The sequence below is a fragment of the Gordionus sp. m RMFG-2023 genome, chromosome 5 (assembly GCF_954871325.1).
Source record: "Gordionus sp. m RMFG-2023 chromosome 5, tfGorSpeb1-WG-v2, whole genome shotgun sequence".
Taxonomy (NCBI): Eukaryota; Metazoa; Nematomorpha; class Gordioida; order Chordodea; family Parachordodidae; genus Gordionus; species Gordionus sp. m RMFG-2023.
The window spans coordinates 30,642,368-30,780,062 of record NC_088779.1 but is presented as its reverse complement, the minus strand read 5'-3'; the positions used below and the strand labels follow the sequence as shown (position 1 = coordinate 30,780,062).

Sequence of the window (137,695 nt, the reverse complement as noted above, 5' to 3'; positions counted from 1 at the left end):
CTCGTTCATTATCAGTATTCTTCATATTCAATAATTTTTTTAAAATATCTATTACTAAAATTATATTCAGTATTCGTGATTTATTTGTGGCATGAAAAGCCGCTCCTAATAATTTCGTAATGGAATATACCATCTTTATCATGTTCATATTGTATCTATTAAATGTTATTATTTTGTAATATTTTTACACGATAAAATATACATTTATTTCAAATTAACGGTCATCTAAAGACGGATGTTGGACTAAAAGATTTTTCTTTTTAAATGAGCATGTTTACGTTTTGAAATAAGCAGCAACAATTTTTTTTCCTTGATTAATCATTTATTAATATATATCTAAAATGTAAAAAAGTCGGATCTTAATTGCATATATTCATATATTGTCAAAGCAGGTCATTTTAGACACTCAACAATTATCCATTATAAGCCAAGTCTTACAAGAGTCACGGGCTGGAGCCTTTCTTATTTATATCATCAGCTAAAGGCCTGAGAGTTTAACAATACTAATTAAATTTTTAAGTAAAAAAAATAAAATACTATGTGTAAAATCTAGGTATATACAATGATATTATGAGTACCCATGCTATGCTGCTTTGACTTAGCAAATTCAAAATCAGTCAAGTCAATAGTTAAGAAAGTATATGATATAAAAAGTAAATGAATTTATTCCCTTTATTTCAACTTAATTAATTTCGTAATATTTAATAATCCACTATCTATTCGCAGTTTGACAATATCGTTATACATATTTTGAATTGGGGAAGTATATGTGAAAGAATATGTATTTTTCGGGGATGAATGTAACACGTTGCCTTTGAATGGTGGCCGTGTTGTAATTTCGCATGTCAATCAAGAAATGTTTAAATGTAAATTTGTAGAGTATATATTTGATTTTATGATGGCAGAAATCATATTAGTAACAACTGTTGCAGCTGTATTATATGTGTTATATCTGTCAAACATCAAAATGATATTAATCATTTTGAATTATTGTTATTCGAAGGGTTAGAGATTGATTGAGCAGTCATTTGTTGGTTTACAAAATAAAACTTTGTTTGTTGATTCAGACATGAATGTATATGAGAATTGTGTACGGATACAGATACTCACTTTTAATAATAACAGATACAATATACTAAATATAAATGTATTTAAAATACAAATATTTGCAAAACTGCCGTACTCTATTTCTATTCCACTGCTGTTTACATAAAGTAGTGTTTGATTTAAAGTTTGAAGAGAATCTTCAGACAAAATTGTGATCAAATTAAAGAAGACAGATTTTTGCTCAAATTTATTACCCAAAAATGCTAAATATTTTTTTTTTTAACTTTTATAATTTTTATGCACGAAAAATCTCTCAAGAGATGGTTTAATGTAATGATGAATGTAAAATTTATAAACATTTTTGTATTAAAACTCTTCCCATTAACTAGAAATTATTAGCCCCCTACTCTTTTTTTTGATTAGATATTATAATTAATTTTTTTATTAAATAATTGGCTTCAAAAAAATATTTAAGAAATTACATATTTAAATTAGATGTTTTGTTTTGATATACTTGTATTTTTCATAATTTCTAAATTCAGTCTTATAAAAATAAAAAATTTATCTTAGAAATATTTTCCAAATCATAATTTATTCAGTATTATTGTAGACTTCAGTTTTAATTTCTCAAGGTTAAAATACAAAACAACTTGAAAAAATTAAGTCCAAAAATTATGTGAAACAATGTTATTAATTATGGTTTAAAAATAAAATTCTCTGGCAGATGAATCTAAGTTTATTTTTTTTCAATAAAAAAAATTGATAAATATTGTTTTGTTGATGGAGTCATAATTCATTTTAATTTTAAAAAAATATTATAAATATCAAAAAATTCGTATACATTACTAAAATATATTGAAAATATATATTAAAAAAAGGGATTAATTTTAAAAAAAAATTAAGGAAAATATGGCTTAAATGCAAAGGGATTTCCGGGTATGATGCAACCCTGCTGAAGGAATACCATGTCTTTAAGGAACAATAATACCAAGGTAGCTCGCGCGATTATTAGGTTTGGAACTGGGTTAAAATTCAGGTTGTTAATATTGTTAATACACCAATCCCAAATTATGTATCCAGATACTCAAGCTTAAAAATTTTTTCCATAGATGGCACAAAGGTCCAGATATCAATCAGCGGAATCTCGAGGCTTAGGCTATATTATTCTGGCTATAATAATGAGTTAGCAGATCGCTTCAAAACACTAGTATAAATGTAGTGATTCCATATCAATTGAGCAAAACTTTTATCTCGAATGTCGTTTATCGTGAATGGACAAATAAATCATTTTCTCGGGTATTTAACCTATGCCTACATCACTAACCACATCACTGATAGTAGACCTACAAAGACCTGAAGGGCAATTTCTATCCCATGTATTTACGGCTGTTAACAAATTTGTATCTATGTTATTTGGTAAAGTATAAGGTTATAAATTGGCTTTAGAAAAAATGAATGCTGCGATGGAAAGTTGTGAACCCCAATATCGATATTTTTAGGATATGTGTGTTTGGATAGAAGGTGAATCGCTAAAAATTAATAGCTGAGTCGCCAAAAATTAATATTTGAAAGAGATTATATTTTAAATAGTGATCGACAAGCAGATCTTCCTAGTTTTAATTAATTGGATGAACGGAGAGCGTAGAATATTTTCAGAGTATTTTTATAATAAAATTGAATGGAAAGAAATCTCGATATGCAGCTATGATACTAAAATTTTCTTCATCCATTTTTGAGGGAGTTGACAGTGGGCGTCTTTAAGGGGTTAGGATAGGTTTTGGTGGGTTATATATTTAATTTTTTAGAATAGGGCAAAATGTATTACTATAAAAATTAATACTACTATTTATTATAGACCTATTATAATACAACAATATTGATAATCATCGACCAAATATATATAATATATCGCATTCAATCATAGACATTATTTTCCCAATTAAAACTTTCTGTTACACTTTTGAATATAATATTTTAAAAAAGGTTGGACATTCTCAGCAAACTCATATTCATGCTAAACAATATGCTATAATAATGGCCTTCATTGTAAATGAGAGTGTTTTTAATTGAATTCATGTTCCAAAATATAACTCTTTCACACTCAAACTATATATAGTTGGTAGTAGAGTATTAATAATTTAAGTTAATTCTTTTTAACATTTATGAAGAGAGTACCATTAAAATCAAAAAGGTATAATTATTAAAGAGGAATTACCGACGCACAAGGTGTAGGAAATTTTCTAGGGGGCTAAGAATAGGTTATTGAGATGGGTGCGCATCCAGTGAAAATCCTGTCAAGTAGACGCTGTTCCCCACATTATTCACTTTTTAAATTATAATCGTGCCTCCTTCATAAATTTTAAATTATTGATACTCTACCAACTATCAAAATTTTAGAAACATGAATTTAATTAATAAGCCCCTTATTAATAATGAATGGATTATTATAGTATACTGTTTGGCCTGAATACGAGTTTACTGATAGAATGCCTACCCTCCTTTTATATTATCTGTTAAAAGGGATAGCAGAATATTATCCAGAAAATAGATTCATTTAGAAAAATAATGTCTTACGATTTGTAATATATTGGTCTATGTTTAGCAATATCATTGTATTAAAATATGTCTATGATAAAAATATTTGTACTATTTTCTTTAAAATTTTAATAAATAACCCCCCCCCCCCTCCAAGATCGCCCAAATACCTATTCCCCTAACCCTCTCAAGAAAAATAGAAAATTGGAAGCGAACTGTTGCTAACCCCCCCCTCTCATGTAGTCACTGAGCGAAAGTGATGTCTATAATACATACGAAATACTAACAAACCGTGACTTGAACACCTGAATAGACCTTCTTACCCTTAACTCAATCGAACTTTTAAGTGTACAGGGCAAATATCCAGATTAATTTTTTTTTTAAAAACAGCTGACTCAATATTTTATCCGAAAATGATTTTGCGCAAGTCTCGGGATTTTGATAGATGGCACAAAGCTTTGATCCTCTATTAGCCAAATATCTCACGACTCGCGCCATATTTTTCTGGCTAAAATATTGAGTTAGACTTTTAAAAATTGGTTTAAATCGAATCATTTAACAAATACTAACCTAGTTAATATATTTTTTTGAAGATAAAGTTTAAAAAGGTATTTAGATCCAATTATATATTAATTTAAATTTTAAAATAAATATTGAAAAATTAGAAAACATAAATACCAGGATATGTAATATCCTGTTTAAAATCTATTAAAATTATTTTTTAAAAAAATATTAATGAAATAATGTAAAAAATCAGGAAAATGTGGAGGTTAATAAAGGAAAACATTGTTGATAATTTCTATTTCAATCCTTTTTTAAAATAATAGAATATATGAGAATTATTTCAAATCTTGCTTAAAATTCGGATGTCCCAAATTCAACATACACTGATTCGTTTATGAGTAAAAAAAAATACACCTTAAACACGTGAATCTAACATGGTAATTGATTGGCCACAATCATAGGCCCAATGGGGGAGTCAAAAGGAAATCCCTCTTTTTTTAATGTCTCTGATAGGTCTATTTCTGATACAAATCGAATGATGAATTATTCAATTTATTTAAAACAAATTGAAAAATTTACTCACAATATACGTAAAATACTCATATATAATTAATAGAATTTACTCTTAGATTGTTCATTTTAGGTTTATGAATTATGCATAATTTCCGATCAACTTCTTTTTAAAATATGTTGTATTCCATATAAAAACAACTGAAGATTTAACGTAAGCCCTCTTCTATTTTTTTTTCTAATTTATATGAAGGTTAGTCTATACACTAACTTAAAAAAATAATAAAAAAATGTAATTCCCAACTCAGCTTAACGCGAAAATTGCGTAATGCACTATATTTAAATTTAAATATATCTCAAATATTAATTAAGATCGTTAAAATAACTCTTAATATGAAATGGAAAGGAAAGGAAAGGAAAGGAAAGGAAAGGAAAGGAAAGGAAAGGAAAGGAAAGGAAAGGAAAGGAAAGGAAAGGAAAGGAAAGGAAAGGAAAGGAAAGGAAAGGAAAGGAAAGGAAAGGAAAGGAAAGGAAAGGAAAGGAAAGGAAAGGAAAGGAAAGGAAAGGAAAGGAAAGGAAAGGAAAGGAAAGGAAAGGAAAGGAAAGGAAAGGAAAGGAAAGGAAAGGAAAGGAAAGGAAAGGAAAGGAAAGGAAAGGAAAGGAAAGGAAAGGAAAGGAAAGGAAAGGAAAGGAAAGGAAAGGAAAGGAAAGGAAAGGAAAGGAAAGGAAAGGAAAGGAAAGGAAAGGAAAGGAAAGGAAAGGAAAGGAAAGGAAAGGAAAGGAAAGGAAAGGAAAGGAAAGGAAAGGAAAGGAAAGGAAAGGAAAGGAAAGGAAAGGAAAGGAAAGGAAAAGGAAAGGAAAGGAAAGGAAAGGAAAGGAAAGGAAAGGAAAGGAAAGGAAAGGAAAGGAAAGGAAAGGAAAGAGAAAGGAAAGGAAAGGAAAGGAAAGGAAAGGAAAGGAAAGGAAAGGAAAGGAAAGGAAAGGAAAGAAAGAAAGGAAAGGAAAGAAAGAAAGAAAGAAAGAAAGAAAGAAAGAAAGAAAGAAAGAAAGAAAGAAAGAAAGAAAGAAAGAAAGAAAGAAAGAAAGAAAGAAAGAAAGAAAGAAAGAAAGAAAGAAAGAAAGAAAGAAAGAAAGAAAGAAAGAAAGAAAGAAAGAAAGAAAGAAAGAAAGAAAGAAAGAAAGAAAGAAAGAAAGAAAGAAAGAAAGAAAGAAAGAAAGAAAGAAAGAAAGAAAGAAAGAAAGAAAGAAAGAAAGAAAGAAAGAAAGAAAGAAAGAAAGAAAGAAAGAAAGAAAGAAAGAAAGAAAGAAAGAAAGAAATAATCATAATAACACTATTTTATTTGTACTTCTGACGTCAAATTCAGACTCAGTTATTTTAACGTATGAACTTTGTTTATAAAGTTTTAAAAAAATAAAATTAATAAATTTTAGATTTTATTTAAAATAATTATGGCATAAATTTTTTTGCTTGTTTTCTTACCTTACTACACATAAATTACTTATAGTATAATAATGAATAAAAGTTTCTACCGAACAAAATTTTTCTTTTATTCACTTTGATTCTTCTAATGAACAACCTAAATCATGTATCGTGAGAATGCTTTCATTGTTAACACATATATAAAATTCTGCTGATTAATTATAAATATATAAATTTTTTATAAATTTTTTTTGTAAGATAATTCCTTAAACGAGGTGTTGTTGGAACAGCTTCGTTTAATATAAGAAATCATGGTAAGTTTATATATATTTAAAAACATATATATATATAATTGTTTTGATCTAAAATTTTAAATGCTATATTTAAAAAAAAAATTTTTTTTTAATGTTTTTAAAGGTTTGGCCATATTTTGCTCTTCATATTGCGGCTCAGATCATTAAAACGTTTGTTGTGTACGCGACTAAAAACAACAGTTATAACTATTATGATTATAATATAAGATTCATATATTATTACTATTTTTCTTGAAATTTTAAAAAAAATTGACAAATATTGCATATAGAAATCCTGAAATCCCTATTTCCCAACCTCATAGGATTTTCTATCCCTATGCTTATCATTCTTTTCTTTATTGAGATACAGATTAAAATTATTGAATAATTTAGAAAGTTCAAAAACTAAAAGTGAGTTTTGTATATTTTTTTAACCATACTATTGAACCTGTGAGCATGTGTTGTTAAATGGCTCACTATTTCATCCAGAATAATATAGCTTAAGTCTGAAGATTTTGCTTGTAGAAGGAACCCAAGGTTAGGAAATATATTAGCGAAAATATCAAGGTTTAGGGCTATATTTTTGAGGCTAAAATATTGAGTTAGCCGTTTTTAAAAATCGGCTCAAAATAAACCGTTTAACAACACTACTTGTGACCATATAAATATGACACTATCTTCCTCTTCTTTTTTTTAAAATTGATTCAGGCAGTTTTTATCTTCTTACTTAACCCTATATTTTTTATTTTTCTTTTACAGTATTTCCGATCCTACTCCCTATGAATGACACTATTGATCGACATTTAATTCATTCGGACATTATTTAAACCAGTCAAAACACGTTATTCGAAATTTTGAATTTTTTTCCATCTTTATCTCTTCATTCACATAATTTTATTACAAAAACAAATCCAAAATTGGATTTATTTGTAAGTTCGTAAAATGAATTTGGGCCGGGGGGGTCAATATATTTGTTTGTAGATTGATTTATTTGGAACTTTAGATTTGGGAGTTATAGCATAGCAAACAGTCAATTCTCTGTTGGACAATGTATAGAAGCATGGATGATGTTGAATTTAATTTTAAATTTATTAAAAGTGATATAGTCACTAACGACATATTATTAGATAGAGAATATTTAAATTTTTATATTAAAGCTGATAGGCCAAAACCACCGTTTTTATTAAATCATATGATTGACATTTTTTTTTAATCGATAACTTGTTCAGCTATTATCTTATCCTACTATAAATTTAAAAAAATTAGAAGTAAATTATTAATCTAAGTTTTGATCTCTTACTATTTAATGGTGTTGTTGATAGACCTGTGCGCCTCCGGCTCACGCCGAAACAGTCGAGTAAGTAAAACTTATAATTAGTTCCAACCAATTAATAAATCATCCTTCTATATAATATGTTCAAGCAGATATATGCCAAAGTAAGTCCTTAAACTGTTTAAAGCAACTATATCATAGAACCATCTTTCTTACTTTGATCCTGATACATTCGATGTTCCTTCCTTCCATCGAATTGACATTTATTCAAATCAAGGTTTCTAAATATATTATTTAGAATTTCTTAAAAAATCTTATAAGGAAAAATGCGTTGTAATGATATTTTCACACAAATTTTGAAGGTTAAAAGTCTTGAAGGTTCTATAAATTGATAATGCCGTGGGATTGGATGGTACGAAAAAAAATTCTGTCTTTTAACAATGAGATTAGGAAGGAAAGGGTCGAAAAAGTATTTAATTATAATTATTGATAAATGAGGAACTGAATTGTATCTAAATGGAGAATATTTCTTATAATATATTTTTATTACTAGTACTGAAAATTATGATGGCATTGGATAAGATAAAATTTAATGTGTATAAGGGGGATAATTAGGTCTTTGCCAACAGTGGTATTTAAACTAAAGAATTTGGGTAGTATGGGTAACGATCGATCCTTCAATATTTATGGAACAATATGAACTGTATCACCACCGTCTCCCTAATAAATTAGTTTTAATTGCTAAAACAAACTTCTATTATAAAATAGAATCTTAGAGACACACATAAAATGAAAAATAAATAATGTAACATCAATTTAAAAAAAATCATATACGACTATTAATATATTTCGACTGATAAAATTGACTCAGGAGAAATATTTGTTTTAACTCTCTAACTTACATAATGAATTTTTAGTTTTTGATTTAAACGTTTGAATTAACTTGATGGGCTTTCCTTATCTCTCAAGTATTTGAAAGGATATTTTAGATATAGTTCGATTTTACCCTTCAAATTTTTTCAACGTCACAGGCGGAAAAAAATTATTAATGAGCACGCCAAATGTAAAACAACATGAGAATATGAAAATTAGAACTTTTGGAAGTAAGAAAAATACGATTGTGTTGATATCGGTCAACTCGAAGATTTTTTTCTCATAGAAGGAACAAAGGTACATTATATCTATCGAGATCTCAAGGCTCAGGTAATATTTTTCTGGCTAAAATATTGAGTTATCTAAAAAAAAATAATTAATTCATATTAATTTTTCTTCGGTCCTTAAATTATATCTTTAAAATGGTAATTTTTTTACAAAATTAAGTATACATTTTTTTAAAAAAATTATTTATAAAACAAATTCTTTATATATATATATGCATAATAATATATTTATTCATTAATTATACAATAATAACTTTGAAAAAATATAAATAAAACATTACAAGAAAAATATACATAATTTTTAATTTTTTTATGAAGAAAGGTTTGAGATAGTTGAAGATTGAGGCATTTTGGTGAAGGAAAATTTTAATTTAAAGTAGATCATTGTCACTGTAAAAAAAAATAAAAATAAATAGTTTTAACTAATGGAACATTTATTTTTTGGCATTAAAATTTTGACAAGGTACTCCCTTAATCACTATTTTCATTCAATATAATAAATTTTATGTTAATTTTTTGTGAAAAAACATATATTTATAAAATATCTATATTAGTGATTCTGGGTCAGGCTTAAATTTTTCAAACCAGGGCCATACCCGAAATTTGTTTAAAAATTATACCGGTCCAGCCAAGGAGCCGAAATTAGGACCTATCGGACCGGGCTCCGGCCGGACCTACTTTTGCAGATCTCTAAATATATATATATAATCATCTGCACAATTTTCATTCACACAAATATTAAAAATAATAAATTGTTGAACTTTTTATAATTAATATCTTATCTTATATTTAAAAATTGATAACATAATTCGATGAAACAATAATAATTAAATGTTAGCTTACACGCATATACAACAAACGTATTGGTCTGAGATGCAATATGTAGAACAGAATGTATCGTAACCTTGCATTAGAAATTTAGGGAAATTTTGTTTAAATATAATTATACCATGTTCCATAATATAACGTATTTGGTTCATTACATTATCATTTGATTGGTCATCTTTTTAAATAGATTAGAAGAATATATGTTTTTAGTATGCATAATCTGTTATTATGTATTTATACAATAAAAGCACGCTGGAAATCCACTAATTGAGTTGTTCATTATTACTATCATGGTGTATAATAATCCCACTAGATTTAAACCTTTATTCTTATGATACATATTTTATAAACAAGATATTCACTATTTAAACAAATAAATATGAAAATTCATAAAGATATATATAAAAAATAATCTGTTTTTTATAAATAAAAATTTAAATAATTTTTATTTTATATATAAATTCCCATGTCAAAAATGTTATTTTTATTATAAAAAAATGTTTATAGCTTAAAGAATATATACCATGAAATATTTCAAATATTTTTTTTAAATAAATAAAAAAAATATATAATACAAAATTCTGAAAATTATTAATTACCTAAAAAAATGAAATATTTGAGAACATCTCGGAAATATCCGATAAAAATAATAATATTAGTGAACTGGAAGCAGAGAGAAAACTAAGCTCACCATTAGTGTTCTTATAAACGGATCGTTTTGATCCAATTTTTAAAAACGGTGAACTCAATATTTTAGCCAGAATTGCCCTACGAGAATTCGTTAATTGATGTCTCTAGACCTCTGTACCTTCTATGAGCAAAATCTTCAGGCTTGCGTAATATTATTCAGGATAAAATATTGAGTTTTAGCCGTTTTTAATCGGTTAAAATCGAGAAAGAAAGAAAGAAAGAAAGAAAGAAAGAAAGAAAGAAAGAAAGAAAGAAAGAAAGAAAGAAAGAAAGAAAGAAAGAAAGAAAGAAAGAAAGAAAGAAAGAAAGAAAGAAAGAAAGAAAGAAAGAAAGAAAGAAAGAAAGAAAGAAAGAAAGAAAGAAAGAAAGAAAGAAAGAAAGAAAGAAAGAAAGAAAGAAAGAAAGAAAGAAAGAAAGAAAGAAAGAAAGAAAGAAAGAAAGAAAGAAAGAAAGAAAGAAAGAAAGAAAGAAAGAAAGAAAGAAAGAAAGAAAGAAAGAAAGAAAGAAAGAAAGAAAGAAAGAAAGAAAGAAAGAAAGAAAGAAAGAAAGAAAGAAAGAAAGAAAGAAAGAAAGAAAGAAAGAAAGAAAGAAAGAAAGAAAGAAAGAAAGAAAGAAAGAAAGAAAAATGGTACTAGATCGGATTATAAGTTTGAGATTAAATCTATATCAATAGGATTCAAATTCTATATTAAAAAAAGATAAACCCAAAAATTAAAATATTTTTTAGCTTTATTATGAGCCCAAAAAATATGTATATTATTACTAACAAATTTTCCAAGTGTTGCTTTTAATAAATTTGAAATTATACATATTGAAATTTTTTTTTTGAAATATAATTATTTTAATTTAAAAACGATTAAGTGATAACGAGTTTATTTATATAATTTTAGAAAGATTATAGGCTACTTAGTTAAATTTTATACAATTTACAAATATTTAATTTAAATTTTAAATTATTTATTTTTAAAATTTATTATCATTTGATTTAACGTTTAATTTAATAGATCTCACTTGAGGGAGAGAGGATATACTTTAAAAAATAAAAATGATATCTTAATTTGGTGGTAAAAGATAAGAAAAAAGATTTCCCCAAAGTTATCAATATTAGCTAAAAAAAAATAAATATTGGCTATTCCAGCAACTAAAGCTTTTTCTGAACGAGGATTTAGCACGGCTGGAAGTTTTTAGAGCAACGAAGAACGAGCGAATTCCTTATAATTCTTGCATTATAATTATAAATAGTAATATCAATTAATATTAATTTTATATTCAAATTTCTTCATTTTGATCAAATAAATTCCTTTTTTGTAATTCAATTCAAATTGTTGATGCTCGATATAGTTTTCCCTAAATTGTAAAAAAATAATTTTTTGTAGGGATGTCGCGGCGAAGTTAAAAATTGTTATACTTTTATATTAAAATCTGAAAATCTTTTATTTTTATATTTTATTAATTACTTGCTTAAGAATAAATTTTACTCTTCTTTTTACGTTATTAGATAATAAATAAAGTTATTTAATTTGTTGGCATGACTTATATCAATGATAACCTCCTGCATGCACATAAAATATTAGAGGTTCTTTATGAAGTTTTTTTTATAATGCTAGGATCTGATCTTGTTGATTAGTTTTCTTAGCTTTTGATTTACTATGAGATCCTTCGTTAATCGATTGAACATTTTGCGATATATATTTAATTTGGGATGAAAAAATGAATACATAAAACAATTGTTGATTACTACAGTTAATATTAATATAATCATATGAGGATTACTGAGAAAAAACCCCATATTTTTTTGGCGCGAATATTAAAATTTTAGGGAAGTTGTCGATATAGGGGTAATCATTACTCACATTCAATGTTAAAATAATCGAAAATAAAAATCCTAATAGATAGAAAACATTTACTCATATTATAGTGTAAAATACGAACTTTGCAATCATTAAAATGTTTAAAAAAAAAGGTATTTATAGCTTAAAAATAAAAAAATATTATTAAAAAGTATTGCAGAATTTGTCTCATTAATTATGCAATTTATATTCATAAATATAATTAGTATTTAATCAAATCGAATCAAAACAAGTAATAATAATTTAACAATATAAAAGTTAGTATAATATATACAAAAAAATAAAATATTTTTAAAAAAAGTTAGGTTAGGTTGCTTTGGTTATCGTTGATTTTCTGTATCCAAAGGTTACATTCAAAGTAAATGATATTTGTCAATTAATAAGATAATATAAACTTTCTTTGTCAAGCCATTTTCATTTTACATTTTATACAAGTTAATATTTACACATTTCCTATTTGGTACTTTTCTTAGAGGTTAATATATTTATATTATGTTTTTTAATAAATTTCTAGATTTTAGCAGGATAAATTTTAAGTAATTTTTTGAATCATGCTTAAAAACATATATCAGCAAGCAAAGAATAATAAAAAACATAATATGTAAAAAATTATATTATAATAATTATTTCTTTCTAGATGCCAAGTAACAGAACCTTATTTAAGGTAAAGTGTAATTACCTTAACTGTAAAACTTCTAAAATAAGAAGTGACAAGATACATGAACATTATAAAGATAAACATCCTCATGTCAAGCCAACTGATATGAAATTTACAAAGGTAGCCATCAAAAGAGATAATAATAATTGGGTATCCTTAAATTGTGATATTCCATATAATATCACAAATGGAGTTGAGACCCAGTTGCAAAAAAAGACAATAACATCTTACTTCCAAAAAGTAATATTTTTTTTTATTATTGTAACTAAAGACAATAAATATTATTGAAAATATACCTAAAATTTGTGAATTAATAGAAACTGATTTTTATTTAAAATTTTACCAGAATAATATTAATATTAAAATAGTCAGAGTATAGAGAAAATAAATTATACATTTTATTATTTTTTTTTAACTGTTTATTACACTATTTTAATATCTATATATACTTTATAAAGTTCAATTTAACAATATGTTTAATAGGTTAATAATAAAAATTTAAAACCAAAGTATTAAAAAAACTTATTAAGTTAATATAATGTAGTAAAATAATAAAATAAGATAATGTTAATTTCTAGGAATTTTTAAATTTAAAATCTTGCCATTGTAACCTGATAATATGTTGGACTTCATAATATTTTTAATGCCTGTTTTCTCAATCATGTATTCTTGTGGAATTAAAACATTTATTAAAAACTTAATTATAATGTAGTCAAGAAAAAAACTACCATTTGGCTAAAATTTTATTAAAAATATAGTTTTTCATAAGAAAAGAAATTAAACTCCTCTTTATTTATAGAAAATCTCAGTTATTGAAGATTCACAAATTGTATTATCTCCTCATCCAATCCCCAGTTCCAGTGAAGCGCTTACTTTGCATGATGAGGTAATTTAAATACGAATTATATGATAAATTTTGAAGGAAATAAATTATGATTATGAGATTATTCAAATATTTCCAACATTTATTAAAAACTTAATTATAATGTTGTTAAGAAAAAATTACCATTTGGCTAAAATTTTAATAAAAATATAGTTTTTCATAAGGAAAGAAATTAAACTCTCTTTATTTATAGAAAATCTCAGTTATTGAAGATTCACAAATTGTATATTCTCCTCATCCAATCCCCAGTTCTAGTGAGGCGCTTACTTTGCATGAGGTATTTTATTAAAATAAAATTTATATAATAACTTTTGAAGGGAATAAATTATGATGATATTCAAAGTCCAAGTCTTATTCGGCTATACAAAAAGAAGGAACCAAATGACCCATTTCATTTCAAATTATTTAGGATGACAAATATTTTGATTAATTTCATAATTGCTGTAGGCCCTTGTCAGCCATGTACAAATAAATTTTAATATCCTGTTACTCTCAAGAGGTTTTAAATAATATTTAATTTTCATTAATTTTTACCCATCCATTATTTCTATACCTTTTATTTTTTTTACTTTTTAAACATAGGCATGAATATAACCTATTATAGAAAGGTTAATATAGATGATTCCCTCAACCCCAGAAATTTTCTATCTTATAGCACTTTAGACAAAGTCTTTTGTCTATATTGTATTATGTTTGGTGGCCCTAAGTCCAATACTTTTTGGACTCATTTAGGGGTAAATAATTGGGAAAACATAAAGCGTGACTTAGAGAGACACGAAGCATTTTCTCTTCATAAAGATTGTGAATATGCAAACATGACTTGGCGTGCAAATAAACGCATTCAAGATCATTTGCTATCAAATAAGCTTGATATAATTATGGAAAATCGTAATATAGTTCATAATATTATCGATGCCATTATGTACCTTATAAAATGTAATATAGCCTTTTGGGGTTCTAATTCGAATGAAGGTAATTTTATGTGTCTCATAAAATTAATGGCAAAAACGGTTCCAACTTTACGTGCATACATGGATAACAATGAAAAATTGTGGAGAAAAAAAATCAGATAAAATTTCGAGACCTTATATAAGTTTATTGTCATATGGCCACGTGAAAAAAATAACTGAAATTATTAAGATAAAAATAACAAAGAGCATTGTTCAAAAAATTATAGAGAATCGTGCCTATAGCATCATATTAGATGGAACATATGATGTGTCTAAAAAAGAATGCATAGCTTTGCTTGTACGGTATATTGAAGATGATCTGCAACCACATTCTGTAGAAAGGATCATACATGTTTTTACTACATCAGAAACCAGTAGGAAAAATATAAAGAAACATGTTTTTTCTAAGTTTAATGATCTTGGTCTTCCTCTTGATTATTTGGTTGGACAAAGTATGGATGATGCAGGGAATATGAGAGGAGTATACAAAGGAATGCAGGCTTTAATATTGAAAGAGGCTCAAAAGCCATCTATATTTGGTGCCATGCACATCGGCTAAATTTAGTAGTTGCTCATATTTGTGGATGCAAAATTGAAATGAAAAAGGCAATGGGAATATTAGATGAGTTATATAATTTTATGAATGGAGTTAGACGTCAAGGTGTGTTTGTTAAATATCAAATGAGAAAGTCCAAGAAATCTCTTAAAAGAATTAAAAACACAAGGTAAATAAAATATTTTTAATGAAACTTATATATTTTCAGAAATTGGTCATCATCCTACAAATCTGTAAAAATCTTTTTAGATGTTTATGAACATATTTTAGCATCATTAGTTGAATTAAAAGATTCTAATGACCCAAGCACCTCTTCCATTGCCGATGGGTTATTATCAAGAATTAAAGATGAAAATTTTATATTAAGTCTTTTTATTTTGAAAGAAATATTGAAATGTACACATGAGGCTTGTATTGAAATGCAGGCAGTTGGTGATGATTTGGCTTTGGTAACCAAATTAATACAACATACAAAAAATAAATTACAATGACTAAAAGGTTAATATTAGTTACTATTTCTATAAATAATTTTAAAATATAGCTAATGGAGACAATATATTTTTAAAATTACATTCTTTATCTAATAGTTTTTTGAAAAAGAATAATGTAATAACTGATTTGTATAATATGAAATCAATATTCAAATTGGATCAAACAGAATTCAATAATTATGTTGAACAATAAAAAAAGTTGAATGAATTAAAAAATTGTAAATATTTATTGTTATAGATATAGAACGGAAATATTTTTCCTTGTGGTAAATACAATAATTAACTACCTAAATTTTCGATTTAATTATGATTATTTAAATTTTTTATCACAAATATCCATTTTTACTCCCGCTGGAATTATAGATAATGAAAAAATAGAAGGATGGCAAATATCCGAAATTTGGCATACTTATCAATTGGATGTCCAAAACATTGTTGAAGAATATAATGATTTTCGCTCTTTATATTTGGAGTCTCAATCAATCATTTTTTGCGAAGATCTATTGAAAGTTAAAAAGAATGAAGCGTTATATATTGATGAAAGTAATTTATTGATATTTGTAATTGTATATAATTAAAGGTATTGCAAACGATCAAACTACCAAAAAAAATATCAACAGCGAAATCATGACCAAAATAAAAAAATAGATAAAATATTCTTTTATATTATTATACCGACTTTTAAATCAATAAAATTCTTATTCTAATTTAAATTTATTATATAAATATTTATTTACCCTTCCTACAACTTCCTGTTCAGCCGAAAGAGCCATGAGTAAATTAAAAATTAACAAAACTCGAATGCGGAATAAAATTTCGGACCCATTTTAGAAAATTTAATGTTAACCAGCGAAATTGATGTTTTTGAAAAATTTACAATTGATGATATTATAACATTATTTCTATTAACATCTATAAGGTTATCCAGATTATTAATAAAATAAGTAATGTATCTTTGCGAATATATACACTTTTAAAATATGTAAATTTAATTTAAAATTTTATAATTTCAATGCAAAATATACTAAAATTCATTTTATTCTAATATTTTATATAATAGCTCTATTTACAATACATGTTTTTAATTAATTAAAAGGTAATATAGATATGTGGAATCAAACTAAATATACCTCTTTAAATTTATTCGTCTTATATTTTTTACAATATTTTAGATCTTTTTTATAGAAATATTAATATGTTATCTCATTTAATTCACTTATATATATATTTATGAAAATAAAGTGAATATCAACCAAATTATGAAAAGATTCCATTTAAATATAAGTTGATTATCACCTACAAATTTAAAAAAAAATTTTTCCCTAAACAGGCTTGAAAGATTGTAAATAGAATTGTGTTGTAAGGTTATAAATGGTGGCTTATTATAAGATTTTTTAAATAAAATCACTATAACATCGTAGGTCTGTAAATTTCGCGGCCGAAGACCGCGGGATTTTTTTTAGGTTATGGGTAGATTTTGGAGGGGTTTGCCTCCATCAAATTTTCTGCCATGTACACGCTGCCTGGGTTTATCAGTGATTATACGAATATGGTAAATTGAGTTCTTTGAAGAAGGTTATATAATTAATTAAAAATATAACTTATTTTCGCTATATTTAAAAAGTATAATAAGAAACAATGTACAATAGCAAGTACATAAGATGGTTCAGAACCCCCTCAAAATTTTTATTTTTTTTAATACCAAATGTAATTTTGGTAATGTTAGTTTTTAAAAAAAAGAAAAAATATTTTGGGTGATGTTAGCTAAAAAAAAGTAAAATTTTTTGAGCCTCTTGAGATTGTAAAGGTTAGTGACGACTAGTTACATTGTAGAAAAAAAATTTAAGGTCTAACTTTTAAATAGTTAGGCTCAAAAATTCAAATTTTTTACAAGCATGCATTTTTCTGTTAATAATGACTATTTTAATATTGATTCCATAATTGCTACACAAGAAAAAACTAAGTGCAAGCTTAATTATTCCATTAAACCTATTAGTAATAATTTATATTACCATTTTATTTTGATCTAATCTTAGCTGGAACAGGAGATACCCAAGATATTGCTGTAGGATCATATATAGACATACCTATATGGTTATCCTTAATATTAAATGATAATAAAAGCAAAATAATAGAAATGGGATTACCTAAAGCATATACGTTACAAATAATATTTACTCATTTATTATTATTTATTATATAGGAATTCTACAAGACTTTTATTAGAAGCTGATTCCTTAACAATAAATTTAAATTCCCTTGGACCCTATTTTTACTTAATAGCAAAAAAAATACTGTTTATTGATATCTTTAAATCTGCTGATCATCTTAACTCTATGTGTGAATCAATTTTAAAAGTAATGTTTTAATTTATTTCTATCAACAAATTCTTTTGTTTAGGCATTTATAGTCCGATTTAACAAAATTATCTTGTTTTCACAGAGCTTTGGAGCATCAGACACATATGATAAAGATTTAAGCATAAATAGTGGTAATGACAATAAAAATGGGGATTATAATAGCAATGTAACTGTTGTGAACAGTTCTTTAAATGACCCATTTCTGCAGAAATTAGATAATTTTGAAGAATATCTTTATCAGATGGGATATAACAATTCTTTAGCTCATTCTCAATGGTTAAAGGGAGATTCTAATTATAAACTTATTACGCCAATGTCGCATAATAAAAAAATTAAATTTTCTTATTAAAAAAATATGTATTTATTAACTATAAAACTATCATACATTAATATTTTTAAAAAAATGTCTAAGTTTTATTAAATTTATATGTTAAAAGATAATTTATTAAATTCTCTTATTAAAAAAATATGTATATATTAACTATAAAACTATCACATACATAAATATTTTTAAAAAAATGTTTAAGTTTTATTAAATTTATATGTTAAAAGATAATTTAATTTTTGTAAGCAGTCTTTGTTTTTTTCCTGATATTTCAATTACCAGATAGCTCAAAATAAGGTGATGCTACTTGATAATCTTTATTCTTCAATATTACCGACAGTTCTTTAATGCTGCAGTGACTAAATGAATTATAATAATATAGTATATTTTAATTGTGCCAATTCACAAATTTTTTACCAATCCAGTCAATATTGTTACAGAATCAATTCACTGATCCAATATTTAGGTTTATTTTTATCTCCCATCTATCTTTGAACTAATGTGAAAAAAAATTGATACCTTAAATTTAAAAGACCTACTAACTTTCCTGGATTATTAAGTATATTTTTGTGTTTTTATTCTTCAAAAATTAACCATCTCATTTATAATATGAGCAGTTATTATGGTGGATGAGTGAATCTAATATAAGCTAATTGTGTTGTATATCATTGGCTTGAGAATATCTGAGATATATTATTTTTTTACAAAACTAACATGGAATATAGATAGTTGACCCTATGAACTTTATTCCTATTAATTGATGCATATTTTATTTTAATTAAATTAGTCCATTAAAATCATAGTTGAAAAAATATTTGCTTAGTCTCTAGGAATATATTAAAATAAAAGATTGAAAAAAATATAAAGATATAATAAAGTTATTAAAAATGTTTCTAATGGTGATCTGGTGAACACTTGTGATATAAACTAGAGGTCTGTATTGGGAAGCTTTTTTAGCCCACCTATGCCCGCCCATCTAAGTAGCAAATGAAAAATAAAACATTTAAACTAAGGGTGAGCAGGCGGACGAGTTGAAAAATTTACAACTTTGTTATTCCCTGAAATTTCAACATTTGATACCAAAGTAGCGATAACTGAATATGTTATCTTAGGAAGAAAATAATTAGGTTAAAAAAATATATATATCGAAAACATGTGGATTTGATTTGTTTGCAGGAATATAACATGAAAATCTGATTTTACCCGTTCATAAGCAAAGATTGAAATAAAGATTATTAAATCATAAATACAATGTTTGAGATAGGTAGCAGTGTCCACGTCAAAATTAAACAACAATGGGAAGATGTGGCTGTTACAGAGGGGAGGGCATTACCTAATAACATAACAAAATATTTGAATCTTAAAGTAATGAGTTTTTCATATAATATTGCAAGATTTTAAGCTACTCAGTTTAGTTTAAGTTTACAATTTATAAAAATCATTTTATCCACTTTTTATTTAAATATCTCTTGTGTAGAGGTCGCACTTCAATCAGATATCCCACTTTGATGGAGACGTCAAGATGAAAATTTATCACAGCTATTAAGATTAGCTAGAAAAATATTGTTTCTCTGAACGAGGAATTAGCATAGCTAGAAGGTTTTTTTTTTAAATATCGATAATTGTTAATTTTTTATTATTACATAAATATTTTGTCAGATCAAATAAATTCCTTATCCGTAATTTTAAATTAAATATTTTATTTATGCTTAATATGGCGATTTAAATTATAAAACATTAGCCCTGAAACTAAATCTTTCTTCTTTTTTTTTATTGGATGCTTAAAAAAATTGGTAGAATGAGCTTATTTAAATTTTATATTTCAGCTGTGTGTGTTAAAATTTTCTTTTATAAATAATAGCGGGTAGGTAAAAAAAAATTTAGACCAAAAATAGGGTAAAGTCTTTTAAAAACGATTGGACGAGCGAGGCTTGTTGGCTATGAACAAGCTCATTTCAGACCTTCTACACACTAATTTAGTTCAGTATATTTAAAAGAAATTTTAAAACTTCGTTTACTTCTTAGGTGATAAGATGTGCTGAAATAGCCTACCTCTAAATGATGTACCATCTTTCAAATAGAAAAAAAAATTTTGTTATTTTAGATAGCGTATGCTTAGAAGAATTTGTAATTTATCCAGATTAATTTAAATTGCATGGAACTTTTAGACTCTAATTTACATGTTAACAATTTCTATTTTTATCCATCTCAGATTTTAATGAAAATTATTTTGAAAAAAAAAAATTGTATGTCCCAAATATGCCACCAGTTTATTTAGACTCTAATAAAAAAAAAAAAGTGTGTTCCAAACTTACCCCCAGTTCCCCTTAAATTTAATAACACGAAAGATTTATTAAATTTAATAATTGCATCTCGTTAATCTAATAATAGTTGGTTTAAATCTTTTAATCTAATTATATTTAAAATATTATTTAATTTAGTAAATTTCAACTTGTACGATTCGATAAATAAATACCATACAATCCAAAGGGACGATTTGTTGAATAATAAAAGAAATGGACAATGTCAAAAATACGATAACGGGATGGGTCTGAACATCGATACATTTCAACTTCATAGATACTATGAGGAGATGGACAATTGGCGTATGATGGGCAGGCGTGCTGCAGCTGTTTCAATATGGAAATTAATTTAAATTAAAAATAACAATATATTTATAAGGAATGTCAACCATTTTGGATTTTGTTATTATATTATTTTTATATAAATGATTACTCTGTGAATTTGAAAAGGGAGGTTGTAAGCCAGTAAATTTTAGTATCATGAAGCTGAACTCAAAGTAAAATAAAGAAAATTTTAAAAGGCGAGTTGGATTCATAAAATATATCAATTGGTAATGTGGGAGGTTGCGTAAAAAAAAAATAATTTAAGAATGTTTAGAAACCAAGTTTGATGAATTAATTTTAAAAATTATTTCTTAAAATATGAGCTGTAAATAATACTTTTTATTTATTAATTCAACTTGTAATTATAATCTACAAATCAAAAACTAAAAAATAAGTATTCAAATTATTACGATATTATATAAATTTCAGACTATGCAAATGAAGTTTAAAAAAAAAGATATATAAACTTTCCAAATTTTTTTTTTCAGTTTTTTGTCACTTTTAAATTTATAAATTTAATTTTATAATTTTATTATGTTTTTAATGTATAATTTATTAATGTATAGTTATGAATAAAGGAAACCTTAAATTATGTTATTGTGTTAAATTTCATATAATTTGTTTATTAGCTGATTTTTAAAAACAGCTAACTCAATATTTCAGCCACAAAAATATGGCTTAAGTCTCAAGATTTCGATAAAACATATCTAAACCTTTGTTCCTTCTATGAGCAAAATCTTCAGGCTTAGGTAATATTTTTCTGGATGAAGTATTGGGTTAGCCATTTTTAGAAATCAGCTGATACTGAGCCGTTTAACAACGCTAGATTATTTATATCACGATGATACTCAAAACGTCACAATTTAACAACTAAGGATAAAAATACTAGTATTTAGAAACAGTTGATGAATATATGAACGTGTCTTTATTAAAATGGGACAAAAAAAAGAGATACACTCTTATAACATTATATAACCAGTCTTTATAGTTTATACTATAACATATAAGATTTCTTTAATTGATATAGATTATTAACATCTACATATTAATTGCGTTATTGATGATAATGTGATAAACAAGCTATCGGTAAATTTATTTGTTTTTTTTAATAATTTTTTTTAATCAATATTATTTGATTTTTTATCAATATTATAATTTTGTCATTATTAATTTTTTATATTTTTATGTTGGGTTATAAAAACCCTGAAAAAGAAGAGATTATTATTATTATTATTATTATATTTTTTTTAAAAAAATTACATTCTTCCTGTTAATTACAATAAAGAAAATTAGAAATTGAAAAAGGAAATAAAATTTAAAAATTAAGAAATTGGTGCCGTGTTGATTGAACACCAGAACGGAGATTTACTTATATTGATAAAGCGAAAAAAGCTCTAATACAAATAAGTTGAAACGGTATATCGTTGGGAAATTTCCAAGTATTGTCAAAGCGGAAAAAGCGCTAGTACAAATAAAATTGAAGCGAATAAAACGCTGGAGATTTGTAAAGATTTTTAAAACCAGTTTTTAAGAACCGAAATCATAATTATTTTAATATTCATTTGTTTAAATTAAAATTAGGTTTTATTTTAAAATTTTGGATTCATAAGAATTATTTTTTAAAAATTTGGAATTATAAGAATTCATCCGCAAGGTGGCGTGTACTATTGTTTTAATATATTTATAAATATATCGTAAGTGAATAAATTTTATGGACAATTTGAAATATTTTATGGCAGGTAATGTTTATTTTAACTGATAAATTGATTAAAATAAATGAACTAAGTTTACTGTTAATATAAACCTTCAAATAATTAAGAAGAACATATGTTTTATTAACAGATCAATTGAAAGAAAGAAAGAAAGAAAGAAAGAAAGAAAGAAAGAAAGAAAGAGATGAAGAAAAAATATAATTTAATGGCAAATCTACTAAAATTACTAAAGAAAAAAATATATTTACGGAAAATTTATATTCTGACCCCTATATTTCTAAAATTTTAGCTAAAATAGGGCCCAGTGGAAATTTCTAGCAGGTTTTTTGGCCTACCCTCAGCTATTTTTTAGCTGGCCCTGTCAGTTTTTTTAGGATAAAGGTTTTTCGGGTGGCAAGATATCTTGTGAAAAAATTATTTTATACAATAGGGCAAAAATTTCTCAAAGTTTAAAATTAAATAAAACTTATGTCCTATTTCCGTCATACAAAAAAAATATTATTGAAGCAGGCAGGACTTGACATTTGTATAAAATTATTTTAGGGGCCGGGGCAAGAAATTTACGAGCTTAGCATTCTTCTTCAAAAGTTTCTATATGCTGGTTCTTCGGTTCAGAACCTCTGTTATGATCTCCTCTTGGCATGTTTTTATTCTAATTTCAAAAATGTAGGAGATTGATGGTTAACATTAATATTTAGAGTCTTAAATGATCCTAATTGATCTGCAAACCAGACACCAAAGGAATTAAAGGTTAATAAGTTATAAGCAATATAAGGAAAGTGTGGAATTTTGAAGCAAGACAACTACCGAAACTTATACTACTGTATAGCCCGCTAATTGATCCTAATTTATCTTCGGAATGAAATGTTCGTTCCGCCAACTTCACGGACCTGAAAAAATCGCTTATATTTATTCTTTTCTTAACCAGGATTCCATATGTTGTCGGCTGGTTTTAGCGTATTTTAAGATGCAAATACTATTCAAAAATATTATGAGTGAAGACTTTACTTTAGCACATCGGGTGTAAAATTTTGAATATAGGGACACATATTTCGAAAACATGTATTATAAGCATTTCATGTTTATATAATTATGCTATTCTTCCTTCCGGATTTTTAGATTAAACTTAGAAACGACCTTTTGATAGCCGTCATTTTTTAAACTTTTATTCTTTTTTAAGTCTCAGAAGAATAGATATTTGATTTCTTGGAATCTTCCTGCTAGAGCTCTGCACCGAATCTAGTTTTTTTACATTTTGGGTCCGACAGAAGAATTATACAAACTATGAGGAAATAATACGAACTTTTAAGGATTAAACACAAAAAAAAATCAAAAACGTTCGGTGGAAAATAAAATATCTGAGTGAAGGAAGAAAAATAATTTAAGCTTTAGTCGATATCCGAAAATTCTTTTTTAGCATATTATTATTTATTTAAAAAAAATTATTTTGTTTAATATTTATCAAATTTACAAGTAGTCACCTGATTTTATAATCACATGTAAAACACGTGATCTCTTTGTCTCAAAAAAAGTATAAAGGGAACTAGATTTTATAATTATGATTTTTTTTAAGTTGACGAATAAAATTTGAAGTTGCAAATTTATTAATTTTAGTTTTATAGTTGTGTTGGTTAATTATGTGAGTTATAAAATGGCGTGTTGTAATACTGGTAGAGTTTTTTTTTATAGCATAAAATTTTCATACTTTTAATATCCGAAACCGGGAACCGAATAAAAATTTTTTTAAAAACGATACAATTTTATACCTTATATAACATTGTATCGTTTTGTTGGTAATTCAAATTTATTCCTTAATCGGAATATGTCATGCAAAATTAACTAGTTTTTACATGTATACATGTTTGAATCTATATTAAATATAAAATAATGCTAAATTGATATGTTGTTTTTATACCAAGACAAATATTAGGATAAAATAACTTAACAGTGTAAAAAATTACAATACCAAAATATAGCAAAGGATGCACTTCAAAATAGTATTAATTAGCTGTATAGATTTACTTATTGAGAATTTTATAAAGATTTACATTGACTAGACTTGAATAATGTAATCATCTTTTTTTTGAAAAAAATTCATTATTTATGATGAAATTGCATAAAGAAATTTATTTCTCGTAAATCTTCAGATATTAAAGTTTGCAGTGAAATCTAATCTTTCTTTAGTTATTATTTTGTCAAAAAAAAGAATTAATTTCAAATGAATTAAAACTTCATTAGAAACTAGATAGACTGATTTTTTTAAAATTGATGTGTGTCCTAATTACATTTAATTCTAGAAAGGATAGGATGCACTTTAAGTAGCTTGTCTGTGTGATTATAAAAAAGAAAGGATAATGCACTTTAAGTAGCTTGTCTGTATGATTACAAAAATTTATAAATTACTGTATCTAATAATTGAATCATTTTAATAACTAATCTCGAAGTCCTATATTATTTAAATAGTTAACAAATGGCACACCCTTTTTTAAATCTTTATTTGTGGACTAAAACATTAAAAAAAAGAAAAAGTGAACGTATAAGAAATATAGATATTATGATATCACCGTTTTTGGTCATTTTTAAGAAAATATATATAATAATAATGTATAAATTTCATAAACATTAATTATGATAAGGTATATAATAATTTGTGCAAGTAGCAAGAAGAAGAAAAAGAAAGAATGTCGTGAGTGATAATAATAATAATATAAAATATAAAGGCGAACTATATATATATTAAAAAGCGTAATACTTGCTTATTATCAATAAGCCAACCAAGTCAATAAAGCGATAATGTCGATACAATTAAAATAATTTCTCAGGTCGTATACACCGGGTCACAGTTACATAATACGATGTAACTCGCGTATTTTTTAACAATTTTTTTAAAAAAAAAAGATATATATGAAGTCGTAAGTGTGTCAAATAATTTTATTTTTTTTTTTAAAAAAACGTTAAATTATTGAATAGGGGGGTGTTATAATTTAGTTATATCTTTTGGTATGTAAATTTCGCCGAGCGGAGGGATTCTGTCGAAAGGGCGATTATCTCGAGTTGACGCGGGGCTCGCGCGATTGTGATTATTATAAATAAGTTGGTTGTCGTAATATTTTGCGCACGAGTAAGAAACGTAAGGAATACTTTGGGGAGTAGTCTTATCGGAAGAGGATAAAAGGGGGTAGTGGGAGACGGGCGATTTCGAAGGGTTAGTTGGGTAACAGCTGCACGTATTAGAACTGAGCTCAGAAGAAGGTAACAAGGGCTGACCTGAAGTTCTATTCTTGATTACCTTGTCATTTTTGAGATTTATGGATAAGGTTTTGGGAGGGGTTGGGTGGCGATACCCAGCAATTTGAGACTTGAGGTTGCCAACGATCGGGGAGGGCTGATTTTCGTAAACCATCCTCCCCAAACCTAAATTTTCGGGAAGTTTTTCGTAGAAGTGAAAATTTTTGTCGCAATCTCCGCTAAAAGTGGCGGTGGTGCCGAACCACCGATCAAAGTTATGGTTGCACGATCCGAGAGCCAGCTGCTTAAATTTGGGAATCTTTTTGCGCAGAAGTATATCCCTATTTTTGGTTAGCGGAGAAATAATTTTGTCGCAAATAAACCGTTCCCATATCATGGAAACGAGGAAATTAGCGATAACTATGTACATAACGACGAATCTAGGCCCAAAGAGATCAAAAAGAGGAACGTTTCTAGGAATAGCTTTGTTCAGAGTAGTCCCATTATTACCAGGAGCTAGAAGAGAGGAGACGTTATAGTCAAGGTTTCCGGTGTAATTCGAGGTCTTAAAATTATTTGCGTTGTACCACCGCTCGCTAATAGGTAAAGGTTGGAGGTAAAAGAACCGGGCCACGGCTGGGAAAGGAAAAAGCACGAGGAAAAAAGTGGTGAATATCCCCGATATCAAAGAAGCCCCGACAAAGAGGGGGTTCGTGTAGAGGGGTTGGCGATGGGGCGGACCGGTTGAAGCGGTGTGAGCCAACGTTATGTATTGCCAGGCCGAGACGTAGAAGATTACTGTAACGGTGTGAGTTATGAACTCCTCGTGCGGGTCTGACTCGGGGTCATAAGGGACAAACCAAGGTCGCGACCGAACCCAAAAGTAGGCTAGGACCATGAACGATATCTGAATCAGGATTTGAGTGGCCAGCGAGAAGATAGGGGCGAAGGCGACTAGGGAAGATTCCGGCGGAGTCCGAGATAAGGCTATGTCGTCGATGTCGAAAAAGGCTGTAAACATAAAAAAATACGTTAATTAAACTGTAAAATTAAATAATATGGGCGGGTAATAAAGGGTTAAACTGCGTTTACATTTTCTCCTCCGCTTTTTCTTCCCTTTATTGTTATCACAACCGGATACTTGGGCATTATCGTATTTATCCATCTTGCGTAATTTCTTTCCCTTTTTCTTCCTGTAAGCGTGAGTCCGTCCAAAAGCGAGCGCGTGAAGCGTGATGATAACCAGGTCCACGTAAGCGAATTGTTGATCGCTGAAAGAAGCGCCTATCCAATATAACAGTAATACCGAGGTGAATTGGACCAAGCTGTAAGAAGCCATGTACTCGAAAACGGCGAAAGATGTAGCGAGAGCGCAGCGGCCTATATATATACATGTTTTAAAAATCGGGGTAAAAAAAATAGGAATTTCAAGTTAAAACTTACAATTTAATTAAACGCGCTAATCAAATAAAAATGGGCCACAAAAACACGAGCGTATAACGCAGAGACCTTTCGTCTCATAATAGCGTCAGACAGGGGGCCCAACAAAACTTTGTTTATCAGGTAGGATTCTAAACAAAGTATCTAACCTAGTGTTGTTAAATGGCTCGGTGTTAATCTTTGTATCTGTTGATTTTGGAGGACATATATGGACGTTTTTCAATATATTTTCGAGAAGATATTATAATTACGATTATTTTGTTAAAATTGAATCATGTGACATATATGTTGGGATTTCGATATTGATAAGAAATAAATATTATTGTTTGATATACATATAGAACATTATAATTTTAAACAAAAAAAAATATAACACAAGCCTGGTGATTTTGCTCGTTGAGTGACAGAAAGGTTTGGGCACCTATAAACAAAATTTTGAGACTTATGCAATAGTTTTCTGACTAAAATATTGAGTTGGTCATTTTTAAAAATAAAACAACCCTCGAATAATCAAGTTTGGCGCTAATTATTTTTTAAAAAAAATTCAACCAATGAGAAAAAAAGTTTCCAATTTTTTGACATCCGATTGGATTTTAAAAGAAAATTCAAAAATTTGAAAAATAGGAAACAATTCGAGAATCAATTGATTATCGGAACATTTTATTAATTTTTAAAATTGATCGAAAAAATGAATTCCTAAAAACAAAAAAAAAATTGGTTTCGCGAAACTCCCCCTTTTTCTTGCCGGATGGGTGCGAAGTAAATAAACGTTATTTGACGCAAAACTGTTTTACTAATTTTAGTGACGCATTCTTAGGACACGTACGTTCGATAACATTGATTCCTTAAAATTTGGCGCGAAAAATTGTTTTAAGAGCGGAGTATTTACGAAAAGAAAGAACAACCGTTTTAAGCTAGAAATGATTTTAAATCTAAAAACAATTTCAATTTTATGTACTTTAAAAGATATAAGGCCGTATAGCCTAGGTCAGCTTTAATTTAGATACTTTGCTTCCTAGTATAGGCTAAAAAGCTTTTTGAAGGAGGACGCCTTATTTTTGTTCGTTTTAAGTATTTAGTGGCATTCTTATTTTTCCTATTTTATTCTCATTTTTTTTCTTCTTTTTTCTTTTTGTTTTCTTCGTTTTTTTTTGCACGGCCTAAGCCTTTTTTTAAAAAAAATCACCAGCGGTTTTATTGGGTGATATGCGATATTAAATAAAAACAATTCTAAATCATTTATTTTACCTTCCCCTATGAGCGGTAAAACCCCGCGAATATCGCCACGCGTGTAAGTAAAAGGCGAGACCAAACAAGCGTCGTCGTTGTTGTTGTTGCCCGACTTTGAATCGCATTTCAAATCTTAAGAAAGAAAGAAAGAAAGAAAGAAAGAAAGAAAGAAAGAAAGAAAGAAAGAAAGAAAGAAAGAAAGAAGAAAGAAAGAAAGAAAGAAAGAAAGAAAGAAAGAAAGAAAGAAAGAAAGAAAGAAAGAAAGAAAGAAAGAAAGAAAGAAAGAAAGAAAGAAAGAAAGAAAAAAATGTTTTTATATTAATAATAATAATAATTTTATAAGATTTTATTTTTGTACCAAAAGAAAACTTAGCCTTTCAATTGATTTTGCCTCTTTATTTTTTTCTTCCCACTTTTCAATTTAACGTCATTCATTATCCACGCTATCTTACAAAATCTGGAAGAGATTTAAACCACTATTCTCAAAATAAATATAGTTATTCCTTTCTAAGTTCGGTCAAATTTATAAAGTACCAGAATTGGAATTTGATCCGGAATCGCCGGAATTGGAGAGTGCCAAGCCGGCGTGAGCCGTTTTGAGAGCTCCGCAATCGTTGGCTCCGTCCCCGCATGCCCCCACGCGGTAATTTAGGGATTGGAAACGTTCCACCAGGGCCGTTTTAGCGTCCGGACTCATGCGAGCGAATACCGTGGAATCGCAATCGTAAAAATCGCCTTATTTATAGTTAAAGCATATAAAATCATTTTATTTTTATTTATTTTTTCGAGGAATTAAAATGTAGGAATCGCTGAAAATCATTAAAGATTAATGATGTTTATCATATAAATAATATTTTTAGATATTAACCGTTTTTATATCGGTATTTATTTATGGAAAAAAAATAGAAAACATGGGGGGGGGGGAGCCTTAAAGATTTTGACACTCACTTACTCTTTAGTATAGACTAGTGAGATATGATTTGTTTTAAAGTAATGGCATTTTTTTTCGTATTTTATTCTCGTTTTTTTCGTTTTTTCGGTTGTTTTTTTTACTATGTCGACCTAGGGGCTCGGCCTTAAACGATAGCCCTTCGAATTAAATATTTTTGACATTTATTAAAACACGAATTGTATACCCATTAGAAATTTGAAAAAATATAAATTTGTATTAAATGTGTAATATAATTTCCAAATAAAAAACAAATTTAGTTCACGAAATCTAAGTTAGCTAAACTGAATAAATATTAATATTGCCACCTATAACTTTAAGAAACACATATTAATCAATTTAAAAACTATAGTAAAATTAATAATTGAAATACACTTTATTCAGGTTAGGTTATAGTATAAAATTAGGGCTAACCTTAACCCCGGCTTTATATGATAAAACAAAAAGCTAAGGCTGGGGATGAATGATATATCTACTTCCAAATCTATTTTTTTTTCTATATATTCAAGATTAGTATGATTATTCCTGAAGCACTTGAACAACTCGGAAATTTTAAGATTCGATTGAAAATCCAAACTGAACTAACGGAAAAAGAACCAAATGAATCGTTAACTATTCCTTCATGTCGAGTTATATGTAACCCAACAGGGAGATGAAGAGGAAATTTTATATTCTTCGACTGACGCTATATTACCATTGAAACTTTGGACTTGCCTTGGTGCGAATCGAGGTAGACAAATATTAAAATTTATAGAGCTCTACCTCCTTTTTTGATTCAACAAATGACATAGTTTACGAATTCCTTTAAGTTCCAATATAATGTTTTCGCCTATTCTCATAATCCCTAAATTTTACTGGTTGAAAAAGTTTCGAATGATTTGGCGGGAAATTTTACAGTGCCGCGTAAATGTAACGCCAAGGAAAAATATGAAATCGATATTTAATCACAAAATAAATTAAAAACGTAAGATGTAGGAATCAGTAATATATTCAAGGAACATATTTTAACCGCATCTGATTTTTTTTGGCTTGGAGAAGGGGAAGAGGTGTCTCCCTCCCTCCAGCCCCTTTCCACCCACACCCCCGCTGCCTAAGCACCTGGTATATTATATGATAAACATTAAGAACCAAATGGATGGGTGATTTATTACTTTGAATTTTACATTGGGATGGAGCTAAAATGCGATCCAATAGTGCAGGGTCTTGATCGAGCAAAGTTTGAAAAATTTCACCGGTCATGACTAGGTGGCATTTTATACCTTTTTCCATAGAGGCTTCTTTTTTTTTAAAAAAAAAAAATTATTATTTTTAATAGTCATGTGACATCGTGAAATTGTAAAAAATGGCACCCGCTAAAAATATACCCCGGATTTTGTTACCCCAGAACATAGATTTACTGTATAACATATAGAGATCTGCAAAGTTAGGCCCAGCCCGTACCCGGACCGAACGGGTTTCGGGCCGGGCTCGGGCCTAATTCTATTTAAATAATCGGGTTCGGGCCCGGCCTAATATTTTTAAAAAAAATTCGGGCCGGGCTTGAAAAATTACGCCCGATGCAGATCACTAATAACTTATATATAATATTTCAAAAAAGAATGAATGGGGTGGATAGTTAAAAAAAAAAAGAATATAAACCCGAGGCTTTATTGAACAGGTCCCTATGGTTGGTATGGTTGCGACCATTTTTGATTGCCATCTTGTAATCGCTACTGAGCTTTCCTTCCGCTCTACCGTTAAGCCCGTTACAATGATACGCGTGATCCGTATTGTCGCCCTTCTCGTACGAATCAACACCGGGTAGCGCGAGACCGTCGCTCAAATCTGTGAAGCGTAATTCCAGGGGTTTAGACCTCATGAAACCGTGATCGTCGTCATCAATATTCGCGCCATTTTCGAACCCCAGCATTTTGGCGCAATCGAGTCTTGGGTCATCGTCTATCTGCACAACCTTAACTCGCGCGTCCGGTTCTATCATGTTAGATTCCCTGGCGACGGAGACGGCCGTCAAAAGGTTATCGCCCGTGACCATGACAGTGCGTATGTTAGCCTTCTTGAGGACGCGTAGCGTGGGCTTAGTGCCCGCTTTTAACTTATTCTCGAAGATGAGGAGACCTAAAAATGTCAACTCCTTTTCAACCTGTTTTAATTTATATTTTATTTTATTTTTATCGTGAAATTGTAAGTATCGATTAAAATGATATTTTGAAAGTAACTAGATGGTCTATATGTATAAGTAGGGATGAAAAAAACAATTTGCTGTTTTTTTTTAAATAAAATTTGTTTTTTATTACTACTAACAATATTTATGGTCCATTATTATTTTATTGCAAAATTTTTCAGTATACATAAATTATAATCATGCCAATATTTTCGTTAAATTACTCTCTCATTCTATTGATTTAAATGCTTGTCACATATCTTACATTTGAAAGAAGAAAAAAAAACAGTTTTTTATTTTTTATTATGTTTTTTTTACTTCATTTTTAATATATCCCTAGATATATATAAGTAATGATCATTAAGGATGATTTATGTAGGCATTATATTATATAAGGTAATGTATAATAGTATTATAAATGATAAAAAATATATTATGGTCCATCGGAGATTATTTTAGGTAAAGCATTATTAGTTAAGTTATTAATGACAATTAGAGGTTGGCTCGAACCCCCCCCCGTTGAAATTTCCGACCGGATTTTTTGACCAGATCCGGCCGGGTCCGAGGATCTTTGTCCCAGGACCGGCACGCTAGCTATGCCGATTTCTAATAACGATCTAAGGTTTAGGTATTCAAAATACAACTTATTATCTAAAGACAATTATTTGTTTTAAAATGAACCCCATGGTCAGGTAATACAAATTCGTTGTTCCGAATTCTATTCAAAATAGCAGCTTGTAACTTTGCTAAAATTTTAAATTTAGCCTAAAGTCTGACGATATCCTTAAGGTAATCCTATTCATTTAAATCTAAAAATCACTGTCAGAACAGATCTTTTGAATAAAAAAAAAGGGAAAATGCTGAGCAAGGACATCAATCATTCAAAAAAAAATTATATCATATTTCATGTTACTCATTTTTTTATTGGAAATCTCATATTTATAAAGAAATATCGAGATTAATTATAGGCCACATCTGGGGGGGGGGGGTAAAATGGTATATTTGATTGGGCTAGTTTGAACAACTTTCCGTTTTTTTCTTCTTCTCCTTTATGATACTTTAGAAATGAGAAGAATGAAATAGTGGTGAAATTGTCTTCGAAATCAAATATATTCTATATTCATTTGGGAACATTAAAAAAAACGGTTGGGACCAGGGCCGCCTTCCGCAAAATTTAAAATCATAAACCGTCCCAAATTTAGGCACCGGAAGTAGAACCCACTTTTCAAAAATTAAAAAAATATTAAATATAGCGTCCCAAGGTTTTAAAAAAATCACGCATTCACTATTAAGTATTTTTTATTTTTGGAATACAACATGATTGATAAATAAAAGATATTGGCTGTTCCATTTGAAGAGTTTCCTATTTGTCTAAAGGTAGTTTAAAAAACGATTAATTTCCCGATTACCTTAAACGCATCCGTAAACGCGCTGTTTTAGCCTCTCTCCCCCCCCCCTCTTTTTTTAAAACAAATAATTCAAAAGTTTCGGTAAATATTATCTTTCTATAGCTTCCAAAAAAAAATTCCCCTAACTTAATCCACCCTTCTTACATTTCTCGTAAATTTAAGTGAAAATAAGCCTAATATTTATTTTTTTTAAAAAAATATGTCAACCAACCTGGGGCCAAAAAAACTTGTGAGGCCTTAGAGAGTTTACGTTTAGAAGTGATCGTAATTTTATGCTTAAAATTATCGAAATTTAGCAAACTTGTTACGTGTATAGATAAGAAATAGTTTATCTATATCTGTTTGCCACGCAAATATTGATTTTTCGTAGGCGTTTTAGAAAAAAAAAATTTTACTTAAGAAAGTAAATAATAAAATGGCAACATTTAGTAGGATAATGGGAAGTTTAAAACCTTTTAAAAACGCTACGATAATAATATAATTGTTATAAATTTTGTAATAAATATTTCGATATCGTAAAAAATATTATTCTTGAAAAAAAAAATAATTTATAATACGATACGAATTAGGAAAATCGTTAAAAAGCAATGTAATGACCAAATTCTATTAAACCATTAACCATAATCCTCTCATCTCTGATTCCTTTTTAACCCCGCTCTACTTGCCTAAACTGCTGCATCCAAGGAATTGGTTTCGAAGAAAAAATTTGTTCCGAGCAGGGGATTGAACCTGAGTCGAAATATCTGTGAAGGAAAGAGAATCGAGCTTTCCTCGAAATATTTCGACGTTAGCGAAAAAAATAATTCGCGTTTTCGGCACCCTCTAGATCACCCACTAGAAGGGTTCTCATTCTATCGTTGCGTTTTAACGCGTTAAATAAACAAAGATTTTCTATTTGTTTCTTTCTCTCTCTTTCATTCTTTAACTATCTTTACTTCCTTACGAAATGAATTTTAAATAATAAAAAGTGTTATACACATATGACCACTAAACTCTACAACACGATTAATATAAATTTATGCTTCGTTTTTCAACAAACATTTTAAAATATGGGTATATTTTTTATATTATTTATTGTATAATTTTAATGCACAATTTAAATATTTTAATTTTATTTGCCTTTTAGGATTGTAAAAAAAATGGAAAATAAAACAAACCAAAAAAAAAACAAAATAAAAACGGCGAAAAAAACATAGAGATATCACATTATCCTAAACAATGTCCATTTCGTTCTCCTGGTCACCGCGACACTTGGCAATTTTGGGCATGATGCCCTCACCTTTTTATAAAATCTCTAAGAAAAAAAAGCTTTCAGTACTATCGGGCGATCCTAAACTATCTGCGTCAGAATATTGGCTTAGAAAATTTGCAGCTCAAATTTTGTTTTTTTTATCAATCCATGACTCTTTACAATTTTCATATAAATTTTAATATCTCATATTTTAATAGTTTTTTTTTATGTTACTTTAGGCTGTGTTGAAAATAAATAAACCTCACAATTTATAAATTTTCGCGAATTAATAACAAAACATTTTGGACACAGCCCAAGTTTTTATAAAAAATTAAAATAATAAAAAAACATAGAAAACGAGAAAAAAAAACATAAAAACATAACCAATTCAAATTTATTAATTTCTATTAATTTATTACTATTATTAAGTAATAATTATGTATTTTGTCGGCGGTTAAACTATCAGCTAAATTTCGCTTAAGCTTAAAATTTATATGCTTAAAATATAAGCTTATTATTGCCCAATTTATAAGCTTTTGTAAATATTATAATTAACATTCTTTGGAAATAATTTAAGTTCCTTCCAAATATTTTTTCTTAGCAATTACTGTGTCTGGTAATAACTAGTTATACTATATATGCTAGCTTGGCAGTATCTAATCATTTTATATGTATTTTTTATAAAAAAAAAAATTTTTGGTGTTATGATTTTAAAGGAATTATTAAAAATAGTATGTTTATTAATATATTATATATATATTATATATTTTTTTATTTAATATTTAATAAATAAAAAAAAAAGGATATATTAAACTAGATATAGCTTGGAGGCTCTAGATAATACCTAAAATAAAATATTTTCTTATTTATATATTTTTATTTTAATATTGAAAAATCAAAATGGATAACATTTTTTTGACGTTCATTTTTTTATTTTATTTTATTTTTTTATTATATATTTATTAAAAATAAATATTGAATTAATTAAATTAAATTAAATATAATTTTTCGAGATGAACTAAACTACTTCCTTTTTATTAGCTTCTATTAAGTGTATTCGGGGCATATATTCGAAAAAATATTTGAAATACTTTAGACGATAAAAGGTGGAAGGGGGGGGGGGGGTTCAATTCTTAGATTTTACTATAAATATTTTTGACAAGATGAATAGTTCAAAAAAAAATATGTCATAGCTTAATTACCGTAATAGACAAAATAGTTTTTTTATAAAATAATCACAAATTTCAAAAATATTTTTTAATTTTCTTAAAGAAAGGATAGAAGGATTTAAAATCACTCCCAAAATTCCGAAACACGTTATTTTCCGATTTCCGAAAGATATTTACTCAGATTCAGTGAAAGTTTTTCAAAAAAAACTTTCTAAGGCAAATATAGGACCCCAAACGTGAGCGGAAAACTTTCGGTATTCCGTGAACACAAAATAATCACTTTAATATACCTTTCCAAGTGAACCTCGTAGATAAGCACTTCACCCTCCCGTCCCCCCTTCCCCGTCCGTTTAGCTCGTGTTTTAAAAAGAAAGGGGGTAATTATCAGCTGTTTAACTTGGGCATAATGGTGTCCAAGCCAAAAAATTAGTTATACCAGACGTGCGCCTAGTGTTGTTAAACGGCCCGATTTGAACCGATTTATTAAAAACCGAACAAACTCAATATTTTAGCCGTAAAAGTATAGCCTTATAGCCGCGTACAAATTGAACGTTTCAACGCAGCGTTTTAAAACGCTTATCAATAATTTAAAATACAAAAACGCAAACGTACTTAATAAACGAATGCAATTAAAATGCATTATTTGCGTTTTGAACACTATTCGCCTCGAGATTCCGCTGCTAGATGACCAAGCCTTTATGCCCCATCTATGAGAAGAATCTTCAAGGGTTTACCTAATTTCTTTCTGGATAAAAAAATATCAAGTTAGCCGCTTCTTAAAAAACTGCTCAAAAACGAGCCGTTTAACCACACTCTAGACGAGCTCTCGTTGGATATTATAGAGGGCTCGGATATCAAGTTTAAAATCTAAATCTAAAGTATTGGAGGAGTTTAGTAAAATAAAGCAGAAATTACCTGATCCCTATTGATTCTCTGTATTTTGGCCCATTTCAAATCGGGCAATGGCTTCCACGCTAATGCTATAACCCGTAGTCCGTTTTGCGTGAACGACGCTAGTTTAGTATAAAAATTAGGGGGCAGCGTTTCTGGGAGGCAAAGAGTGGAAATTTTCTCTGGGGAGCCTTTGCAATATATTTCATAGGTTTGAGATTTAAGTCTTAGAACCACCACACTCATGCGTTGCAAGGAGGATAGGAAAGGAAATTGGCGGATTATGCCTATTTCGTGGGGCAAGTCGGCACAATTAGCTGTCGATGATGTGTAATCATCTTGAGCCAGTTGGTCAGGAATGGCCTCCTCTCTGCTAGATTCTTTGTCTAAATCAAGGTCTGCATTAAGGCCAAGTGGTGGATGAACTATGGCTGGCACAAGCATGTCGTATTTTTGGGAATCGTCAACTGATGGCTCCTTGATTCTCCAACCAGTAGTTTCAAACATCTTGATGTCCAGGGGGTCTCCTATCAATTCACCGTCTATTGTAGTGAGGGAATGGCAGGTTGACATACAGTACAGCAGTGGACTTTTTGATAGGGAAAAGCCGTTTTTCAGAATTGAACCAAATTTTTTATTATCATTTTTGTGGTCAGAAAAATCACACGATTTATGGTGATCATCTCCTTCAAGGGATGGTAGAATGCCCAGGATATCCAAACCGTCCTCTGTAAGGGTTCCAGTTTTGTCAAAGCAAAACAGGTCTAAGACACCGCACACATTGATGTGGGTTGGGCTAACACAAAATATGTTATATTTCTTAAGGCGATTCTTGGCGAAAACGATGCCTATGGTCATAGCTGCAGGTAAGGCTGGAGGGACTACTATGGTGACCAAGTCTATTGACCTGAGAATAATAAGTCTAACTGAAACATTGCTCATAATCTTGAGTATAGAACTGTACAAGAAGCCTATAAAGGAAAGACCAAATAGAGCAGCTATGAATTTGTAACTATCTTGGTTGAAATTGAACACACATGGTTTGGGGAACAGTATGGATCTAATAATTTCGCCCTTAGTTGTGTTAAATCCTGTGCTCAAAATGAAGGCCTTGGTGCATTCTGTTCCATAATATCGTGATTGAATGATTCTAGTTCCACAAAATAGGATATGTTTTGATTGTTTTTTTCTATCAAAAATAGGTTCAATCTTTGTTTGGGTTGAGTCATGCATGGGAGTTTTAGTGACAGGAACACTTTCACCAGTCAACATACTTTCATTAACTATGCAACTGCCACTCAAAAGCACTGCATCACATGTCATGAAGCATCCTTTGGGAGGAATTTTTATAATATCTCCTGGAACTAATTCATATGAGGGAATTTCATAACATTTCCCATCTTCTCGAAATACATGAACAATTTCCATCATTTTAGATAGTTTATGCAAAGCCATTTGATCCTTACGAATTTCATAAGTACTTTGAAATAATGAAAGCACTGATATTATAAGTATGCAACTAGCATACAATTCATATTCATCATTATACCACAAAATAACACTAAATATTTGAAAGATATAAAATGGTGTGAGAACTTCGTAAAACAATATTTTATAAATGGGTTTGACTTTGACACTTATATCATTGGGTCCAAAGAAGATTCTACGTCTACCCTGTTCTATTATTGATAGTGGTGTGCAATCACTAAAATATGAAGATTTTAAACCCTTCTCAAAATTATTTATATGTTTATAGCAATTTTCATCATCTCTCCATATATATTTATTACCATGATATTTAAAATATTTTATTCTATCTTTATATATAAATTGACCAGCATTTTCAGGAATTTCCAATAATTTTTTACCTTCATTATGAATAATAGTTTCACTATTTAGCTCATCAGCATCGAGAAATTGAATATATGTTACGTATAATAATTTATAACAATCAATGATAATTAATATTTCACATTTTTCTATAGATGTTTTATTACATATTAGCTTGATGTACCAATGTTTCTTCCAATAAAATAATAATCCAGCAATACCAATCGTTAACGTGATCAATACATAAGTAAGAAATTGTTTAATTTTGTCTCTTTTGTATGGAATAATTTCAATTTCATCATCTGTGCCATCATCAATAATATAAATATAGGATTTCGAGGTTGATAACTGAGATTTATACATCTTTCAAACAGAACTGATGAAAACCCCTTCTCTCATGCGTTCAGTTCATTATTTTTAAATATTAACCACTAGGAAAAATTATTTAAAAGATATGCTTAACGTTAACTACCGACTACTTGCCAACATTGTAAGTAAATAATATATTATTTAGTAAAAATAAAAAATGTGATATACAATCCTACAATAATTATTTTTGGACTATTATAATATTGAATTTATCTAAAACATTTTATACAAATTTATGTCTAAGCAACAGCAGAAGATCCTATGGTATCTTCTGAACCTAGTCTTCTGGTCTTTCTGTAGTTTCGAATTACACATACAATTTCAGCACGTTTCAATAGAAAGGCTTCTTGAAAAATTTGAAAATAAACAAACATCATTTTTTTACTACTCTTGGTATTTAAGATGAGGAATTCCTTAAATTTATCATAATATTAGGGAGAAAATTAAGCCAAATATATAGCGATCGTAATAAGGCCCTATCTCAAACAAGCCATTACGATTGCTGTTTTTTTAAATAATTGTATTGTTATTCTATAGCTATGAAAGTAAACCTATCTCTTCATTTTTTATAATAATAAACTCAATAAAAAGTTAAATTTGCAAAATAAAAAAAAAAATTAAGCTTAACTTATTTAATTCTTACTTTTATCATTCGTATAATGTTATACTATAAAATTCTTACTATCGCTTGACCTCTGTTATTTTCGTTATAATATTTTTTAATGATTTTTTATTCAAGTTCATATCTTAAAAAAATATTCTATAAAGCAAAAATTTTAAATAGAAAATATTATAATGTAACTTTTAATATTAAATAGAAATAAAATACATAAATAATAATAATATCAATAATAAAATAAAGAATTATAAAAATATATTATCAAATTATTTTATAATCGGTCACTCTAACCAAAAATCATAAAGCAACCTAAGTTATTTGGTATGACCAAGTTGGCCAAGTCTTTTTTTCTTATAAAAATTTCCTATCGGCAGAATAAAAATAATTTTGGGCTGCAAACTAGTTCGTAGTTCAAAGGATGAGGAAGGGGGTGGGGGGTTATATAACAATTTTTTAAATAAACTCAATTTTTTTTATTTCGTCAAACGTAAATTTTAATTTTATATTCACCCGTTATCCAAATTTATATTTGTATCCCAAAATTTGACGATAGATAAAATTAAGAACTATAACGAATATTGATTCGGTTTGTTCGTTTAAAATCCGATTCTGAACTTTTATCATTCAATTCAATTATAGATGCACATTTCTTTTTAATTTAATTACTAAAATCTATAAATAAAGTAAATAATATTTATTTTATTATTTATTATAGTAAGTATAATTAAGCATAATTAATTGGTAAAACTATTTTTTCATAAATCCTATATTACCTTAAAATTAGGGACATCTACATCCCCCTACACCATCGAAAATTCAAACCAGCTCTAATGTTTTACCACCTGTACTATTTAATTTTTTTTCCAATCAAATTAAAATTAGCATAAAAAGGAAATCTAAATAAAAAACCTCAATTTCCCTCCAATTTTATTCAAATGACAATACTATCGTCACCGATACCCCCCTCCCCCCAAATCTCGATGATCTTGAGTAATACCCCCAACCCTTCTTTCATGTAGAAATCTTTGCGTACAATTCAAATATTCTTAAAGATTTTCTTATTCTAATTATATCTATAATAAGGAAGAATAAATTTTATGGTTGAAAAAACTTTTATATAAATAGCAATGTACAAAATGATCTAAGAAATGGGTACTTCTTATCAATCATATTTTGAATAAAAAAATTTCAAAAAGTAGTAATTCAAATGATTACAGACTTATTTTAAGGTTTTGGTTAAGATTCGGGGGATATAATTTCAACGATTAAGGTTCGATAAATAACAACAGTTGATGCCGCTGTAACGGCTTGATAAGGTTCGATATAAATCCCTGTTTATAATTAATTAGAATGATATTATATATATAACTTTATGCTCGTTTTGGGTAGATTTTTAAAAACTGCCCAATTAAGATTTTAGCCAAAATATTATTGTGTAATCCTCAAGATTTGGCATGTAGAAGCCCAAACCTTTCTGTCATTCATGATCATAATCACCAAGCTCACCCAATATTATTTTGGTTATAATCTTAATCGGGCCGTTTTTAAAAATCCAGCCGAATCGGGTTTTTTAAACATTATTTTTTTAAAACACCCCCTTTTTGAAAAATCTAACGACCCTCATTAATTATCACCTAGAAAGAGGTCTGATTTGGCTCTAAGCAGCCGAGCTATTGTTCAGAATAATTTAAGTATCTTTATACTCTTTTTTAGCATACTGTATCCAATAAGTTTTATTGGTATCTAACAGTATTATTATCAGAATATTTCAGATATAAACTTGTTATGATACTATATTACTTCTTCCAACACCTCTTTTTTAAAATGTTTTAAGCTTGACATAAAACATAAAAGTAAGTAACTGATTACACCGAATAATAGAATCTTTCTCAAATTCAAGCTACCGAAAAATAATTGGTTAAAGTAACCTTTGATATAAATCGATGAAATGATACGAAAAAAATTATTATTTAAACTGCAAAACATATCTATTTTCGAGTCGGCTTTGTTGGATTATGCAAAGTATATTTATGGAACAAAGATAATTTAAATGATGGATTTCATTTTATGTGTTTATTTCTGCGAAAAATTATATTTGTATATGCAAAACAAATTTTACATTTTTTTTATAGTTTATGTAACAAGATTAATTTAAATGATGGATTTTATTTTATGTATTTATTTCTTCCAAAAATTATTATTTTAATATGCAAATTCATATAATGTTTTATGGCTATATAAATAGCTAAGAAAAATTGTTTTTGTACACACATACAATCGGATGACATTTTGAAAATAAATTTAATAAAAAAGGAATAGTTAATAAAGAAAAGGTAATTATACAATTTGATAAATTAGAATTATTGAAAGGAATTACATTATATATTTTAGGTACTCAAGGGTAAGTAATTAAACATCATTATTATTAAAATTAATCTTTTATTTTAATAAAGAAAGATTTAACAAACCTTGGATTCTTAATTAGCTCTCCCAATACTGAGATAACACCCTGAGTTAAGTTCGGACTTATAACAGGCTTTATATGTTTTTAAGTATTTTATAATTTTTACGAATATTAAACAATAAAATGATATTATAAAATATAATAATAACTATTGCATCTAGAATAATTAGTGCAAAATGTTTTCACTGATAGATTGGAAGGGATGATTGATAAATACTATGCAATTGTTAATAAAAAGAAAATAAAATTTAGTTAGTGCATTTAATCTTATTGCACAACTCTATGCTGAGTCGTTCCTTAAAAATCGACCGGAAGTCGAGCCTGGCCAGGAACTGAAAAAAAAATTATAGGAGCGGATATGGGCTTCAAAAATATATTAATAATAAAAATAATGTTTTTTTTTCTCTTTTTGATCTCCAAATAAAATGATAAGGAATTGATGCTTTTTGTTAAAATTATCGGTGAATTTTTGATAATAATAATAATATTTTAAAATGTCTATTTGTTGTAAATAAATTATTTTAAAAAAAATTTGCTTAATTTAACCCGTCATTCATCTCATGAAAAAATAATGACGTAGACACTCCGGTTGGGTCAGCTGACCAATGATTATACAATACTTATCCAGAAACTTAATTAAAAATTAGCTGGTGAGACGCCATTTTAGTTTCCTATATATTATTTTTTTTTATTTATAATAAAAAAAAATTATAAAAGTTTTAACGAAATTTTTTTATATGTCAAACTATTATGGCTTCCACCAGCTGATTTGATTATTACATGTCATTGCTGCTGACTGACAGTCTGGAATTATAAATTGATATATCTATTTTTGTTTATTATTTTTATTTTTACCAATCATAAATCACCACACCTTGAAATTTTTGCCCATTTAATTTATAATTTGTTCTTGCATAGGTTAGATATGTTGAGGATAATTATAATAACTATGCAAGAAATTTATAATGCAATGTCCAAAATCTTTTTTTTTAATACCTTAAAAAGTTTTGAAACTTTTGAAAGTTTTTCGAATGTTTCAAAACTTCTAGAAATTTCTAAAATTTTCTATAATTATATTATGGACATGTTTTTATTTTTATAGTTATAAAAGCTTATTTCTCCTTTTTTTAGATAAAGTTTAAAAAGTTTGCATCGAAATTTTAATGAAGTTACCGTATAAGATATTATATGAAACAAAATTTTATTCAGTCAAATGACGGGTGGATCAGAATTTTCTCCTTTACTTGATGATAGACGAATCAGAAATTTACCTAACTTTATAAGGTGAGTCAGAAATTTTTGTTTATTTTCTTAAGAGGTAATTCCAAAAATTTTCCATTATTTAAATATATATTAATGAAGTTGATATTTTAGTATTACAAATTTTTCTAATAGATTTGTATTTATAATTTATGACCTAAACTCTGGGTAGGTTAGAACTCATTTTGGAAAATTTAATCCAAAATTACAGTAAATAAATCTACCTATCCATTATAATTATCGATTTTTAGCATTTAATTATAACCTATTTTTATATTTAAAAACCGGGACCCGAACCGTTATTTATAACGGTTCAGTTCGGTTACGGTTATTAAGAAAAAATTTATAAAAGTTCGGTTACGGTTATAGTTCATATATTTATATCTGTTTATAATGGTTTAGCGGTTGGTTACGGTACATTCTGGGTTCCTGTTTTAAAAACAAAAACCTAATTATAACACGCCCTAAGTCCTATAGACCCACGAGCGGAAGTGTAGGAATGGTTAACGGAAGTCATTTAAATAAAATAAGTTGGAGCGAAAAATTTATATATATTTTTTAACTCGGAATATTAAAAATTTGCATTTAATATTTTTAATCAATAAAGTAATTTTTTTTTTGGAATTTTATTAAAATGCCTTAAAGGTAAACAAAATTAAGTTTTTTTTTAAAAAAAAAAAATATAAAAATAATCAATATTTCATTCACAAAATAAAAACTAGACTAATATTTTATTTTTTACCCTTTACTTTTTTTTGAATTAAATTTTTTAAAATTAATAAAAATTTAATATTTTTGGAAAATTTGGGAGAATTGTAAAAATTCTAAACCATATTTTAATCTGAACCGAATCGATGTTCGTTTGCGGTTCAAATCACTAGAAAATAACAAAGTTTGAAACCGAAACAAGATCTCGGGAACAGGAAAATAAAAGATAGGAATTAGAAGAACCCATTTTTTATAGATCGGGGAAACCATTTTTTTTTAAAATGTGTCATTTAAATAATTTTTGTTTTGCTTTGCCAGGGTTTAGGACTGGAACTTGAATCCCTAGAACCGCCTCAAGTTTCAAAACCGGAAATCACATTTTTTTTAAAAAAATATTCAGAACCGGACCCTTTTTAGTTAAAAGTTTAAAAACTCCGAATGATAAATTATTTTTTTTTAAAAAATGTTACCAATACGCTAGGATTTCGTTTTTATCTGATTTCCCAGCAAGTGAATCATCTCATTTAAAATATGAATAGCGTATGGGTGAATGTGACTACCCTTTACTTGTTGCAAAATGATATGACTTAGAGAAGTAAATAATTATACATATATGAAGATATTGGATCAGACATTTTTTTTAAACTCCGAAATAACGCCCTTGAACCGATACTCAATAACCCTAACAGATACTTTCTATTTTTTTCGGTGATATTATAAATCTTTCAATCCTCTTAAGGTTAGTTAAAAATCTCCTATTCTATGAAATCGTGCACTAAAAAAATTCCATTTTCTTGCAAAATATATTAAATTTTTAATAGTATATTTTTTTTAAAAAAAGGATAGTTTCTTAGAGTCAAAATGGTGTTGATAAAATTTTAGTATTTTCCGCCTGATTAGGCCAAAAAAAAAAGACTCTAAGTACCCTATCCAAATATAATAAATATCGTTGTCAGTTATTGTAATAGACCAGATACTGAGCAGTAAGTGTTGTTCAAAAAGATCTGATTTTTCCGATTAAGATTTTAGCTAAAATAATATTTTGTGAGCCTTTGGTTTAAATTGATGCAAACCTCAATCTATGAGTGAAAATCTCCAAGCTTACATAATATTATTGTATCTTAATAGGGCCGTTTTTTGAACTCGGATTGAGCAGTTTAACAACCACTACTCAGCAGTAATGGGGGAATCAGTAAAAAAAAGTTAGCATTGGTATACATCCTCCTAGTTTGATGTATAAATAATGTAAGTTTTAAAAGTCATTACATCAATTTTTTTTTTTACAATCTTTTATTTTAATCATTCATTATAAATCCACGAGGAGAAAGTAATTTTACAATAAATAAAAATTCGCTATAAAGGTAAATAATTACGCGAGTATTATATAAGATCAAATTTATTTGAGCATTTAGTAACAAATTTAAAGATTTTAGTGATTAGAAGTTAATTTTTCTAGCAATTTATTATTATTATCTAGTAAAAGAAAAAACCGGAAATAACTTGATATATAATAAATTTTGCTAATTTAATTTAAGAATATTATTCCTGACAAATTTTTAAAGTTATTCATCCAATCGGCGTTAACACGTAATTGACAAGGGGCTGCTGATATAGATCTCGTGGCGACCTACGATTTCGCGTACCAAAAGTTCCTCTATCTTAACGTCCCCCGCGATCTGATCTTCGGTCAAAGCTAAAACCTGTTTTTCGATAACCTCTTCTTCCGTATTTCTTCCCATCTAAATATTTTTATAAAAAAAATATAATATAATATAATTTATAAATACTCTTTTTCATTAACTCAAAATGAAAAAGCAATAGTAAATATAAATAAGGTGCGACTTTAGATATAGTCATATAAAATACCTTGTCAACTCCCTCTTTCGTAGCATCGCTATTATTATGATTATACGTAATCGAATGATTAGAAGGCGCCAAATTCTGACGGTTTATAATCTGAACGGTAGAGGTTTTGGTGGCCAGAAGATTGGCCACCACGATATCCTGGCCATAAGTCAGCAGCGAATTAGTAGCCGTCTTCACTAAGAGATCCTCGTCAGTTTCCAATTTGAAGGATACCACGAAAGCATTAGGGGCCCAGTCAGATTTTACTTTGCCCAATAGCTTGGGAACCGGGTAAAGGGTCAGGGTTAGAGAAGACTTTCCAGTGGAAGAAATTTTGTCCAATGCCTTTTCCATGTTAAAAAAAATACAATACTATTCGTACATTTGTTAACTACTCGTTAAATTTCTTTAAAACAGCTGTAAACGTCACTTTTCGACGTTTACTATACTAACCGAAAAACGCGTTACGCTTTCCAAAAAAAAAAAGTAATATAGCAAATTTTGCAACTAATTTTCCCCAGATATTATGTATAAAAGATAAATATTCTTAAAAGAAAAAAGCTCTGGTGTGAAGGAATTTCTTATAAAATATTTTCGACCTAATAAAACTTTAAAAAAAATTTTCATGAACACCTCACAGTTGGAAATACTGCTTAAAGGTGAACCAAGAAGATTAATTTCACTTTCTTTAATTATTTTAAACCACAGGACTTCAAGGACATTTAAATTTAAAAAGCATATTTCAGATCTAGCTTTAGTTAAAGTAAGACCTATGTTTAGAGAATTTTGCTCTAAATAATCTATAGCTGCTAAAATATTTTTTAGAAGGTCTGCAGATGGTAATACCATATGTTTAAGTCTAAGTTAAAAGGGTTTTAAAAGAATGAATTAGGTTATGTATGCCTTAGTTAAATATGAGAGGGCCCAGAGGGTCTGTTCAGAATGAATTGTATATTCCTTGAATTAGGCTTTAGTACTAAAGAAGAATGCAAAATAGCTGCCCACTCTCTTCGTATATATCAAAGATCACCAGAAGTTGTAGTGTATAAGCTTGATTTTAAAAATGCTTTAAATTCTTTATCCAGAAAAGTATTTTTGAACATTTTTTATGAAAAATCCCAGTTTATGCAAGATTTATTGAACAGTCTTATGGCTGCAGAACCACTCAAATTTGGGGAATATACAATTCCATTAGACGAGGGTATACAACAAGAAGACCCTTTGGGCCCTCTCATCTTTAGTTTAAGTATACATAACCTAATTCATTTTGTAAAAAACCTTTTTTAACTTGAAAATATTGGTATCTGGATGATGGCACCATCTGTAGACCTTCTAAAAATATTTTAGCAGTGATAGATTATATAGAGCAGAATTTCTAAATATAGGTCTTACTCAAAATAATGATCTGTCAATTTTATAGCTAATTTCTATACTTTTTCAGTAAAAACTATAAATTTTTTTAAAAAGTGATATCTTATAATGAGTTTAAATTTATTTAATTTAATAAAATTTTGGGATTAATTTATTAAAGCTATATCTTAATGATATTAAAATAATCTAAATTTATGTGATATCTCTTGGCACCAGAATTACAGTCAAATTTTTGTGTATAAACATCTTGGAATTAGATATAACTTTAAAACAGGTTATAAAGCAGAATTATTATAAGGTTTTAGAATTGGCAATCAAAATTTGTTTAAGATAAGATTGGCAAAAACTTATTTCATTTGCCAACACTGATAGAATATTTTTTGTTATATAACTTATTTTAAAGTTTTATTAACATTCAAGGATAGTTTTGTAAAAATTTACTGCCTATCTTTTGCTATATGCTGTATATAAATATTTATAATCAAGTAATTTTAATATTAATAAAAATGGCATAGTCCTATAATTAAATAATTTATCTTATAAAATATCTTAATTTTAAAAAAAAAATCAGAGAAATTAATTCATCAATTAAAGATAAAATATTCTATTTAATAAAAAAAAATTACTTGTTTCTCATCTGGAATATAAAAGTCAGAAACAGCGGCTGATAAATATATTAAGGCTAACTTGTTGAATTGATTTAATATTCGGCAAGATTTTTCAAGTAAATTTAGATATTGAGTTACAGTTTGAAATTCAATTTCTAGTAGGGAGGCACCATCTGATTGAAATTCATGATAGATTTTGTAAAATTTGTTAATTTTCTGGTTTTCATATTGCTTTACTTAATCATTTTATAAATATATATTAAATCTATTTTAAATACCAATAAATCCTTCTTTAAAACTATCAGGTTCGATCATGTCTAAAATGCACTTATCAAAATGAGAATGGAAAGGTTTTTTAGAGTGTTTCCGATTCAAAAATATTACGGAATAATTTTGTTGAAGAAGATATATGAAATTGTTAAGGAATATGAGAAGAAAAATATATAATGTATTTTATAAATCAAAAAGGATACTCAGCTGAAAATGCTCCTCTATAACCCTGACTAAAATTATCAATGAACCTAACCATTCTCTTCTCAATTGGTACAATAGTTCCACCAGACTAAAATCAAGATTATAAATTTAAATAATTGTAAATACGGTAATTAATGCTATTTTGCGGTTGTGGTGGATTTTATGGACCCTTTTACAAAATTCTTCAATAAGTTTTTCATTATGTTCCATTCAAAAATTTCTGTAAATAATAATTGGCATCTGTTAAAATAAGAGTGTCTGAATGCAATTATTATATCAAACTTTTTCGACTAATAATCATTAGGGAGGAGTGCATTGTGAAGGAGGCTAAGGGGGGGTAGTGCTAATTTTTTTTATATTTTTTACCCCCTTCTAAATTTCGAGAAGTTGAGTTGACCCCGCCCCCCTCGATAAAATTTTTTTTTTATTTTTTCAGTTAAATTTGAAATTCTTTTCCCTTTATTATTATTATAAAAATTGAATTTCATGAAGTAAAACATGTCTTTCTTATAGCCATTTAAAAGTTAGAAAAGCAAAAAGTCAGCCGCTTATGCCTTGTTTAAAGTATAAAGTGAATTTTGCCAGCAGCAAGTAGTGTGCCCATTTCTTAGCAGGTTTTGAGCCATTCAAAAAGGACTAAACTAAATTTTTTAAGGGGAAAAAAGCTTAGCGATTTTTTTCGAGTCAGAATTTCTCTGATTTTTACACCCTGCCAAGTATATAAGATTTATTGGATAAATATTATTTTGGTATATTTGCCTTCTAAGTGAATAAATTTAATAAATTGATGATATTTGTTCTTTCAGTGGGTGGGTAAATAAGATAAATGGTATTAACTCCTTTTAAAATATTATTGTAATAAAAATATTATATAAAAATTTAGGGTTAATAAAATAACGATTGTAAACATGATACTATATTCGATACTTTTTTACTTTAAGTATGTCAAAGATACTTTATTATGTGTGTTATTCGTATTCTTGATAAAAAAATATTTATTACATAAAGTTAGACCTGTGCCCGTCGCTTAATACCACGCCAACGCCGTCGCCGATGAAAAAATTTGACAGCGTGATTTTATTATAAATAATGTATATTTTTTATATTATTTATTAATAAGAAACATTTAAACATATTTTAAATTATTTTAAAATGTATTATATTATTTTTTCTATAACTTTTGATATGTAAACCTAAAAATATATACGGCGAAATTATATTACCTTTTAATTTCAAAATTATAATAATTTTAATATCGCATTTTATACATTGGCGACTTTATTTTTTAAATTTTATAAATAATTTTAAACCGAGATGTTAATTTTCAGATTAATCACCAAATTTCTTCATTTTTATTTTATTTAATACATAATTTGTTTTTGAATTTTATTCAGCCAAGATTGTTAACCTAATTATATAAAATCAATCAAGGTATATATTAATTATATTACTCAAATTTTTATTTTAAATAGTGGTTTTTTTATGTGGAACTTAATTTTCTTATCTTTATTTTTAACAGTTGATACAATTTTCGTAACTTAAATTAAGAAAGTGATCCCCTTTCAAAAATTTAAATCAATCAATCCCTTTACCAGGGGAAGAATTATTATATTTAATTTTATTAATGAGATTTTTCTTCCTCCTGGGAAGATAATTTATATGAAATCCTTTGTCTAACCATTTTGTTCTTATGGCTCCATTGATTTCAGGATTTCTATATGCAGTATTTGTCTGGTTTCCCAACCTCATAGGATTTTCCACCCTAAGATTGTTTAGGGAAATGGCTTTCAGAATTCCATTGACTCAACGAAAAAACTTGCGCAGGAAATGGAAATGATTTTAGAAGAGCACTGCTTTCCTTCAATAACAATTATTCGTAGGCGGAAAGGTTCAAAAGCAATTTTCTTACAATGGAGATAACAAGCCTATACATGAGATCCTCAAAAAAATATGAGATTAATTTTACAATGTATTACTAGATCAAAAGAGGAAATCTTGTGGGAGGGGGGGGGGGGGGGTTCAGTTAAAGTTCTTTAAAAATCATTTTGTATTCTTATCCAATATACCAAAATTAATGAATGAGCCTGAAAACGATTAAAATTTAATCATGTTATATATATTTTTAGTTTCATTGTGAAAATTTATCAAATTAAGCATAAAAGTCTCGGAATGGCGCTGATTGTCGAACACAGTTGCTAATAACTTTTTCACTCAATTCCAACATCACGAAAGATTTCATCAACTAACTTTAATATTTTTACATATGTGTCGCTCCCAAAAATCTACTTAACAAAAGGGCCCGAGATTGCTTTGTAAAGTACCCTTTTGGAGCTATTTAATAATATTAATTGAATTTATGAATTAATTAGCATATCTTTTTATTACCTCATGACATTCCAAGATAGTTCTTAGTATTGCACATCTGTACTAGTCCAGAATAGCCTGAGCTACCAATAACTGTTTAATTTCATATAACTTAAGAAGAAACCATTTTATATATGACGGAAAAATTAAATTGCTTTCAATAAAAAATCTTCGAGAATATAATTTTGTAATTGCTATTGTAAATTCCATTACAAGATAATAGTTGTAATAAATTGACCAATAGAAGATAAGGGTAAGAGAAAACTAATAAAACTTTAACTTACATTCCATTATTTTTTTACAAATCCTTTTTTGTTAACTAATAGTTTAATGCATTCCTTTAACAAGTTAATTTAAATTTTTTCTAAATTATTTGAAATTCTAAGGTTTTCAATAAGTTAATGATTTTGCCGTTTCACAATATCTATTTGAGTAACAATTTCTGATGATTCTTGTAATTTTTATATGAATTCTAGATGATTCAGTGAAACCAAAAATTAAAAATATTTTAGATTATAGATTTTTAACTATTCTTTCTTTTATTTATAATATATTTTGTCAATATTTATTTTTAAAAAGTTCTAAATTTAGTCAATGAATGTTACGATATTGAATATGAATGATGAAATGAAATGAATATCATTATAATATAAATGTTATTTTCAATAAAATGATATAATACAGATGCCTGACGAAATTAGAGCAATGACATATAATAATACCTAGACTGAAGATGCGTTCATAATAATGCATTTGAAAGCGGAGTGCAAATCAGCTGGACTCGCCATTTTAGTAACTCATAATATAGTATCATGTTAATAACTAACTACTTAATTCATAACTTGCTTCCATTAATAATTGTAATATTTCTCAACTTTAAAAAAAAATCAACACTTTATATTTCTCACTTTTATTAACGATCAACACTTTAAATAGATTCCAATGTAGTATTTCTTATTCAACCAAAAAAAAAATCTTACTTTTTCTTTAATACACTTTGTATTTTTAGTAAAATAATTCTTGATGACTATATTTTTTTTTTTACTTTTTATTTCTTTTTATTTTTTAATTCGAAAAAAAAAATTATTCAAAAAAAATATAATGAATGAAAAGATATATTTTTCTTTTTTCAACAACTTTTTTAAAAAAAATAATAATAATAAAACAATATTATATTTTTTTTAATCAACAAAAAAAAATAACATTAAAAAAAATATCGATTATTTTGAAAATATATTACGATAATTATAAATTGCGATAATTACGATAAAAATATATTACGATAATTATAAATTGCGATAATTACGATAATAATGATATGGGTATAACCAAAATGGCGTCCCCAGCTGTTTTTCATTGATGTACATTTATAATTAATGCATCATCATTCAAGGTATTATTATATGTCATTCTGCGCAGGCCCACTTATGAATTTGTGGCATTTCTATACACTCTGCGATAATTTTATTATTGGTATGTCTAAGTTGAGTGACTTTAAATAATTTTCCATTTAAATATGCTTAATTTACATTTGTTTTTTAAATTGTATAGCATCATTGATTTCAATTCCCGATTCTTATAATTAAATATTAGATAACTCGGTTCCATCATATGGCGATTTTAATAAAATATGATAATTAAGGTTAACTAATATAATTTTTATTAATGTTATTGTATTTTATTTTTGAATGGCAAAGTTCATTAAGATAAAGTTTGTTTTTTTTTAAAATAATTTGTATCTTGAATATATTGAATCAAAGATACAAGATCTTTTAGAAAAATTTAAAAATACAAATATCCGCGATATTACTCTTAGACCTGAGATGGGGTAACATCAATAGTTACTAGGAACAGTTATCTCTTCTCTTAGAAGAACTAAGAACCAGACCTTAATTATTAAATTTTTATTTATCTTGCTATAAAATCGTGGCATTTTTTTAATATTTATTTTTCAAACTCATTCAATAACTCTCCAAAATCAAATTCAACGCATTTTTAAATATATCTAGTTATCATCTTATTACGCCATTATCAATTCTATCTTTCATTGATCTTCCATTCTTCGCACTTCTCTTCCCTCTTCCGTGTTTCCAATTCCTTCATCTTAAGTTTCTTGGTAATATCCTCCCTATTGCGAATCAACTTATAAAAAATATTTTAGCTTACAAACAACTTTCATCTTTCCAGGGACATCACTAGCCTACAATTTCAGAGGGCCCAAAAAAAATTTAATGGCCCTTTGTAATAGCTAAAAAATAGTTTAAAAATTTTCAGCAGAATGCTCATTAAATTTTCCAGGGGTCACGTGTTTTGTAACAAATCATATTTTATTTTCAAGAATAAATAAGTATTATTAGAAATGGTTGGGTAAAATTTATATAGTATTTTAAATTTATTTTATAATCGCATCTTAAGATATATCAAACCATAGAAAAAATCCTATATTATTGTTACCTTCCTGTTGGCTGGGATAAAATAGAAATAATATCGTTCTTAGATAAGTATATCAAATGAGTATCGGGATACATAACCTAATTATAGAATTTGGGTTTACAAAAATTCAATATTAACACCGCTATTTTAAACGATTAATTTGATTTCTCGATAATTTCGTTAATTTAAGCCGTGTATTATTTGAATTTAAAATTTTTTTCTTTAAATGCGTTAAAACAAAAACGAGTATTATATAGTTCCATCGAACGTAGATATAGTAATAAAATAATGCAAAATATATATATATATTTTTTTTTAAATATTATAAGTTCGTATAGATTCAATATTTGAATTTGAGATCAGAATATTTATTCTCGTGATTATGATCAATTGAGCTACTTTTGAAACTAGCTTGATCGTCAGAACTTTCATTGAAAAATTCCCTATAAGTAGGATAAATAAAGTTTATGTATATTATAGTACATTACATAGTATTATAATATCAGATGGCATGCTTAGAGTGGGTGGGGAGAGGGGCGCTCAATCACTTCTCACCCCCGAAATAATTATTTATTTATAAATGGTATTCATACTGAAGATATATGAAACAATAAAAATTTCAAATTATAGGTTAAGAAAACATTGTAAAAAATAAATGTATTATTTTTACTATGAATTTATTCTGCAATACTCTTTATTTTTCTTCTAGTATTTTCCAAGAGTTATCTTTGAAGTGTAACTGTTAATTTAAGAAGTAGCTGATTATATTACAGTTACTTTTTAAATAATCTGTATAACCCATCATGTTTAGCAGATCTCTCTATTTAATTAGAGAATGTGGAAACATTATGAGAAATTATAAGGCATATCAGCATATAGTATAAATTATAATGATATACATATATATATATATACTTCTTTTTGGCATAATAAGCGAAAACCGAAATTCCGGCAATTATGAATATGATCGTAGCTGTCATCAATGACACGATAATGTCGAACCCATTGTGCTGACATCTGTCACCTAAATACCAATCCGGACATTTGCAATATTTTTTATTCGATTTGATTTCACAGATCCCGTTGTTGGAACAATAGTCTCTAGGGCAATTCACTAATATTAAAAAATATTTGTCAGTGTCAAATCATTAATCGGCTCCTTAGTTTTTTAGCTTATTTGTTTGCCCATATTAGTTAAAAAAAAAGTTTTATATACAATATTTAATTAAATTAATTTATTCGATAAGTTACTCAGTATTCGGTTTGACCCTACTCGAACTCACTCAACCCGGTTCAATTCGAATCAGTACCTAGCCCTAACATAGTGGTCGGGTTTCTTATGAAATAATAATTTCTAAGTAGAAACGGATATAGATTTAATAATCAGCATGCTTAACTTCCTCCTGATTATAACAATTTTTTATTCTATTAAACCCGCCCCCCCCCCCCCTATAATTCTGGGTCTATTCATTACATTTAACTCATTAGGTTTTTTTTCTCGTCAGGTCTGATTAGAACGATTTCTGAGACTCATGCTCAAGAGGTTTGCCTAATTTCTCCAACCCCTGTTCACTCTGAATCAGTGGTTTTGAGTATTTTAGCAAAAATGGCGTCACTATCCTTTTCAACTTGAGGGGGGGGGGGTTCAAAAATTATTTTATTTTAATTTCCAGGATTTCTTTATTTAAAATAATTTCGAAATAACCTTCTCTTTTTTAGCTTATAATTTCAAAATGACCACATTGCAAAATTTTCAGGGGACACTACAAATTTTTTAAGGGCTCGAACCCTTGTGCGAAACACCCACATATAATAACTCTTATAAATTGTTAAAAAGTTTTAAAAAATCTTAAAATTTGAAAATTTCTGAAAGTTTTGAAACTTTTCAAAAAAAAACGATCATCATTTTGAACATTAACCTCATAAAAAATATTTCAAACTATCCAAAAATTTTGTTCAACATATTTTTATATCATAAAGTATAATCTCAAACTTGTAAGGTATCGTTGCGGGCCTATTAAGGATAGTTATTTGATATTTGTTATTCGATTCAAAATTTACGAATACCGAATTATTCGATTCGAAAATTTGGATAGAGGCAAATAGAAAAAAATCTTATGCCCAATGGATTTTATTTTTTAAAATAATTTATTTTAATATTCGAAAAGAAATCGAATTATTCGTTATTCGATTATCCGTAAAATACAAAATTATTCGGTTAGATATTTTTACGAAATACGGATATTTGATTCTATTCGAATTAAACCGAATACTCGATTATTCGGTTAAATATTTTGCGAAATACGGATATTTGATTTTTACTCGAATTTTCGTAGGGCCTCGTTTTAAGATTATACTTTGCAATTTATAATTATAGGTAATTTACTTGAACATTTTATGAACCCGGTTTCTTTTTCAACCATTTCTTGGTATCCTTCCTTGCAACGACACTCCTTGAATATCATGTGACTTGAAACGCATACAGTATCAGGTTCGGGACACAAATTGACGCCACCCGAAACGCAAGGATCCTTCTCATAAGCGGCCTTTATCCTAGAGTTCGTTAGATTAAGGGGCGCGTACAGGGGAGGTCTCTTGAGCCCCTCGGCAAAGATCCTTCTTATATCATCGGCGGTCCTGTTGGCCCCTTGCTTTAATACTATATCCGCGTGAACAATGACAGACCCGGGTAGAAAATGTACCACGTATACATTTAAAATGAAACCAGCGGCATCCGAATTGGCGAGTATTATGAGCCATATGGTCGACAGAAATTTACCCTGCAGCTCTTTGTATTTCCGGGAATCGGCATTTAAGTAATCATGCTTAAACCGTATCCTGGTCATGTGAACCACGACTCGGATAGCGGTAGAGGGCACTAAAAATTATTATTTTTTTATAAATTGTATAAGTTTTATATTTTTTATAAATAATTTTCTGCCCTTTTTTGATTGAAGCTTTGTAAAAATAAATGACAGGGGGGAAACGTTAATCATATGCTAAATAATTACATCCGCATGAATTCGTAGTTGGATCTAATATATAAGGGGACGGGCATTGGCAGAGAGAGGGATTGTTGTTGATCGAAACGCATTTCCTGGGAGCCAAACAGTTAACGTTCGCTTGACAAAATGCCATGGCACTGGCTAATATATTTCCGACATTTTGGTTGTTATTGTTAGTGTAACCTTGTCCGATAACCCCGTTATATCCATATAAGACTTCGCATATACATATGTTTTTTTTTGAAATAGTTGAATATTATTATTAAAATAGGATTGTAATACTGAACTAATTTTTTGAAATAGAGGAACATATGTTCATCGATGAATATCTATACTTAAAAACAATAAATAACCCTGCTGTATAAAAGGCCAGCGGCAACCTTGGGTGAACTGACACGATAAAGTTATTCCAATTTTAGTTTTAAGAATAATAAGTATCATATAAGTTTTCCCAATGATACCTGACTAGTAAAAAGTTATGTTAAATAACAGATAGAAAATAAATATATTCAATAAATCTCTGTACTTTTTTTTCCATACACTTCTAAATAAAAATTATTAAAATCTTTTCCCTTTGGCATAAAATTATGTAAAAATATTTAAAACAATATATACACAATTTATAAGAATTTTATTATTCACTTGGGATGAAAAATAAAAAAGTTTTTAGAATTTTTGATCAGTTCTTCCCCCCCCCCTCTCTATCAATAATAAAAAAAAAATATTTCCAAAAAGCATATTTTTGAACAAAGAAAATAAAAATATGAAATATGGAAATTTATATAATTTGACAATAATAAAAATTTTTTTACAAATAATATTAATATAAAATAGTACTCTTTTTAGTAAATATTCATATTCATATTCACTTCATAATCGTATATACAACGTGTTAGTTTGAAAAGAAAAGAAAAGAAAGTATAATAGAAGATAAATAATGAAAATCCTTAATTTCTTAATGTTGGGTTGTGTCAGATTTCAGAAATATTTACTCCTTCCAAGAAATAAAATTAGCGTATTCTTTGGAATTCTTCAGAGTTTATTGTTCTAGCAAAGCTTAATAGATGATTTTTTTTATTAGGTCTACTACGAAAAGATGTTCAGAGATCTGCATTCCCTGGCAGGATTCATTTTCTAGCTAAAAACAAATATATAAAACCCGGTTTATATTTTGTTAAATCCTGGAAATGTCCAGCAAAATAACTAACTTACATGATATTTTTTTTTAAAAAAAATGGAAAATTAAGAGCTATTCTAGAAAGATCGATGATTGGGATTGTTGGCATTCAAAGGCAACAAACTATGGATGATAAATGTAGTAGAAGTGTAGAACAAGATATATAAAAGAAATAACCTCATAATCATACACACACATATAATAATAGTAATTGATAAGTCATGATAAACAAATATAATAAATAGACCCTAATCATTCTTTCTCAAATCTTGTGAAAGCATCTAATAGAAAATTATCTAAGTATATTAACCCATAACCCTAACTGAACACGATGAAGAATATTATCAAAAACTTTGAGCGCCACTACATATTTACGAAACATATATAATAGACATGTAGCCATTATTTTCTGGGAAAGGAAAGCTTTATGAGAGCTTATTTGCCCCGTAAATTTTATCGAGTGACGGCTCTTTTCTTTTCTTTTCTTTTCTTTTCTTTTCTTTTTCTTTTCTTTTCTTTTCTTTTCTTTTCTTTTCTTTTCTTTTCTTTTCTTTTCTTTTCTTTTCTTTTCTTTTAATCATTGATTTAGCAGAATCCTGCAAATTTACCATGCAAGAGACCGCACCTCTACCATTGGTAACGTCTATGACATTACATTATATAATAACCTTCTATTTATTGGTATAGGATAGGTGCTAAAACATGTTAAGTATGAATGTCCCTATCGAAGAAGATGATGTTCGTTTTAAATTACACCACACAATTATAAAGTCTACAGATGTAAGATGTAATAGCAATGTGTGCTTAATAATTATAAAAATATAAAAAAGATATTTTTTTAAAAAAATTAAATACCATTTTTACAATCTTGTCCACTTTTTGTTATACAGTTCTAGTTTTACCGATTATGATTATAACCTAATAGTCAGAGTCGAAATGACAGATTATTTAGAAAATTAGTAATTGATACTAAATAAATAACCTTTAATTTTATAATTTGTTAAATTTATATGGCATGCATGAATTTTATTAGGGTTTACCTTATTTTTTAAATAATAATAAATAATTTTGTCAAAAAATATGTTGTTATATTTGGTGTATTTGATTTATATTTTTTTGGTTATTGTTGGCTACTACAAAATTTAGCGCTGAAATTGGCACTTCACTTCCCACCCTTAGATATTAGAGTACAATTTTATAAGAAATAACGTTTTTTTCTTGAATCACGTATTTTGGAAAACATTCCCACCACTCTCCCTTCCACCCTTCCTGATAAATTAATTGATTCTGCTTTGTTTTGATTGATAACTTTTAAATTTTTGCCGTTTTTCCATTAATATTCCATCTAGGAAACGTGTCACCATTGGCACAAGCACCGATCCTGAAACCCAGTTAAAATTAAACTCGCATGGTCATGCCCGGGTATTTTTTTAAAAAAAATTTTTTAGGCCCGGCCCGACCCAGGTATTTTTTTAACCCCGGCCCGGGTTTATCAAATTACGGCAGGGCCGGGGCTGTCGGTCTCCGTTTAGTTCAGATGCGCTCCATTTAATATCTTTCAATCCATCAAAGCTTTTACAACACATTTCCACCCCCCCCCCTCCTATAAACGGAGAGAGAAAATGAACAAGGGCTAACCGAGACAATTTATTTCATTATTTTATAACGCCATTCTTTCTTTCTTTCTTTCTTTCTTTCTTTCTTTCTTTCTTTCTTTCTTTCTTTCTTTCTTTCTTTAAAAAAGCTCATATTTTTCGATATATACTCTAAGCTCAAATATTTTTAGGTAAACCCGCAGATGGAACCATGATTCAAATATTTTAATCAATATAATTTCCCCAAAATTAAAAAGAAAGTTTCAAGAATTCACTAAATTGAATTATTTTTTTAAAGTGAATTAAATACAATTCTTGTACTTGTACCTAAATTTTCCCATTCCCACACGTGACATCTGATGGTAGATTTTGAATATGCTATAATAACATTTTTTAAAAGGGGGGACAGACATTGCACCTTTCACTTTAAATTCCAAATTTCTAAATCGAATTGAAGTGTGCTCAGAGATTAGGACGCGCTCAAGATTTTTCTTATCTGTTAGGAACTCATTCCGATCGGCACAAAATCCCACCGTCAGCCTTCTATAGTGCAATAAATTGTACTAAGTTGTTAAACGGCTAACTCACTATTTCATCCAGAATAATATAACTCAAGACTACGATTTTGCTTGTAGAAGGAACCTAAGCAAGGACATCTATTCGCGAAATCTCAAGACTCAGGCCATATTTTTCGGGCTAATATTGAGTTAGCCGTTCTTAAAGATCGGCTCAAAATAAGCCGTTTAACAACACTATACTACCGCATGCACTAAAAAAGATTAAAGAAAGTTAGCATTAATTGAATAGGTAAAAAATCAATTGTTCGACATTTTTTGGGGGGTTGAAAGAAAATGCCAGTTTAATTAACATATTTTTTCCTTTAATAGTAATTTTTTACATAATATATATATATATATATAGCTAATTATAATTATCACGACAAAAAATAATATTAATATTATAACTGGCAAAATAATTATATCTATCACGTGTTTTCAAAAATCGTGTCTAATTATGATTAATTTATCGTCCCTCCTCCATCTTTTATTTTATATTTTATTTTACAAAGCGAGCAGAGCAGATTATGTCTTTAAAGTTACATTTATAGATATTTTATGTATCGCCTTAATTAAATTAATGTTATATTCAAAATAAGTTATTTATTTTAAAATTATTAATACCATTAATTGTTATCAGAAATCTACAGAGGTATACCATTTGCATGGCTCGGTCCGGACCGGTTATATTTACGCGGGCCAATCCGGGCTTAGGTCCGGGCCCGCAGGTCTTTGATTACGTTGAGCGTGGTGTTGTTAAACGGCTCGTTTTGAGCCGATTTTTTAAAAACGGTTGGCTCAATACTTACCCCGGGAAAAATATTATCTAAGCCTGAAGATTTAGATCATAGAAGGAAACAAAGGTCTAGACATATATTTTCTAAATCTTAAGGACTTAGACAATATTTCTCTGGTTAGAATATTGAGTTGCCAACACTAGTTCTGTTCCTATGGTTTATATTACTTAACTAAGTTAAGGAACGAAATGGAAGAAACATCATAAAAATTTCTTAAATAAATCAATGGCTGCAATAGTTTAATTCGTATAAAAGGCTAACATTTAACTTTGTGTTAAAACATTTTTGCGCGTCGCGACGATATTCGCGATATCTTAATAAATCGTATATTTTGCCATTATAAAAAAAAATTTAGACGCGTAATTGAACCCCCGATTTACCACCCCCATTCCTATTCGTAGCCAATGATCCATTTATAAATCTTATTTTTTTTATAGTTTGAAAAATTATAAAGGAAGTGTCACTAATATTCACGTTATCTAGTTTTTCTCCTATACCAAATTAGACTAGGAGAGTAGGAGATAATAAACAGAAAATATAGGTTACAAAAAAATTTAAAACTTAAAAAAAAAACAATATTATTTTTATTATTATTATAGAATATTTGGGATTTTTTTTAAAGCTTGTAATGGGTTTTCATTTTGTAACACAAATTTGTTAAAAAAAAATTAATTTTTTTGATAGAAATTACATATTTTGTTTTAAAAGAAAAGGAAAGTATGTTGTAATTGTAACAAGTGGATCAGTCAAATATTGACTTAGCATAATTATTAATATTTATAAGAAAATCTTCCTTTAAACTTTAAAATTTAAACTTATATTAAGTTTATATTAAACATTTTTGTCGAATAAGAATAATAATTCATGAAAAAATATTCTTAAGTTTTTCTTCTTGATTAAAGGGAAAAATATAATAATAATGGTTTACTGTTTAAATCTCAATTTTTTTTTTAATGAACTTATATTATAATAAGATTTGTTGAAAACAACCTCATAAGCATTTATTTTCGAAATTCTTATAGATAAAATCTAAAAATTCAAAGGATTTTAATTAATTTTAAAAAGTTTATAAATTCCCCCCCCCCCCTAAGGAATATAAATATATGAAAAGATAGCAATAAAAATAAATTTAATACGTAAAAAGTTTAAGAAGAGTAATTTCATTATATATATATTTATATATGTATATAAAAAAATTTTTGGACCACTGTACGGATTTTTTTTTCCTTTGAATTCCCTATTCCTTGACACCAGTTGGAATTTAAATTATATTTGATCTTGACTAAGGGATTGATTTTAACATTAAGCTCATTAGAAATTCTTTTCTGGCAATTAGGAAGCGAATGATTATGATATTTTTTTGTTCTCAATCAGTATGATTTGGGAATAAAAAGGTCACCCCCTAAGGACCCGGCAAATTTTTGAAATCGCATTAATAACAGGCCAGTAGTGTTGTTAAACGGTTCATATTTGAGTCGTTTAGCCGGAATACTAATATGTAAGCCTTCTAGATTTAGCAAATTAGAGGTTCCCTTTCTGCCAATCTCTGAGCAAAAATCTCCAGACTTACATGATTGGTATTATGGCTAGAATATTAATCGGGCGGAGGCCAAGCTTTGATGCCGGTCTGCAAGATCTCTGGGCATTATTATCAGTGTTGATTGAATTAGAACACTCTAGATATTAACACCAACAAAAGCACAAATTGTAAATGATAATATTATTTTTTGGAGTATTTTCTAAAAGAATAGGATATTTATAAAGATTAACAATTATATTATAGGCATGTGGAATTGATGAATTTTAAAAATCTTATTTTATTCCGGCATATGAAGAGTGACGGACCCCATTCTGTGAATAAGGATATTATTTTTATTTTACCAAGAACCCTTTGTGTCATTTTTTTTTCAAAATTTATAGAAAAAAAAAATCAATCTAAATTAATCAATGTTCGACAGATTTCCCGCCAAAATATCCCTGGAGGATACTTCTGATCGAATTGAATATTTTAAATTTACACTCCTCCGCCCAACTATAAAATGGCGATAAACAAAGCGGTATTATTACATCTCGTATAAAATTTTACTCAAAACAAAAACAAGATGGCAAAGTACTTTTTAAAAATTGGAACAGATGATAGGGTTCTAAGGCGACATTTTGAAAGTTAAATCGGAGCCATTTGCCATTTATTATGACCGGAAGTTATTCGAGATCGTATTTGGGAAGCTCGATTTTTGCGTAAAAATGTCGGAAAAAATGATTTATTTTTTAAAAAATAAAAATCCCAATATTTTTCGACTTTATTAAATTGATATTATTTCATTTTATTTGTCCTTAAATCAGCTGCTTTTTTTAGATTATACTATTTTGGAGGTCTGAATTACGGGCCAGGCAGGGTTCTAAGGCTAGGCCTGCAGGATCTCTGATATTAATAAGAAATTACTAATTTTTTTCCAATAATATTTTATTTTTTTGTAATTTATACCATGTACTAGAATAATTTGGCTCAAGAATTTAAAAGTCATCTATGATGGGTTTATATGGATATAAATATATTAGTATTAATGGTATAATTTAAATAGGTTTTTTAAGTAGATTTATATAGATTAAATATTTGAAAAAATAGTTTAGAAAAAAAAAATTAATTTTTTTTTTTAATTATTTAAAACTATAAATTTTTCATAATTTATTTAATTTTATAATAATAAAAATATATTAAAAATATTATTTTTTAAAAAATTTATGAATAAAGCATTGGATCGTCGGAATTAATGAAAGCTTTCCCAAAAAGAAATTAACTTTTATATTTATAAAAAAAAATTCTAAATATATTTATGATAGTTATTATGTTAGTTTAGTTATAAAAATATAACAAATATAAAATTTATTTATAATAGATACAATTTATTAATAATTTTATTATTTTATAAACATATAAAATATTTGCTTTTGTATTTTATAGATAAATAAATCGAAAAATTTAAAATATAATTTGGAGAAACCTCATAAATTAGTCAGAGAAAACTTGGAACCGGGATAAATATCCGGCAGCAAAACCGACCCGAAATTGATTGTAACAGATCTGCAAAAAAAATTTATATAGCATATATTAGAGATTTGCAAAGCAAATTTTTCGCAACCCGAGCCCGACCTGAGCACTATTTTTTAGCCCAAACCGAACCCGAATATTATTCAAATTGTGATTCCTAATAGAGTGTAAAACTTAAACCGATTCGTTAAACTAGTATTATTTACAGGAAATTTGCCTGGTGCGGCAAAATTTTATTTCATCTGAATCGAGCAGCCAAACTTTTTTTAAAAAAAAAGTTAACAGTTTGAAACTTTTTTGATATCGTAACTTGTTTAATACAAGTAAAATCATTTATTAACATAATTGAGTTCCTAAAAGGGAACAATAGTTAAATTTAAAAAAAAATATTGATTTGTATGATGTTCTGTCTGAGGATATAAGAATTCCCTTGGTTTAAAGATGTTCGCGATTTGATTTTGTGAGCTAAATTATTTTTTAAAAAAACGCTAAAAGTTGAAGTAGCGAACTGTCCGTTGGTAGACGTAGCGTTTGTTAGAGAATATAAAATTGATAAGGCTTTTGTATATTTGTTCATTTTTTTTTCAATTCTCTGCTTGAGTAAGCAGGTTGCTATCAATATTAGTGGGGAAGGATCCGAAGGGATTTTCCCATAGGCCCAGTGTTTTGTAAGATTCATAAATATCAAATTTCGAGTAAACCATCTTGAAATTTTTTTTGCATCGCTATTATGACGGTGCCCGATATACCTAAGCTAGCGCTTTTAGGAAGCGTTCTAAGTTTATAAAATTTCTACCTTCTCCTTAATAATTTGACCAATGTGTTTTTTTCCGCCAATCTGTTATTTTTTCGATTGACGCGATTTTAAAAATTTAAAATTTTGATCTGACCGGAAATGCATTTTCAGCATGTTTAGAATACCTACTATCTTACGAATTTTAGATAATTTTACTACTGATAACTTTTGAGACATTTATAATTTATATAAAAAAAAATTAAGTATAAATTATATTGAGTTTGAAAGTTCGTGGAAAAATTGTCTGAAATTCTAAGGGTTAGGTATTCCAAACATGGCGGCATACATTACCGGTAAAATCAGATTTTTATAGTTTGTCACCGCTATACTCATGAAAACTTAAGACACAACTGACATTAGTGTGATTACTCTAAAATCGTTAAAGTATGATGGTTGTGGCTTTTTGATGGAAGTTACAGAGTATTGAAAGATTCCAGCCTTGATGTCCAGATTCCTTGAAAACTAATTTGCCCTCAGGAGCCTCTTTTAAGTGTTCAGAATTGATTTTGTTGACCAATGAAGTGATAATAGTATATAATGATTTTAAAAGAAAGTTAAATAGCAGATTATTCATACTACTCAAGTGACTATATAGGAATGACCCCCACACTGTCAAACTTTTAAATTATAGGTTCCTAGCAAATTAAATCCTTTTCATAACCCAATCATGGTGTCAAAAATATATTAATTAACAAAGTATAAACTATAGTATCGAACAAGTCACTCGGGGTAAAAAAACTGTTATGGCATAAGCATAATTTATCATTTTTGAAAATTATGTTAAATAATTATTCAAATGACTAACACTATATTCTTAAACATTATATAATATAAGATAAATATTTAAATTATTTTATACAAATATTAATCAAAAGATTAATTTTTCTAGCTAAAAAAAAATTAGAATAAAAATATTTTTAAATTATTAATGTATTATGGACATAAATATTTTTATGTAATAAGTTTTTTAAAAGTATATTATAAAATATGATCATGTTATTTAGCTATATTTAGTCAAAGAAAAAAATATTTAAATTTTTTTCTAAAATAAATCAAACCCCTTTAACAATTAAATTATTTAGTAAATAAATAAAATTCTAAGAGCAATTTTTAATAATATTTTATTAAATCATTTGATACATTAATAATAAATATGTATATAATCCAAATTATTTATAAGATAATATTTTATAATCATTTAGAATATTACAAAATCTTTTCTAAAATAGCATATATACATTTATTTAGATAAATAAAAATACAAGTTAGATTCAAATTATTATATTTTACTATTACTTTTCTTCTTACAATTCATTATCTATATTAGCATCACTTTTCTTCGCACCATTCATTTTCTTTACGAACCTGTTCTTCTTCACTGGGTGTAAAATCATTTTTAATATTGAATGTTTTTCTTATTTCTTCCGGTGTTTTACCTTTTATCATATTTGCTACTGTTTTACAGGTAACATCTAATAGGCCTTTAATGTCCAAATAGTTAGCAGCTAATATTAATTCAAAAAGTGTTCCTTGATCAACTTTCAAAAAATCAGCATCCCAGCTACTAATATCGTCTGTACGCTTTTCTCTTTCCTCGTCATCTGGCGGGGTTGGATCGTCTTTATGATGTGTAGCCCATTGAATAACTTTTTTTAATATAGCAGCATTGACATTTGGAAGAGGGACAACTTCTTCCTCTTCATCCTCCATACCTAGGTCTTCTAGCATAGTTTTAATTGTTCCCGAAACCTTTGCAATTTCAACATCCATTTCAAATATTTCACCATCAGAAGATTGCAGCTTTATATTGGGCATTTTGACGAAATTAATTGAAAGATAAAAGATGTTATGTGTATCCTGTAGAAAAAAGGGAATTTTATATTAAATATAATTAAAGTAATGGATAATATATAAAAAAAAGAACAATCCTGCAAAGGTTTTTTAAAAAATAGTAATACATTAAGCAAATAAAACAAAACTAGTGTATTATTAAAATTTAAATATAAGAAATTCTGTTGTGTTGTGTACTTTTTGAATATACTTTTTGTTTTTTGAACTAATTTTTATTATTTACTATAATCTAATTTTTATTATTTTTTATAATCTAATTTTATTTTATAAACGGCGTAACCTTACTTTTTATATTATTTTACTTTTTTGTATTTCGTTTGTATTCTAATCTGGACTTATAAAAAATGTATATAAACGAAGTGTGAAATGAAAAAGTTAGTTAATAAAATATATTTTTACTGACTCGCACCTCGCGCAATAACGTTAGAACCTTATTATTTGCATGGTGCCCCGGCTCTGGGTGGTGGACTAGAAAAAGATGACTACCTAATCTTCTGAGATGACTATCTAACCTATAGAGACTGCTTTACCTATTGAAATGACTACCTTATTTATTAATATGACTACCTATTGTGACGACTATCTAACCTATAGAGACTGCTTTACCTATTGAAATGACTACTATTTAAATCGTCTTAATTCTCCTATATTGAAATGGTTTTTACTATTATCCTTTTTTTTGCAGTATATATATATATATCTATATTTTGTTTTTTTCTATTTTTTACTTGCAGTAGGTTTTTATTTCCTTTTATTTTTTTCTTCACTAAACATACATCAATTAAAAATTACAAAATAAAACATATAATATATCTTTTTTTCTTTTGCTTCCATTATATATATTCACTTTCTACCCCATCATCGTTATTCATCACAAAACAAAGATAATAATAATAATAATAATAATAATAATAATAATAATAATAATAATAATAATAATAATAAATAATTTTTTTCCTTTTCAATAAAAAAACAATAATAATAATAACTTTTTCCTTTTCGATAAAAAAAACAATAATAATAATACTAATAATAAAACTTTCATAATGTTCCTCGATAATGTTCCTCGTTATTCCTTTCATAATGTTCCTCGATACTGTTCCTCGTCAACTACCTTATTTATTGGTATGACTACCTATTGTGACGACTACCTAATCTATTGAGATGACTACCTATTGTGACGACTATCTAACCTATAGAGACTGCTTTACCTATTGAAATGACTACCTTATCTATTGATATGACTACCTATTGTGACGACTACCTAATCTATTGAGATGACTACCTATTGAGATGAATACCTTATCTATTGATATGACCAAGAATTATACCTTAGACGTTCTTTCATGCAAAAAGCTTCTTTCTTCATGGTGTCCCGGCTCTGGATGTTGGACTGGAATATGATAGCCAGCACCTAACCTAAGGTGGCAACCTAGAAAGAACCAATATGAAAGTTGGACGTTAGGTTATGAATTCTATTTTGTGAGATCAATGATTATTACTTATTATTCTAATCCACGTAAGAAGAAAAGTTATTATATATTAAGATTTTATGCCAGGATAAAGGCATGTTATAAATTTTTAAAATTACTAAAATGTAAAATCATAATGGATATATTTGAACACACAAAAAGCCTTTAAAAAATTATTTACTTAAATTCTTAATGAAATATTGATATTTATTGATTTCTTGAATGATGACCAATTGTTGTAAATTAACTAAACCTAAAGATGAATTCTTAGATATAATTAAAAATAAACCATTAAAAATCCTAAACAAGAAGATAAAACTTATTTTTAAATATGTTAAAATGTAATTAAAACATGAATTAAAAGGTTTAGATCACATGATTGATTTAAATAACCCTTATAAGTAATACTTAATATGATAAAAAGTTTTTGAAAGAGATCATTTTCTAAAAATTATCTTATGAAAAAATAACACTTTTTGAATTTAAACTAGGGTGTGAAATTTAAATTTTTTATTTAAAGAGAGGGAAATGTGAATAATATTTTATTTGCATATTTTAACCTCGGAGATTGAAAATAAATAAAAATAAATTAAATATTAAAACGCAAAAATTAATTAAACACTAAAACGCGAAAAAATAAAAGTTATTAAAACGCGAAAAATTAAAACGCTAAAAATATAACAATCTTATTGATTTATCATTCTTCACTTATTTTCATATTTTGATGAACTATTAATTCTTATTATTCGCGGATAATAACGATTTTTAAAAATTGCGATTTAAACGAACCAACGTGCAAAATCGAATTAATCAAACCAACGATTGGGACAAGCCAACGTTACTATGATTCGTGATACAACTTGATTACCAAAATGATAAACCACTTGGACAACAAACTCTCTATGACTTCTCCGATGAAATTATAAGAAGAGGGAGAATGTTGTGTTGTGTACTTTTTGAATATACTTTTTGAATATACTTTTTGTTTTTTGAACTAATTTTTATTATTTACTATAATCTAATTTTTATTATTTGTTATAATCTAATTTTATTTTATAAACGGCGTAACCTTACTTTTTATATTATTTTACTTTTTTGTATTTCGTTTGTATTCTAATTTGGACTTATAAAAAATGTATATAAACGAAGTGTGAAATGAAAAAGTTAGTTAATAAAATATATTTTTACCGACTCGCACTTCGCGCAATAACGTTAGAACCTTATTCTTTGCAAATTCATAATTAACATTTTAAATTATGAACCATTAAAAAAAAGAGAATTTCTCTCCAATTTATAAAATCTGCTCTAGTGTTATTAAATGGTTCGATTTAAACGACCAATCTAATATCTAAACCAAAAGAAATCAGGCAAGTATCGTGATTTTGTTAATAGATGATTAAGACATTATGCTATCCTACGCACAATCTCCTGTGTAATATTTTTAGTTTCGGGTTAGCTTAACAACATCTAGTCTGCTCTGTCTCTTTATTATGTAAATAAAAATAAATTAAATAAGTATTAAGGTCATTGATATAAATATCATATATAACTCCTTGTTATAAAAATGGTTTAGGAATTCGTCTCCCTTTCATTTATGAAAATTCTTAACCATTTTTATAGAATAAATATAGATAGCGAATCGTTAATTTAAAAAAAAAATTTTTTAATTAAAATTTGATATATTCTGCAACTTTTTGCCTAAAATGATAGTTAAATAAACAAAAATATTTATAAATTGAAATTATTAATCCTGTAAATAATATTTAGATTAAATGAAATTAAATCCGGGTTATTTTTAAAGCTACTTTTCTCATTTATAAATTTTCATTTTTTTTACAAATTTAAATATCATGAGATCTTATAAATATATTATATTATTATTAATAATGTCAATTGACTAAGGTATAAAATAATAAATCCTTGATTTTTTTAAAAGGCAATTGAGAGGAGAAAAAAGGTTGCAAGTGTTAAAAGAAGAAGAAAAAGAAACAAAATAATAAGAAAAGAAAAAGGATAGCTTGATGGTTCCTTTGCTAAGAGTGGTAGGAACTTGATTATATAACGACACTAGTAAAAATCAAGGATCTAATATTTAGAAAACCTATTTTTTTTATATTAGCATTGTGCGAACCTAGAAATAGACATATGATTAAATAAAATAAAAATACCAGTACAAATACATTACAATCACTTATCAATAATACTAGTTCTTTATATCCAACTTTGAAAAAGGTCCCATTACATAATTTAATATCTATCATACTGGACAATAAATAACATTTTTTAAAATTTCGTTTCAAATATTATGATGAATGCCAGCATTGATATGAAAAAATAGTGAATGAGATTAAGTGCCTTTTAAGATATTGGGGTCTATATACGTATTTAATAAAAATTATATATATATTGAAATTTATCCCCGCTGTCACTTAAAACACTGAATTACGACCGCTATGAAACCCAGATATCCCTTTCATTATAAATTACTTTTTATTTTTAAATATTCGAATAATTAATGCCAAGAGTCTGAAACAATATTTTAACTTCTCACGGACCCATAACTGAAACAAGAACCTTAAACTTACACCACCACATTTGATCACATGTCATTTTGAAAAACAAATACTATAAATAAATGGTTTGCCAAATTATACTTTGACTCACTTCTGGAGTAGATAGAAGCTACCTATTGCTGACCACGTTTTATCAAAAATGTTCTTTTTATTTTAATAGTTAATGTTACGTGTATATTACTCCCCCCCCCCCTTCTTTCCAAAAAAGTATAAGTTATTAAATATTGAAATTTGATTGCTCAACCAACCGAATAAGAATAGTAAATTTACAAGATTTATAATTTGGATTGGAAGTATTAAACAAAATTCTTTCTCTTAAATTGCAAAAATTCCCACAATATGCGTCTTGTAAGTATTAGGATATTGTTAGGTTACTGGTCAATCAACATAGAATTAATTTAAAAATTATTAAAAGAATAATGGATTTAGTTTTAATATTTTTTTGGATGATACTTAACTACTTAATATGAAGATGATAAAAAAAAAAAAATTCTATTCTTACTGCCAGCAATGTTTCTGTCTTACCTTGTTCAGTTTGAGCGGTCAAATTATATTTTTGAAATTAGGATACCTTTACGATGTTTAGAAATAAACTATTAAGAACATTTTATGGGATTTAAATCCATTTTTTCTTTGTAGCGGTTATTACTTATTATAATCAGCAGGGACCTGCAGGCCCGGCCTTAAACCCGGGTACACGGGTCGGTCCGGATTTTACATTATTTTAAAAAAATATCTTGACCGGCCATATATTTTAAAATCAAATATTTGAAATCGCCATAATTGGCTATAAAAATTAAAAAATAATATTATATTATTAAATAATCCGGACCGGGTCGAAAAAAATCCGGGCCATGCGATTGGTACATCTGTAGGCCTATGATAAATAGTATCTGATGGGAGCAGCTGATTTATTGTGTTGGGTAATAAACATTTAGGCGTATCATAGCCCTGGTAGCACACCAAACAGCTATCCTTTAAACTTTCGCCTCCATTATTTTTTTTTTGTAATAAATTATTATATTTCACCCCGGATATAAATTATTGTTCATCATTTACATTTCCCGAGAGAACGATGCCAGAAGGAACAAACAAATTAAGCTAAAGATTCGAATTAAACGTTTCGATAATCGAGTGAATTTGTCAGTACATTTATAAAAAAAATTAATTGCCATAACCTTGCATATAAAGATGGATTCCAGGTGTAGGTATAAAAAAACAGTGGGGGTTAGGGTGTGCCCTGGCTCGACTTATTACTGCGGCCTAAAAAGTAAGAGAAAGAAAAACAAAAAATAACAATGCCACCAATCACTTAAAACAACAACTAAAACATGGTGTCAAAAGTTGAAAAGCTATTTAGCCTAAGTTAAACAGAAATAAAATTTAAAATAAGTTGAAACAGAACACGATCCTTATGGAGAAATGGGAAGAGAATGATCAAATTCTAATGACTTATTTGAAGGGCTAATTTAAATATCGCTTGTTAAAACTTAAAAATATGAGAAAAAAAGATAAAAAAATTTCTAAATGTTTTATAATTTTTACAAAAATACATCAATCAAAAAAATATATATATGATAATCTAATCTATTATATGGTAAATAAAATAAATAATTTATTATACATTATATATATTAAATACAACTCTTATAAAATAATAATTTATCATTTAAATATAAGCAGAACTTAAGAATAATAAATAATAAGAATATTGCGATTTCAAATACTTTTTTTTCTTCCATCCATTAAATATTTACAAACAGCAAAGATATAATTTAAGAGTCGTGGGTATATTAAAAGAGTTAATTTTTGAAAGGATATTCGTTTTCAGGTTTTGCCTGATATATATTTTCGCGTAATGTTTCAGCGATTTAGGCGCGTAAACGGACGATAAGAGCAAGGACTTGTGTTGCGGCGACATTAAACGACGACGTTTTATAGACTCCACGTCAAAGTTTTGTCCGTTCTCCAAGATTAGACGGAATATTTGAGGATATTGATTCAATTTGTGCAAACATTTTAGTAGGCCTCTTTTAAAAAAAAATTAAGGTGTTTTTATTGAATAATAATTAGTCATTGATCAGTATCGGGCCTAATTTTTCAAACCCGGCCCAGCCCGACATTTCTTTAAAAAGGTTTAACCGACCCGGCCCGAACCCGATTTTTTTAAAAAATTTTATAGACCTGGCCCGAATTTATTTAAATATAGAAATTAATTCTTTTTTAAATAATTATAATTACTCAAAATAAAAGATATACGCCATGTTTCTATAAAATAAAATTGGCATAATTTTATTTTACTTAAAAAAAATTCAACATAAAATTGATAAATTTAGATATAATTTTTTTAAGCAAAATTCCAAGGCCTAACACCCGGCCCAGAAATTTTTTTAAAGATTATTAGGCCAGGTCTGAAGCCCGTTCGAACAGGGCCAGGCCTACTTTTTGCATGTCTCTAATAATAATAATGAGAAAAACACACTTATTTATAAATTAAGAATATATTTTTTTAATACTTAAAATTTTCTTCTCTCCTTTTTTTTTCAATTGTTTAAGATACATTTCATTAGATTTGTAGGTAACCTGATTCCAGTTATGGGGGTTTTAAAATTTAGTAATTTGTGAAAATTTTTCAATAGTAAAACTAGTTGTAGTTACAGTTTTGAAAAAGTTATAAGTTACAAAAAATTAGCTAGTCAATGCCATAATAGCTACTAGTTATCTGTTAATATTTAGTTTAACAATACTAGCTTAAATTTAATAACTCTAGTAATATGTATAACTAGTTAATAAAACATTATTGTAAAACCTATTATCTAAATACGGAAGCCTGAATACAGCTTGAGCACCGTAATTCAATAGGAGCTGAACAAAATGTAAGGTCTTGTTTTCGTTTATGTTGATGTATTCAACTAGGGGTGTCCAAAAGTATTGGTCATCCTTGTTATAACATCGAAGATTTGGATCGGCCCCTTAAAAGTAGAATATAATTGTGTTTTTTTTTAAATATAAAAATTTTATTTATTATAAGTCGTTTTATATTATTATACAAATATATTATATGGTTAGCCAAAAATGTCCAATTTCTGTGATTTGGTAGTTAACATTGAATTAATTTAATTTTACATAAATCTCTAATAAAGCGAATATCATATTATGATTTTTTTAAAAATATTTATATCAAAATAGAAACAATATTTAAAAAAAGAGAACAAATATCTATAAAAAATTAAAAAATGAGAAAGTGAAATAATTTATGGCCAAAGAATTTTTAAACATTAAATAATTGGAGCGAGTTATTGGTGATAGCAATGTTTTGTTTAAGTTTTATAAAAAAGGAAACATGTGTTTTTTTCCTTGTGGATTTCGAAATTGTTTTGAAAAAGGTTCAAAGTGGCTTGCCCCAAATGAGGCAGAATGATGTAGTGGGGGACCTCATTCATTTTATAGAATAAAATCATAAATTTTTTTCTAACTCTCGTCCTATTCCTACTTTCCTAGTGTTCTACTTTATTAATAATAAAAAATAATAAAAAACAAAATATAAACCGTATTTTAGAAGGATCTCGATAATCCTTTCTTGATTACTGAGCTCGTTGGAACAGGCTACGTGTAGGGAGGTGCCTATGTGATCGGAACATCTGTTAGGATCGGCTCCTAACCTCATGAGAGCTTCGACTAAATCGGGGCTATTTTTTAGTATAGCAAAATCGAGCGGGGTGGCCCAATCGTAATCGCTGGGCAAGTTAAACACCGCTCCGGATTGGCTAAGGTATTCGATTACGGGTATGGAACCACCTATCACAGCGTAATGCAGCGGTGTTCTGGTAAATAACCAATGAAAATATAAGTATAAAATTCGTAAAAAATGTTTGTTGCTATAATATGATAGTCATCTCATGCACACAAGGACTTATAAAGCCATTTTTTAAAAAAATCGAACGGGCTCATGAGACAGGCAAGGGGGATGGGTGCAAAAAATATTTGAGGCCGTCCTGGTTAGAATTATCACTCAACAGCCTTAAAAAAAGTTATTTAGCTTAGGCTAAAATATCTGTAAGTATCAAAAATAAGTGGCACCAGGAATAAAGGCTGAAGATTTTTATTTCTAACTCTGATCTATTATATTTAAAAATAAGCCCAATCACTACTATTCTTATTCGCCGTTTGATGGCGGGTTCCAGGTTTACCCAGATTGGCAGGTAATCACTAATACGCTATCATTTTAATGACAAAATCATTTTCTACATTTCATCCTTTGAGTTGCAAATCACCTAAATATTAGCTTAGTTTGGCTAAATAGTCGATCAAAAAATAGCCACGAGTCTGTATTTTCTATAGTATCGGTATCATTTCTTTTTAAATCGATTAGAAGGTGATTTACTTTGAGATCAGAACCAACACGTCTTTCATGGTGAATCCGATCATTTAATAATTCTATCATTTATTTAAGTCATAGTTTGGTTTAACACAGCAAGAGTAAATATATTGTCAGTTGGGCCTAAAAATTTAAGATAGATAAATCAGCACAAATCTTATTTAGTATAAAATGTTCCTTCGAATCTTGGTGAGAAGGAAAAATCAGATTTCCTGTCAATATTATCGATTGACAAGACTATCCTCAGTAATAGTTATAATGTCGTTGGGGTCACTTATTTATCTTATCTATTTCATCTTTGACAAATTTATAATGCTATATGTATATTTCCAATTATTACGACAAAAATTATTATTTATTTATTATTTTTTTTTTACAAATGCCGATTTAAAAATAAACAACAACAAACCAAAAAGACGACTTGTAACAAAAATAAAATAAACCTACAGCAGCTCCACCTTTCAAGAAGAAATCCTCTTCCTCCCTCTCCGCGTCCGACAGAATAGAATCCGAGAAATCCCCCAATGTTATCGGCCACTCTGAGCCGTTTGCTGAGTCATCCGGGGTTTCAAGCCCCTCTGAACCAATTGTCCAATCTTCATCTAACACGCATGCGCTCCTCCGGCAGTAAACCTCCATCAGCCAACTACCTCAACGCTTCTGTTTCACTTATTTCATCCCGTTTCCAGGCTGACCACCTGTGTTCCTTCCCTGATCAACTTCCGCAATTCCCGCAGTCCCTACGCTACGCTTTACCGTCGCTTGTGGTCTGGGTTCCTCCAATTCTGTCACATTCCAATCCTCCCCCTTTGTTCCGACCCCTCCGAAAGCCATGATTTGGGTATTCCCACCATCATTTGCTCCATCATTCCCATATCTGTCTCCTCCCGTCTTGGACACGACCGTCGGGTGTGCCCCCCCTCCCCACATCCGTAACACTGGCGCACATCCGTGCGAGCCCCTCTAGGATCATTCCAAATTTTTTTTTGAAATTGAATTGAAAAATATAATTCGTATTATTCAAGGTAAAATTTTATATTAAATTAGTTTTGGTTGAATTTTTTTTTTTGTAGTTTGTTGGTAGAAATGTTTTTTTTTTTTTACTTTGGAATAGTTTTGAGGATTTTTTTTTGTCAAAGAAATAAAGAGAAAAATTAATTAAATTAAGAATGTAGTAAAATAAATTCTTTTGGAATTTTTTTTTAAGGAGAAAAATAATTGAGTTAAGAATTATAGTAAAATATATTCTTCTAGGATTTTTAATAATCAAATTAAAAATATAGGAAAATAAGTCCGTTAATAAAAGGTAATCGAGTCATGTAGGAATTAGAGTTATAAAAAAGTGGAAGGCGGAAGAATTCATGGGTAGCGAGAGTGAGAGGGTATTAGATATTGTATATGTAAATTATAAAAGTAAACAAAGCCAACCAACATGCGGGGAAATTGGGTATTCGAAGATTTTGAAGTCCATTTCATAATAACGCGTAGGCGGACGACGTTGCATGGATTCTCACCAAGGAGAGCGTTAGGACCACACCGGCCGGGAGAATTAGGAAATGTGCGGAGAATTAGATTGGATGATCCTAGAGGGGCTCACAGGGATGTGCTCCAGTGTTACGGATGTGGGGAGTGGTGGCACATCCGACGGTCGTGTCCAAGACGGGAGCAGACAGATATGGGAATGGTGGAGCAAATGAGGGTGGGAATACCCGAATCATGGCGTTCGGAGGGCTCGGAACAAATAAGGGGAGGAATGTGACGGAATTGGAGGAACCCAGACCACAAGCGACGGTGGAGCGGCGTAGGGACTGCGGGAATTGCGGAAGTTGATCAGGGAAGGAACGCGGGTGGCCAGCATGTGGGTCTTTTAGAACGGGAACAGGATGAAAAGTGAAACAGAAGCATAGAGGGAGTTGGCTGATGGAGGCTTACTGCCGGAGGAGAGCATAAGAAGACAAGAGTGATGGGGCGTGTTAGATGAAGATTGGGCAATTGGTTCAGAGGGGCTCGATACCCCTGATGACTCGGCAAACGGCTCACCCTAACCCTAACCCAGTGGCCGAGAACATTGGGAGATTCCTTGGATTTTATTCTGTCGGACGCGGAGAGGGAGGAAGAGGATTTCTTCTGAAGGGTGGAGCTGCTGTTAGGCAGTGAGTTAATATGGATTTTTAGTTTATTTTTGTTATATATAAAATAGTGGTCTAACAACTATATTTAAAAAAAAAATAAATAACAAACCTAAAAGACGACTTTACAAATATCTAATTTAAGGATAAATAAATATCTCCCAGTTTTATAGCCAATTCCGCGACGGAGAATACATAATAAAGCGGATTCGAGGCGGATTATACAAAATACGCTTTACTTTTTGAACCGCGAATGCAGAGTAAAGTTATTTTTTTTCCAGAAAAATAAAAAAGCTCGCTACCGCCAAAGTTTAAAAAAAAAGATAAATAATAATTCGCGCGTTATTTTTAGCGCGCTATTTAACACGTTGTATGATAAATAATGCGAAATTTTTAATTTTATTTTAAATAATCTGATTAATTATTTTTTTAAATCTAATTAATTTGTTAAAAATATATTATTTAAAATGATAAATATATCTTGAATTTTGTTTTGGTAGCCATTTTTATTAATAGCCGAACAATGGCTACAATTGTTTTCCCGCCATTTTCTTAAATGTGAATAGGAAATTTTTCAAAAAAAAAACACAATCAGTGACGTGGCATATTTCAATCTTGTGAATAATTATTTATTGATTTATTTTTTTTAAAACATGTGTTAAATACAAAAAAAAATAATTTTTTAATCAATAAGCTTTTTTTTTTCTTCTTCTTCGAAATATAAAATAAAGGCATCAGCAATACCACAGTTCAGAGACCTCCTTTATCGCGTCATTAAGATTTGGTGGGGGGGGGGGGTGTGGGGTAGGGTGGGGGAGAGGGGGTTGGAGTAATATTTTAAGTCAATTAACATATCCATCTTAAATTAAAGTCTCACCAGAAAGGTAGGACACCTAAGCTCCGTTGGATTAGGTGAGCCTAGAGGGCCGTTGCTACTCGTTTTTTTTGACAAAAAAATGTGTTATGGGAGGGGGGTCTCTATAGCATGAAATTGGTAAGCTCAATCTACGTCCACCTGATTTCTAATTTTTTTTATGGTCAGATATAGAGAAGAAATATTGAATCATAAAGACACATTTACCATAAATTGTCCCACAAATTAAAGTATCGTTAAATTCCTTAAATGAATAATAAATATCTATTTAAGATGTAAGATCAACTGAAATCTTCCTATTACTTCTTAATTGATATATGTATTTGGTTTGTAATAATCAAGGTCAGAAGTAGGACTAGGCAACCAAAATAAATCAAAAAAATTTCCCATTTTTGTTCCTGTTTTTCTTTTTTAAGCTCTTTATACTTTATGAAAATTGGCGAAGAATAAATTTTTTGGTCTGAGTCATGGTCAGAAATCGTGCTAAAATATATATTATCATATGTATATTTTTTTTAAATATTTGTTTAATATAAGTATTATTCTGATTCATTACTTGAAATCTAATCGGGCATGCGATCTGGAATTGACGTCAGCCCCGTGCTCCACCAGTAATTTGATCGCGTTTAGGCTGTTACCCTTGGATCTGCAAGCCTGCATTAGTGGGTTTATCCCGGATCTATCATTCACATTAGGATCAGAGCCATATTTAAGAAGCAGTTCTAGATATTCGATATCTTTGATTGGATCTATCAAATTAATCTCCGAACCTGTAATTAAAAATATGATTATAAGAAGTTTAAAATACTCTTCAAAGTTTTTTGATCTCTGAAGATTTTTTTTTAGAATCAGGATTTTTACTCAAATTTTACCTGAAATTCCAAATCTTTTTTTTTTGTAAATCTTTTGTGATTTTTTTTATGCACAAAAAATCTTTCTGAAATCAAAAATTTTTTTGATCTTCTTTAAAAAAAGAATCTTTTATGTTGTGATCTTAAAAGATGTGTTTAAGATTTTTTGGGAAAAAAATTTCTTTCATCTTTAATATACAGTTTTTTAAAATATGTAATTATATCTTTATATCTAATTATTTTGTATAGCAAATTAGTCTATCTTCTACCATAGTTTATTTACATAAATTTTACATTTATATAGTCCTATATATATATATATATATTTAGAAAAAAAGAATCGGTTTGATAAATTAAGTTTTTTTTTAGATTTTTTTTTCAAATGTGTATTTTGTTATTGTCAATACCTTTTTTAAAAAAGATACAGTATCATCTATCTTATTGAAATTCAAACCAAGATTATAAAATTTTTAAAAAGCATCTAAATATCCAGGGATGTGAAGCCTGACCCTGAACCCTCGTATTTTGGCTGAACCTGGACCCTTTTAAAAAGTGGAGGGTCCAAGGGTTCAGGGTGTTAAATTATATAATTTTATTAATTTTTTTCATGGAATCTCCCTAAAAAATAGTCACTTTAAAACTATAATTGATAAAGCAAGGGATGTTGTAAAATATTTAAGAACTCCCACAATTGTTAGAATATTAAAATCCATGAAAAGGTAAATGGCAATTTTAGATTGCACAACACGTTGGTCCTCTATGTGTATGATGCTAGAGCGATTATTAAGTTTGAAAGATTTCTGTAATGATTTTATCATAGGAGCATGTGAAATCATTTTTTCAGAAGATGATTGGAATCAAGTAAAAGAGCTTACTAGTGTGCTGGTTCCTTTAAAAATAACAACATTAAGAGTGCAAGCTGAACAATTATGTTTATCGGATTTTTATGGCATATGGTTAAGATGTCAATTAGAGTTAGGGAGATTAACAAGTTCTTTTTCAAATGAAGTATTAGAAAATACGAAAATAAGAGAGCAACAATATTTACAAAATAGTGTTGTATATGCTTCGATATATTTAGACCCGCGATATCAGGTTTTATTAAGTAGTGAGCAAAAACAAATGGCTGACCATCTTGAAGATTTATGGCATACCCAAAACTCTATTATTTACAATACATTGGTGGTTACAACAATATCTACTGGTTGTAGCGATAACAATGATAATGATAACGATATTGATGATCTGGAAATTTTAATATTAGATAGATAAAAAAATATTAAATTATCATCTGATAGAAAGGAGCAAAAAATATCTATTGTATCTTTAATAGAAAAGTTCTCGGAAGTTATGAGAATAAATAGAGATGCAAACATTTTAAAATTCTGGGAGGAAAATTCTTCAATATATCCAGAATTATATACCTTTTCTAGAATCGTCATGGCTGTACCGGCGACACAAGTACAATAATTTATGTATTATAAAAATGACTATCTATTTTAAGTAAGCGTAGAACGTGGATTTTCATCGTGGACTAATTTACGTGGAAATCTGAAGGATGATATTTTAGAAGATATCATGATTGTGCGATTGAATAAAATATTTAAAATATAAATTATCTCATTTCGAATTATAAATGTGTATATATTGAAGTATAATAAAAAATGAATGAAAAAAAGTCTTATTTTGAGTCATTATTTTTATGTTTCCTCTGAACCCGGACCCGAACCCGGGTCCTTTTTAAAGTTATTACCAGACCCAAACCTGGACCCTTTTTTTGTTGAAGGGTTCACATCCCTGTAAATATTTGAATATAATTTTCCTAAACCTGTTCATTGCCACACTTTTCATATTAAAAAATGGATATGTTTTTAAAAAAAGCTCTTCAAGTTTTTAGGTGGACTAAATTTTTATATTATTTTTATTACTATATTTAAACATTGTCAAATAAAAAAAAGCAACTAAATAATTTGAGAAATAAATCACCTAAAAAATAGCGTTGATTAGGATTAGCCCCATTATTCAGCAGAAAATTAGCAATTGCATAATGTCCATTTTTAATAGCTAATCGTAATGGTTCTTCAACAATAATTTCACCAGGAAGTACATCTCTACTACTAACTTCAGATATATCAAGTGTTTCTTGGCCAATTTCTTTGCAGTTTTTATCTAAAATAAAAATATTCTTAGAATTGTATTATTTATTTTAAATTATTTTTATGTGATATTAATTATTTGATTAAATGGAATAAAGCAATTATGGTTGAAATGTTTAATTAACTAAATAGTGGTAAATCTATTTAAAAAAAATATAAAATAATTATGGATTTATAAAATGTATTGATAGGATTTATAACAAATAAAATTTACCATTTATATTTAATTTTGAATTCTGAGGCAAATATGTAATTTTTGCTTGAAACTCTATAAGAAGTTTGACAATATGAAAATGGCCTTTTTCAGCTGCCATATGTAAAGCTGTATAGCCAATGGCATCTGATGCATTAACATCGCAGCCCCTTATCTATGAATACTATTGTAATAATATATTTATTCTTAATCTACTAATAATAAACGTGCACATTCATAATCCCCTTCATAAATAGCAAAATGTAAAGGATGAAGGCCATGACTTACAATTCCGTTAACATCAGCGCCTGATGCTATTAATATGCGAATGTCATTTAAAGATATATGGTTGGTTATCCCATCAACTAAATTTCTTGTCAACTTATTTTCATCCATATAAGTCTTTCTTAAATTTTAAAAAAATATATAAAACAGATGTCAGGATAGATCATAAGTAGGAATTTGCTAAACATTGTCATTGTTAAGATTTAAGTATTAGTATTAGATTTAATAAATAAATTTTAGCTAAAGTAAGAAATTTGCTGTTCACAAAATAAAGCGAAATATATTTCCAGAAATTAATGGCCAGCATTAAAAGTCACAAGTTAACAAGGAAGGAGAAAGATCAATAATATATAAAATATAGACAACAAATTATGGACCTATTATGGTTAATAATACCTACTGTTAAATATATTATTAAGAATTTGCGTTCCTTCTGGTTAGCCAAAAATATGGAAACCATAAGAAAATACATCAAAAATTTTCGATGGTCTAAAAAGGAACTGGTAAAAAACGAATCGGCTATCAAACGTTAGGCATTGCCAAAGACGACTAAACATACCCCACAAATTTATATTTTCCAGATAAACCAGGTATCAATTTACAGATTGTACCTATCTACGAACCCAATTAAAAATATTTTCTGGGTTTTCAAAACCAAATATAAAGCATCAATTCCAAGAACATGCGCAAGGGAGTATATAACAATCAATATTATTCAAATTATGCATCAATTTGTTCTATAAGATTTTATAAATTTTATCATATGCAACACTATTTAGAGCTGAATTATAGTGGACTACCAATTACTAAGTTAGTCGGAATTTTAAGGGAGGAGGGTAACATTATTAAGTCTTTGGTCTGGTTAAATCTTCCTTTGAGTTAACATTATTAAAAATATTAACTTTTATAAATGTTTTTTTTATTATTGTTTATCGTAATATTTTATATACTTTTGGTGGCGGGTGGAAATGGGGGGGGGGCGGAATGCTAATATTTTTTCGAAATTTAAAATATCCGCTTTGGACATAGTGATTAATATGCTGAATCTTATTCATCTTGTTAGTTTAACCTGACTTATTTTTATTTGTGACAAATGAAACCGCTTAATAATAAGAATTTTTACTATATATTTTATTACAAATCCCTTCCTATTTTTATCTGGCAATAATATATTTATCAATTATAATATATCTCAGTTTATATTTTTTATTCAATTTTCATATATCGCTTAATATATATATTGATATTATATGATATTATTTTTAATAATACCTATTTTATAGATTTTAACTATATTTAAAGGATAGCTATATGAAAAAAGGAAATGTTTATATTTCGAGAATATAATCACTTGGCAATTTTCCCAAAATTTTACATTTGTGTTATATATATTTTGTGGGACATTAAACAAAACTAAATATAACAATTCATAAGAATGATGATGATGTATAACAACTCTCTCTTTTTTCCTGGACACAGATATCGACATATTACAACAATTAAAGATTGAATAAGAATAAAAAATGATGACAATAATAACGTATATCATTCACTATAATGATAGAGATAATATAGAAAAATCCTGGGCACCATTTGGCCTAGCACAAACAAACTATATATACACACAAGATTTATATCATTTTTCCCCTTTGGGACACACCATATAGATAAACAAATAACAATTAAAGATAAAATTTAAAATAATGATGATAATGATAGTTAGGAACCGGCTATGCATTACTGGAGGTCTCAGAAACCTCTGGAGCTTGGGCAAAGGAAAGAGTTTCATTCACCATATAAACATAGAGACAACATCAGTCAAACATAAGAATCATTTTTCTTTTTTAAAATAATCTAATCGTGGGTCAGGTACATTATTACTTTTGTGATATAATTACATGACATTTCAACTTTAACACTATTCTACGGGCAACGGAACTAATATATAACTAATTTACTCCTCTCTTCTATACTTGACTACATAGTGTTAACGTCCACTATACTAAAGCGGGTAGATATCTGTTAATTAAGTAAAAGTATTAAAATAAACCTATTTTAACATTATTTTTATTATGTCTTTTTCATGTCTAACATCGTATATATATATAAGAGACCTGCAAAGGCACCATTTGCACAACCCGGTCCGGACTAAAAAAATTCCGGCCTGGCCCAAAAATTTTTTTCAAAATTTTTTTACAACCCAGCCCGGGTTTATTTAGGATCGGCCCGGATTTAAAAAATAGGCCCGGCTCGGAATTTTTTAAAATTATATTCGACTGGTATAACCTATTTGGTATTCTATCATATTTTTCGAAGAGTATTGTCATTTAATAAGCAAGCATATTAGCTAATGTTGTTAAACAGCTCGTTTTGAGCAAATTTTTAAAAACGGCTAACTCAATATTTTAGCTAGAGAAAAATTAACTAAGCCTCGAAATTTTGATAATATGTCTAAACCTTTGCTAAATAATCTTAATGGTTATATTAATTAAGGGAATTCTATAAATTAAAAAGATTTTACTCTAGGATTAATATATATGGTTTATTATTAATTTTTTTTTGAAAAAAATCAAACTTATAAAAATCGGAATGAACAGAAAAGAACCGTGATTATAAATTATAAACCGAACCTATATGAATTTCTTGGAAAAAAAACGGAAATGGAACAAAACCTTTAAAAAATTTTTAACCAAAAACCGAAGAGCCAGCAGTCCTTAATAAGATTAGTCTATTTCTTTTTTTCCCAATTCCTCTCAAAATCTTTAGAAAATTACTATGTGAATACTATAATAGATTTAATCTTTAACTAATTATCATGCCGAAGATGCACCCTCCAGAAAACTTTATCCTTCTATTATATTTCCCAAATAATATAAATTTTATGTTCCTCCTGTTATTAATACAAAATTATAAATATTTTTTTATACCTAAAACAATTTCATCATCTTTCCTCTGAATCGTAATCAGATATCCCTGGAAACAATAAACTATAAATTATATGCCATAATACCTAGGCACTTATGCGCAATAAATAATCAATAAAAATGGGTTTAGATATAAAAAAAATAATACAAAACTTAGACGCGATACGCGATTGCGATTTATTTCTAACTTAATACCATGCTATATATATATATATTGAGAAAAGTTACCAAATGAATCTATTATTTTAGGCTTTAAAATATATATCACTCATATAATAGTTGAAGTATAACATAAAATAATCCCCCCCCCCTCCTCCTCTCCCCCAAAATAGGTATGTAATAGTCATACAATATTTTATTTTTTTTATTTACAAATTGATAAAAAAAATTCAAAGACTAATGAAGAAACAGTTATTATCCCATGGTTGCATTATGTATAAATTATAATCTGATTCCGTTATAGAGCAAACTGGCCATGATATTTTGCGAAAATTGGAAAAATATTCGATTCGAGTATTCGCTCGCCATCTTGTAATAGCTATCAAACACAGTGTAAACTTTGATGATATAATCAGACCGGGGCTCGTATGCAACATTGAAAAAGACTTGTTCGCAATCCTGAATATTAAAATAATATGATTTATCCTATGTAATCTAATCGTTTACTATTATTAATTAATACATTCATAATCTATAGACACAAAAATAAGAGAGAGAGAATTAATTTAATGTATGATTGGGGCTAACTGTCAATTCAAAAAAAATATATTAAATTCATAGAACATGAGTTTTCTTTTCCTCTTTAATTCTTAAAGGTTGAAAAGTGATTATATTTAAACATTTACTAATCCACTCCTATTTTTATTGGGGAGCAATAAAAATTTTTTATTATTGTTGGATAGTTTAAAAAAATCAATTCATTCCTACTTCCTGTCAAACCTTATTCAAGCGTCTTGTTTCAATCGGATGATTATTCTTCTCTATAATAAATTGGAAAGAATCAATATGATCCCTTGAATATGTTGTATTCAAGTTCAGAATCAATGAATAAGATCTGTTTCCTAATTTATGCCACGTCAAATACAATGACGGAACAAACGGGTAATGGTCTATGTAAAAAAAAAAAGTTATATTTTCGTATACATTAATAATAATAATAATAATAATAATAATAATAATAATAATAATAATAATAATAATAATAATAATAATAATAATAATAATAATAATAATAATAATAATAATAATAATAATAATAAATAATAATAATAATAATAATAATAATAATAATAATAATAATAATAATAATAATAATAATAATAATAATAATAATAATAATAATAATAATAATAATAATAATAATAATAATAATAATAATAATAATAATAATAATAATAATAATAATAATAATAATAATAATAATAATAATAATAATTACCTAATATGAGCACTTCGGATATCTTTTGCTGGTGCCCGTTCTTATCTTATAAAATATTACAAATATTACTGAATTTATTTGTTTGTTGTAAAATCTATGCTAGGAACCCAATGGGAGTAGCGTTTGAGAGATAGATCGATAGAAATATTTAATTATTTAATGTTAATTTCCGATTATTTATTGGAGAAATGCTAAGGCCGCATTCAAAGTGGAGTCCGTTTTTTACATCCATTCCGTCAAAAGTCGATCTCATTAAAAATGATATTATATTGATTTTTATTTTTTAAAAAAATTACAAGTAAGGTTATAACGTTCTATAAAATTTGCCGGATCGAAAGGTCAAAATGTTTTGACTTCAAAATTTGCCGGATGCGTTTTTAAGACGGAAGGTATCGGAAAGGACCCACTATGAAAATATATATCATTTGTAATGAGATTGACTTTTGACGGAACGGATGTAAAAAAACGGATATGTCTCCACTTTGAATGCAGCCTTAAATCATTCGATCACTCAAAAAGCTCCAAATATGCTCAGCCATATTTTTATATTTAGATAAATAAAAAAAATAAAATTTATTATAATATAAATATCAATTTTATTGGAATTTTTTTCTTAACAAAGTTCAACTCAGTGATTCAATAATGGAGGAAATACGATATTGATTAACGCCTTATCTAAAATTGATCAAATAATTTATATTAAATGACATGTTATAACTAGTGTTGTTATAGACGGCTCGTTTTGAGCCGATTTTTAAAAACGGCTCAAAACAATATTTTAAGCCAGAAAAATATTGCTTTAGTCTCGAGATTTAGCTAAAGGATGCCCAAACCTCTTCTACAAACAAAATCAGGCTTGCATAATAGTATTCTGTATATATATACTTATAAAGAATCTTAGAGTCGAAAAATTTTCCAAAACTGTATTCGTTGTGATCGTAAATATTCGAATAAAATACAATTTCATCGCTTTCAAATCACGTATCGAAAATTGATTCTTGACAAATAAAAATTAACATAAAAAGAGTGAAAACACGAAATCCTGAAAGACATACCCTGGATATGTAGTTTTGATTGAACATGACAGGATCCCCAGATGTCACTTCCCAAACTCTATAAAACATCGTAAAATTTGGATATTTCTTGTATAATTCGGCAAACCCTCGTGGATAAGAGAAATTGGCATGCACTGAATACGTCCTTTCAAATATGCCGTTAGCAAAGGGGTAAATATTTAAATTGTACACTGACCAACGATGCGTATCTTAAAAAAAATTAAAAATTTTTAGTCATTTTATAATTAAAAATATTAAATACTAAAAAAAAAATGTCAAATTAACCCAATGTTTTTCTCTTTTTTTTTGGAGACTTACCCCAACCAATTGTAAGACGGATTATTTTTAAGTAAAAAATTTTTAGCCTGGATGTATATAGATAAATAATTTTTTTAATTCTGTATTATACCGTTCGATTTTAAGCGATTATGATGATTTAAAATACCCAATAACTTTTTTAAAATTATATTCTTTATTTAAACTGATAGAAATTTAATATCCAGTAGATTGATACTTATAAAATAAATTTTATTATTTGGTACATTTTCGGTTTTGTATGGATATTTTCTTTCTTTCTTTCTTTCTTTCTTTCTTTCTTTCTTTCTTTCTTTCTTTCTTTCTTTCTTTCTTTTATGCTTTTTATAATTGAGAGTGAAAAAATATTTAAAACAATTTATTATTCCTCGAAAAACAATTTATTTTTGCAGTTAAAATTTTGGTTCAAAATGGATCTCTGACATCGTATACCATACTTTTTTAGAAAGAAAATGTATTTTGGCGCCAGTATGCTGTAAGATCACAAAGTAATTCCTTATTAGGAATGGCATTTGTGCTGATGTTAAAGTGTTTAGTAATAATATTTATATTCTCGCTATTAGCTACTTGACATTTAAAAATTTAGCCCACATAATGAAAAATGTTAACGTTTGAGCATAGAGAATTAATATTCCTTAGACAAGAAATATTTTTAAATTTAACCATTGTTCCTTTCTAGGAACATAATTTTGTTTTTCATTAAAATATAATGCGAATAAAGATTAGCATCTTCCCAGAGTTTTAATTAAATCTTTAAAATAAATAGTATTCTTTTTTAATTTGCAATTTTCATCTCGAAATGATTTATTTTATACATGAAAATTTACAAAATATTTACAATTTTTAAGTAAAATTTGATCAAAAATATTTTTGGAAGATTTTCCTTTAAAACTCTACAAACTTCCATTTTGAATCCTAATTTATTTATAAAATGAGTATTACAGAACTAAAAAAAATACAAGTTTTGTAGATTATGCCAAGCCCTCATATTTCATATATACTGTTTTGCTTCTTATTATAAGTAATAATAATGATTTATGTCCGATATGAATCAAGCATAAATGACGCAGTTATTCTTTCTTTGAATCTTATATTCGTGGGGTCTAAATGTGATTGGTTGAAAATAATTTACATGTTAAACCACACAAACTTCGCCGTGTCCCAGCTCGTATACAGTAAGCCTGGACAAAGTGGAACCAATATTTTTTAAAATGGCGCCTACTATGGGGGATTTTAATATATTTTTTTTTGTTGGAGTTAAGTATTAAACTTTTTAAAATATAAAAAAATGCAGAATGTCTTACCAAATACTTGAATATCGGGTAAATCAGCTTTACTATGATACCCATCTACTTTGAGAATATTTATGATGAAAGGAAGGATAGCAAAACAAATTTGCATTTTTTAAATGAAAAGAATTAATAAAATTTTTTAAAAATAAACAAAAATTAAATCCTCAGTTTTATATAATATATGTATTTATTTTGAAAGTCCAAATTTTTAACAATATTTACTTGAACCCATTTACTGGGGGAGAAGTTTAAATGAGTAATACTTTAAGTCTACAATAAATATACAATTCCAATTGGCCATGCTAATGAGATATACATATAAAATTATTTTTCATTCATTTAAGACTAATATTTTTTTATTAAAATAATGTTTTGCGTAATATTAGCTGATTAGGCAATTTTTAGAAATTTATTCAAAAAATATTATAGTATCAAATTAAATTTTATAGTATACATAAACAACATTATAAAAATTAAGATTTAATTTCTGACTCACTCATAAGTTATACCGACCAATATAATGTAAATGTTATTTATAATCTTAATATTCTATTTAATTCTAATAAATGAATAGGCGGTGCTTTTTCGTTTTTTTTCTACTAAATAAATGTTTGGCCAAATTTTTTTTCTCTAGTGCTATCAATTGAATATACTCTCAATTCTCTCTTTTTTTAAAATAAATATATCCGCAAGCATAGTGGCGATCCGCGAGAACGCTTCCTCATTCAGAGACTTGCTCTAGCGATTCATAAAGCGAATTATCTAAGTTTCAATGGCAGTCTTCTCTCTATAGATCTTTCGCTAAATTCACTCTTTTTGTCCTAATTCTTATCATCTTACACTATATTTCATATTTTATATATATATTTGAAATTTTTTTTTTTTTATATATAAATATTGTGTTGACATATATTATTTTTATTTGATAAATAAATCATAATATAAGATAAATATTAAATTAATTGTATTAGGAAGTTTAATTATTTATTTTATTTGTATTTCTCAATTTATTAATTTGATATTAAAATTGTAAAAATAAATATTCTTCTTTAAAATAAAAAACTAAATTTGGTAAATTTTATATAATTCAATTTTTAAACTTTTTATTTCAATATAAGATCAATTTAAAATACTATAAAATAAATAAAAACTATACAATCAAAAATACAATTTTATAATTGAGTTCCACAAAAGGAAGCATAATTATGTCTAAAATTTCTATTTGAACATTTTGACGCATATATAAAAATTCACTAATTTCGTTTGTAATAGGCCATATTTTATTGCCTAGATTTTTTGAAAACTATGTTTATAACCCCAAATGGCCGTTTGTGGAAGTCACTATTGAAGGGAATATGAAATTGTTAAAATTCTTGTACTTGTTACCTGTTTTAGTGGATTATATTTATGTTAGAAAAGAATGAAGAGAATCATGTGTAGCCCATATTGGTGATTTTCTAAGGACCCAAGGTATGGTTAAGATGCCATCAGGTCTTCTACTTGAGGTAAATTTGTGGGCTATGATTCGGAATGCGGGCGACTGTTAGACCTCGATTTATTACATGTTATTGCTGTGTGGCATTGGTGTCGCAGATTACTAAATATACAATTAAAGTCTGCCTACCCTTTGAATCGACCGGTGATTTGCATTTGATGCAAGCATGAGGCTGTACGATGTCACACAATCTAGATGCAGGCCCATGGCTACTCTCAGTTGTTTGTCTGATAAGAATTACCAAGTTTACAGCTAGGGAGTGATTCTAACCATTCATGATCACCAAGGTCAGATGATTGAAGTATGGCGACAAGAAATTGTAAATCTTGAATTAATAAAATTTCTACAGGAAAGAAAAAAGAAGCCGAATTTTTACTTCAAACGTTTATTTTGGTACATTAGTTCCGGTTCAATAAGAGTATACAAACTTCATTTAATTTATTCATTCATTTTGCATGTTGATCTACGACCCGTCCTTTAAAGAACTCGCATAAATTATACGGAGCCTTTGAGGGGGTTTTCATCCAGGGAACAGATTTTGTCATATTGACGATGGAGGTAAAATATTAAGTGTTGTTAAACGGCTCGATTTTTAAAAACAGTTAACCCAATATTTTAGCCAGAAATATTATGCAAGTCTGAAGATTTCACTCATAGATGGCAGAAAGATTTGGACATATATTAACGAAATCTCGAGGCTTCCATTATATTTTTGGCTAAAATATTGAGTTAGCAATTATTCAAAATCGAGCCCTTTAACAACACAAACATAAAAGCCCTTACCCATGGAATTTTATTTTTAAAAACAAAATCTTCAAATTACTAATTTGAAATTTTTTTGGAAACTTGTAGTCCCAATTTTGTTTTTATATAATGAGCATTTTTATTATATTATAGTTTATAATTAGAATATAGTTACATAATTACGAAGAATAAATGAAAAAAACACATGTATAAATGCTTTTTATAAAACAATATAAAATGTATTCCACTTGTATAAATAAAAACACGCTTTCAATACTATAGTTTTAAATTTTTTAAAAATAATTTAATTAATTGATACAATATTGTTGTGAAGGGTTAGGAAATATATTTTATTACATAATTATTTTCGTAGTTAATTAAAAGGCCCTAATATTTTAATTTAATGATATTATAATTTATTATATTACCAGCTATAATATTTTGATATTCAAAATTATATTCTTAAAATATTTAACGATCCTATAATAACACTTTAATAGAATTTCTTTATTATTTTTTTATAACAATATGTGGTTCGGTCTAAATAATTTAAAATGAAAATTCCAGCTAAAAAAATTAGAATTAGATTGGCTCATGATTTTGAGAGTTTACCTAGAACTGATGATGTTAAATTAGAATTAAATGAACATTATTCAAATTTCGAGAAACTACATTTATCTCCGGAGACAATCACAGGCCTCTTCAAGTGTGGATTTCATTTTCTTACTCCAATACAGCAAAAGGCTATTCCACTTGGTCGAATGGGAGTAGATTTGATTCTTCAGTCGAAAGCGGGAACTGGTAAAACTTGTGTATTTACTGTAATTGCACTCGAAACTATAAATTTTGATATCTTATCTCCTCAGGTATAGTTTTTTTATCTCATTAATTTAAAAAAATCGTTTAATTTAGGTAATTATATTGGTGCCATCAAGAGAAATAGCCTTTCAAATAAAAATTGCCATACTGAATATAGGTCAAGGTTATTCCAATCTTAAAGTTGCATGTTTTGTGGGAGGATATAAGATTAAAGATAAAGAGAACTCAGATGATAAACTATTAGAATTATATTCGAGTCATATTATTATCGGAACCCCATGTAATAATATATTAATATTTTTTTAATTTTTTAAAATTATATTTTATAGCCCGTATAAAACACTTTATGTATTTAAAATTGATTAATTTGCAAATGGTCAAGTTATTTATAATTGATGAAGTTGATCAAATATTCCGAGTAGAATTATAATTTTTTTATGCTTATATATAAAGACATCAGGTTAAAGAACATGAAGAAATGATCAATTGGATATATTCTAGTCTTGCCAAAACGAAACAAATAATTATCACATCCGCCACTTATTCTAATCACTTAATTAAAATATTTTATGAGAAATATATGAATATGCCCCTCATTATTCGTATAGATGATGATGATGTTCAATTAAAAGGTTAGGTAATCAATATTATTATCTTAATGAATGATTTATTAAGGTGTCAAACAATATGTTAAAATTTTTGAAGAAGATGAAATATCCGATACAGATGATTTATTGGATGATCATGATGGCAAAAATTTTAAAAGTCATAGTAGATTGGAAAATTCCAAAAAATATGTCAGAGCTTCGAATATGTTTCAGAAAAAAATGGAATATGTGATAAAACTATTTAGCACGATAGATTTTAAACAATGCTTCATATTCTGCAATCATAACAAAGATTTACGCAAAATTCAGGCTGCATTTAAAGCTTATAATTTAAAAAATAAACTGGCTGATTGTAATGATGAAATAACAAATAATGGTGCAATTAAAATGACTAGCCGTTGGCTATGTTCACAACAAGTAAATAATAATTTTTAGACAAAAAATGAATATAAATACACTAAGCAGCAAATGGCCTCTTAGACTTGTGTTTCCTTAAGAATTTTTATTAAAGCTAAGAAGGTCATAGCAGAATGTTGTAGCTCTGAGGAAGTGTTTGGTGGTTATTATTTAAAAAATATTAAAACTATAAATATAAAGTTGTAAATTAGGGTAAGAAATCTAATGGTGAATAAAAGTAAAGAAAATTAAAATCAGTAATTTTTTTTTAAATTATAATGCAGGACCAGAAAGAAGTGAAGGAAAATTAGTATTCTAAAATAAATTGTTTAGGTTATTTTAAAATATAAAAATTATCTCAGAATTGATAAGCATACAATATAACATTCTATCTTGGGACTGGATATTTATTAAACAGTTCAATTTTTAAAAAGGGCTAGCCCGACATTTTAGCCAAAAAAATATTATACAGGCCTGGGTATTTTGCTTCATGGATGGCGGAGAAAGTTAAGGCCAACATAGTATTATTTTGGCTAAAATCTTAATTTAACATTGGCTTACAATTGAGCTGTTAAACTAGATTTTTAGAAATGTTCAATTTTTTGGCTATCTATCTTTATCAGAGACCCGCAAGTAGTGTTGTTAAACGGCTCGTTTTGAGCCGATTTTTAAAAACGGCCAACTCCATATTTTGTCCAGAAAAGTATTGCGCGAACCTGGAGATTTGTCATAGAAGTAACAAAGGTCCAGACATATAGTCTTAGGCAATATTTTTCTGGCTAAAATATTGAGTTAGCCGTTTTAAAAAATTGGCTCAAAATGAGCCATTTGACAACACTACCTGCAAGTACCATGTGCACAGCCCGGTCCAGGTTTTTTTTAAAAAAAAATTTCTAATATATTCAGGCCCGCCCAGATTAACGGTGATATAAAATATAGAATCCCCTGGTTTTTTTTATTAAAAAAAATTTTTTAATCTTGGGCCACGTATTTTTTTTAGGACTATTTAAAATAAATATGACACCAGCGCATAGGGCCTGATCTGTAGGTCTCTGATTATTATGCTAGGAGGCTATGGCAATGTCACCATAATCTAAGTTATTTGCCCTTCCTTCTTGCCAATCATGTTTTTATTAAATATCATTAAAAAAATCCATACTATAGCTATATATTATATATTTTTTTATATATTATGTTAAACAAAGCCAATTCAAACTAGGTTGGAGATCCTTAAAAATTTTAGGAACGAACAATTTAGAATTCTAATCACGTCTGATGTCATGTCCAGGGGCATTGATATCAAGAACTCGGATATGGTTATTAATTTTGAATTGCCAATGTCTCCCGATAGATATATCCATCGAATAGGAAGATGCGGAAGGTTATTAAATAAAAATTGTTACTGGTTACCTTAAAATTACTTATTACCCTCGAGTGGTAAGAAGGGGGAAAAAAATGAAAGCTCCATTTTAAAACTTATATAAACCTTTATATTTTTTTGACATTCATGAAGTTGACCTTAAACTAATTATAAATATAAATTTTTTTAAAAAGATTATCAAGTAAAGAGAAAGTGGAGGGAGATGGAGGTAGTGTTGTTAAAAAGCCCGGTTTGGGTCAATTTTAAAAAACGGACCGATTAAGATTATAAACCAAAATAACATTATATAAGCCTAAAGCTTGTGCACATAGTTGGCAGAAATACTTGGACATTTATTTGCCAGATCTCCATGCTCACCTAATATTATTTTAGCTAAATTCTTAATTGGGCCTTTTTGGAAAATCTAGCTTTTTTAACAAACTCTAGAATAGAAGACATAAATTTTTCACATTTTTTTTACTATAAAAATTTTGCTTTAAAAACACTCAATAAGTGAAATTCTTATTAAATATTAGTATAAAAAACTTTGTTTTTAAAATAATGTATATTTTTTTTAAAATTATTATTGTAAAAATTAAATTGGCATTTTTCTAGTGTTGTTTAAAGTAAACTAGTTACAGTTACTAGTTACATTGGTAAAAATATAACTAGTTACAGTTACTTGTAACTTTCAAAAAATCGTCATTAATTTTATAAATATTCTTCCCATTGGCTATTTTTATATTAATTCCTTGATTATCCTGTCCATCGAGTAGCATCCTTGCATGTATGGTTACACAATTTTCCATACAATCAATCTTAATCTGGCAGGGCCACATTGCTACTGTCATAGTGTATGCAATGTTCAAGATGTCTGTTGTCTTATCAACCAATTGTATAGTATTGATATGTTGTATTGTACATACAGGTTTAGTGGTATCGTAATGTAGATTTTCTGTTATTATAGTACAATAGTGTCAATTACATTAGTAACATCTATATTAGCCCCCATCTCACTGATGTCGGTTGAAATAACTAATGGTTTTTTCGTTTCTTTAATTATTTTGTAATGGTTGTCAAACATTAACCTTGTTAACACAATTGACTTGTATATTGATAATCTTGTGGCTAAAATGTTAGCTTGTCGTGCACTCTGCATAAATACAAGGGTATCTGTCGTTAAATCCTCCTTTCTAATATACTCTTCTATTTTTCCCTCAATGTATTTTCCATAATTAGATAGTTTGATTTACACCGTTGAACTGATTCAAAGGGAGTGGCTGAAATAGTACACTGATGCGATTCCTTTAGCATAGTTGGAATCCATTATTCTTCTCACGGCTATTGACCTTGGATCTAAGAAATGTGCCTCATCCATTACTATTATGCGTGCCAGTCTTTGGTTAATTTTTCGTGCCCAGAATGTTATAAAAGTAGCGTGACACATTACCGTTACTTTGAAATTTTTTACATCATAAGTATGACTTCCTAGTCTTTCTTCAGGAAAAGTTTCTCTTAGAGCATTGATTACCTCATCTCGAACAACCCTTGTGGGTGTTAATACAATTAATCTCTTGCCTAATTGAATCGAATCTTTCGCTAAGGCTACTATGAATTTCCGCAATTTCCCCTTCCCTGGATACCAATCTATGACTTGTCTCTCCAAAACATTTGGCGTGCAAAACGTATCATAATCTAAGGATCGTAGAGCTTTTCCTACTTCTTTGAGCTGTCTACCTACCATGTCTTGTACAATTAAGGAGGCAAAACCTTCTCCCGTTTCCCATCCTTTGCCAAATAGTCCTACAATTTCCCCTTTTTCATTTATGAAGGGTGATCCTGATGACCCAGGAGCTCCATCATACTTTGTATACCATTGAAGTTCTGCACCAAATCTTATTTTCCCGGTTGATAATTGTTGCTTTGTGACTGCACTATTAGGATTAACTAAGACAAGTTGAACATTTTCATCTCCGTTGTATCCTCCTATGTTCCATTCACCACCATAACTTACACTATCATGTCTGCTATCCACCATAATTGCTCCATATTCTTCAGAGACAACTCTAATTGGTAAAGCCTTCGTTACGTGATACATGGTATTAAAGACTCCATCTTTAATAACACCAACACCAGCTTGTTGCCTTCCGAGAAAACCATTTACCAAGGTTATGCCTCCTTAATTGTACAAGACATGGTAGGTAGACAGCTCAAAGAAGTAGGAAAAGCTCTACGATCCTTAGATTATGATACGTTTTGCACGCCAAATGTTTTGGAGAGACAAGTCATAGATTGGTATCCAGGGAAGGGAAAACGCGGAAATTCATAGTAGCCTTAGCGAAAGATTCGATTCAATTAGGCAAGAGATTAATTGTATTAACACCCACAAGGGTTGTTCGAGATGAGGTAATCAATGCTCTAAGAGAAACTTTTCCTGAAGAAAGACTAGGAAGTCATACTTATGATGTAAAAAATTCCAAAGTAACGGTAATGTGTCACGCTACTTTTATAACATTCTGGGCACGAAAAATTACAAAGACTGGCACGCATAATAGTAATGGATGAGGCACATTTCTTATATCCAAGGTCAATAGCCGTGAGAGGAATAATGGATTCTATCTACGCCAAAGGAATCGCATCAGTGTACTATTTGACAGCCACTCCCTTTGGATCAGTTCAACGGTGTAAATCAAACTATCCAATTATGGATAAATACATTGAGGGAAAAATAGAAGAGTATATTAGAAAGGAGAATTTAACGACAGATACCCTTGTATTTATGCAGAGTGCACGACAAGCTAACATTTTAGCCGCAAGATTATCAATATACAAGTCAATTGTGTTAACAAGGTTAACGTTTGACAACCATTACAAAATAATTAAAGAAACGAAAAAACCATTAGTTATTTCAACCGATATCAGTGAGATGGGGGCTAATATAGATGTTACTAATGTAATTGACACTATTGTACTATAATAACAGAAAATCTACATTACGATACCACTAAACCTGTGTGTACAATACAACATATCAATACTATACAATTGGTTGATAAGACAACAGACATCTTAAACATTGCATACACTATAACAGTAGCAATGTGGCCCTGCCAGATTAAGATTGATTGTATGGAAAATTGTGTAACCATACATGCAAGGATGCTACTCGATGGACGGGATAATCAAGGAATAATTAATATAAAAATAGCCAATGGGAAGAATATGTATAAAATTAATGGGAATACAACAACATTTAACTATGTAAAAACACCTCTAGCCCATTTATACGAAACCACAATCGATTACTTACAAAATGTACATTTTAGATTATATGAACACATGTCAACATCTCTAATGGAACTTGGGAAGAGCTTATATAAGGAGATTATGACAAAATTTGGTTTCAAAAATGTTTTAATTGCCATTATTGTGGGATACTTATTAATAATAAGCGGTAATATAAAAATTATTTTAATATCAAGTTTAACTTTTTATCTCTATTGCTTTGGAGTAAAAAGTGAGTACACTTGTGGACTCGATATGAAGAGGAGATTAATTACATGTGGTAGTAGTATGGTATTCTGGGATGAAACTGAAGGACATACTTATAAAATGGTTTTTGCAAATGCGTCTTTAGTCAGCACTTTCATACATGAAAAGACTATAGAGAATGCTGGTTTGTGTTTAGTCTGTAATACTGGTCTAGAATGTGAAGCCTACCGAGCTCTTAGCTTACAAGTAGAGGATATTGCAAGAAGAATGGGACAGATGTTATACACCATCAACAACACCTTTCTTACGGGAAGGTTTTTAAACTGGAGGAGTTCGAAGCATACAAACAAATTTCACAAACAGGAAAAATATTACATTTCAATTACATTGATTATTTTAAAGCACTTTATGCAGCGAAAATGACACATGACACCAATACACTTTACATAATCACATCTGGATCTAAAGACCCTCCAGCATGCAAAGCATATATTAATTTTAACTTAGCATTGGTTAGATTTGAAGGATTGCTTATTTCACAAAAGTTAGTTATGGAAGTCGTAGAAAGAAAGAGTGGTGATTGTCCAAATTATTTAATAGCAGTTGGAGCTAAAAATAATATTTCAGTGCATTCAGATCAAGTAACGTGGATAGAAAGTCAAGACTTTAGCGGTAACAAGACCCTAATCAAGATAAAGAGAAAGGAATCTAGGAGATGTTTTTGGCCTGCGGATTACACACTTGATAATGTAAAAGAAAACAACATGTTCTTACCTAAGACTTACGGTGGACCTATATCAACTTGGAATCACATTCCTGGATATAAGACACAAATATCTATGCCTTGGGAAAGAGTTCCACATACAATAAGTAGGAAATTATGTCCTAACACAGTTGTAGATATAAATGCAAGTTGCGCAGGAACCGGAAACTCAATGGCTACCAAACAAGAGGATGGGCATAACAAAGTGGTGTTGTCGTACAAGCACTTTACCCCTACCCTCATTGATTGATCTGGAAAATAATTGTTGGTATCCGCAAGAGATACAACCATCCACGAGTAGTATTTGAAAAGCACATCGTGAAAGGAAATAAAATAACGATAAATCTTGAAGAAACTCCTTTCGATGCCCCCAGAACAATAATAGCTACTTATCAAAATAATTATGGTAATCAAGTTCAGGCATGGAATTTTCAACAAGACCCATTTATTTTTACAAAAAAAAATAATTCTTTATTTACTTATAAAAAAAAATAATCAAAATTCAGCACATAACTAGTTACTTTAACATACTACATTTTTCGATAAATGTTTATATATTAAAAATCGTTCTATAAAAATACATTAAACATTGCCAAACGCGTAGTTTAGCATGAAATAATCGAATCTAAAAGTTTGTCGGAATTTTCTGTAGTAACAATTTTAAAAAAAATCTGGGCTGTTTTAATTATTATTAAATAAACTTCCAAGTGTAAGTCTGATTATTTCATTGTTGCAATGTTCCATCCAATGACATATAACAATACCTAGACCGACGAAGCATTCATAATAATGCATTTGAAAGGCGTCGTTGAATGCGAATCAGCTGGACCCGCCATTTTAGTAACTCATATATTAATCATTCTCATGTTAATAAAAACAACTATTAAATTAGTAACTTGTATTCCTTGTTTGCGTCAGACGTGGAAATGAATTGGCCTCTTGTTTCAAATTTTTTAATAATGTTATGGGTAGCCAATATGGCGTCCCCAGCTGTTTTTCATTAAGTACACTTTTAATGAATTCATCGTCAGTCTAGGTTTTGTCATTGGACCCATCTGCATTCCTAAACACTGTTTGGTAATTGAACCCTAAAAAATTTTAATCAAGGGTATTAACATTTTATATATTTTTTTTCCCGCCAGATTTGGATCTTACGGCTTTGCTCTCACATTGATATATAATAACTACGAAAAGTTTCTTTTGTTCAATTTCATCACCATGTATCACTTGGACATCTACACCCTGCCCGAACTTCTAGATGATCTTCCGGCCAATTTTATTGGCCAGCACATCTCGCCGGGCGATAATCTGGTCCCAGAGTCCTTGATTACCAGCGAAAACCAAAGTGACCCAAAATCGAATATCAGTGAGAAGAACCCCCAACCTTTCAAACTCGATTATCAAGATTTCGCCTACAAAGACATGGATATGATGAGTGGTTTGGAGCTGAATCCTCAGGCCCTGAGTCAAGCATTGTACGACGATTATATGGTCACTCTTCGTGGTGGCGTTAATATTCCTAAGCACGAGAACGTAACCAGGAAAGAATCAAATTTTAGCATATTAATATTGAAATTAAGCTCCCTTTTCGATGACCTATTTTTATCGCCCCAAACACCTAATTCACCGAGGAAAAATGGGAGATTAGTTAGAAAAAATGGCGCCCATCAAAATAGTCACGATGCTCACGTGGATTGCAACGTGAAAGGTTGATATATTTTTTTCTTCTTATTTACATATCCTAAGTACTTGCCATTTTTTGCCTTCACGCCTCATCTTTTAAATAAGAATTGATAGGTTATTAAATAAACCTAATTTAAATATATAAAACACCATGATAAAATACTTCTACTAAGGAAAGAGGTAGGAAGGGAAGGGAAGAGAAGAAAAAGAAAAATTTATATCACGTGTCCTTCTATCCCTCTTGAAAATAAAAACAAACAGTTTTACCACCACCTGGCTCGGTTCTGGACCCGCGCTCCCTCGTGACCTACGAAGATAAAGACCTAGTCACTTCTAACCAGTACGATGTCGACGAGACCCGTATGCCGAAAAACACGTTGAAAACTTTTTACGAATCCCGCAGACGTAAAAGACGCAGAGGTAGCCATTCGACCTCCGCTGCCTCGTCTAACGCTAAGAGCGAAATTAGTGGTTGTCTCAGCCAAAAGGATGAAGTCAAGATACCGATTCCTGACAGCTTATTAAACGAAAAAAATAGTGAGAGCTCGTTCAATAACGTCGAAAGCCATTTGGTCGTTCCTCAAGATGATTTGGATGTTGGGGACAATATCGGAGGCCATAATCGCAAAGATCTGACTAATTTATGTATGGCAAGTAGGGAAGATATTAAAAATGGCGACTTTAATAGATATTTAAATTCTTCGGTAAAAAATTCTGTTCAAACGTCAGTTGCTACCTCCTGCGCTGCATCTATTCGTAACCGGTTATATCTCGTGAATAGACATATTTTAAGATGCAGAATTGAACAATTTTCGCTTGAACTTACCGATAGCATAATACGCGAATCCCTTCAAATATCCGCATCTCTGCTCACTGAAACGCGATCACCACAAGACATATTCGTAGAGTCTGATTCATCTATGTCCAATCATAATCCGTTAAATCGATCCATCTTTGATAACGCTTTAGATGCCCACTCCCCTAGATTAGTCGAGATTCACAAGCAAAATCAAATCAATTTCCTTTCTAAACTTTCTAGGATAAGCCCAGTTCCCCACAAAAATGAAGTTCCTAAATCTGTAAAAACCGTTGATTCCCTTGCTAAGGACAAGAAAAATAATTTGCCCAAAAATCGCGATATTTTATGGCAGAACTCCTCGTCCAAAAATAGAACCAAAATCAATCACAAAAATGTACCAGCCGGTTTTGCACCGCATCAACCTCGTCAACATTCTTCAAAAAATGATACCTATATCTACAAATGGTTTTCCACAACATTTTTAACACCGATAACGCATAAAACAAAACCGAGACAACAAATATCTCCGAAAAATGGCACATCGAGATGCGAATATCCCTATTATTTACCCGCGCCACATTTTGGATTCCCAAATCCATTAATTTAATTTATTTTATTTAATTTTTGTTGCGAATTTCGTTTTAAATTTATTGCTATTTTGTGCAATATGTTACACATGAAAACAACGGATATATCATTAAATTGTAAATAATAAGGAACCACCGGTTTACTTTAGGCTGATATTTATAGCGGATTCTTAATCGGTTTCCATATATGGCCACGAAGAACGATATCTATTCGTTGTCCAACCAATCCAAAACAAAATTAGCAATGAATATCTTGTATTGGCGTAATTATGGTAACGTCACCGTTACTATATTCAACCCAACCTTAATTTAAGTTCTAATTTCTGCCAGTTATCTAATTGAACTTTTAAAAATTAAAAAATATGAACAAGATTCTAATTACGATCTTTTGAAAAAAAAATCTTTAACATCGCCAATTAATTTATGTTGAGTATCGTTTTGTAAGCCTTTTACTATAAAATTAAATATTTATTGGAAAGGAACTTATTAAATTCTATGCCTACTATCTAGAGATGCTAAACCTACTTTTAATTCCATTTGTCTAACGTTGTTTAAATATCATCACAAATAGTTTGATCATGTTTATGATTAAAAACCCCCAAATAAATTATATAAACTCCTAGATCCTTTTTTTTATAAAAATATTTTGTGGAATATAAAAAATAATTTTACTTAAAGTTAAGACTTGCCCACTCTTATTAAGTCTGTCTTATCCAACTATATATATATATTTATACTACTAGATTGGCCATACATTCACTGAAGGTACCCAATCCATACTAGGCCTATTCAAAAACGAGTTCGAATCGGATAGTGGATTATTCGATTCGTTTAAACGAATCAAATAATTTACTATTTGCATTCGTACGAATATTTTAGATTTAGAATCTATAATTTAACCAATCGTTTTGATTTTCAAATGTGTAAATATTGTTTATTTTTACTTTACCCTATAAAAATTGGAGGTAAATGGGTCATATAAATAATTATCGGTTAATCTATTTTGTAATTTAGTCAAATATATTTGTTTCTTATTTTATCGAAGATAGGATTAGATAAATATTATTATTATTATGTAAGATAAAAAATAAATTTATTTACCAGAGTGTACATGTCCAAATTAGTGTAAAACGGCTAACTCAATATTTAATGCCCAAAGCAAAATCCTCAGGCTTGCATAATATTTTTTGGTTAAAATATTGAGTTCGCCGTTTTAAAATTGAACCGTTTAACAACACTAATAAAATTGTCAAAATTATTATATCATAAATAATATCTTATTTTCATAAGGAATAGACATTAATATCTGAATCATTTTTTTTACGGCATTTAGAAACATTTTAACCATTTACTAGTAGCCACTAAACCCTAAGAAGATGTCTATTATATCAATCGTTATTGCTTTTTTAATAGCTTCGATTATAAGCTAAAAATTAGGGAATATGTTTACTATATTTTATAATAATTTGGTAATAATGATAATCTTTATAATTTATACTCGTCAAACAAGAGATTCAAACCCTAACCGGCGCTTAAAATAAAAACAAAGGTTCATGATACAGATTCCTAAAAATAATATTATAAAAACTTGATATAGATCTTATTTCATACCATATTAGAATTATGTTTAAAAAAAAGAATATTTTTAAAATTTTATCATTAATTCTCTATAAAATTATATTGAGGCGAATACAATTAAAATATCTTCAAGCTAATCTGTTAAATTGTATTTGTAGAAAGGAAGAATAAATTTTAGAGCCGTGGGTTTTGATCAAAAAATTATCTAGACTAGACGTATCTTCCCATATTTTTCATTTCTAAAAAAAACGAGGTAATTACTAAATTATTGACCTGGAGTTCAAACTAGAATTCACGACTCGAATCAATAACTTGAGTTTAATAACTAGGCTCACAACTCGAGATTTTGAGTCATTTTTTTTTCAACGCATAAACTTGGCTCCAGTTTTCTAGCAAGTCTACCAGTATAATGTATGATTAATTTTAATTAGTAAATTTACAATCCAATAATAGATATACTTTATTGGTGTTATTAAAAGGTCGGAGTGGTCTGATCCGACCTGAATATTTTATTTTTAACCAGAAAATTGTAATTGAAAAATATAATTCATATAAATATTTATAAGAAGAGGCAATTTTTTAAAATTTTTAGGCCTTGTCTGGTTTATTTCCATTTAAGACTAGCACATTTTTTAAGTCTAATTTTGGAATGACATGCTCTTTTCTATTTCATGCTTATAATGCAACTATAAAGAACTCTTTGTATTCGTAAATTTTGTTTTTTTAAAGGTATTGGTTCGTTTAAATATCGGTTAATAAATTATAATTAGAATAACTATTTTTGATATTATGGGAAAGGAAAATATTGTTATAGAGTCTTATTTGTATTTGAAATAGAAAAATATTTTATGAATAACATAAATTAAAAAGTAAGGGGGTAGGGAACTGGGGCATAAATCACCCACCTCCCCACCCTTCCCTTCAACGTTACGTAAATAAATAAATAAAAAATTATTGTAGAATTTCTAACACTAAGGATTTTTCTAAGAGTTGGGAATTTTATTAAAGGTCTTTACCATAGGCGTGATGCATTTTTAAAAAATAAAATATTCTTTTAAATTTAATTTTTACCTGTATATTTTTTAAAAAATACATAAATTTTAATTTATGTTGTAAGCTATAAATTAATTAGCGTATAATGGCATTTATGAAAATTTGTAAGAGATGAATTTGTCAACGCCCACCTCAAAGGCTATGTCTAAGTCTAATTAAAAATATACTGTAGAAATGATTTAATGAAAGTGTATATAGAATTAGTACTTGATTTATATTGGTTAATTATACAACATTTTTAAGAATCTCAATAAAATATTTAATTAAGATATAGATTTAAAACCGCAAAATAAAGTTGCCATTTTCCTTAGAATGAAATATATTTTGCTAACACGAAAGTGGAAAGAAGGGGGAGCATGAATATTTTGGAATGTAGCATTGATATAAAAAATAGAGGTAGAAAAATAGCTTTTAATAGAAAATATAAATAAGTTTGTTTAATCTAATAGATTGTAGGAGCATTTGGGTAAAATAGATTTTAAAATACGGTTATGTGTAATCTCTAAGGGACTTTGACATTGGTTAAAAATCTCGCTAATGTTTTGAAGTGTTGAATGAAAAAATAAAGAATATTTCTTAAAATATATTAAACGGGATAGAACCTAAATGCGATTAAGGATTGCTATAATTAGATAGAAATAGAAAGGTATATCAACCAGTTGACATTAATATATATTTTAATATAATTTTTCAAATTTTTTAAACCTATAATTTCCATTTTATTGTGGCCATTTTAAATATTAATCTAATCTAAAAATCATGGACTTTAATTTTTTACTATAATCAGCTGGACTTAGGTATTTTCGTATTTAACTTATTTTTCGATATGGGTGAAAAGTCGTATTTAAAAAATCACTGCAAATAGGAAAAATAAGGGTTCTAATCCTCTATTTATGAAAATTAAACCATATTATCTCAACATAAATTTTAATATGATAAAAAACAATTTTTATTTAAACATTGGCTAGCCTGATAATTCATTTTCCTTAATTAAATTACTATTGAATGGCATGGCAGACCCTTCATATTCCACCATATATCACTTTGAATATTCAGACGGCTTGGTTTTAAGTATAAATAACAGGAAAATTTATAAGTACTTACAGCAATATAATACTCATATAGAGAATTCAAATCCTGATATCTTAAATCAGGGGCTTGCCCTAAATTATGATTTTTCTTATGAAAATTTTTGCCTGGATTGGATTAAAGATAATAAGGCAAGAGAAGATGCTGATATAAATGAGAATATTAATTATGAAAAAGAAAATAATTCATCCATTTATGAATCAGTTGAAACCTTCATAGAATCTCCTGAAAATTGTAATGATACCACACAGATTGTGAACAAGCAAACAAACATTTTTAATCAATATGCCACTTCTATCTCAGAAGGTATATCTGGTATATTCAATTTAACACTAAAACCCACACCTAGTCAAAGCATTTTATACAAGAAAAATAAAAGTGAAATTACAATTAATCCTCAATCCAATTTAGAATGCTCAACAGATAAGATTCAGCAAAACAGTTTCAACAGCCAAAATAAAACTTTGAATGAAATACCAATTGATATAAATGAATTTTTAAATCAGTCAACTAGTCCTTTTGATGATTTGGAACTTAAAACTGTAAATGACTATGAAGAACTTAAAAGTATTCTAGGACATTCATCTAAAGCAATTGCTCAAACTTCCAATACACAACCTATGGTAAATTCTTACAACACTAACAATTTGACTAAGCCATATCTAAATACTGCCAATATTGATCAAAATCTTAATAAAAGCCAAGTTATTAAAGACAATTTTAAAAATAATAAAATATATGATCGCTCAAAGAAATTTAAAGGAATATTATTGCACACGGATAATATAAGTGCAAAAAAAGTTGAAATGCAAAATCCCTACCATCCCGCATATCCATACAATATGATACTAGGCTCATCAAATATTGGTCAACCAAATTTATGTCCTCCTATTTCAAATAATCTTAATGAGATGTTACATGAGTCTAATTTAACTTCAAAGAGGCTAAAGTCTACTCAAACAAATAATAAATTTAAAGATCCTTTGGTTACTTATTCTAATATTAAAACTTCTCCTTACACCTGTGATAGCATTAGTGCCTATAACCGTGATTCGATAAATGATGTAAGTTATCAAATATCTAATCTCAACAACAACATTGACCAGAAAACAAGTAATGATAAAAAGTCTCAGAACATTCTAAAAAATTCTAAGAGCATGACAAATTTGTCAAACACTGGCATTGATTTCAAAAACGTGAGTCTTAACTCCACCGAATTATCTCAGTCACCTTATGTCGACTTTCACCCTGCTCTGGATCTTCAACATTCCAATAATACAGCACCTCATAGTAATACAGTTAGAAGCAATCGTCTATCTATAGTCGAGTTATTACCACACCCACCACCTCACCACTTATCCCCAAAATTGAGTCATGTCAAAAAAGAAAATAAGACTCATCACAAACGAAAATATCTCCTACCCGACAATTCCTATAATATTCATGATTTAATCTCCAGAACCCGAGAGATCGATGCCATGGTAAGCTCCATAGTCAGCATGGGGTTTGAGCGCTCTCTAACCGCCAGTGGGGTCGAATATTTAGGCACCAAACAAGGGGTTAAACTGATAGTGGATCATCTGTGTTCCGTCAATGCCATGTACGATAAGGACTCCACGTTTTCCAAACTCGATTGTCAGAAGGCTCTTTTCTTGAACGAGTTGGACGAAAATAAAGCGCTAAAATTCCTGACATCCCTGCACACGCTGTACCATTACGGGTTTCCGGTTTTGGCCATCGAAAGAGCCCTACTTAATTTCGATAACGATTTAGAGAAATCGTTGGAACATCTGATTCGGGAAGGGAAATAAGGGCACATTCTTTTTTTTTTTAAAAAAAATATATATTTATTTTGCTCGCGTAATTTATCCCTTATTTATTATAATATATATTATATTTTGTTATCGTTTATATTCGTATTTTATTATCACTTGCTCGCTCTATGTGTTTATTATAGGTGTAATAAGCTCTTGTAATAAATGATCCCATTTAATTTATATCAAACCGGAAACGGCTCGAGAAAACTTATATTTTTTTGCGCTCCTAATCCCTTTCGATTTACAAAAAAAAGTGTTATTTTTTAGCTATTGTATCAAGATACAATAATATTCGTATCTTATCTAGATACATTTTTTTTGGCTGAATTGATTGGTTTCTGGGAATTTATCTTATGTAAAGATTATCTATCACAAGTAGCTGTGTCATTCCTGAAGATGAACAGGACCCTGCCTTCCAGCTCACCAATTGATAGGCTTAATTTTTGGCGTAGCTTTAAATGTGTTTAAACTGGGATGCCGGACCGGCAGTGATGAAAACGCTGATAATATTTTATTAATGAATTCAGCTTAGCAAATTGAGTTTTAATAATGAGATCTTCAATTTTTAAGATTATGCAAGCTAAGATAATGATAAATAAAAAAATAATATCTATTGATCTCAAATTCATCAAATTTTAAATGACTTAACATTTTAAATCATTTATTCAGTTATATAAAGTCTTAAAAAAAATTTTTTTGTTGTTCCAAAAGTCTCTTTTTAACACGTGGAAGTGAGTAGGATCCTATCTAGTTGTGATGTTAAATGGCTCGTTATGAGCCGATTTTTACAAACGGCTAACTCAATATTTTAGCCGGAAAAATATTGCCTAAGCCTCAAGATCTCCTAGACCTTTGTTCCTTCTATGAGCAAAATCTTCAGGCTTGGATACTATTTTTCTGCATGAGAGTATTGATTGAACTAGTCTATTCATGATCGAAATAAATTATTAATTTTTTAGAAATTAAGTTTTTTATACCATAAACAATTCTTGTAAAAAAAAAATAAAACTAATTGCATTTTATCATTTTTTTTTAAAAAAAAACTACACTTTATATTATATAAAAATGTTCTTAACTTATACATAAATATGTTTTCTTAATATTAATTTAATATAATTTTTATTTTAAAAAAATGCATATTTAGCCGCAATTTCATCAGATCTGATCGCTAATAATATCGGCAGAAAGCCGATATTTAAAAACTACGATAATAGGGCCTGTGTATCGGTATATCCCTTAGTTGAAAGCAAAAAAATACATTAATTCTCATATAATTATTTGTAAATGAATTTATACTTTAATATATAAAATCGAATTTAAAAATTTTTTTAATTATTTGGATGCTTTAAAACTTTGATATAAAATTTTCAAATCTATATTTTGAATCTTCAAAATTTATAAATGTCTAAAAAAAAAATTATTCCCAATTTGGGTATCTTAAATTTTAAAATAATTATAATATATGTTAAAAAAATCAATGGCAAAACTTTTGCGAACGAATTTATTATATTTTTCAAGAAAATGTTTATTAAGCTGTTCCCAAAACAATTCCAAAACTTTACCAAACTTTTAATAAAATCATGTGTTATATTTTTGATATTTACAAAATTTTCTAGCGATATGTTTTGGAGATGTTTTTTATCTTCGTTAAAGTATTTAAAGTTTGTGAAATTGATTTTTTGAGGTTTTGGGCACAAGCCGGTATAAAAGAAAGTCAAATTTTTATAGTTGTAATATAAAAAACTATCCCCATCATTAATTCAAGATTCAAAAGCAGACTGTGAATGGCGCGAGTCTATCACCTTGTGATTCTTTACAACGAAAAATTTTAAGATAGGAAGAATAAGCTTTCCTTTAGACCCTGTGATATCTTCATACCCTCATCTTGCAAACCTTGTCAGCTCCCTGTCGACTATCTATGCCATGTCATCACCCTCTTCCGCTTATCAAAAGGATACCATCCACGCTTCCTAGCTGCAAATTCGATTATTATTAGAACTCTCCTTTCAGCCAATATTCTATTAACTTAGGAACCTGTAGGATTAAATAGCGGTGAAACTATCAGGCCTGACGGAATGATTCCATGGAGCAAGGGAATTTCGCTAGACTAAGATTATACATGCGTTAATCGGTTTGCACCATCCTATAGCTCTAATTCTTTGATTAGAGCGGAAATTAGAAAAAATAATAAATATATTAGTTCCTAATAACACTTTAACTCCCATTTTCGAATTTCAATGATTTATAGGTCTAATCGTATATCAATCCATGGTGCCATAACTTAGAGGTATCTCATGTTTTAAAAACATTCTTTTTTTTTACAATATATTTCTTTTATTTTTTAAAAATTTTATTTCATTTTATATAGCTTACATCTTTTTATTGTAATAGTTTTTGAGTTAAAATAAAAGCTACATTCATAAAAACGAAAATTAGCGTAACCAGAAGCTCGGATTAAAAAGCTAATAAATATTTTTTGCCAAATCAAAAGCTAACTAAATATTTCATTTTTGAAAAAAATTCTTTCTTTCTTTGTTAAAATAATGGTCAAAAGGTTATTATACTATAGTTTGATTAACGATTATACGATCGTTTGCATCCATGTTATTGTTGTTGATTATCAGTACGAGTTTAGATTTCCGTTGGGTATCGAAGATTTGCGATGATGGGAGGGGGCGGGGGATTTACTCACCTTAGGTTACGCGTCTTTTATAAAATTCCCAAAATTTACTTTCAAAAAATTGAGAAACAAGAGAAGCAACGTATTCCAATTAGATAGCATATCAATGAATTATCATTTATAATAAAATACTATTTATTTTATTTTTAAAAAAAATCACAAATATTTCACTCTCTAACATTGATATAAATTTAAGCAAAATATTACCTATGGAATGAGTTTAAAAGCCAGAAAATTTTTTAAATAAGACGAAGAGAAAAAAAAAATGATTCCACAAAAAAAAAAATTTTTTTTAATTATTTTATGAAAGAAAGAAAGAAAGAAAGAAAGAAAGAAAGAAAGAAAGAAAGAAAGAAAGAAAGAAAGAAAGAAAGAAAGAAAGAAAGAAAGAAAGAAAGAAAGATTTTCCATAAATCTGCATACATAATTACTTCATTTACCATTATGGGTAACTCAATATTTCCCCAATACCTCTTTTTCTGATCCATCACATTGCTTTAACCGTCATTTTTTTAAAATTTAATATTTGGCCGATACTTATAATATTGTTCACAGAGTTGTTAAAAGATGGAATCAAAAGATCGCCGATCCTGGATTCGATCCCAAATTTGTCAATTTTCTCGGATTTAAGATCCTGATTCCTTACCTTAAATTGTGGATCGCGTGATCTAGATCATTTTTTTTAAATATTCGATCCCGATCCTTTTAATATTTTTTTTTTACTTAAAAGGCAATTCCACCAGATTTTATATTTCGACAATTTACCAATTGATTCATAATATTTTTAATGATATTTTTTTTTAGCCGTGAAATTTTTAAACTGATTTTTTTTCCCCCGATTCACCCATAAAAACATGTTAATTATTAAAATATTTTCCGGAATTTAATGCTTCAAAATGGCCGTAATGTATCGCAAAAAGAATTTGTCAAAAGGATCTAAGAAATATTATCTTGGGCGGTTCATCCGGTGCAAAATTTTTGGAAGTATAAGTGATAATGCTGTATTGTATGGATGAATCATCAATAAAAAAATAATACTCTATCATACTGATCAGGCAAATATTTTTTATTTAGTCATCTTTTATTTACAGATTCTATGAACATCAAATCTCAATATTGATAGCAATCATTAAGACTTACACTAAAGAATTTAAACTTAAAATCAGCCACTACCCACCCTTAAAGTAATTAAATTATACTGAAGTTATCGGGTATAGGCTCTTTTTCTGCCCCAATCCTTTTTAATAAGCCTATAGAGGTTTATGTAACATTTTTCGAAATGTTGCGCTTACAAATACGTGTGGCTTGCCCACAAACGTATTTGAGGGCTCCTCATATTTTTACTTTTACACCCAAATTAAATTAGTTCCAATTAGATGGAAATGAGGAAAACCTAGCGTAGCTCTGTTGAACCTTCAATATATCACGTATCACATAAGTTATATTATTTAATTATATTATAATAAGATAAATAAATTCTAGGTTTTAATAATGTCCTCCATTATAGATTTAGAAGATGATACATCTACTTCTATTGATGTGACAGCAGATATAAGAATGAGAATCTTTTACCATTTCATAATTTACGTAAGTATTTTATAACTTTATGTGAAACGGATGAAAGTAATCATACAATGATCTATGCAAAATGCTCTTTGTGCAAAAACAAAATATTTTCTTCAATGATTAGCAATTCAAACCTAAAGAGGCATTTAGAAGTAATTAATTTTTTTTAAAAATTACAATTATTATTTGTGAAGATCATAAACAATATGCATATAATAAGAATTATTTATAATAATTAATAAAATATTTATTGATGTGTTAATCTTAATTATAATAATCAGGAATTTAAATATTATTAATATTAGCCCATTCTTAGCGTTGATATGAAAGGGAGACTAATATTTTTAATGGGAGTTGAAATTAATTTTTAGTATAAAATCCTCCAACCACATATAAATAATATACTTAACTTAATATATTTAACAAAATTTAGGTTGAACCCTTTATTCATTAGTTTTGAAATGCTAAAAAGCCTCATTTTATTCATATTATAGGAAAATATTTTCTCAAAATCTTTTGCTCATATCATCTTGAGCAGCTTTTAATGATAGACAATTTTAACTTGAATTTTTAAGATAACCTATATGACCCTTTTAACCACATGTAAATAATGTAAATTTGTGTTGAACCATTAATTCATAAGTTCTTAAATACCTAAAATGCCTGTATTTTACAATTCTTTATACTTTCACTATCAACGGAATGTATTTTATTTACAAATATATTAAACATCGATTTTTCCTTTACTTCTTTATTTTTTTTTATCTTAATGTCCAATTCGGGGTTTCGATGTATGTTTCTATTATTTTCGTTACCATTTAGTTATCTTTCTGGAAACTCTAAGGAACAGTGTTCCAGAATTCCTACATTTGAAATAAGTCATCATATTTTTATCACTTTACTCCCTTTGCTCCGATATAATATTCTACCCAATTTCTAACAGCATTGCACGCTGAGGTTACAAGCTTTGCCGTCAGAAATACTTCCCAATTTAACGTTTCACTTAATGTCCAACATTTTCATATCACTACTGTAATATTCTTCTAATATTTTTATTAATTCTATAGGCGGTTACATAAAATTTTTAACTATTATGTCCTAAACTTCCACATCTAGTATATTTAATCGGATATACATCAATTGGTGCAAATCTTTTGATTACAATCTCTGCTTATATGTCCGAACTCTCCACAGACACCGCATATTTTGTATATTTATTTTTGACCCATCCATTTAATTTTCCCTCTGATATATATTTACATATTTTCTTTATCACATATACTACATGTTATATTACCTGATTATTGAATCCTTTAGTATTTATTATACTCTATTATTTTTATAATATCATTCTGGCACTTGTAATCGATTTTTATTCTTCATATTTCCTCTTATTACGATTCCTTATGTCTCATAATTTTAATTATATATATATTCTCATTAGTTCAAACTATTCTCATTATTTACTTTGCATTTTTCGCTATGATAATAGCAAATTTGTTAGACGTCATTTATTATTTGTTCACCATAAATATATTTCTTTTTTTTATCACATGATAATTTTTTATCTGTAACTCTAATGATATTAATATTTCCAAAGAAATTCCAATTTACCAATTTAATATTTATCTAATTATCAATTTATTTCAATTATTTCTACATCCTTTTTTATTTACCTTTTTATATTTTATTTACATACATTTTTTATTTCAATTTCTTTTGGGATTTTTTTTTAAATTTTCCTTCGGCGTCAAAAGGTACATAAGAAATACAAACTTATTATTATTATGGAACCCATACAGTTGCTTATTTGTGGAATTTAAAATTATTTTACACTTTGATATGTTTGTGATTAAATATTCTAGATTTCATTTCTCTTTTTTTAAAAAAATTCCAAATTGGTATTTCTAATTTATTTTTTATTTAATAAACAATCACATAGTTTAAAAAATATATATCACATAAATTGAAAAATGAAAATACAAAAGAAGAATATTGTTATACTTAAAATTGCTTAAAATTTATATTGGAAAAGAAAATAATATTATATTTGACTGGGACTACTTTAAAGCAGGCACTTCTGATAAAACCCAAATAACATAATATTAAATACAAACTCTGTGTATGAAAGCTTTTATACCATCTCCAGATTTCTAAATTATTTATATTTTTATATGATAAATTTCTTAATAAATTAAAAACGAATTATTCGAATAATACAATTAAGAATGAAGTCTCTTCTATTTAATTGAGCATGGATGGATATTATAAAAAAAAAATATATATATAAGCAAGAAAAAGGATTAACGCTTAATAAAAAATATAAATTGAATTACTCTTTTTTTTTTTGAAATATTTAACATTTACATGCTTGCAATATTATAAGAAATTTTGCTAACGAAGATGATTCTAACTATGGTAAGGTATTTAGAGACCAGGCCTATAAACATTCCCAATCTCTAGAATAAAATTTTACAATTTTTTTTTAGATAAATTGAAATTAATATATAATTTATTAATATTACATAAATTATGCTATTTAATTTATTAATATTACATAAATTATGCTATTTAATTTATTAATATTACATAAATTATGCTATTTAATTTATTAATATTACATAAATTATGCTATTTAATTTATTAATATTACATAAATTATGCTATTTAATTTATTAATATTACATAAATTATGCTATTTAATTTATTAATATTACATAAATTATGCTATTTAATTTATTAATATTACATAAATTATGCTATTTAATTTATTAATATTACATAAATTATGCTATTTAATTTATTTATCTTGTGTCTAATATTTATATTTTTTAAAGTTTTTTATACACGATTCTCATTTTAAAATAAGCGCAGTCATATTATAGAATGAAAAAAGATGACATAAAAATATGACCAAAATTATAAACACATTTAAAAGTTGTCTTGAATAAAAGTTAGAGTTACCTCTGTCAAAAACTATAAATTACTTATTAAACTATTTTTAAATAGTTCGTAACGTAACTTTGACTAAAGATATTTTGTTACCTTCCATATAAAAAGTAAATTATTTCTAATAATGCAATAAAATAGCAAATTATTGCCGCTGTCATTCTTATTAGACAAATTATCTAATTTTATCAATTAAAATATTTGGTACAACAAAATATCTAATTATTATCTCTCAACAACAAAATATCGGATTGCTATCATTCTTGTATAACAACTAGTGTTGTTAAACGGCTCAATTTGAGACAATTTTTTAAAAATGGCGAACTCAATATTTTAGCCATAAAAATATTGTCTAAGCCTCGAGATTTCGTTAATTTCAAACCTTTGTGCCACATATGAGCAAAATCATAAGGCTTGCATAATAATTTTCCTAATTAAATATTTAGTTAGTCGTTTTTAAAAATCGGCTCAAAATGAGCCATTTAACAACACTAATAACAACATATGTAATTATTAGCATACTTGTGATCTTTGGCAGTATGTTAATCGCTGATTTATTTTCCACACCTTTATTAGCATTCATACAAACAAAATTAGAATTTAACAGCTGAAGTGCAATAATGCTAAAATTTACCAATATATTTAGAAAAATTAGCCTTTTAATTATTTATCTAATTATTATAACAATATTTACAATATTTATAAACATAATATATTTAGAAAATTTCAAATGTAAAATGCCAGAAGCATACCTATCTTTAAAAGAAATAGGAAAGTTAGAAGGTTTTTATTTACAAAATTGGATAAAATCTCAATTCAACAAAGAAGTTCTAAGTTTTAAACATTTATTAATGAAGATGAACGACAAATTGGAAGAAAATCATAAATACTTGCAGAATTCTCAAAATAAATTTGATCATTACACAATTTCTAAGTCAATATCTATAAAAAATTCTCGTATTAATTTAAAAATTTTAGTCAAAGGGAAAAATAATGTAAATATAATTATTTTGATTAATTAATTTATATTTTAAGATTTGAGTTATCATTAGTTTTAAACTAATAATGATAGGAACATATATAAAACTAATTGTGTTAATGAACTAAGAATATGTCTAAACTTCCTTATTAATTTACATTAATTATTTAAAAAATTTAATAATAGGTTTTTTTTTAAAATTTTTTTATATATATGTGCTATATTTTTATAATTAAATGTTTTTTTATATGACCTTGAGTTTAAATTAAGGACTAGGGGAAAAAATTCATTAGTTTTAATTCTTATTTAGAAAAATGCCAAATATTTTATAATATTGGCAATAAAAAAATCTTTCAAAATGAAACCACAATTATTTTTTTTTGAATAAGCCCAATTCTTATTGTATTAGGTGGCTTAGATAAGATCCAATGTATTTTATATTTATGTTCACCAAAATAAACCTGTACCAAATAGTTTGTCTTTCTCATTTCCTGTAATTGCCTTCATTTTAGTTTTTAACTCCTGGTTAAATTTTTTTTTTATTATATTAAATTATTTTAAGCCTCATTGGCATCTTTCGAAAAAGAAAGAATCTAATCATCAAAAGGAAATTCTTTTAATCTTAAATTCACAATTCTTATATTTATATGTTCGAGAAAGGCTCACTTTTTTTAAAATCATTTGCTTAGAGCAATTTATAAAATTTAACCGGAAATCCTATTCCAATATGTATAGGAGGATTTACCTAACTATTGATCGTAAATACATTCACTTTTCTGATTGGCTAATTTAAAATAGCCAATAAATTAAGATTATATCTAGAATATTGTTTTTTTTTTTAAAAAAATTGCTTGGAAATTATCAGATGTATATATATTAAATAAATGCAAGAAATCAAATAATTTTCTGTGTATAAATTCGTATTAATAAATCTTGACCTGGTCAAAAATACAATTAAAATCTTAAAATTGTGAATTTTAGACGATTTAACTTCGAACTGTTGGAAATACTCTTTAATTTATATCAGAGACCTGCAGGCCCAGCCTGGCCCATTATTAGCGATAGAAATCAAAAATAAATATATTTTTAAAAAAATGCGAGCCAGCCGGGTTGTGCAAAATCTATATAAAAGTGGATATAAATCAGAGGATTTGAATTTTTTACACATGTTAGAATAAGTTCCAGTTCAAATCAGATGTTTCAAATTATAAAAAATAGCTCCTCAGTAAATGATTGAAAATTGTGATACTCCTAATGAATATCCACATCTCAAAATGATATTATAATCATTACTAGAAATAATACCTTTAAAAAAAAAGAAGAAAAGATTTCGTGAAATAAAAATTTAGTTATTACTAGTGTCTATATTTTATCGGTGATTTTTTTTAAAACGTACAATTGATGTCATATCCGCTCATTCCCGTTCTAAATTGCTAAAAATTGTGACTATTGTTCATATCTCGTAGAAGTTTTTAAAGGTGATATTAATTAGATGGTAGGGGTTAGCTGATACTATATATTTCAATTGAGTTATTTTCCCCCCTAAAATCGCTAAAAATTTGGGGAAAGATGGCTAATATTCTTAATTTGAAAAACATTTAAGCTATTTTCCTCCGCCTCCCGCCCCGCTCCCTCATTAGGGATCAACTCAATTTAAATACGAGCACTTACTTCCTTAAACAATCGATTAATATTATTTTTCAATACCGCTTTAAAAAGTTTTTTTTTTATAGGATGATATAGTATAAAATTACCACTTTTTTAAGCGATTTCGAAACCTACCCTATTTTAACCCCATAACCCGCGAGTCTATGAATTGGCAAGAAAAATTGATATTGGTGCATTCCTCTGCTTAGAATTATTTCAAAGAAGTAAATCAGCTGTTTTAAAAAAAGAATCGAAGAATGTAGCCTAAGTTCTTAGATTTTAAAAGCAAATTAATTTGTTTTTTTTTCTTCCTCAATTCACCCCCCCCCCCCATTCTACTCCACCATGATTATCGTAAAAAAAAAACTTACCATCTTTTAGCATTTTTCTCTCTTTAATTGATCAATATTTTTTTAAATGCTTAGCTCACTTCCGGTTATCTAGACCATGTCATCGAAACATTCAAATATTCTGGTCACCAAATTATCCATGACCCAGCTGACGGGTGGCACATCTTGTGGCATCACGATTATCCATTCATAGATACCGACTTGGGACTAATGTCTATAAATCACAATCACAAGGTTTGCCTTTTATTTTTTTTTAAAAAAGGAAAAAATATTATTGTGGTAATGGGGGAAAAAAATAAATCCACCAGGAACAATAAAAAAAATATCCCCCAAAAAAGTATTATTTAATTATATTATAATCCAGATAAATCATTTTCCTGGCTCGGGGTTTATTACGAGTAAAGCCAGCTTGATGCGTTACGACGAAGCGGAAGGGTTGGAGAATAGACCGCGTTACTTGCCCTTAGCATTCACGTTGCCCAATCAGTTATCCCTATTCGTAGATCACGTAAAATATAAACATTATGGCGTTATTTATTTTATATCAGGAATAGGCTAGAGATCGTCACGAAACCACGCGTTTCGAAACGCGAAAGATAGGCTATTGTTTTACGTTGCGATTTGAATATTGATAAAAGAAAAAAAAATATCCAATAAAAAATGTCAAATACGTGTAATTGCAAAAAAAAAGAGAAAAATTATTTATAATTTTTAAGGATGGGCAGTTAATTCGAATTTTAAAATTTGTAAGGTAAATTGAAATGTTTAAATTGTTGAGAAAATTAAATAACAATTACATATGAAAACAATTATTTGAGGCAACAATTAGGACGGCCCCGCCCGGTTTTTGACCCGGCCCGGAAAATCCGGGCCGGGACCGCAGGTCTCTGGTACGTAATAAATTTTAGTAGTTATAACTGGTGAGATCGATCGAAAATGTGATGATTTGAAGAAAAACGAGTGTGGAGATTTACGTGTTTTTAAAAGAAAGAAAAATAATTTAACTAAAGTTCCATATCTGTTTTGAAAATGAGTAAATCGCGAAAGATTTAGAAATCTATTGGATCCGCAAATGCCCGGCCCGGTTCAGCCGGGAAAATCTTTAATGGGCCGAGCTGGGTAAGATAAAAAATTCGGGTCGAGTTGGGTAATCGTGAGTAAGAAGTAATAATCCATAAAGTATAGTTTTTTTTTGAAATTAATCACTCCCCATAGTCACTTAATTTGATGTTCAACAACATATATTTTGGTTTGGCTCTTTTATTTTTAAATAAAAATTCTGACAATTTTGCTATTTGCGGACCTCTACTAGAAACACAAAACAACCGTTGAATACTCTAACACAAAAAAAAAGTCTAAAAAAAGTGATTTAGGAGGGCTTATAATATTTGAGTTAAGTGATCACAAATTATGATTTAACTCCTCTAACAAGTTAATTTGTTTAAAAATTGATAGCTACATTTTACACTCCAAAATAGAGTTGGAGAAGAAAAAAAATGATTTTTATTAAAAAATATTATTTAAAAAAAAAATAGATTTAAATCAATATATATTTTTTTTTGATTTAAAAACAAATTTTATGATATAATTAAAATATCTTGTCCTAGATGTAAATAACCTCCTAGATATGGAAGCATCCATTCATTTTAGTACATCATTGAACAAAATCTATTTTTATGCTAAATATAAAAATTAACTATAGCCAAAGCTATATTAGACTGATATTTAATATTTGCCCCATTTATACTTAATAAGAGTGTTCTTAAATGACAATATTTCATCTAGAATAATATTACGCAAGCTTTAGGATTGTGTTCATAGGTGGAACGAAGGAGATCCATTAACGTAATCTCGATGATTAGATAATAATTTTTCTGGCTAAAATATTGAGTTAGCCATTTTAAAAACCGGCTTGAATCAACCTGTTTTATAGCCTAATAATTTTATTACGTTACATTTAAAATCAGTAATAAATAATTTTAAACTTGATAATGGTTTTATTTTATATTTATATTATTAAATCTATAATTTGCGAAGGAGTAAATTTTTATAAACTATCAGATGAATAAAAATTAATAATTTTTTTTTATATATAAACTTGCATTAATTAATTTTTTTTTTTACTATTCAAAATAATTGAATATCGATATACATAAAAGGGAAAAATTGAAATAATTAGATAGGTATTCTCCTTTTAAATTTAAAACAATAATTAAAATATATTTTTTATTTTAGGAGGTTTATTATTATATTGAGAAATTAACATAAAGGGATTAACAAGTATAAAATCATTTTTGTTAATTAATTTTAGCAATTAATCGTTGCAACTTATAATATACAAAATACAGTAAAATAAGATAATAATCAAATACAAGCAGATATTTTCTAAGATTTAAATCATGATTTTTATTGTAAAAAAAATTAAATGATTTTAATCACTCATTTAAATCGTTCTTACCCGTAACTCCAACACCACAAAATCAAGCTGAAGGTACATCATAACAGCTACCACAACGTATCATTCCCCGATTCCAAATACTATTGGGTGCTCAAGAGTAAAGACCACAGGGGAATAGAAATAATGGAGCCGGACCTTATAATGGCAAAGTATCGTAACAAGGCAACATCTTCCAACGAGGAAGTAGCGTTCGTTCAAACCTACATTCGCGATCCTTTACTCATTGACGGGCGGAAATTCGACATAGGAATGTACGTCCTGATAACCTCCTTGTCCCCCCTAAGAGTTTACGTTTATTGGGGAGACGTGTTGTTCCGTTTTTGCCCTCGCGATTACCACCCATTCGATCCGTCAGATAAAGACAAATACGTCATCGGCGATGATTACACTCCATTGTGGCAGGTTGTTGGAAGGGGTGATAGTGAATATTATTGTAAACAAAAAATTTCAGGCTGCTAATTTTTTGTTAATCTTTAAGAGTTCAAGGAGAAGGATAAGGTCCAGTTATTCCAGTAGTCTGACGCTAACATATTAATTATTATGGTCGAGGAAAATGAATCCAACTTGAAATTCCACCACTAAAAAAAAATATTTTGTGTTGGCTTTAACTTATTATCTTTTAAATTTATAGTCAGAAAAACAGTTTCACAACCATTTAACTAGAAATCGATTGATTAATAAGCTATAAAAAGTGGTTTTTCTTTAACATGAGGATTGGATACATTTTGTTAGAGGTTATTAAAATGACAGCAGCGTCACTAATACTCGGTAGAAAAGAGAATGTTCATTTGGAATAAAACTATTTTCAAATGTAACTGTCGGTCGTTTTCTTATGATTACTATATATATATATATATCTAAAACAGCTGTCTCTACTCTTAGACTAAGAAGAGTACCCCTAACCCTAAAGGTTAGGATATATCTCCTACCCTATTAGGGTATAACACACCCTTTAGTGTTGTTATATTCTAATAAACGGCTAACTTAATATAATATTCAAAAAAAAATATTAAGCAAGAACCTGTAGATTATTTTGCTAATAAATGACAAAGGTTTGGACAAATCTATTAACTAAATCTCGAAGCCTAGGCAATATTTTTTGTGGGTAAAATATTGAGTTAGCCGTTTTTAAAAATCGGCTCAAAACGAGCCGTATAAACATACACCAATTAAAAGAGGGCGATAAATTTAAAAAACTGGGCATTTTTTAAAAACGCGCGAATACGCCCAATATAGTTCAGAATTAAAATTCTAATCATTTAAAGATACCGTCCTTATCCGGTGATTACCTTAACCATTCTTCTACCTTCAAAACCGCCTTCGATAATTATTGCCGCGCGCATTTGCGCATAAAAAACGTCGATTCAAAAATATGGGCCCGCGCGAGAACCGTTATTGTTGACGTTTTAAAACGCAACAGAGCCAAAATGCTTTCCGCCAACCAGGGTTGGAACCAAAAGGGCGCGTATTTTGAGCTGGTGAGGTTCGACTTCGCGCTGGACTCAAATCTCGAACTCCATTTGATGGAAGTCAATATGAGCCCCAACCTATCGTCCGACCACTTTCCGCCCAACAAGAGACTTTACCTCAGGCTTCTTCACGACACCATAAGGCTTGTCCTGTCCAATTTCTACAACGAAGTCGAACGAGATGCTTCCTCTAGTGAGATTGATATATCGGTTAGAGATTTATCAGTTTTTCCGGATCTGTGCGCTCGTTATTGTCAAAACGTAACGCGTCCGAACATCGCTTGCCACCATCTTTGTACCGTAAACGGCGACAAAGTCGCGAAAGGTGGATTCATCGAAAGTTCTTATTTGGAACACCTCAATAAAGGTAGTTTCAAGAAGGTGCTACCCCTTCCGCCCTTAGAAAATAGCGACGAACCGATATTCGGCCTGTCATTTTGGGAAGGCGCCCTCTTCAATCGATCCATGGTCGAATCATTTTTCGAGAAAGGTTTTACAACAGATGGAGAACTAGGCCACAATTTATCGCACTTCGAAACAAATACGGGAATCGATACCGCGATAATTAACGACGTCGTCTTGCGAATCTGGTACTATGGGAAAGGCCTTCAGAGTGATGATAAATCATGGGGCGAGTAAAATTAAAAAATAAACAGGTGATCGCCTTTATTAAACATTTTACAAAAAAATATCTAAACATTCCCAATAACGCAATTAGTATAGAATGTAAAAATAATTATTATTCATTACCTAAATTATCAATGTCGTTTATTTTATTATTTTTTTAAAATAATGTTTAAAATGTGTTGGGATTTTCTCCCCCCCCCCCTCGTTTTCAGGTTTATCTGGGTGAATTAGTTTGCCCCTCTCCCTCTAATTATTCTTAGTTATATCATAATAATTATAAATATTTATAATTTATTTAAAATAACTTTTACAAATTTTAGACGCAGGCCACCATATTTATTTACTAGAAACTTCTTTTACTATTTTATTGATAAATTAATCAAAAATTAATTATATATTTATAAATCGTCCATGTAGCATTTATATATATTTTTTTTTAAAAACCCAAGTGCAACAAACCCAGTATTACAATAAAAATGCATTTTAATTATTATTTTTTAAATATATAAATACTTTTTTACAAAAATATTATTAGTGCCATATTTTATTCTTTTTAATATAACAAATATATATTATTGTATTTATTTTTTTAATATAAAAAAATATATTAATTTATTATATTTAAAAAAATATATAAAAGTTATCGTTCTAACAGCTTATATATATAAATATTTTTTATCGAAATAATTTGATTGACATAATGACAATTATGACTAAGATATTTATTTATTTTTTTTAAAAAAAACATAATATATATTAAATTTGGAAAATATCGTTGTCGTATAAATGTCACGCTTCTGGTGGTATACGCTTACGGTCGGCTTTTTTGAGGAAACCATATTCGTCAATTTTATCCAAGAGCGAACATATGATCGGAGAATCGACCTTAAAAAATAATTGAGAAAAATGGCATGTGTCAAAACTAGTGGGAATGAAATAATTATTCTAAAATATAATATTAAATAATGACCAATAGAAATTCAGATATATCATGTGCTCCACCAATAAAAAAGTAGTATCCTCTAAAAACCTAGTGACAAACTGTAATACTATTCGAAAAAAGTTGGATAATTTGTAAAGATGATTGATGTAATTTGAGGATATTTAGTTAGTAATATATTATTACCGAGAATACGTAATTGCAAATCGATATTTCGGATAGGTACATTGAGATGTAATTCGGATTATCCTTCTTGACGATGCACCTTTAAAATGTTAGGATTTTGGGCAATAATGATTTTAGTTTATTTATAGTTACTATTTATATCGGTAAATAGCACCCGTGTCGAAAAATAATGATTTGGGTATAAAAAAAAGGTTTAATGTGGAGGGACGGTCGTTCGGTCGGTATAAAAAGATATGAAAGAACTCCCGGTGTTGGTTTTTGGGTCCCAAATTATTACCAAAATGGTGGGCTCAATATGATTTGATTCAATGTATACGTTTAAAATGAATGAACCACCATCATAGGTTAAGTATTAATGTCATCGGTTTTTACCCCAAAAAGATTGAATGCTAAATTTAGCACTATCTAAAAAAAAAAATTTCTTCTCTCTTCAAAATTGGCGCTACTTACTGACCCGAACATGGCGTAAACAAATAAACGCAAAAATTTAAATTCGAACCTCAGTTTGATCGTCGCGTTTCTGGGAGACTTGACTTCGTCGCAATAATCTCCGCCAGAGTAATAATAAGTCACACTCGTTCTTCTTAAGAAAATTTGCGCCAAAAAAAAAATGAACATAATTGATTTGATTCCAATAATTTGAGATATTTTAATTTTTTAAAAAAAAACGCGGGGTATAAAAAAAGACTATTAAAAATGGGAAGAATTTCGACGCTAGTAAGAAAGAAATAAAAGGGAGTCACATATAAATAGTGTTGTTAAACGGCACATTTTGGGCCGATTTTTTAAAAACGGCTAACTCAATATTCTAGGCATAAAAATATTGCCTAAGCCATGAGTTTTCGCTAATAGAGATCCAAACCTTCGTTCCCTTCTACAGATAAAATCTTCAGGCATAAAGCAAAAAAAAAAGAAGTGTATTTATAACAAATGGTAATTATTGTTGTTAAACGGCTCGTTTTGGGCGACGACTAACTCAATATTTGGTTCAGAAAAAATATTACGCAACCCTGAGGATTTTGTTCATGGAAGGAACGAAGGTTCGGACATGTATCATCGAAATCTCCTGGCTAAAATATTGAGTTTAGGCCTATTTTAATAAATCGGTTTCAAAATCAACCGTTTAACATCGCTAAACGATAATTTGGTTATTAACTTCTGCTCGGGGGGAATTAGTCCGCTACTGGTTTTACCCTTGATCTTGAGTTTTTCCCTCTCGACCCAGGCCAAGTGTGTAGCGTGATTCCATTTACCCAGAGTCACGTTAGTCACGACGATTAAGCTGTCGCCCATTTTTTTCTTATTATCGATGCGGGTCTTTTTCGCGTTGCCTTCTTCGCTCCAATCAGGTTCGGAATCGTCGTCATCCGATTCTATCGCGTCGGCCGAGCTCGACTCTCGTTTTTTTTCCTCGTGGTATTGAATCAGGTGTTTCCAAAGGCAGAACTCGTATTTCCACCAACCCAGACCTCCCTTGATATAAAATAGATTTGATGGCCTCGATTATTGGCGGTGAGATAATAATGAAAAAAATGACGTTTAGGAGATAACTATCTAAATTTTAATTAATAATACACTTTTATAACCCATAAAATGAATATGGTGAATTCCATGACAAATTCAACCCCGGCCCCTTCAGATTTTTATAAAAATTTTCTATAGAGTGGTTGTACATTATACCTTAGAAGAGAAAAAAAATAAAATTTTAGCTTCCAACAACTCCAAAGAGCGGCTGAGATATGGGGCCTCTAAATTTTTGAAAATTAAGATTTTGAGCAAAATTACAATATCTTTGGACATAATTAAGCTAGAAGTGTCAAATTAAATTTCTTTGTTATTAGCCTAATGGTAGGCCTTTAAAGCAATATAGTTTATATTGCTTTCAAAAAAAATTTAAAACCGGAAATAGAAACTCGGATCATAAAATCCAATCGGCATTTTTTATATATATATATATACAGATCTAGGATTACTTAATAAATGCGCAAATTTTCAAGTTAGGCCAAACTCAAGGTTTAGAAGATATATCATTTTGATCATTATTCTATAGCAAACATTCTTAATAAATAAATATTCGTTGATATTAATCAATAATCGTAAATAAGTTTAAAATCTATCAAACATTTTAGGTTTTTAACATTCAAAAGAGTATTAAAATCTGGAAAAGTTTTTTTTTTGTTTTTGAGAAGGGGGATTTGGTAAATTTATTTAAATGAATTTCAATTTCTCTTCTCATAAAAAAAAATATAACTAAATATAAATTTTTACGATTATAATTTTTATATATTTTGTAAAATTGAATTAATCATTATTTTATTTTCCATGTGCATAAAAGAGTGAAACATTTGTATTTCCGGGAGTAGGTTTGACCTTTGGAACGATGATTTTTTTAAAAAAATAAATCCATCATCCTTATGCAAGATCTAAGGTGCTTAATATTTGATTCTAATATGGATGCTGAAGGCTAGCTCTTGTCGTAATATATTTAATAAAAACGTTTTATTTTTTATAAAAATCGTTAAGCTTTTTATTTTTTTTTAAAAGATGTAACGATTAAAATATCATAAGAGGGAGATAAAGTAACTAGTACCACAAAAAGTAACGCGTTTATTTAATAGTTACCCGTAGTATTACGCGGTTTGGGGGGGGGGGGGGGAAGGCTTTAGTAACGATTCTTTTTTTGTATCGCGTCGTTACTATACATATTTTTTTAAAAAATAAAGTTACTTAAAAGGGTTCTAAAACGAACACTAACAAAATAAAAAAAATATTTACCCCCCGTAGACAATATTGGCCTCGAACGAAATCTCTCTCGACCTTTGTCGACGCTAAAACATGGCTTTTGGAGGTAACGACGGATTTGTAAAAATTTTCTTGCCTCGAGCTCAGAAGTTTGGACGAGACTTCCAAATCTATCGAACTTGCGTGATCCTCTCGATCGACATCATGATTGACGTGAACCAATTCGCCTTTCTCTTTGCTCGCCATTTTCAGTTTCTCGTAACTGCTGAATTTTGGGGGTTTATTGATTTTCCTCGTGATTAAGCTATCCTCGACAAAATCGGTAGGACGAGGAGTTGGCTCGCTTTGTACCGTGCCTGGCATTTTCTGTATGGATTTAAGAAAAATATAATAAATATTTGGATATTTCCCAAATATTAAGACTGTCGCTTAACAGTCAATATCGAATCACGTTGGGTGCGTAAGCGATTGGGTGACACATTTGTCAGTTATTATATATATATATACACTGTAACGATTCCTACCACCGATTTACGACGAATCACAGACAATCCCTAACATATAGGGCACTAGAAAATGGACCAATTGCGTGGCACCTTGGTACTTGTCAGTTTTCGTAACTTAGCACCACCCATAATGTAGATCTTTTTACAAATTTTTCAAGAGAATTTATTGGTCCCACAGAAGAGAAAAGATCCAATCAAAAGGGGAGTATATTGTAAAATTCATTTTTTTTTTGCCGAGGAAGCTTTCTAAATACGGCTATTTTTACGTCTAAAAAAATGTTTTTACTGGAAAAATATATCGAAAGAGCGGTAAAATAAGGGAAAACTTTCCAAGTAAAAAAAAAGGGTGTTATTTCCAGTTAAAAAGGGAAGGAAGGAAGAAAAAAGAAGAAATGTTGTGATACTTGCCTATAAATCCAATCCTTATGTAATCATTCACTCGACCTTCTCACTCTCCTTAGCCCACCTTTAAATATAAAGAAGGAAAGATGGATCCAAAAAATGATTAGAGAAAAGCGCGCCAATTCATACCGATACAAAATATAATAATGTAGCGTACAATACATATATCTGTTTGGGGAAATATAAAGCAGAGATGGTACTTATTTTTTAATCCGAAAATGGGAAGAAAAAAAAATTAAATAGGTTTATTAGTTCTTCTTACCGATATCTGGGAGTTTATATAATGCTGAAAATCGTTTCTTTCCATGTCGAGCAAAGCTTTGGGTTTCATTCGATTCGAACCGTTGGAGTTCCAATCTCTTAGATGGTCCTCCACTTTGTCCTTTTTTCCTAGACCCTCAGCATACTTGGCCACGTTGTAGCAGTACACGGGCGAGATTTTCGCTTTAATTCTTTATGGATTTAAGGAGTGGAGGGGGAATTGATAAATGAAAAAATATTATTAAAGGGCGTCACTGGTTTCGGGGGAAAAAAAATAAGAATTTCTAAGATCCGGTATAAGTACTGAATCTATATTACAGCTGGCGAAACTTTAGGTCCATTTTCTCCACGATTTGATGATTAAAAAAAACTACTTTTATTTTTGTTCCAGCGCAACAAATTCTATGTTCCCGATGGGTAACCATGTTTACTTCACTCTAGAAATAGTTAAGAAGGTTACCCTAGTTAAAAGGTTGACCCGTTCCTAACCATTTGCTGTCCCAATATAAAAAAAAATTTTATTTTTCTCTAATTATTTTTTACAATATATTCTAAACATTCTAACACTATAAATAATATATTTCATGCAAAAATCGTCTATTTATTAACTCCTTCTTGTCACAATTTCCTTCTGCCAAAGATTTAATATTTTTTTATAAATAAATGTCATTTATCTTTTTCTTTCAAAAGATCGTTAACCCTATTTTGTATTTAAAAAAAAATATTCTAAGCATTTCTATTATTTTTTTCGAAAAATGAGACGGGCCCTAAGGATGCTAATCTCGGTCCGGCTCTGATAGTTCTAGATTTTGGTTCCTAAACTCCAATAAAAAGCGATTTATTTTAATGTAGTCCCAATGACAAATAATAATGCCTAGACTGACGATGCATTCATTAAAAGTGTTCCTGAATGAAAAACAGCTGGAGACGCCATTTTTATTATCCATATCATTATTGAAAAATTTTAAACGAGAGGCCAATTTATTCCTATGTCTGACGCAAATTTTATTAAAGAATTGTCTGATCATTCTCGAGATTATAAGGAAGCAAGTTATCAATTTAATAGTAGTTCTTAACATGAGAATAATTGCTATATCGATTAACCAAAATGGCGGGTACAGCTGATTTGCATTCAACGACGCTTTCAAGTGCATTATTATGAATGCATCGGCAGTCTAGGTATTATTATTATGTCATTGTGTAGCTCCCGGCTCGTATTGGAGAAAAAACTGTCACTTTTTTAAACCAGGTTAGGATTTTTTTTAAAATTCCGCTATTTCGAATAATTTTGAAAGTGTTATGGCAAACGATTATGAGCAGTAAATGAATCATGTTCTATTCTATGATTTTCCAACAACTCATTGATTGACATAATTTACATTTATCTTTCGAAAATCGACTTTTCGGTTAGTTGCGGGCCGGTTTCCGGGTATCTGATAGATAATCACTAACAATGATTAAAATTAAATGTAATCTCATACGAAAATTGGGGATGGTCGCATAAAAGAGGCGTGGCTATGAATAGCTTGTAATCGCATGTGGCCACCTCGCTGAAGTAATGAATTTGATTGACACCCTTTGGATCGCAAAAGTAGTAGACGGCGGTAGACCGATTCCCGTTTCGGAGCTGGCAAAATGTACCGTTCTCCAATTGGATCTTCAGGTAAGTTTTAGAGGAGCTCTCGAGGTTCATAGCCGTGTTGACGATCTTAAAAGTTTAAAAAATGTATGTTTTTTTTGAAAACGCGGCCAGGGTCCCTAATATATTTTTTTAAATGCGAAATTCCGGTCCGGTCCGTAAAAATAGTTGGCTCGAGTTGTCAGCCATGCTTCCGGTCGCAAGGAACCTTCTATTAGTTCTAGCGGGTTCGAATTATGTATAGTTACATTTAAAAAAAAATTTGACTTAAAAAAATGGAAATGCCTTATTATTTGGTTTAAGAAAGAGTTAACTTAAGAAAAATTCAACCAATACCCTCGTAGCATGTTTATAATGTATATTTTTGATTAAAAATGGCTATTATTTGATTTAAGAAAGAGTTAACTTAAGAAAAATTCAACCAATACCCTCGTAGCATGTTTATAATGTATATTTTTGATTAAAAATGGCTATTATTTGATTTAAGAAAGAGTTAACTTAAGAAAAATTCGACCAATACCCTCGTAGCATGTTGATAATGTATATTTTTGATTAAAAATGGCTATTATTTGATTTAAGAAAGAGTTAACTTAAGAAAAATTCAACCAATACCCTCGTAGCATGTTGATAATGTATTGGCTATTATTTCGTTTAGAAAAGAGTTAATTTTTTTTAAAAAATATTAACCAATACCCTCGTAGCAATGTTATTCCCAGACAATACCATATCGATCGATAAAAATAATATTAAATATTTATTTTTCTTTAAAAAAAAGAAAGAAATTCAAAATGTCGACCAATTTTAAGGGCATTTCCGTTTTGTCAGAACTTTTTTTTATTTTTTAAATCTGCACATTGTTTTTATATTCTGACGTATTTTAAATGTAATTTATTTTTAAGGTCTTCATCCTTTTTTTAAACGCTCAAAAAAAAACAATTAAGGTTCTAAATATTGAAAAACAAATTTCGAATAATTAACGGATTCCCGCCGAATCTGGTGGGCTCATATGTGCTCATTCTTATCATCGCCGATAGCCTCCAGGTTTATAGGATACTGATAAACTCCAGGATATTCTGACTTCCTTAGTTCCAAGCAAACGACCAATTATTAGATCATGCAAAACACCATCGGTAATTAAAATTAGCCAAAAAGAAAACTTTTTCATAACACTTTTATATATAAAAATCACATTACAATTACACAGATCTTCTTCCTAGATATCGATACAACTTCTACAGTTTGTTAACAGGACATGAATGGCTGGAAGCCCTGATCAAGGTGAACAATTGAGATTAATGTCTAGGATGTTGAGTACTTCTAACTACGTAAACGAACAGTTTAAATGTAAAATATATTTGATGTACTCTGAGGGGGTTTGAACCAAATTGCATTTGGAGTAGATACCAAAGTAATTTCACTATCGATATCTGACATCAGCCTGCGCCTTATAGCAGCTCATATCATATACCAAACATTCTAGACCCGAATAATCTATTATGATCAGAATAGACTGACTATGATCCCTTAGAAAGTCAGGAAAATCCCTTACTTTAGACATCTATAGCATCTCCCCATTTCCGTAGGATAAAAATAATAATAAAACCGAGTAATAATCGAAAAAAATAGAAAGACAAAGAAAAAATTTACTCATATTTTACCTGCCATCATTTTTTAAAAAATCTTTTGGCAATGAAACGAATGGAATTCTTATCTTTTAGAAATATTTGACCAATGCAGTTTGTTTAAAAAATCTTAACTCAAATTATGTTATTAGAAGTGAAGAGATTGAGCAAGATTTTTTTAGATAGCAACTTATGCGTGGGGTATCGATTCGATCTTGTTAGATGGGCATTTTTAAAAAGTATTTCATATTTTGGGTCTTGAGTGGAATTCCCGCAAATTCATAATTTTCCGGCGACTTCTGGCCCGGGTTAGAATATATTCACCTTAGACTTTTCTAATCGATTACCTATCAAATCAGTGCGGTTTAAGTTAAAAAAAGTCGGAATTATAAATCAGTTATATCCTCTTTATTTTCTATAAATAGTCATAAACACTGCATATATATTTTTTTTTCTTACAAAAGTGTTTATTTTGTCAGATATATTGGCATAAGAAGCAAAGGCATCGATATGGCTAATCTTCAAGGTAGGAATTCTATAGTTGATCAAGGTGTTAAGGGGTTCATCCTTCGTGTAAGAATCTAACGACGACAAAAGAGTGATCTTGATTTCCTCCGGCTGAGTTTTGATGATGTGAATGTGGTCATCTGTAAGAAATAATTTGTTTTTATGTATATTATAAATATATATAACATGTGGACAGTCAACTTTTCTAATAATAGCATACTAGTAGCAAATGGGAAGAGGGATTGTATTTTTACAGATAATCATATTTTATAAATTCTTTTTCAGAGATATAAATTTGATTGAATTTAAATCTTTTACCTATTGAAGGATTTGTTTTTTGTGTGTTGAGAATTTGTGTTATTTAAATAATATATATATTTTAAAAAAAAATTTAGTATTCCTAGATTGATAACTCTGTTTAATTCCTAATTCAATATGATGTTATTTTATAAAAATTCTCAAAAATCTGCGATAAAGTTATATCTATAAAAATATGATAATTTTATGGTTACAACCATAATATTTAAAAAAAATTAGTATTCCTAGATCGATAACTCTGTTTAATTCCTAATTCAATATGATGTTAGGATAAATCAATTTTATAAAAATTCTCAAAAATCTAAAGTTATATCTATAAAAATATGATAATTTTATGGTTGCAACGAAAATATTTAAATAAAATTTCATTCTGAGACTCTATCATATATGACTTTCTAGATCATTAAACACTAGTCTAAAGAACATATTTGTTAAATTTTCAGAACTTTAGTAATCAGGTTTTTTTTCCCCCTTTGTTCTAAAACTTTTGAAATAGGCTTTGGGAGTAACCTAATATAAAATTAGTTATTTTAAAAAGGGCACAAGAAGTTGGTAAGAAATCTGTGAACTCATTCATTTTAGAGATGAGATTATATTAGTGAGAAAAGTATCTTAACAGTTTTCTTCAAAAGTTTCATAACCCATAAAATTTATTGTTCTTTAAAAAGTAAAATAAAATATTGATGGTTTAGACATTTACTTTTATGTGTAAAATATATTCTTTTTCCATGATTTATGATAATTTTTTTTATATAAAATAACTATTGTATTCAATAATAGGTTTTATTAACATAATTTTTTACAAAATTTGCAATAAATTATAGGGGCTACTCCACCCAGTCAAAAAATAAGCTAATTGCTTATTAGTTTTATAACTTTTTGGGAGAAATAAAAGTAATGGCACCCCAGGAAGGTCTGTTGTAGCTTAACTCTGTTTATTTTTATAAAAAAAATGCATCAAATATAATCATTTAATTAATAATATATCATCAAAAAATCATGAAAGGATAAATTAAAATCCATTTGTGCATAGTTAAGCAAGACAGATTTGGGCCTATTAAAAAGCATTTTAAATGGGATACTTTTTTAAAGGGGGAGGGGGGTGGTTAAAAATTAAATTTTTAATTTAGATGAACCACAAAAACTTGTCTGTTGCAAGATTCCAAGAAATTTAGTAATAAAAATATATAACCTGATTGATAGATCAATTCTTTGGGGAAATATCCAAGAATATATTCTTGTTTATCAATCTAAAAAAAAATTTTGGTTTTATTTATTAAATTAATATTATTAATATCAAATATAGTTAATATTTAAGAATAATTTGTACACTCAATAAGTGATTAATTATATTTTAATTTTTAAATGTGTATATAAATAATAAAAATTATAATGTAAACTTTGTTTCCTATTTTTTCTTCATGATATTGCATAAAAAATTTCCCATGGCATATCTCGTAAATCCAAAAGCTTTCAATCTATAAAAATCTATTTATTTATTCATATATTTATAAAAACCTTAAAAGAACATATTGGTTGTATAAATAATTTTGACATGTATGTTATAGGTGATTCATGTTTTATTTCTGACTTATTCTAATTGCATATTATATTAAAATTTATTGGTAGATAATATTTACCTCAAAGATTCTCATTTCATCAATTAAACAATTATATTCCTCATTATGAGGTGTTCTCATCACAACTACATCATTTTTTGAAACAATCTATATTATTAATAAGATATGTTTCACTGTTAAAATTTACTTTAGGTAATATATGTGGTATATCCCATTTGATATCATATAATGTTTCGTCATTTTGTTCATATAAGCCAAATATTAAACATAATAAGAAATAAATAATTTTTATTTTTAGCATTAATTTAAAAAATGAAAATAGTATTCATAATTCATATGATAAATATATCTAACGATATCCAGTCACTCATCGTCAAATATCTTGTTATGAAGAAACAAATTCAAATAATTGAAGTGTTGAAACTGTAATCAGGTTTATTTATCGATTCGGATCGAATGATCATGATCTTATCAAATAAAAGGATCAAAATTCAGGATCTATTTTTTTTAAGGATTACGATCCTTTTCATATTTAATATCTGAAAAAATTTTATCCTCGATGCAAAAAATTAACTAATAAAAAATAAAATAAAATAGTGTAAATTTATTGTAATAAGATAATATAACAAGAATAACATAATTATTTATTAAAATTAGTCTTTATATATTAACAAAAAAATCCAAATTATTATATCCACGTCTTCATTAGGAGAATGTTATTCTACAAAACAAGCGCTCCGATGGCGAAGGTGTTATATTCAAGAAAAAAATTAATTTACATAGGTATTAAAAATATTAATTAAATCATCATATGAATAAAAAGAATTATTAAAGAAAGTCATCCAAACAAACAATTGAATAATCTGCATGTGGTATATCCTACAGGTTTTCCAAATGGATAATTTTTTTTACTAAAAAATTTAGCGGCAGATTGATAATAGGTCAATAAAGCTTGAATTTTGGGTGAATTATAGCTGCTAATATCATACCATACTTATACAATGAAGGAAATCTATATGTTTTAAGAAATTTTAACTAACATTATTATAAGCAGCTGAGGAAAAGGTAAAAGGTTCTTATTTATATCTGTCATTTCAATAATTTTATATGCTTATCTTCTAGATCTATAATAGTGTAGAGGATGTGGGACTAGACGATTTGGTGCGAGGTTCGAGTCAGTAAAAATATATTTTATTAACTAACTTCTTTTTCTTTTCTTAAGGTATAAATACATTTTCTAAAATATAAATTAGAATATAAACGAAATACAAAAAAGTAAAATAATATTAAAAAAGTAAGGTTACGCCGTTTATAAAATAAAATTAGATTATAACAAAAAATAAAATTTATATTGTAATTAGAATAATGCAACATTCTCCCTCTTCTGATAATTTCATCGGAGAAGTCATAGAGAGTTTGTTGTCCAAGTGGTTTATCGTTTTGGTAATCAAGTTGTATCACAAATCATCATAACGTTGGCTTGTCCCAATCGTTGGTTTGATCAATTCGATTTTGCACGTTGGTTTGTTTAATCACAAGCTTGATATCCATATCGTAAATTGTCTCCATTAATCATAGCTTGTTTGATAGTACTCAATTGTTATTATCATTTTTCCGAAATTGTTATTATCATAAATAAGTTGCGAATAAGAAATAATAGTTCACCATAAGAATAAATGAAGAATGATAAATCAATAAGATTGTTATATTTTTAGCGTTTTAATTTTTTTTAATGACTTTTATTTTTTTCGCGTTTTAGTGTTTAATTAATTTTTGCATTTTAGTATTTAATTTATTTTCAATCTCCGAGGTTACAATATGAAAATATTATGCACCTTTCCCTCTCTTAAAAAAAATTTAAATTTCACACAATATTTTTCTAAAATTGATGTTTAATTTTTACATAACCTTTTGTCTTCAAAAGCTTTATTTCAAAAACATTTTTATCATATTAAGCATTACTTATAAGGGTTATTTAAATCAATCCCTTTTAATACATATGTTTTAAGTACATTTTAATATATTTAAAATTAAAGTTTTATCTTCTTGTTTAGGATTTTTAATGGTTGTATTTAATTATATCTAAGAATTCATCTTTAGGTTTAGTTGTTAATTTACAACAATTGGTCATCATTCAAGAAATCAAAAAATATCAATAAGAGTTTAAGTAAATAATTTTTTTAAAGGCTTTTTGTGTGGTCTATATCCATTATGATTTTACATTTTAGTATCAATATTTCACTAAGAAATTATAAATAATTTTTTAAAGGCTTTTTGTGTGTTCAAATATATCCATTATGATTTTACATTTTAGTGATTTTAAAAAATTTATAACATGCCTTTATCCTGGCATAAAATCTTAATATAATAACTTTTCTTCTTACGTGAATTAGAATATTAAGTAATCATCATTGGTCTCACAATATAGAATTCATAACCTAACGTCCAACTTTCATTATGGTTCTTTCTAGGTTGCCACATTAGGTTAGGTGCTGGCTATTATATTCCAGTCCAACATCCAGAGCCGGGACACCATGAAGAAAGAAGCTTTTTGCATGAAAGAACGTGCTAAGGTTTGATTCTTGGTCATCTCCATAGATAAGACATTGGTCATATCAATATATTAGGCAGTCACAATAAATAAGGTAATAATAGGTAGTCATCTCCATAGGTTAAGCAGTCTCCATAGGTTAGATAGTCATCTCAGTAGATTAGGTAGTCACAATAGATAAGGTAGTCATAATAGGTAGTCATCTCCATAGGTTAAGCACAAGGTAGAGTCATAATAGGTAGTCATCTCTTTCTAGTCCACCACCCAGAGGGCACCATGAAAAGAATATGGATGGTGACGATATGGTGCGAATCTTAAGGTCGTGAGTTCAATCCTCACCCGGGGCACCATGTAGAGGATGTGGGACTAGACGATTTGGTGCGAGGTTCGAGTCAGTAAAAATATATTTTATTAACTAACTTCTTTTTCTTTTCTTAAGGTATAAATACATTTTCTAAAATATAAATTAGAATATAAAACGAAATACAAAAAAGTAAAATAATATTAAAAAAGTAAGGTTACGCCGTTTATAAAATAAAATTAGATTATAACAAAAAATAAAATTTATATTGTAATTAGAATAATGCAACAAATAGACATTAATAAAATCCAAAAATAATTTTATTTTTAATTCAATAAATAAAACTTGTAGATATGTAAGTCAAATTCGTAAAAGGTGTTTTGATAAAAATTATGAGAAAAATATATAATACCGAAGGATCCTAAAATATAATAAATATAAATTCCCGATAACTAATAATTGTGTAGATGACAGAAAATTCTTTGAATCTATATGCCAAATCTCGAGGTTTACATCTTATTATTTTGGCTAAAATCTTAATAGGGTCGTTATTCTCCACCCAAATTGGGCTTTTTAACAATACTTTAAATATTTCAAATTTTTAAAAGGATCGATTATTAAACAAAATGATCACGATTCTCAATTTAAGAGAAAATCATATATCCGGCTACATTGCCATGACTCCAGTTTGGGTTTGTGTATATTTATATATGTTCTAGGGATTAAATAAGATTATGGTTAAAATCAAGAACATTATTTTTAATCACGTGACCTGTATTTTACAAGTTATTAATAATTTATTAAAAATTATTTATAATATATTTATATATAAATTGTTGTAGCTGTAGAAAAAAAGAAGGAATAAATTTAATATAATATATCAAATGTCAGTTATTTTCTGACAGGTGAATTAGTGTTTCCTTGTAGATGAGAGTGAAACATGGGTTTTGGGTAAAGAACAATGGAAGTTTCTTGGTGTATGGTTTGGAGTGAAGAAAACATTATATTGGATGAAGCCGGGATTGATCATATTTTCAGATATTTATATTTGTATTAGATGAAGCGGGATTAATCATATTTGTATGAATAAATTGGCTAGATATTTGTGTGAATGAATTGCACTTTTAAATTATATGGGAACTTGGACTATTTCTAGTTGGTGTTGTCTATTGTGGGTATTTATTTAATTATTAGAAAAAGATTGTTTTGTATTGTTAAGTTATATTTTTAGAGGGAAGGGTTGAGAGTAAGGGACATTCTTCTATATAAACATATATATATTAACCCTAAAATAAGCGAATCGAATAATTTTACTATATTCGTACGTTTTGATTGACTCGTTATTCGTATTCGTACGATTTGGTTGACTCGTTATTCGTATTTGTACGATGATTGACTCGTTATTCGTATTCGTACGATTTGATTGACTCATTATTCGTATTTGTACGATTTGATTAACTCATTATTCGTATCCGTACAAATAATAAAATCATTATTCGATTCAGCAAATATTCGAAAATTAAATTTTCTTTAAGTTTACAAAAAAATAAATTCTGTTTTGTAAAAAAAAAAATATGCGTAGATGTGGATGTTGCGTTTTAAAATACCTTTGAGAATTCTACAAAACTAATCAAATTGCTATCAGGGTATTGAAATTTACAAATAATAACAATCAAAATAAAACCAATTATTCATAACGTTATCCAAATAAAATCACATCCGATGATTAGAATTGCTTATAAAAATATTTATCTAAGACCTTTTCTTTACATTATTTCTTAGAATCATAATAAACGTCTAAATTCATTTTTACATGATATTTTATCGGTTTTAAAAATAAGATTTTTATTATTTTTATTATTTTTATTATTATATATTTATTAATTTATATGCTTTTAAAATATAACCATTTTTTCTTTTTTATAGTTTTTATAATGCTATCTTAATTCTTCAAATAAATTCATTAAATTGCAAGAAATGTTTAAATTTAAATCATTATTCACTAACCCTGCACAACATGATCTCATTCAAATATTTAACATTTAAATCATATTGAATTAATAAAATATATAATTCAAATTTGCACTTTTTTTAATTTTTTTACTTTAGAAAAAGTAAAATAATTTTATTTTAAGGAATAAAAAACAAATGTGGAAATTGGAGAAAATAATCTCAAATATTTATTTAATTGTGTCAAATTTTAAGTCTCGAATTTTAATATTTTCTGAGATTATAATTATTTAAAATTGTGTCACCTATTCCACCTATGTAGAGAAATGTTTTTTAAAAATAATTAATTAAATTATGTATATATGTTTAGCGTCGATGTGTCTTTTTCCCCGCCAATATGTTATTTTTTACAACTTTAAAATCATTTTTTGAGCGCGTTTTTTTTTTAATATTTAAACATCGGAGGAAATATATTCTATCAAGTTTGGAATACTACATATCTTATGAGTTGTAGACAATTTTGTAAAAAAAAATATATGGTTTGTATTAAGTTTAAAAGTTCGTAGAAAAATTGTCTGAAATTCAGAGGATGGGTATTCCAAACATGACGGAATACACTTCCGGTAAAATCAGATTTTTGCATTTGACAAATGGCGCTCAAAAATTGATTTAAAGTTTAAAAAATAACGATTTGCCGGGAAAAAAAACACATTGAAGTTAACATATATTACTTTGTCCCATTCAGTTTAATTTTTATACTAAATTACACACCAAATGTAAATATAAAACAAACGTGTAGGAATATAAAGTTTAAAAGTAAATAAATAAAATATTCATCCATTAAGAAAATTGAAATTTGATTATTTACTTTTTATTTTTATTTTACTTATGAATCAAAAAAAAACAAATAAAATATTTTACGAAAAATACCGAATATAAATTAAATATTTACAAATTATTTCGTATGATATCGAATAGTAGCGAATAATATCGAATAATGCGAATATTTTCGAACAATGCGGATAATTTCGAATAATTTGATCTAAAGATAAAAAACATGTTATCCGATAAATATTTATATTGTTTCTCCATATGTGATTCTAATTTGATAGTTTCGCTATTCGTAATCGTAAAATTCGAATCGAATAGCGGTTAATACATTTTGGCCTACCCTGACTATAACTCTAAAACCATTAATTAAAAGAAAGAAAGAATAGGAAGAGAGGAGATCCCTTTAATCCCTATAAACTTGTGTAAGATATTAAATAATTTTCATCTAATTGTAATCTTTGAGTCGGATTCCCTTAAGTTGGGTTATTTTATCTTTAATCATAATAATATACCCGTATTTGCTAAATAAAAAATGATATCTAACACATGTGAAATCTAATTCGAATGCTTTTCCTTCTCATTAACCAATTTAAAAAAAAGATTCTTACATAATCTTAATCTTTATCATTAAGAAATATTTTTTTTATCGTCCATTGATTTCGCCTATTTTTCCCAGAATTAGAATGGGAACGGATTTCCCAAAAATAAAAGATTAAATTAATTGGAAAATTAAGCACAAACCTTTTCCATACTCAAAAACAGTGAAAAAAAAATGTGTTTAATATTGAATTTAAACAAGGTTAAGGTATCATATGTATTAAATTAAGTTTTTTAAAAATTTATTTTTAACATTTTTAAAAATAA

At 28.2% G+C, this 137,695-nt stretch overlaps 10 protein-coding genes across 12 annotated transcripts; 4 read left to right on the top strand and 6 right to left on the bottom strand.

Moving 5' to 3' along the window:
- The first annotated feature begins 17,501 nt into the window (after positions 1-17,501).
- On the top strand, positions 17,502-20,989 carry LOC135930351 (DNA replication complex GINS protein PSF3-like). Its single transcript, XM_065467134.1, has 5 exons — positions 17,502-17,643; positions 17,685-17,808; positions 17,852-18,005; positions 18,049-18,284; positions 20,824-20,989. Exons 1-5 carry the CDS (start codon positions 17,544-17,546, stop codon positions 20,987-20,989), a joined length of 780 nt encoding a protein of 259 aa, XP_065323206.1. The 5' UTR covers positions 17,502-17,543.
- Positions 20,990-25,601: 4,612 nt separating this feature from the next.
- On the bottom strand, positions 25,602-38,622 carry LOC135929941 (probable cation-transporting ATPase W08D2.5). 2 transcript variants are annotated; one of them, XM_065466695.1, is made up of 7 exons: positions 36,405-38,622; positions 31,158-31,659; positions 30,683-30,793; positions 29,105-29,305; positions 28,589-28,702; positions 26,993-27,280; positions 25,602-26,911 (listed from the first exon to the last, which is right to left on the bottom strand). In XM_065466695.1, exons 1-7 carry the CDS (start codon positions 38,571-38,573, stop codon positions 25,650-25,652), a joined length of 4,647 nt encoding a protein of 1,548 aa, XP_065322767.1. In that variant the 5' UTR covers positions 38,574-38,622; the 3' UTR covers positions 25,602-25,649. The 2 variants fall into 2 exon arrangements, with proteins under 2 accessions (XP_065322767.1, XP_065322766.1); XM_065466694.1 differs by having other exon boundaries at positions 30,671-30,793; positions 36,405-38,621.
- A 6,337-nt stretch (positions 38,623-44,959) lies between these two features.
- On the bottom strand, positions 44,960-48,197 carry LOC135929653 (phosphopantothenate--cysteine ligase-like). Of its 2 annotated transcripts, none has more exons than XM_065466339.1 (6): positions 48,055-48,197; positions 47,928-48,016; positions 47,733-47,863; positions 47,473-47,690; positions 45,497-45,820; positions 44,960-45,369 (listed from the first exon to the last, which is right to left on the bottom strand). In XM_065466339.1, exons 1-6 carry the CDS (start codon positions 48,136-48,138, stop codon positions 45,211-45,213), a joined length of 1,005 nt encoding a protein of 334 aa, XP_065322411.1. In that variant the 5' UTR covers positions 48,139-48,197; the 3' UTR covers positions 44,960-45,210. The 2 variants fall into 2 exon arrangements, with proteins under 2 accessions (XP_065322411.1, XP_065322412.1); XM_065466340.1 differs by having other exon boundaries at positions 44,964-45,369; positions 47,733-47,781; positions 48,055-48,093.
- Positions 48,198-53,065: 4,868 nt separating this feature from the next.
- On the bottom strand, positions 53,066-62,473 carry LOC135930350 (uncharacterized). The gene is made up of 5 exons (XM_065467133.1): positions 62,342-62,473; positions 55,737-55,946; positions 55,112-55,603; positions 53,641-53,839; positions 53,066-53,168 (listed from the first exon to the last, which is right to left on the bottom strand). The coding sequence occupies exons 1-5, from the start codon at positions 62,379-62,381 to the stop codon at positions 53,066-53,068; spliced, it is 1,044 nt and encodes a 347-aa protein (XP_065323205.1). The 5' UTR covers positions 62,382-62,473.
- Positions 62,474-64,910: 2,437 nt separating this feature from the next.
- On the bottom strand, positions 64,911-65,559 carry LOC135930476 (S-phase kinase-associated protein 1-like). The gene has a single exon (XM_065467278.1). It carries the CDS (start codon positions 65,514-65,516, stop codon positions 65,031-65,033), a length of 486 nt encoding a protein of 161 aa, XP_065323350.1. The 5' UTR covers positions 65,517-65,559; the 3' UTR covers positions 64,911-65,030.
- Positions 65,560-71,315: 5,756 nt separating this feature from the next.
- Positions 71,316-80,597, bottom strand: LOC135930475 (ankyrin-1-like). Its single transcript, XM_065467277.1, has 7 exons — positions 80,395-80,597; positions 80,200-80,353; positions 79,816-79,998; positions 77,535-77,748; positions 73,147-73,421; positions 72,407-72,569; positions 71,316-71,627 (listed from the first exon to the last, which is right to left on the bottom strand). The coding sequence occupies exons 1-7, from the start codon at positions 80,572-80,574 to the stop codon at positions 71,351-71,353; spliced, it is 1,446 nt and encodes a 481-aa protein (XP_065323349.1). The 5' UTR covers positions 80,575-80,597; the 3' UTR covers positions 71,316-71,350.
- A 9,683-nt stretch (positions 80,598-90,280) lies between these two features.
- LOC135930349 (probable ATP-dependent RNA helicase DDX20) lies at positions 90,281-91,182 on the top strand. The gene is made up of 4 exons (XM_065467131.1): positions 90,281-90,592; positions 90,639-90,825; positions 90,875-90,963; positions 91,006-91,182. Exons 1-4 carry the CDS (start codon positions 90,281-90,283, stop codon positions 91,180-91,182), a joined length of 765 nt encoding a protein of 254 aa, XP_065323203.1.
- A 264-nt stretch (positions 91,183-91,446) lies between these two features.
- Positions 91,447-100,322, top strand: LOC135929707 (uncharacterized). Its single transcript, XM_065466411.1, has 4 exons — positions 91,447-91,570; positions 92,755-92,930; positions 98,307-98,872; positions 99,109-100,322. The coding sequence occupies exons 1-4, from the start codon at positions 91,541-91,543 to the stop codon at positions 100,251-100,253; spliced, it is 1,917 nt and encodes a 638-aa protein (XP_065322483.1). The 5' UTR covers positions 91,447-91,540; the 3' UTR covers positions 100,254-100,322.
- A 13,245-nt stretch (positions 100,323-113,567) lies between these two features.
- Positions 113,568-121,023, top strand: LOC135929579 (probable tubulin polyglutamylase ttll-15). Its single transcript, XM_065466232.1, has 5 exons — positions 113,568-113,960; positions 116,017-116,175; positions 116,306-116,449; positions 118,427-118,801; positions 119,665-121,023. Exons 1-5 carry the CDS (start codon positions 113,586-113,588, stop codon positions 120,505-120,507), a joined length of 1,896 nt encoding a protein of 631 aa, XP_065322304.1. The 5' UTR covers positions 113,568-113,585; the 3' UTR covers positions 120,508-121,023.
- Positions 121,024-121,263: 240 nt separating this feature from the next.
- On the bottom strand, positions 121,264-131,514 carry LOC135929331 (endoplasmic reticulum lectin 1-like). The gene is made up of 13 exons (XM_065465864.1): positions 131,386-131,514; positions 131,259-131,345; positions 131,137-131,214; positions 131,019-131,096; positions 130,811-130,868; positions 129,253-129,440; positions 127,014-127,240; positions 125,534-125,723; positions 124,397-124,729; positions 122,778-123,094; positions 122,121-122,204; positions 121,622-121,700; positions 121,264-121,380 (listed from the first exon to the last, which is right to left on the bottom strand). The coding sequence occupies exons 1-13, from the start codon at positions 131,497-131,499 to the stop codon at positions 121,285-121,287; spliced, it is 1,929 nt and encodes a 642-aa protein (XP_065321936.1). The 5' UTR covers positions 131,500-131,514; the 3' UTR covers positions 121,264-121,284.
- Positions 131,515-137,695: the final 6,181 nt, after the last annotated feature.

Coding starts and splice junctions, on each gene's coding strand:
- LOC135930351 (XM_065467134.1), top strand. CDS start 17,544: ATGCATTTTTCTGTTAATAATGACTATTTTAATATTGATTCCATAATT. Junction 17,644..17,684: donor TTATTCCATTAAACCTATTA/GTAATAATTTAT, acceptor ATCTAATCTTAG/CTGGAACAGGAGATACCCAA. Junction 18,006..18,048: donor TGTGTGAATCAATTTTAAAA/GTAATGTTTTAA, acceptor TCTTTTGTTTAG/GCATTTATAGTCCGATTTAA.
- LOC135929941 (XM_065466694.1), bottom strand. CDS start 38,573: ATGTATAAATCTCAGTTATCAACCTCGAAATCCTATATTTATATTATT. Junction 30,794..31,157: donor CCTGTTCAATAAAGCCTCGG/GTTTATATTCTT, acceptor AAAAAAAAGAAG/CCTCTATGGAAAAAGGTATA. Junction 28,703..29,104: donor CGGATCAAATTCCAATTCTG/GTACTTTATAAA, acceptor TTCTTTCTTAAG/ATTTGAAATGCGATTCAAAG.
- LOC135929653 (XM_065466339.1), bottom strand. CDS start 48,138: ATGGAACATAATGAAAAACTTATTGAAGAATTTTGTAAAAGGGTCCAT. Junction 47,864..47,927: donor AGAGGAGCATTTTCAGCTGA/GTATCCTTTTTG, acceptor TAACAATTTCAT/ATATCTTCTTCAACAAAATT. Junction 45,370..45,496: donor CGAAAGAGGGAGTTGACAAG/GTATTTTATATG, acceptor AAAAATATTTAG/ATGGGAAGAAATACGGAAGA.
- LOC135930350 (XM_065467133.1), bottom strand. CDS start 62,381: ATGACTTTTAAATTCTTGAGCCAAATTATTCTAGTACATG. Junction 55,947..62,341: donor CCAAATTATTCTAGTACATG/GTATAAATTACA, acceptor GTATATGCGAAG/TCTTATATGGATATAACGGG. Junction 53,169..53,640: donor GCTTATTATGCCAAAAAGAA/GTATATATATAT, acceptor TCCTACTTATAG/GGAATTTTTCAATGAAAGTT.
- LOC135930476 (XM_065467278.1), bottom strand. CDS start 65,516: ATGCCCAATATAAAGCTGCAATCTTCTGATGGTGAAATATTTGAAATG.
- LOC135930475 (XM_065467277.1), bottom strand. CDS start 80,574: ATGGATGAAAATAAGTTGACAAGAAATTTAGTTGATGGGATAACCAAC. Junction 79,999..80,199: donor TTCAAAATTAAATATAAATG/GTAAATTTTATT, acceptor TTTTTATTTTAG/ATAAAAACTGCAAAGAAATT. Junction 71,628..72,406: donor CTTCCGTATTTAGATAATAG/GTTTTACAATAA, acceptor TTTTTTTAAAAG/AGGCCTACTAAAATGTTTGC.
- LOC135930349 (XM_065467131.1), top strand. CDS start 90,281: ATGAAAATTCCAGCTAAAAAAATTAGAATTAGATTGGCTCATGATTTT. Junction 90,593..90,638: donor TTGATATCTTATCTCCTCAG/GTATAGTTTTTT, acceptor CGTTTAATTTAG/GTAATTATATTGGTGCCATC. Junction 90,964..91,005: donor AAGTTGATCAAATATTCCGA/GTAGAATTATAA, acceptor TAAAGACATCAG/GTTAAAGAACATGAAGAAAT.
- LOC135929707 (XM_065466411.1), top strand. CDS start 91,541: ATGACTAGCCGTTGGCTATGTTCACAACAA. Junction 91,571..92,754: donor GTTGGCTATGTTCACAACAA/GTAAATAATAAT, acceptor TGTTAAACAAAG/CCAATTCAAACTAGGTTGGA. Junction 98,873..99,108: donor CGTGGATTGCAACGTGAAAG/GTTGATATATTT, acceptor AAAAACAAACAG/TTTTACCACCACCTGGCTCG.
- LOC135929579 (XM_065466232.1), top strand. CDS start 113,586: ATGCTAAAATTTACCAATATATTTAGAAAAATTAGCCTTTTAATTATT. Junction 116,176..116,305: donor CTATAAATCACAATCACAAG/GTTTGCCTTTTA, acceptor ATTATAATCCAG/ATAAATCATTTTCCTGGCTC. Junction 116,450..118,426: donor TATCCCTATTCGTAGATCAC/GTAAAATATAAA, acceptor CACAAAATCAAG/CTGAAGGTACATCATAACAG.
- LOC135929331 (XM_065465864.1), bottom strand. CDS start 131,499: ATGCTAAAAATAAAAATTATTTATTTCTTATTATGTTTAATATTTGGC. Junction 124,730..125,533: donor ATATAAACTCCCAGATATCG/GTAAGAAGAACT, acceptor AAATCCATACAG/AAAATGCCAGGCACGGTACA. Junction 121,701..122,120: donor AACGCGACGATCAAACTGAG/GTTCGAATTTAA, acceptor AACATTTTAAAG/GTGCATCGTCAAGAAGGATA.